General features: G+C 34.0%; 1 protein-coding gene and 3 long non-coding RNA genes across 16 annotated transcripts; 2 read left to right on the plus strand and 2 right to left on the minus strand.

Moving 5' to 3' along the window:
* The first annotated feature begins 38,094 nt into the window (after positions 1-38,094).
* LOC143242731 (uncharacterized) lies at positions 38,095-42,254 on the plus strand. The gene is made up of 2 exons (XR_013023185.1): positions 38,095-39,088; positions 39,656-42,254. It is a non-coding gene; the product is annotated as an uncharacterized LOC143242731 (long non-coding RNA).
* A 12,535-nt stretch (positions 42,255-54,789) lies between these two features.
* On the minus strand, positions 54,790-67,394 carry LOC143243090 (uncharacterized). Of its 2 annotated transcripts, none has more exons than XM_076486825.1 (5): positions 67,216-67,394; positions 60,213-60,278; positions 59,967-60,020; positions 58,782-58,857; positions 54,790-55,310 (listed from the first exon to the last, which is right to left on the minus strand). In XM_076486825.1, the coding sequence occupies exons 1-5, from the start codon at positions 67,277-67,279 to the stop codon at positions 55,241-55,243; spliced, it is 330 nt and encodes a 109-aa protein (XP_076342940.1). In that variant the 5' UTR covers positions 67,280-67,394; the 3' UTR covers positions 54,790-55,240. The 2 variants fall into 2 exon arrangements, with proteins under 2 accessions (XP_076342940.1, XP_076342939.1); XM_076486824.1 differs by lacking the exon at positions 54,790-55,310 and adding an exon at positions 58,021-58,149.
* LOC143243091 (uncharacterized) lies at positions 62,928-112,857 on the plus strand. 10 transcript variants are annotated; one of them, XR_013023873.1, is made up of 6 exons: positions 62,954-63,491; positions 66,482-66,555; positions 67,409-67,481; positions 71,936-71,992; positions 75,101-77,886; positions 78,029-80,123. It is a non-coding gene; the product is annotated as an uncharacterized LOC143243091 (long non-coding RNA). The 10 variants fall into 10 exon arrangements; XR_013023872.1 differs by lacking the exons at positions 75,101-77,886; positions 78,029-80,123 and adding an exon at positions 73,313-74,747; XR_013023867.1 differs by lacking the exon at positions 67,409-67,481 and having other exon boundaries at positions 62,963-63,491.
* LOC143243092 (uncharacterized) lies at positions 111,733-121,307 on the minus strand. Of its 3 annotated transcripts, none has more exons than XR_013023877.1 (4): positions 121,086-121,307; positions 119,815-120,279; positions 117,356-117,577; positions 111,733-111,746 (listed from the first exon to the last, which is right to left on the minus strand). It is a non-coding gene; the product is annotated as an uncharacterized LOC143243092 (long non-coding RNA). The 3 variants fall into 3 exon arrangements; XR_013023876.1 differs by having other exon boundaries at positions 111,733-111,749; XR_013023875.1 differs by lacking the exon at positions 111,733-111,746 and having other exon boundaries at positions 117,166-117,577.
* Between the last annotated feature and the right edge of the window lie 6,931 nt (positions 121,308-128,238).

Below are 128,238 nucleotides of genomic sequence, written 5' to 3' on the forward strand. Positions count from 1 at the left end.
GGATTAACTGTCACATTATAAAGCCCCTGTGGCTCAGGAGTCAAGAATTTTGAGGTGAGGGTCAAACCCACGACCGTCAGATTATTAGTCGAGTGCCTTATCCACCTGGTTTTGCCGGGCCAACTATAATTTACAAGTTCTTAGAACATACCTCTTATCCATAGGTTCTCACCTACACATAAATATATTAGCGGTTATATTGTATGCGTTTTCATTATTGCCTGTTTGTGAATGGTTGACGTAGAAACAGATTTTTCTTTAAACACCACTTCTTTTATTTTCAAACTGAAGTGTTATAGGCAGATCACGGTTATATTAATAAGAGGGGTAACCTGATTACAATACCAGCTTCTGAAGAAAACAATCTTACTCAATGTCTTACGAAAAGTAAGTTTTTGTGAATTAGTAGAACCAAAATCAATCTTCTCTGATAGCTACATCTGGAACAGGTGAAACACTCTATGCTAGAAATCATAACAAAAAACTCACATTATGGCAACCACTTTCAAACGAAAAAATGAATAAATTAGTAAATAAAAATAACAGTTAAGTAATGTAGACCATTCAAAATATCTCGTAGTCATTAACAATAAAACCGTATGCATACCTTAAGTAATTGAAGAGGATATTTGAAAGTTATACAGAAATTAGAAAATACTGTATAAATAACAGTAATTAAAAAAGAAGCACTCTTTCTTTAGTCAATTATGAACTTAGGTACTTTAGGAGAAACATGATTTGATTATTAAAATATAGACTTTCGTTCCTGATCAAAAATATATATTTATATTTGTATTGAGAATAAAAACTTATGGAACAACGAAAATATTTTTGCATTATGTTTGTTTAGAAACGAAATCCTGATCCACCTTGATCGTCCCTTATTCCGTTATCTTACATGGCTTTCAACGAGGTTTGAGAAATCTCTAACTTATAATCGTTTCACAGCTCAGTGTACGGCATTTTTTGTTTGAGGATATTTTCCTTTCAATGCAATCTCAGCTTCGAAAGAAACCTTGCTAAAAGAAGCTTTTGAGGATTGAAAGACGATATCATGATGATGTATCACTGTCCCACCTTTCATAAATGAAGAAAACAATCTTACTCATTGTTTTACAACTTTATCTTTTCTGTTTTGCCAAACAGGACGAATATTTATAATATGATCGAGTCATTTCCTACAACAATCAAACGAAGAATTGCTGACTTATAATGATAGTTAATTGATGCAGTCAAAATTCGGATAAGCATGTATTAATCTGAATCGATCGTATAGGTTTATATACATATCCTTTTGCAACAGCTGATTCACGCAATATAAAATCTTAAGTCAGTGGGTCAACAATAATGAGGATAATCTCTTATTACATTTATTTTAACCAAAACGTATACTACAACAAATCAAATAATTTTTTGTCAGAGTTTAGTAACTTTCATATTAAAACATTCTATCTCTTCACAGTCTTGTAGCTCATATGTGATCAATGTCATTACTTCTCTTATTTGATGACGAGAAATCCAACGTAAGTCATTAAAACTTGAATATGGCGAGAAATGTTCAAGAACAAAATCTATTTTATTAAACAAGACGATTGTTTTCTCTAGCCGTCTCTAATTTAACTCTTATAAATTAATTGTTACAACTAGTTATCACCACTCACCGCCTTCCCTTTGGTTACTATTTTACCAACAAATACTGGAATCGATCATCACATTATAACGTCCCTTCTTCTGAAAGGATGAGCATGTTTAATGTGATAGGGATGCAAAGACACTTTTCATAGTCTATGCGACGATAGCCTTAACCACCTTGCCATGACGGGCATGATTGCAAATTAATTTTCTTTGTTTATAAACTTACCGCTAACTCGTCGGTGGACATATAAATAAACCTGTTGTAAACCGATTTAATAATTAAGTATAAATAACAAGGAAGTTAAAATATATTACTTTCTTTATATTTAACCAGATGCATTTTGGTAATTTCTTTTGACATTTTGAAACTAGCTTACTTTTACTCTAAATAAAGATTTAAATTCCATGTTTAGAGTTCTGAACTTAATAGACAGAGCAAATTTAATAAAATGAAATTATTTATTTCAGATGGATAACGATAGATGTCTTAGTGTGATAATATGAATTTGACTGCTTTTCTGTTGCAAGGAAGTTTCTGTACTGATATTTTTTTTCATGCAAATAAAATTCACATTATTCGAAAATATGAACTAATAAACGTTCTCTTTTCAAGTACAAAAGAAAAAAAAAGAAAATTTTACTCAAATTTACCTTTTCTGTGTAAAAATTATACGTCCTATAAAAATATGACGTTATCTATTTTTTGTAATAATAGAATAACATAAAAAACAAAAATATGCATTTTATTCATTTTTTTCTTGCTAACAGAAGTTAAAATGAAAAGAGAATGTGTGGCATTGTGGTCTAATGCATTCTTGATCAGCTGAACTCTCTAGTGTGAGCTGTAGTTTTTCCTCTTTATGGTTTATGATCACAGTTTTGGTTAAAATGTCATGATATCAATCAAATGGCTAAAAACGGAACCAAATTTCATAAATAGAAATATACTATCTTATAAATAGACAAATATTTATTTGTCATAGAAAATAATAAGTACATTATCAAATTTCTGTTTTTACCACTATATTACAATAATAATAAATACCTCGGTGAAGTCTGTAAGTAGAAATTAAAATACTTTAACAGAAAAATATTAAATATGAATAAAAAAAAAGAAATTTGTTCTCTATTTCATATGTGTTCTCTTTATTTTCGTTGATTTTTACATAGAGGAATAAAATATATTATTTACTCTGTGTTAAAAGCAGAGGAAATTAAATATTTTAAGTTGTTTTTAATTTAATAATGATTTTAAAACTTTATTAGTTCGTAATATGTCTCTTATTTTAAAATGATAACAAATGACCCTCTTGTTTTGTGTTTGTTTGTTTGGAAATTTCGCACAAAACTACTCGAGGGCTATCTGTGCTAGCCGTCCCTAATTTAGCAGTGTAAGACTAGAGGGAAGGCAGCTAGTCATCACCACCCACCGCCCACTCTTAGGCTGCTATTTACCAACGAATAGTGGGATTGACCGTCATATTATACACCCCGACGGCTTGGAGGACGAGCATGTTTAGCGCGACGCGGGCTCGAACCCGCGACCCTCAGATTACGAATCGCACGCTTTACGCGCTATGCCATGCCGGGCCTTTGTTTTGTGTCTGTAAAATAATTCATATCTTTGATTTTAGACGGGGAGGCATTTTCCGTCTATCATATTGTTGAAGCAAGATTTCAAATAAATTTATATGAATATATTTTATTTTCCTGTTAACTGGAACAAACACATATTATTGCCCAAAACAATCCTAACAAATATGTTTCAACTGTACAAGTAACGAAATAGATGAACACTTTTCATGAGATGTGTCTTTCAGTATCTGTTTACTAGAGTTGTACTGATAAAGGAGGATTTACAACGCTAAAATCATGGACTCCATTTCTCTCTTTGGACCAGGCATATTGCTCGATGTGGCTTTGCTGTGCAAAAAAAACACACACTGAAAAAGGAAAAAGACACAAATGTCGAATATACTTGTAGTGAAGAGTTCGTTGACATTCTAGTTATGTGTTGTATTAGTTTGTAGGCTAGGTATTGAAGTAAGCAGTTGTATGTCATGTTTAGTAAAGGTCTATTACATTTTTAACATTGCCAATTGTTAGGGAGCTTGAATCGCGATCTGACGGATGCGGCTTCCAATTCCAGTTCTACCAAATATTGTAGCCTTAAGCCATCGGCTATTTCTGAATTTTGAGCAAAGTTACACAACGCCTGCATGGGCTGGTTATCTTGATTTAGCTGTGTGAGAAAGAGGGAAGACATTTAGTAACACTGCATAAATTGTTTAGATAAATCATGTAAATGATAGAAAAAATTAAAAATAAACGTTTTTGTCTTCTGTATCAATTAATTATTGACATAGGTACGTAACGAGAAACGTGATTTGATTGATTAATCATGGTTATTCTTTAACCAACAAATAGTGGGATTAACCGCACCTTATGACGCCACTACAACTGAAAAGGCGAGCATGCTTTATTGCTACGGGGATGCGAACCAGCGACCCTCAGTTTACGAGTCGCACGCCTTAACCCACCTGGCCATGCGGGGCTGATTAATTATGAACGTTGCTATAAAACACACACGCAGATTAAAAGTAGAATGATAGGCTGAAGTGAAAATACTAACAATATAAAAATATAATGGTACGAAAATTAAAATAAAGCTGTAACCTCATAACCAATACAACATGTTTCTAGAAGAGAACCATGGATATGTGGATTCAAAGGCCAGGAAATAACATGTAAGTCTCACCGTATTATAAATTAACCGCTCACGGCAACTGTAATATATACCCTTTGTCATGTAAAAGCTCAGTATTTCAATGTGTATTAGTACTGTTATTATGAAACAGAACTGGAAATCCAAAATATCACAAAGAATTTTCTCTAACTATAAACAGTAAAATGCCTTGGAGGAAATACACAAAAGACCACAGTTTACATTTCTCCTCAACTTCAAACCAACATACAGAAATGAAGAAAAAGCAATATCTATAGAAAAGGAGTGAAATGCGAGAAGAGAAGAAGCAATGTGACAGATTTGTGTATCTTATACTGATAAGGATTATTTTCTCCCTTAAAACATTGTGTTTTTTAGTTGTTCATTATAGAATACACTTTATTGATATTATAATAATACTAGGGGTTTGTAAAGGGTTGATGCAAAAATTACTGGATGATTGTTTCATCAATAACATGGTTTAATTTTCAACGTCTTACTTTGAAATCAACAATAAATAAAAACGTATATTATTAACTGCAAGGTAACTTGCGGATTATTTTTATGCCTTACGTAATCCTTTCAAGAAACGCATGTCATCGTAATGCTGATGCTCGATGTAAACATTTTTATAACATATTTTTGTTATTAATTTTTATATACATACAAATATGTTATTATTTTAAACTTGTAAGTCTACACGATCACGACATGTGCTTGTTGTCCTTTTGAATTAGAAGTATAACACTAGAAGGTAGGCAATTAATCATTACCACCTCTTTTGATACTCTTTTAGCAACGATTAGGGAGATTGACCTTAACTTCATAACATCCCGCGGCTGACAGGGCGATCATAGCTTGTGTAAAGGAGATACAAACCCACGACCCAATGACCAAAAGTCGGGCTCCACTAACCTCTTGACCATACCGGGCCCAACCCATAGTTGTAAAAGTCGTAAATATAATCTCTTAGCAAGTTTGTTTGTTTGCTTTGGAGCTTCACGCAAACCTACACAAGGTCTACTTACGCTAGCCGTACTTAATATTTCTTTTATTAAAATCATCATGTCATAAATATTAATTTGTTATAGATAGCCATTCAGAACTGTCATAAAACTATTTCCTTTACCATTTCCATACGTTCTAGGGCGCTTATTTCAGTTTTGAAAATTTATGCATTGATAAATTTTATTATTCATTCTAGGAGTTTAGTCGATATGACCCATAAAGGGACAAAACATATTTTCACTAATAACAATTAGTAATTATAAATCTCGGTAACAAGATAATCCAAGTTGAATGGCTCAAAATTTTCATAAATTTTACTCATGGAAACTGTAATAATTTGATGTATAAAAAAGTGGTTTCCGTTATTCAAAAGATAATTTTTAAGTAGTCGAATTTTTCAGCACTGCATATAAAATTATATCAAGAAAAAATAAAGTCAAATTCTGACATATAGTCATAGAGATAGTTATGTTCCTCGTAAAAATTGTGTTATATTGTTAAAAAAATGGATTTTGCACGTGCAACATTTATTTTCAGATTATTTCTAAATTTTGAGTAACTCAATATGTAAAAATTCTTTTACGGAAGTTTGTTTGTGATATCACTCAATATACAACACTGCAATTAATAAGACTCAATCACAACTTCTGATTTTGAGATATTCTTAAATTTCAGAACAGTACGTAACACGATCATATTTATTATTTCCTTGATATCTACAGATTGATAATTATATAAACTTTTACGACATTGCTTAAATATAGTAAAAACTTCTAGGAACCTCAAAATATATCATGAGTGATCTTTTATTAGGTTTAAGTAGTATATGGTAATTCCAAAATACCTTATTAGTTTGTCAACAGAATCCTATGTATGACAGTTTTTATTTAATATGTTTAATAAAGCTCGTTGATGATATGTTATTTTCCTTTAAATTAGTTGTTAACTCAAATACAGACTGTTTACTACCAAGTCGAAGAAAACAGAAATTGAATTAATAATAATTTGCAAACTAATTTATGTATTCAATGTCTGTATTCTCTATGTAACAGTAATGGATATTAGTTTGAAAACGAAAACATTAAGCACGAGCTATAGTGTTGGAATAATAATATGGAAGGTTACTTTTGATGGTGTCAAAGTTTGCCGTTTAATGTTGTTTGAAATTCGCGCAAAGCTACTCGAGGGCTATTTGCGTTATTCGTCCCTAAATTAGTAGTGTATGACTAGAGAAAAGGCAGCTAGTCATCACCACCCACCGATAACTTTTGTGATATTTTTTTACTAACGAATAGTGGGATTGACTGTAACGTTATAATGCTACCATAGCTGAGAAAGCGAACATGATTGGTGCGACGGGGATTCCAACCCGCCTATCGGATGACGAGTCGAACGCTTGGCCATGCCGAACTATTGTTTAATGCTATTAAACTTCATTAAAATAGTCTTACGTATATACCAACTTCATTCATGCAAAGAGTAATTAATTCTCTGATAACAAAAATTAAACTGTTAAACTGTTAAATTAAACAGGCTTATGAAGTAGGAAATTCAGTTTCTTGGACATGGTAAACATTTTCATTCTGTTAAATGACAAAATAAAAGGAAAATTACAACTTACATTTTAAAACTATGAATTTCGTCCAAATTAAATTAAGGTTTTATAAAATCCACAGTTGATACATTACATAACAAATTAAGCATTCTCCCATTTTGTAAAACTTTCTACATACTACATTTTCAATATTTCTATGCTTGTATTTTCTCTGCGTTGTTTTCTCCAAAAAGATACCTCCAGTGATTTAACAGTAATTTAAGTTTTGTTGCTTACGAGTATAAAACTCTTGTTTCGATAGAAGTAGTGACCAGATTACAGAGAGCAGTCTGATTTAGTTTAGGCTGAACGACAAGAAAACAAGAGAAAAAACAGTATCTATTCGTTAAATATCAAGCAGAGTATTTAAAATTAAATATCATGTTATATTATAAAAAAACCAAGTTTATTCATTTTTATAACGTTTTAATGGATAACTGATTTTGTTCCATGCTCTCACATACTTTCAAAATACATTTAATGCAGGTAGAATTACTTATATTCAAACATATGAAATCTTCTATTAACCGTTAATGTTTTATTGTTTCATCAACATCTTAGAATATTTACATTACCTTTTCTGACCCTTTGTACAAGGTACATATAATAACACACATACTCAAGTGATACAGCTGAATATTTGCAGACTGAAAACGCCAGAAACCCGGTTTAGATACCTGTGGTAGGTAGAACCATTTTTGTAATTTTGTGCTAAATTTCAAATAAAATAAACTTCATATCTTCATGAGAATTTTAAAGAAATAATATTTTTTCCAAAAATTCAACATGTTTGAAATAGAAAAGTTTAAAATTTATACACATTTCTAGTTATTTCAAATTTTTTATATCACTTTGACAAAAAGAACTCTTAAATTAACTCTTTTCTCAATGAATTGTTAATTCTCCATATAAAAGTAAACTCCACAACGGCCCAATATTTAATTGTATTGCTGCTTGGTGATGGTTCGTCATATTGTGTTTGAAAAACTACACAAGGGCTATCTGTGCTGGCCGTCTTTAATTTAGCAATGTAAGTCTAGAGAGAAAGCAGTTAGTTAACACCACCCACCCACAACTCTTGGGCGAGCATGTTTGATGCGACGAGGATTTGAAGACGCGACCCTAAAATTACTAGAAGAACGCCTTAACCAACCTGGCCATGCCAAGCCGTTTCGTAATGAACACAGTCAATTCTACACAATACTTCAATATACGAACCAACAATTTTTCATTTTTACGAAGAAAGATGAACAAACAAAATAAAAAGTATTATTAATATAATAGAATAATCTGAAAATCAAAAATATATATTTTATTACTTTTATTTTCTCAGCAGATGTAAAAATGATAAAATAATTCGTGGTAAAGAGAATTAACGTGTTCTTTTATCGACCGAAATCTCTGGGATTATATGTAATTTTGCTTCTTTTGTGTTTATTATAACAGCTTGGGTTAACATGTCATAATATTAATCAAATAGCTAGAAATGGAATCATACTTCACATATAAAAATATGTATTCTTCATGCAAAGACAAATATTCATTAATTATTTAAAAATAATAATAATAACAAATATGAAAAATTACATTTTTCAAGTTGCTTTTTCCTCATGATATGAAAGTAACAAGAAGTATTTCGATAATAATTATAAGAAAAAATTATTTAAAAGAAATATATTAATTGTGGACAGAGAAAAAGAAATATTTTCTTTCTTCCATAACTTTTCCTTTTATTTTCATTGGTTTATAACGCAGAAATATACAATTATTCATTTACTATATGTTGAAACAATGATGTAAAGTACAATGATCAAATTGCTCTTTTTACTTAAATAAGAAAATAATAAGAAGTACTTTGATAGAGTTTGTAAGTAGAAAATAAATTATTTTAACAGAAAGATATTAAATATGAATAAAGAAAAAAAATGTTTTGTATTTGATATGAGTTAACTTTATTTCATTGTTTTTTTAAACAGAAGAATACAATTTTTTTAGCTATATGTTGAAAACTATAAAAAATTCAATATTTTAAGTTGATATCAATATAATCATGATTTAAAACTTTATAGTACGTAATATCTCTTTTTAAAATTACAACAAATGACGTTTTGTTTATTATCTGGAAATTAATTCATATCGTTGATGTAAGATGGTGACGCATTTTCCGTCTGTCATATTGTTAATGTAAGATTTCAATTTCGACATTTAAATGAGAATATATTATTTGGCTATTTCTTAAACCAAACCCATATTATTGCCAAAACCAATCCTAACAAATATTTTCACCTATACAAGGAACGAAATAGATAATCATCATTGCATCAGATGTGACTTTCACTATCTGTTTACTACAGTTGTACTGATAAAGGAGGACATACAACACTAAAGTCATGGATCGATTACCTCTTTGGACTAAGCATTTTGACAACTGGCCTTTAGCTAAAAAAAAAAAACACCCACGCTGATAAAGGAGAAAGATGGTAAAGTCGAATATACTAGTAGTGAACAGTTCGTTGACATTCTGGTTATGTGTTATATTTGTTCTTCATTTACAGTAAGCCAAGCGTTGAAGTAAGTAGTTGCATATCATACTTAGTAATAGTCTATTACATTATCAACATCGCCCATTGTTAGGGAGTATGGCTCTCGATCTCCGGGAGACGACTTAAAATTTCAGTTCTACCAAATATTCTAACTTTTAACCATGGGTTATTTCTCAATTTTGCCCAAAGTTATGCAAAGGCTCTATGGGCTAGCTGTCATAATTTAGCAGAGTGAGAATAAAGGGTAGGCATTTAGTAATCAACGCCAATTCTTGTTCTACTCTTTTATGAACGATCAGTATAATTGATCATTACGTAATAACGTCTCCACGCACATTTGGAGGAACGTGAATTACAACCCGCATCAAACAAATTGCAAATTGTGTACTTTAGCGACTTTGTCATGACGGGCTTTTCGACTCTGAGTCTTTATATTTTTACGTTCCGTGAAGGAAGTCGACTCCTCGAGAAAGGAATGAACCCCAGTAATCTCATGTCTGTACTTGTTCCTTGTTTTAGTTTATAGGGTTGGAACACCAAACAGAGTATGTGACGTCGATGGGGCTTCAGTACGGACTGAGAGTATGGCGTTCTGGTGAGCTCGACAGTTTAGAACAACAACCCGAAATCGCTTAGTATGGGTGAGAGCTTAATTTCCGAATTCAAATCGAGAATAACCTGCAAACATGCTCTGGCGATAAAGCTAACAGTTAAAGATAAAAACTGTATGCCATTGGCTCAAAGTGTAACAAATGACAGCATCAGATACTGGAGAATAACGAAGATTCTTTTTTCCCCTAGTAGGTGTGGTGCTTAAATGAAGCAACTGTGGGAATATGGCTGTTTCAAATAAATAAAAAATAGGTAAATTTTAAGTTGGTACAAAAAAGCGTGTTGCCAACAGAAACATAGCTTTGTGCAATCTGTCAATTGAATACATGTGTTGTTCTTGATATTAGTTTCTCAACTATTTTTTCACTTCTTTGTTTTTTGAGTATTCACCACTTTAAAAGTAGGGACGTTCAGAACTATGCTATGAAGGTTTACCACAAACTACTAGAAAATTAAGACAACATTACTTGAAGCTATCAGTTCTATGTTTACAATGACTAACAATAAATTCAATTTCTATGTTTCACACATAAAGCTGAACCACAGAAGGAGAGGTGGACAGCCCTGTAAAAGTAACTTTAAGATAACTTCAATGTTAAAATGTATTTTCTTTATATATAAGAAAAAATGATTCAGAAATAAAATCATTTAATAAACTTTCTCTTTTACTTAAAATTACCATGTTCATTTTTTAAAATATTACATTACTAGATAATGTTGAAGTCATGGTCTTTGTTTCTCTTTTCTGAAGAAAGAAATGAAGAACTAATAATGTACAACTTAAAACTGATGTACTGGGTGTCATTTAAAACTAAATATTGAAAATGTCTTCTTTATTTTATTTTTTAACTATTTATTTATATTATAATGAAAGGGACAATCACTAACAGGCCTAATTCTCAGTTTGTGGTCATTTAGAAATAATTTGAGCTTCAAAAATAAGATGAAACCCCCAACCAAACCTTTATTATGTAACTGTGTTTTTATTTTTATTAATATTATCAATAGATAGATGTCTTATGTCTTATATAATCAATTATTGATATCGTTGTGTTTTGAGATTTGATATGACTGTTGCTAATTTTTCGAAATCAAGAAGCTGATATTTTCTTGACTTTTGTAATGGGATAAAGTAAATAGGAACATTTCCTCACAGAGATTAAGAAGCTAATCAATTTTATTCTCGTTTACGCGATTTCTGGTAGTCATAGTTTTAAAACTATTTCTTCTTAAAACTATTAGATATAGCAACTAATAAAAGTAATGCTCGTTTTCATCATATATGGTAGTCTCAGTTGTTAAACCAATAAAACTTAGACTCCAATCGACTACTTTAGCAACAGAATTAAAAGTTAACCACTGTAACGGTTTTTAATAGAACGTTTTTAAACATCAAGAAGTAACAGATAAATATACTAATTTTAAAAAAGGTTTGCGAAATGGAATTTGGTACTTTCAACTCAAAAATAAACTGAACTTCTGTATATAAAGAACAGCAGCAACAAGAGAGAAAGTCTTCACGCTACTATAATCTATACTATTTGGCGTAGTAGTAAGGATTTCACCAGTTTCTTATTTTCGACAAAGATGTAATATACAGGTTGTGAGAACGTTCGTCTTATCCACTGTTACCTGAGCAGGTTCTACTCCTCAGATGAATATACTCGCGGTTGTATATTGTGCGTTTTCACTATCGCATTTGGGAGAAACTCGGACAGAAAAGAGTTTTTTTCTTAAACCTTTACTATTTTAATTTTCTTTTAAAAGTTTTGCTTCCAGAAATTTTTTTGCTGATTGTGACAGATACCTGTTGCGTGTGCACAAATATTGTTTTGGTTCTGCTTCATTACATACGAACTCTGAGAAATACACAGCTAACTGTTTACCGGCAATAACGTATTTATGTTTCTAATACGCTATTAAGTTCAACATAATTAAAAGTGTTTTGATCCTAATTATCCTTTGTATTCAATGTTCTGTATATCACGTTGCAGTGTCCAAGAGTAGTCAGCAACCATTGACGGATTCCAGTTGCCTTGATATCGTTTTTTCCATTGTAGCAAAATTGAAGATTTCGATAAAACGGTACGTGATGGAAAAATTTGGATGTGATTTTCGTGATCAGCCGCCAAAAGTCTATAAGGAACATCCAACAGTGTTTAAGAAGCAAAAACTTTGTTATGCAGTGTAATATAAGATTCTGATTAATATAAACGTAAGTACTTATTTTGAATTGTTCAACGTAATACACAGATTGAAAAAGATCAGTTACAAAAATAATTAATAATCTTAGCTATTAATTTCTATAATGATTTATTTTGCTATAAAAGGAGATATTAAAAAGATCACTGTAACAAGCTCTTCACTCTTTGTTTTTAATCGTTCTTTTCCTTTTGGAACCTGTTACTTTAATAGTCTATAAAAGCAAGATTGTTAAGTTTTAAATAACGTGAAGAAAAACAACGAGTCTCACTTCTTTATATTCTAAAAAACGTTAAGTTAATTATTAGTTGTCCAATCAATATCCTCTCACCAAATAAAGTGAAGCGAACAACATTGTATAACTGATTTAAATGCGTGGTATAATGAACCAGGTTTTTATATTTATCCTTTTCATCGTCAAGATCATTTTCAAAGACGATGGACTTTATGATAACACCAACTACTACCATCATTCAGAACAATATGAAAACGTCAGTTAGCTAATTAAAAGTATTTTAGGAATTTTGGAAACTATTTCGGAACCTAGACGAACACTTAAATACACGAGGTCATGTTTTGGTCATGATCTATCTGTCACCTATGAAACTTGACGAAAATGTTAGAGCTTCCATTGCAAAAAGTCGAGAATAAATTTCTCTTTATTTCAAATTTTTTCTAACAATTTACCTAAGGAATATTTAGCTTCGTTCTTTTCTGAATGCATTGTTAATTCTACATTAATAAATTCAAATTCAAATGAGATAACAGAAAACACCGTTTTCAACAATGATCCAATGTTTCATTGTATCGGTGCAAGGTGAGGTTACGTCATGAACACTCACAGTTCTGCTCCATGAGCTGTTTACACTCTGTCTTCTTGCTTATAATTTCTTATTGGGTATTTATAAGCTAACCGCTAGCTCACATGCAGTTAAAAAAGAATTATTAAAGAAAAATATTAATTTTAGTAAGTTTTCCACCAGAAAAGAAATTCAAAAGAGAAATCGTTCGAGAGAAACCTAAAGAATATTCTGATTGGTCTTACAGTCTGGGGTTGACGACAGTTTTTCTTTTTCGAGATGTATCAGCACAACTTGTGATTTATAATATAATTAACGCAGGTAAATTAATTACAATAACTATGTTTAAAAGCAAATAAGGAATTAAAATTAAAATAAAAATTATTCATTCTTTCTGCACGATTTTCCATTGAAATGATATAAAGTATGTAAAATACATTTCTCAGACTGTGTTTTTTCCCTGATTTTACAATAATGAAAATATTTTGAAGAGTGTAAAAATAAGATTCATTATTCTAAAATAAAAATATAAAGTACGAATGAAGTTTGATGTGATAACTCTCCCTAATTCATATTTCTTATTTTTATTTTCATTGGATTTAAATATATAAAAATACAATGAATTATTTACTAAATGATGAAAACTTGAAAACTAGAGGAAATTAAATATTTCTGTTTATTATTAATTTAATCGTTATTTATGGTTTGTTATATATCTCATGTATTTTATTAATAACAACAGATAACGCTTTTTTTCGTGACATTAGTTCATATATTTGATGTAGGATGGCAACGAATTTTCACTATTTGATTATGTTAGAATTATATATATAAATATAAAAGAATAAATTTTATTCAGCTTTTTCTTTAAACACGAAGTGATACTAAAACAATACATATAAATACTTTATAACTGTACAAGTAATGAAATAAATGAATGTGTTTCCGTCAGATGTAGCTTTCCATATTTCATTGTCTATCTTCAAGAAATGTTCAATTAGAGGTGGTGGAAGAGGAATATGGAGGATACAATGGTGCTGATGGATATGGTGGTTGGAGAAAAGGAGATTTTGGTAGTAAACGATATTGTCGCGACATAAAATTAAGTTTTAGTGAGTTAGTAGTTCCAAAGTCAATTTTTTCTGAGAGATACATCTGAAACAGATGAAACACTCTATGCTGGAAATCATGATAAGCAACTTACATTATGGCAACTATTTTTAAACAAAAAACTAAATGAATTAGTAAATAAAAATTAATATTTAAGTGATGTAGACCTTCAAAAGGTATCTAGCCATAAGTAATAACAAAACCGTAATGCATACCTAAAGTCATAGAAGAGGAATGTTTCAAAGTTATACAGAAATTAGGAAATGCTGTATAAATAACAGTATTGAATAAAAAAGAGACACTCTTTTCTTCTGTAATAATTAATTATGGACTTAAGTACTTTGAGAGAAACGTGATTTGATTGTTAAAATGTGGACTTTCGTTCCTGATCAGTAATATTTTAACCTTTATAAAATTATAGTTTCTTTGTCTTAAGAGTAAAAAAACATAAGGAATAAAAAGAAATGGTTTTCACTATGTTGTGTTTAGAAACAAAAACCATATTCTCCTTGACAGTTTTTGTTTCTTTTTCTCACATGGCTTTGAACGAGGCCTGAGAACTCTCTAACTTATAATTACTTTATCGCTCGGGGTGAAAAATAATCTTTCGTTTGAGGATATTTTCCTTTCAATGCGAACTGAGCTTCGAAACAAAGTTTGCTAAAACAAACTTTTTGAAGACTGAAATCTGATATCATGAGGAAATATAACTGTCCCATTTTTCAAATACATGAAGAAAACAATATCACTCATTTTTATACATCTTTATTTATTTGTTTCGCTAAACAGGATGAATATTGATAATAATATGATCGAGTCATTTCCGACAACAATTTATATTCCTATATTTTTACTATAGTTGATTTACGAAATATCGGATATTTGTCAGAGGAACAACGATAATCAAGAAAATCTTTTATTATATTTATTTTGTCGAAAACGTATACTACAACAAACCAAATATTTTCTCATCACAGTCTGGTAACTTATATGTCAAAACAATTTATGTCGTCACTGTCTGGTAACTCTCTTGCAATCAATGTCATCACTTCTCTTATTTGATAAGGAGAAATCAACTTTAAGTTAATACAACTTGAATATTGCTTGAAATGTTGAAGAAAGACTTTCTTATATTAAACATATAACACAACAAGAGGACTATTTTCTCCAGCTGTCTCTAAATTAGATTGTATAATGACAACTAGTTATCACCACTCACCGCTACCTCTTGGATTACTATTTTACCAACGAATAGTGAGATTCACCGTGCCATTATAGCGTTACTACATCTGAAAGAATGAGCATGTTTAGTTTGATAGGGATGTAAACTCGCGACCCGCAGAGTACGAGTTGAATGCCTCAACAACATGCCCATGAGGGGCATTAATACATTTCAATCTTCTTTGTTTATAAACTTACCGCTAACTTGCCGGGGGACATATACATAAACCTCTGGAAAACAGGTTTAATAATTATTTACAAATAACAACATTACTTTGAAATTAGCTTACTTTTAGTCTAAGTAAAAATTTAAATTTTATGTTTAGTGATTTAAACGTAAGCACAGACGGAAGGCATTTAATAATTAACGCCAACTCTTGTCCTACTCTTTTACCAACTATTAGTAGAAGTTATCGTCACATAATGACGCCCACACAGCTGACAGGACAAGCATATTCGTTGGAGCGGGAATAGAACCCGCACCACGCAGATTGCGAATTGAGCGCCTTAACCACGTGGTCACGACGGGCTTTTCGGCTATGGGTCTTTATACTTTTACGTACCGTGAGGGTAATTGACTCTTTGAGAAAGGAAACACACCCAGTAATAGCATGTTTCTGTTCCTGTCCTTTGTTTTGGCTTATAGGGCTGGAGCACCGAAACGAATATGTGACGTCGATGGGACCTAAGTTCGCACTTACAGAGTTTGTCATCCTGGCGAGCTCGATAGTTTGAAGCAATAACCCGAAGTCACTTAGAATATGTAAAAGCTTAAATTCCGAACTCAAATCGAATGTACCCAGCAAACTTGCACCGGCGATAAGGCTAACAGATAAAGTTAAAACTTTTATATCATTGTTTCAAAGTGTAATTAACGTGATATTGCAGAGAATAAACCACAGCAGCAGATACTTAAGGATAAGGAAGATTCTTTATTCTCCAAGTATCTATGGCGTATGGAGAAAAAAAATCTGTAGGAAGTTGGTAGTTTCAAGTATTTTGTTGTTTTGGAATTTCGCACAAAGCTACTCGAGGGCTATCTGTGCTAGCCGTCTCTAATTTAGCAGTGTAAAACAAGAAGGAAGGCAACTAGTCATCACCATCCACCGCCAACTCTTGGGCTACTTTTTTACCAACGAATAGTGGGTATTTCAAACCTCAACCAAATATTTATTAGGTAAATATGTCAATTTTAATTTTATTAATATTATCAATAGATCCGTTTATTATGTCTGATGTAATCAATTATTGATATTGTTGCATTTTCAGACTTGATATGATTATTGATAACCTTTCGAAATCAAGAAGCTGATAATTTCGTGAATATAGAAACTAGCCAATTTTAAGCTCGCTTTAGAGATATGTGGAAGTTTTGGTTTTTTAAACCCTTTTCTCAAAAAGATATATAAACTAACAAAACTTATGTCCGTTTTGGAGATACATAGCGGCTGGTATTTTTTCGTCAGAAATAACATTTACTTCCGCATATAAACAACAACCTAACAAAAGAGAAACTCTTTACTAAGCGACGTAGTTGTAAGAATACCACCTGTTTTGTTTTGTTTTATATTTTCGAAATAGCTACAATTTACTGATTGTGAGAACGTACTCTTATTAGTTGTTACTTGTGTAGATTCTAACCTACAGATCAGTATATCCGCGTTGTATACAGTGCATTTTCATTGTTGATTACGGGAGAAATGCAGACCTAGAAACATTTTTTTCATAAACACTACTTTTATTATCTTCATACTGGAAAGATCTGGTCAGGCAGTGGTTGTCATAATAAGACTGATTGTCAGTCTCTTTACAGTACCTTCCTTCTTATGATGTAAATAAATATTTTTACAGATAAAAAAATTGAAAAACTGCCAATAAAAAAATAAGGTTCTGATAAATATAAATGTTAGTATTCATCATTGGATTGATCAGTGTAACGTACAGTGTAAAAGAACGATCAGTTGAAAATAGTAATTAATAATCTTAGTTAATAATTAATTTCTATAATAATGTATTTTGTTGGAAAGAGATATCATAAAGATTGCTGTGACTCGCTGATCACAATTAGTTTTTAATCGCTCCTTTTCTTTGGGACATTTCTTGTTTGATAATGTCAGAATATTACCCAATTTTTTAGCATTTCATAATCATCACATTTATAAGCAAATTGCCTGTTACTCTAAGAATCTGTACAACTAAGGTCATTAAAATTTAAACAAAGTAAGCAAAAACAACGAATCTCATTTTCTTTTGTAATGAATAAACACCTTAGTTAATAATACGTATATAAATAACTTCCTGCCACCAAATGAAGTGAAAAAACAATGTGGTATGGCTGCGTTAAATGCGTGGTTTGTGTGTTAATCGTTTTCACATAAAGATGATCTTCAAAATGGTGGACCTAAAACCATACCTTAGAGTATCATCATCCAGAACAATACGAAAACGTCAGTGAGCTAATTAAAATTAGCTCTGTATTTAAGTGTATTGAATTAAAACGATTTCAGAACCTCGCCGTGGTCGTGTGCGATCACGTTCTATCAGTCGTCTATAAACTTCACATTAAACTAGAGTTTGCACTGCAAGAAATCGAATATAAATTTCTCTTTATTTTAGAATTTGACCTGAGGTGTTTTAGCTTAACTTTCCTGTGAATGCACTGTTAATTCTACAATAATAAATTCATATGAGATCATTAAAACACAATGCACAACAAAATCCTGAGGTTAATTTCTATCACTGCTTTGCAATGTTACTTCACCAACACTGACAATTTTACACAATGAGCTATTTTTGCTTTGTCTGTTTCCTTTCAATTGAATATCGGGTCTTTGTAACCTAACCCATGACAAAGGACATGAGAAAAAACACTTGGTTTAATAATTAATTAGAAATAAAAAAATAAAACATTTTATTTTGTTTAATTTTGGTAACTGCCCTTCAGATTTTGAAATTATCTTAGTTTTAACTCAAGAAAAGGGTTAAACTCCATGTTTTTTTATCTCAAAAAAACAAATGATAAAGAGAAGTAATGTAATATTTAATCAGCCAAATTCTGTAGTGTTATATATAATTTTGCTTCTTTACGGTTTATTACCATTGCCAGGGTTAACATATCATAAATATTAATTAAAGATGTAAAAACGGAATCAGACTTCACACATAAAATAACTTGGTTTAATAATTAATTACAAATAAAAAAAATTAAACTTTTTATTTTGTTTAATATTAACCAAACGCAAAACCAATCCAAACTAACTGTACAAGTAATGAGATATTTGAGCTTTATATGTCAGGTGTGACTTAAAGTCTTTTTATATTATCTACCTTCTAGAAATATTCAATTAGAGGTAAATCTGAAAAAAAATAATTTTGCAACTTGTTCTGATAAGCCAGAAATATTAAAAAGTCTGACATATTAGTAATGAAGAATTCTTTTGTATCTTCGTTTTGTATTATGCTGGTCCTTTCTTTACTGTAGACTAGGTATTCAAATAAGTATGTCATATTTAAAATTCGTCTATAACTATATCAAAAGTAGCTCAAGAGTTCTCGATGGGTGCTGGTTACTAGTTGACTTTTCTCTGGTATTTCATTGCTAAATTATAGTCCGCTAGAGCAGATAGCATTCTAATAAGTTTGTCCAAAAATAAAATCCAATAAACGAGCACTTTATCTACATGGAAATTTTATGTTTGCAATCCAAATGCTATTATATCGCTTTTTAAACTACGAATATTTATACACCTATCGACTAAAGGTCGATATAAAGTGTCATCCGGGTCGAAAATTCGATTTCATTTTGCAACCATTGAATTTTTTCTTTACATTACCACTTGACTGAACTAAACGATTTTTTTTAAAGGAATGATATTCCAAATGCTCTTTTAATGTTACTCAAAGAAACACCAAACCTTCAATCAGTGAAAAATTTAGAAATATACCGCGTGGTGCGTGGACTTAGAATCCAAGCAGAGGTATAATTTTGGTGGCTATGAAATACTAAATACAAAATAACCAAAGAACTGTGTTAAATTCACAAGTGTTAAATCAAAATCATGCACTAAATTTTTTTTGCTACATAGTTATCAGTAGATAACACATAATTTATCTGCTTTTTTTATTTATTGAAAATGTTTGTGCAACACTACATAAGGGTTCATATAGTCGTTCTCTATATTGGACTGACAGACTAAAGGGAAATTAGCTAACCAACAGCACCCCTGCTAACTCCTGGGCCACTCTTGTCTGTCCGATAATCGAGATTTGACCGTCACTGTCTTTGAAATGTATCCTTACGCTATAGAAGTACTATTTTCTATACTCCACCTGGAAAGCATTGTTCACGTTCGTTTTTTTGTTCGTTTTGAATTTCGCGCAAAGCTACTCGGGGGCTATCTGCGCTCGCCGTCCCTAATTTTGCAGTGTAAGACTAGAGGAAAGGCAGCTAGTCATCACCACCCACCGCCAACTCTTGGGCTAGTCTTTTACCAACGAATAGTGGGATTGACCGTTACATTATAACGCCCCCACGGCTGAAACGGCGAGCATGTTTGGTGCGACTGGGATTCAAATCCGCGACCCTCGGATTACGGGTCGAACGCCTTAACACACTTGGCCATGCCGGGCTAACATTGCTTACTCTGTTTAAATGTTTTAGAAAAAAAAATCCTTTCTTTGTCGGGAGAGAAATGAAAAAGATATTATAATCACATAACCTCGGAAGGTTTTTTCGTGATGCATATGAATATTTGTGAAAAATTAAAATAACTTGAACATATTTATTTGTTTAATTACCTGAATCTGACTGATACTTATTGATTTGAGTGTTTGTTGTTAAGCGAAAAGTTACACAATGGGATCTCTGTACGATGCCTATCACGTGTATCGAAAGTTGATTTTGAGCGTTATTAATACACATTTAGCACAAAATGTTTTTTATTCCGTATGTTAATTATCAATAACTTCCGATCAGAAGTTTGCGTCCTCTGGTGGGACAGAAGTAAATCTACGGAATTAAAAGGGAAGTTCGATCGTATGGGAGCCCAATGTGGCTTTGATGGGAGAAACACACCTACAGACGTTTGTGTGGCGCCATCTGTTTTAATTTCTTTGTACGTTTTAGATAGAATATGCATAATATACTGATGCATGCACTGATTTATGGAGTGAGAGATAATGCTGTTCTTTCCTTATATTTACCCTGCCGAGACGGTCGGTACTCGATCAACAAACGAAACGGTGAGAAATGGAACTCGTCAAAAGATAAAGAAACCAACTGTAAATGTTTGCTGACATTTATCTACTGCTTCCATACAAAAAAACACACCAAAAACGCAGCATCCAGTTTTCTTGCTTTTAATAAAGCTCTTTCATGGATTGCATTCAGAAATGCTAAATTTCACGTCTCTTATACATCTAATTAACTGCACGAGAAAAATCAGTTACTTTGTCCATGGTATATACATTATTAGACTGAAAGCACGGTGTGGCTGAATAGGTTTTGGTTTCTATTTTTGGTCTGTTTTTCAAGAAAAACGATCACCGAACTTTCAGTTCCAGTGAGAGGCCTTGTTTTCAAATTATTCCGTTTGGTGTGTCCTCATCTAGAAATGGGTGATAGAAACTGTGTCAACATCAACACAGAGAATAGGTTGAAGACTCAGTGTCTGCCTTGAGTCTTAAAGTTAACGGTGTAAGTCAGTGTTCTACGTAGGATAAACAATACAAATCTGTTTTAATTATTTACACCACTGTTAATTACTTACTATCCATACAGTTTATTTATATATTTAAAATCCTTGATACATCTGCAGCTTTTCTACACGATAAATTAAGCCTGTGTTTTTGGTCGTACAAACGAATAATGTCCCCCGCTAGTACAGCGGTAAGTCTAAAGATTTACAACGCTAAAATCAGGGGTTCGATTCCTCTTGGTGGACTCAGCAGATGTCGAAGAAAGAAAATTGAAAAAAATAAACACCACTTGGTGTTGGTCAATCTATTTGGAGCAGAATAAACACTTTATATGAAGAAGCACTGAGCACCATTCCTTAACCACTATTATTTCATAGAAAGCTTGTATGCCTAAAAAACACGATATATTTTTATTATTTCATGTTTATATATCTGTGTTGTAGTAAACAGTAACATTATGAGTGAAATGAAAGACATTATTTAAACCTAATTTGCTTTCTCGAAAGTTTTGACTGCCAAGGTCGGATCCTCGACGTGGTGCTACTTTTGACAGCGCTAATAGAACAAACGAAACAATTCCACGCATGAAGCTTGGAATGAAAGATAAATATATATAAGGATTAATACAGCTGTTACCGGCTGAGATGATGCCACTGTTTTCTTGTCGAAGACTTTTGGATTTCCAAAGGCCATTACCATCTCCTGGATGGTGCATAGCAAATTGGTAATCATAATGGCAACAAATGTGGCCGTAGCCATCATAAGTGTCTTCACCTTTGCACGAGGAAGGGCCGACGCTGTCTGTTGGCAATTTCTCATTACTGATGGTTGTCGCCTTATGTCTAGTAAAATTCGTGAGTACAAGGCCACCAAAAGACTACATGGGATGGTGAATACAGTTAGAAACACAACATCCAGGTACAGCTGGCGATGTGACCTTGGATACTTCTGGGTGTAAAAGATAGAGCCACATAAATACTGATTTATACTTGAAGTACTGAATGAAATAAAGTGACCACCCACGCTCCCAAGGAAAGTTTCCACGAAGAAATGTGCGGGTTTAAGGCGTGGTCAAGCGTGTTTAGGCGTGCGACTCGTAATCTGAGGTTTGCGGGTTCGCATCCCCGCCGCGCCAAACATGCTCACCCTTTCAGCCGTGGGGACTTATAATGTGACGGTAAATCCCACTATTATTTGGTAAAGAGAAGCCCAAGAGTTGGCGGTGGGTGGTGATGACTAGTTGTTTTCCCTCTAGTCTTACACTACTAAATTAGAGACGGCTAGCGCAGATAGCCCTTGAGTAGCTTTGTGCGAAATTCACAAATCAAACGATCCAGGGTTATACCAACCAACATGTAAGTAAACGAAACTAAAGTACTCTGAATGAACAGCAAAAGAATCTCCGTTCTACCCGTAACTTTCCATATTATCTGTGACGTCACTGTCACCATGGTAACTAGCAGGTCAGCTACAGAAACGTTGAGAAACAGGGTTCTAGGTTTTGAGCGACGAAGCCGGTGAGAGATACGAAGTTTCCAACAAACCAAAACGTTTCTGGAAAAATAAAATGATTATCGTTACTGTAACGCAACAATAACAACACGAATCGTTCGATAATAATCAAATCCAAGAAACGTCCTTAATATTATCAATGTATGTTAAGTTAGAATCGGTCAGTTTAAGATGAGAAAGATTCGCCATGATGTACAACACACTGACAGCTTCGCACTTACCGGTAAAACTACGTCACTAACAACATTTTTCGTTGCTTAACGAAACGTTCTTATGGCAACCTCACCGTCTTTTTCAGGTTTGTCTTGGCGCCCCACGCACTTTAGGTTAAGAAAATAAATATAATTTAACGATAAATAAATTTTCAACTCAAGAATGGAATTTTGGGATTGATACAGTGACGACGAAACCATAAAGTCTCTTACTATGTTACAGTTCAAATAAAGTTTTAAGACATTTTCACCCGTTAACGTTGGGTTGATAAAAATAATAAAACTGTATCATTTTAGTTCTAGTGTTGTTGTGGTAGTGCATTTATCTGAACAACTGGATTTAAAAATTCACCTAATATATAATATTCTGAAAAAAATAAACCATAGAGAGAATATATTATTGTATATATTAAGAAATATAAATAAAGTTTTAAATAATGGAAAATATTTAAAATAAAAGTAAGAAACTAAAGATTATTAAACAAACAACAAACCCGATTTCTATATAGACAAACTTTTGAATAAATTACCTATATATTATGCTTCTTGGAGAATAGTTAAAATTGTTTAAGTCTCGTAAAAATATCTCCACTAACGCAGCGTTATGCCAAAAGACTTATAACGCTAGAATCCTGGTTTCGATACTCGTGGTGGGCAGAGCACTAATAGCCCATTGTGTAGCTTTCTGTGTATTTACAAACAAACAAACAAACAAACATGTCTTATAAAAGATGTCGAAAATATAATTTGCCTCCTTTAGCCAATCAAAATATCTGTCGTAATATCAAGAAATATAATTTGCTTCCTTTAGCCAATAAAAATATTTGTCGTAATATTAAGAAATATAATGCGTCTCTTTTGCCAATCAAAATATGTGTTGTAATAAACTATTTAATTCTATGTTGTACTTCATCTCACAAGTCACAATGGTAGTAACTTAAACAATTATTCAGCGCTGTTGTAATTTTTATAAGCTAATTTCATCAAGTATTCATATCAATCAATTAATTACATGTTTATATATTTAGCACTATGTAAATTAAATAAACATACATATCACATTACAAAGTGTACTGATTTATTGTACCAATTGAGCTTTTCACCTAGATGAGTTTTGGCAACAATTTGAACCGATCACGAACTAAATTAACATATAACATTGATAAATACATGCTTTACAGAATTATACAATAGTAACAACTCCGATTTCACAATATTTTACTTTTACAAACTTAAGCTGTAATGCTTTTGAAAAGTTCCAGACTTTTTAAAACATGAATTAAAGAGGCTGTTACATTGAATATTATAAATATATTTTGTTACAACTTGTTCAACACACGTGTCTAAACGTCACTAAAACACGGAACAGAAATACGTTTTGGTTTTATATATGGTAATATTAATACAGAAGCATACACACACACACACATATATATGTATTTACATTTATACAGCTTGATGTCTAAAATATGTCGAAAACAAGTCACAGATACGATTAGACAATATGTCAATTACAATACATAACCAATAAACAGTTTGAAGCTAATGATAGTAAAGCGGTCAATACAATAATAGAAATTACACTGTGAAGAGCTTACGGAGACTTTAGACATATCAGTGACAAAATCCTGGAAACCATTATGGAAGATACAGCAAATAGAAACTACGTTTGAAATCCCCGATTTTCTGTCATTTCTGATAACAAAAAGTATACGGTTTAGCGAGTCAGGATTATATTGGTAGCTGAAAGCTTTTAATGGGCGTAAAATAATCAGACTAGCTTGTCGAAGTAACGTTATGAAATCGAACAAAGTAGGTTGTTACTGAAAAGTAAAGTGTATATCGATTAGCCAAAATACGTTATTCGACATATAATGAAAACAGTACATTATTCAATGTGTAAAACACATATAATTAAATGGTACGGGAAGAAGTGCCCTTAGCAGAATTCCAAGAATCAAGAAGTCTCCTAAACAGTATTCCAGAAATGTAAAAGTATCTTAAATAGTATTCCAAGAGTAAAGTATCTTAAATAGTATTCCAAGAGTAAAGTATCTTAAATAGTATTCCAAGAGTAAAGTATCTTAAATAGTATTCCACGAAGTCTAAAGTTGATCACCTGGAACATTATGATGAAACATTACAAAAGGAAACAGTTCGTTATACCAGGTCCGGCATGGCCAAGCGTGTTAAGTCGTTCGACTCATAAACTGAGAATGGCGCGTTCGAATCCCAGTCGCACCAAACATGCTCGCCCTTTCAGCCGTGGGGGCGTTATAATGTGACGGTCAATCCCACTATTAGTTGGTAAAAGAGTAGCCCAAGAGTTGGCGGCGGTGGGTAGTGTTGACTACCTGCCTTCCCTCTGGTCTTACACTGCTAAATTAGGGACGGCTGGTGCAGATAGCCCTCGCGTAACTTTGTGCGAAATTCAAAACAAACAAACGAATCATTATACTAATTTTTTAAAAAAATGGATATTGTTTGGTTAACAATAAACTTTCGATTAGTTGATTAAACTATTGATTCAAATTTTTTTATTGGTCATAAAATGTCAAATAAATTCCCCATATTTACTGAACTGTTTATTAAACATTAAACTTTTTATTAAAGGATATTGACATCATATCTTGTTTAAAGGTGAATTTTACAGAAAAAAGAAAACTTTGCTGTGAAAAGAACTACTCGTACTGATTAATTTTGCAGGTTTACATTTTTTATAAAAATATGTGCTAATAAATGAAACGTAGAACTTGGTGCAGAATGTGCCCTTTCTGAGTGGCAATCCGAACGTTTTAGTTTTTACGTTTGCAGCTGGGAAAGGTACTGTGACGTAATAGTTGCCAAACAAACCGCCAACGCCAGCGCATTGAATGTAAATAAACATGGCCAATGCATGGAGAGAAACAGAGGCGGAGTCTGTTTTGACTTTGTGTTCTGAACAATGTCGAGTAGCGCTATATCAATTTCAACCTACTCTGAATGAATCTAGTACAGTTACTTTTGACACAGATCTGACAAGTTCTAGTTATGAGGACAGTTCCACGAACGAAAGTGGCGGAACTGTGAGTGATACTGATAGCATCCAGGCCGGTTGCGAGTCGGTCATACAGCCAGTGGAAGAATGGTAAGCCTTAGTCATGACAACAAATATGGTCTGTATTATTTTACGTGCAATTTTAAGCATCTCGAAACCTGTCTGGTGTTTATAAATTATTGGTATCACAGACTGGGTTTTATTTGTTTATACTTTGCCGACTATGGTAACTAATACTCGGCCCTTCCACAATCATTGTACCGGGTATTTATGACTCGTAACAAAATGAATTTCAATTATACGTCATAATTCTGTTTATAAAATTAAACTTGATGTAGCAGGCTGATTAGTTAATTTAATATTTACCATAAATGTATAATTTATACGACATATTCCTTTTCTACAACCATAAGCAACGCAGTAAACCATGTTATCATAAAACAAACATAAAGTAGCAATATCAAGACAAAAAATTGTATAACAAGGTATGTAATCCGAAAAAAACACCGATAGATTTATATAAAACACCACCACTGAAAGGAACAAAATGGTCGGCGCGCAACGAAGCGTGTTTGGCAACTATTACGTCATAGTTGTAAAACGTCACGGAAACAGCCAAACGACCGAGAGAAACTTGTGTTCGAGGATCGCATATTTTGTTTCATTTATTACTCAAAAACTAAAGTGTTTATAAATATGGCAACCACACAGGAATTTTACCTAACAAAAGTACAGTTTCTAAGGTAATTATTAAATTTGTTGAAAATTCACCATAAATGTACAAGACTTACGTAACTGTTACCTGCTAATAATAAAAATGATTCAAAACCAATAAGTTATTGTAAGCTGTTGCCTGCAAACAATAAAACTGATTCACAACAAATCAGTTATTGTGAGCTGCTGCCTTCTAACAATAAAACTGAATCACAACCAATCAGTTATTGTAAGCTGTTGCTGTTATTGTAAGCTACTGCCTACTAACAATAAAACTGATTCACACCAAATCATTTATTGTAAGCTGTTACTTGCAAAGAATAAAAATGATTCACAGCCAATCAGTTATTGTAAGCTGCTGCCCACTAACAATAAAACTGATTCACAACAAATCAATTATTGTAAGCTGCATCCTACTAACAATAAAATCATTTATAACTATTGAACTTTGTCCTGTATCAGAAGAAATAAATATAATAGTCATTCAACAAAGTGTGGCAAAAAGTTACTGTTTTATAAATAGTATGTACCTCAAGTTGTACTATGGGCATTTATTAAGAAGCAGAAAACAGACTTAAAAGACAAACAACAGGCCAGTATTCAATTAGAAGAGTCGCAAAGGAAGACCAAAGGATATCTTTGTAGAACAACATTATAAAAAGTAAAGATCTGGACAAAACAAAGGCCTAACATAGCGGAGAGCCTTCACAGCTGTCCGTGGATTATTTGAAACAAAATAAGAGAGGATTTATTAACCAAGCCTTTAAATAACAAAATACAAACAGAAGAACCAGCAGTTATGTTGTAGGAGTCCGCAGTAAAATGTTTATTACATTTGCTGAGATATAGGAACGAATTTTTCAGTTTGCTTCTTCATATGTTAGAGTGAACAGATGACAAAATTGGAAAAAGTCACATTTCTGAGGCCATAGTGGGAATTTACTATATGAGCCTTTTACATATTTGGTATAGAGGCTCATTACGTCCATGAGGAGATAGACATAAACATTCAATTTTGGGTTTTTATGAGCGTTTCTCACCCATTTTCTCTTACCACTATCTCACCTCACGTGGACGCATCTTTATGAAATTTGGTATGGAAGTTCACTGGATTTATGGGAAAATACACATAAATTTTTATTTTTTACGTTTTCCAGTTTTTATTGGGCGGTTTTACGTTTTTTTTTTACCAATACTCTCCTCCTCTAGTGGATCTTCACCAAATGTGACATGAATGTTTGTTGTGTCCACGGTGAAATGCGTGCAAACTTATGGTTTCACATGTTATGTTTTGCAGTTTTTTAGGCGTTTCTAAGTTTTGTTTACAATTACATATAAGGGAAGCAACTTTCGATCTCCTAAGTAACTTTCAATTAGATAATGAACTTATGTAACTTCTGTCCAGAAAACGAGTACTCCAATTGGTTCCATAAATGTGTTTCGTTTCAACTGTATAACACAAGTGTAAGCTTTGAGATTTACCGTTGATTGTATTTGTTAAATAATGCCCTTTGATCTAATTTTCAAAATTCCGGTAAAAAATGCCCCAATGCTTAATCATTTTTAAAATGTATAAAATGCTTACCCTCCATTAGTACAGCGGCAAGTCTACGGATTTACAATGCTAAAATTAGGGGTTCGATTCCCCTCAATAAACACAGTAGATAGCCCGATGTGGCTTTGCTATAAGAAAAACACACACACATAAAATACTTTGTCAAAAATTTAAATGAAATATAGAGTCTTAGCCGCTAAGTAAAGGTTGGTATTGAAGATATGATCACTGGGAGGGACTTCCCCATAAAGCGGGCAAAAAGATCTGAAGAAGATCAGTGAGCGACACACTTAACTTTTAACCTAACATAAAGAAGTTTTACTCAGATTGTTCGTTGTCATAGTGATGCAACTAAACTATTCTTCATGTTAAAATAACAGTCAAGAACGTGTCCACGTTCTTGCAACAAAACAGCCCATGTTTTCATATATATCACATTTAAACAACAAGAAAACGTGATAAATGGAAAACAAATTACCGAGGAAAAAGTCTCGGTTGTTCTGTGGCTTCCTACAAATATAACATTGTACAAGAGCTATTAAATACAGGGGGTTTCTTTTATTTAACATAAATCTTACACTAAGTGTTTTAAACAATATTCCGATTATATATGTATATATCATACACTGTTTTAAAATACAATATAATATTTTTACCAGCCCGTATAGAAGACACCAATAAAAAATCGCGGAGAAAAAATCTGTATATACGATACAGGAATGCCCTTCTTTCTCATCGATTGTTTGTTTTCAAATTTCGTGCAAAGCTACACGAGGGCTATCTGCGTCAGCTGTCCCTAATGTAGCAGTGTAAGATTTAGAGGGAAAGAAGCTAGTTACCACCACCCACTCTTGCGTTACTTTTTTATCCACAAATCGTCGAATTGACCGTAATATTATAACACTCCCACGACTGAAAGGGCGAGCATGTTCGGTGTGACGAGGATTGGAACTCGCTACCCTCAGATTACGAGTCGAGTGTCTTTACCACCTGGACATGCCGGTACTGGTTTTCTCATCGAATGAGTGTATACTGTTTGAATTAGATATAGTAATTTTATTATCGAGATCTGATTTGTCTAGAACGACAACAGAAGAAAACTAACAAACATCTAAATCTATTTTTTTATCCCTATATTGATAGTGTTGTTCAACGTGTAACCTTATTAAACACAAAACACTATAACACAGACTACTAGTCAAAACCGGGAAGCAGTACAGATTTGTAAATAAAAATAATTTACGATTTTGACTGATTTAACAAAATATACCCAGAGTTGTGATACTTTTGTACCGGCCTGGCATGGCCAGGTCGGTTAAAGCGTTCTACTCCTCATCTTAGGGTCGAGGGTTCGAATCCCCCCTCACACCAAACATGCTCGCCCTTTCAGTCGTGGCAGTGTTATAATCTGACGGTTAATACCACTATTTGTATTGGTAAAAGAGTAGCTCAAGAGTTGGCAATGGGTGATAATGATTAGTCGCTTTCTCTCTAGTCTTTCACTGCTAAATTAGGGACTAGTAACGCGTGAAGTTAAAATCAAACTTATGTTCTACAACTTAATGACACTCGATTAGGTTTGAAGGCTGTTAATGCTTGAAAACTGTATTTCAATACCTGTGATGGGCACGGCCCAGATATCCCGTTATTTACACTGCTTCCCCAACGGCACAGCGGTATGTCTGCGTACTCCCACCGCTAAAAACTGGGTTTCAATACCCGTGGTGAATAAGCACAGATAGCCCATTGTGTAGCTTTGTGTTTAATCACTAACACGCAAAACACTTAGAATGAAATTATTTACTTAGTTTGTAAAACACTATAGCTAAGTTTCTTATTATTCAAACTAGTAAAAGAAGCGAATTACTTTAAGATGAACCAACAAAACAAAGCGTATAACATTTATCAATACAAATTCATACTACAGGGTGAATTTAAAGAAACCCATTATTGGAAATGATTATATCTTAAATAAGTAATACTTGTTCTAGGGGAATTATGCTTCACCAGATAAGAATATTGATATTTATTTGTACAGGTACAAGATGACTCAAAACTGTCTTAGTAAGTGTTTAATATAACTTCTGTTATTCTTTATCAGAATATGAAACCTAACCCTAAATTAAGACACTGCAAGTATTATCTATCCTGGACAATTTTCATTGATATCCTGAATAACGTTGATTCATCCTTAAAATTCCCTGGCCAGTATTCGTTGATCCTCACAATACCCCATAATAAAAATAATGCCAGTCTGTTAGAGAAGCTCCCTCCCCTCTCAGTGGCATAGCGGTATGTCTTCGGACTCACATGGCGAGAATCCGTGTTTTGATATCCTTGTTGGGCAGAGCACAGATAGTCCATTTGTTTAGCTGTGGACGTAATTACAAACTGTTGGAAAAGCGATATAAGTATACAATGTAATGTGGTTTTGAAGGACGCTGTGATATGTACGAGCTTTCGTGATATGCCCCGCATGGTCAGATGGTTAGGGCGTTCGACTCGTAATCTGAGAGTCACGAGTTCGAATCACCGTCACACCAACATACTTGCTCTTTCAGCAGCAGAGGCGTTATAATATTACGGTCAATCCCACTTTTCGTTGGTAAAAGAGTAGCCCAAGAGTCGACGGTGGGTGGTGATGGCTAGCTGCCTTCCCTCTAGTTTTATACTGCTAAATTAGGGACGGTTAATGCAGTTAGCACTCATGTAGCTTTGCGCGAAATTAAAAGAAACAAACCAACTTTTCATGACTAAAGCTTTTTTTTTTTTTCAATATGCCTCTGGTAAAACTGAGTTGTTTTAGGGAAAAGTAACTTTTCAGAAACGAGCAGTGTACTCATTGTATTCACACTGCACGAAGAAAGTTTCCCGAAATTACATATTGGATCAACATTTAGCAATAACGTTTTAAAGAAGACCTAACGCTAACTTCGGTTCACTTACTGGCAAATAAAATGGTTTCTGGGGCGTATATGTGCGCGAGATCATAACAAAAATACTTTTAATTCGTTGATATACATTTAAGATATGCTACAGTTAGCTTAAGTTATTTCTGATGATCCTAGGCTTAGGAGAACATGGAATTTGTTAAGTGTAAGTGATAGAAGACCCTAGAGATACAAGTCGACACTGAATCAACCGAGTCACTGATTGAACAGTGATCCGAGTATAGCAGAGAAGGGTAGAACTTATTTCTTTCCTAACCAGATTTGAGATTCACAAACAGCGTTCGAAATCTAGATGTTTGGTTATCTCTTTGTTTGTCAGATTAAAACAATAACTATCGTTCGTGTAAAGTTGAAACTCGCATGATTAAAAGGAAATATTTCCCAGAATAGAGGAAGCGTTGTCAGTTCATATATACACTCAATCATAAGTTGGATACAACTAGTATGGCTATTAAAATAGAAAACTTTAGATACACATCGGGAATTGGCTATTAGGCAACGATGAAGTTCGCTCTTCACAAATATGCTTCTGATACACAAATCACTTTTGTACATGCTTAAATACACAGTCGTTTTCTTATAGTGAGAGAAATTGTTGACGAAACTGGATTCGTGTTTATAATTTCATCGTGTGAAAATCTTATTTTGAGATTGGAATAAACTTGAAGGTGTGGTTAGTTTTATCATCATAAACTCTTTGCTTGATTTTGAGTTTACGTAAATTACCGTTTTATGGAACGTGTTGTTTGTGGACAGTTAAAAAAATGTTTTAAATTTGATCAAACAAAATAATAAATTTGTAAGAATACCCAAGTCTGGCGTAGCCTATATGGTGTTAGACTGCAGACCGATGACCGATCCGTGATATAAGACATGATGCCTGTAAACACGCTCAACATTTTCAGCTGTGGATGTATCATACAGTTAACAGTAACTTCCGTTATTCAGTACAAAGAACTGAACAAAGCCCTTGTGGCGGCGGTTGTTGTAGATTTCTCGTTATTTGAAAATTAGTGACATAGTTTCTGACCTGGTCATCTAGTCCATCTACTCACGAGGTAGGTATCTGACGTGAATACTTTCAAGAACTAAAGCTTCAGTACACGTTTTAAGGAATACTGACTTATTTCATTAATATGGAGAGAGACGAAATCAGTCATACATTTCACAACTTTAAGAAACATGGACCATCGATTTTATTCAGGAACCAGAAAGAGTTCCAATAACTTTGGTGTTTCTATTCCAATAAAATCAAAGTTTGTACAGGTAGTAGGGACATAAACAGAGAGGAAAACATCTATGACTGTTAACCTCACATCATACCAGAGGTTGTCTTCTTTTAGTTCCTGATATATAGGATACAAATAACTTTTAATCTTCTTTATGAAGGCTACCTTCTGCTGAATGTCATCTGTTATGTTGTACATCTATGTAAGCTGAATACGTTCACCAACAGCTCAAAGAGCCATCTGTGGGACCACAAATGACCTATCCGGTTTCATTGAGTATTTCACTTGCATGGTTTCGAAACACAATACTGATAAGACCCAGGAAATTGTCAACTAGAACAGTAAGACAAACAGTCAACCTTTTCTTATTGCTGTCTACGGAATTTTTTATCGCTGATATCTATATATCTATGTGTGTGTGGCTTATTGTGTTACCAACAGTTACAGGCGATCCCACTTGATTATAGAAGTACATTATGCAAATATAATAATAAGTTGGAAAACAACGGTTTATGATCATAATGAAGCGGTTTATTTTGGTGAATTATACGACACGTTTCGACAGAACACTGGTTTGTTTTCTTTAGGGAAGATCTGTAGGATTCTAGCGCATTATAAGTCTATATACAGTAGTCACTGTTCAGTTTTCTCTGTTAATAAATATATAAATGTACAGTGACTCTCCGAACACCCTGTAGTATAAAATATTAATATCAATAAGTTGCACGTGTTCTTAATATACTAACAACTTCAAGTTGAAAAATGCCACGGATCATATCCTAAGAAGACAAACCAAAGTTGTGTAAAAACGTTTAGTATATTTTCTAAAATATGTATCAACTAATGGTTCTTATAAATCGTTTTTGCCAACTTATTACTAGGCCCGGCATGGCCAGGTGGTTAAAGCACTCGACTCGTAATCTGAAGATCCCCGTCACTCTAAACATGCTCGTCCTTTCAGCCGTGGGGACGTTATAATGTGACGGTCAATCTCACTTTTTAAATGCCCCCCGCTAGTACAGCGGTAAGTTTACAATTTACAATGCTGAAATCAGGGTTCGATTTCCCTCGGTGGGGTCAGCAGATAGTCTGTTGTGGCTTTGTTATAAGAAAACACACACTTATTACTATAAGCTATCTTTTACTACCCAAATTAAAAACATTTGTTTGAAAATACATTAAAACTGAAATCGAAATGAAATTGTAGTGAAATTTTATTTAACATTAAGACCAAATTCGCAGGCCTACGTAAGGCTTTTGGAGAAAAAAAAGATTAAGCCAGATCCACGACGACTGCAGTATGTTAAATACATGTACATGTAATTTTCTGTTTTTTTATTAACTGTAGCTCTAAAATTATCGTTTCATTATTGTACATAAATCTGAATTCCGAGATTGATTCTGACTTCTATTCTATTGTTTATGTTATTATGCCTTAAAGAGATAATTAGCATATTAATCATTTTGACATTATCTTTGTAATCCCTTTAATAATTAGATATCTTAATAGTTCCTATATTAAGCGTACATATCGGGTGCATGAAATATATTCAAATTAAACTCATAAGCTACGGCTTCTAGATACACCAGAATCCCATTAACCTTATAAGTTATGGCTTCTAGATACACCAGAATCCCATTAACCTTATAAGTTATAGGCTTCTAGATACACCAGAATCCCATTAACCTCATAAGTTATGGCTTCTAGTTATACACCAGAATCCCATTAACCTGATAAGTTATGACTTCTAGATACACCAGAATCACACAACTCAATACTATCAGCAACTTAAACCTCTCTAACCATTTTCTTAATCGTATGTGTTTTGTACGTCACACCTGACTTATTGGATAGTATAAATTGTTTAGATAACAAGAGTCTATTAATTATGAAAATTTGAAGAAAATTAAAACAATCACTTATCATAAATAGTAAAATTTAAACTATTTATAGATAGTATTGGTATGCTCATTGTTTTAGTTTATTTATATATATATTTACTTTGGAGAAGTAAACGTCTTGTTATCTCGCCACACAGAATTTTGAAAATCACCGAAAAAAAAAAAAAAAGAAAACGGGTTCACGTTTCATGTTTTTAATTAAACTGACGTTTCATGTTTTCATTGAACTGACGTTTCATGTTTTCATTAAACTGACGTTTCATGTTTTCATTGAACTGAATGTTTTCATTAAATTTGTGGCTAATTTTCTTGAAGAATAAAAAGAAGTGATTAACAATATCAAATAAATTTATGGTATCTAAGAAACGTTCTAGAACATAAATAACACATATGGTTATTCACAAGTAACGCCCCCTACAGGAGTATACGTAATGAACAAACTGTAGCACCTTAAATGTGTCACGTCTCACCCACCTATCGAAAAGCACGGAACTAACCAGGCCATCTGTGATGCCATAACTCATCACTTAATGTGTACTTCCACAGTAGGTGGGGGGAGTTTTGAATATGTTTCTATTACATTTTTTTTTCATACAGGCAGAAAAGCTCAGCATCTAAGGTAAGAAATTTTCAGACTTAAGAGGAGCACTTAATGAAGCACTTAATGACCGGAATACGAGTGTCATCCTGTATTCATGAAAAAACAACAGAGATGCACAGCTACATCTCTGAAAATGACAACCGACAGACGCGTCTTTTCTGAGAGTTTTAACTTCATTAACCATTTACAGCTCTGGTCAGTTTTGTCAAGAGCATTTATAGACCCACCAGGAAAATTTCTCCAACCTTCCCGACCTCTCGGTTGATCTGGCTCAAGCAAGAGCCTTCGAACTTTGTAGCTTTCACTGAGGAAAAATTACAAATTTGGTGCCATAAAATGAAGTGCCTGGTAAGAACATTTCACTAAAATTTTAAAATATTGCAGACGTATAGAAATAGAAATTTATAATATGAACTGCTTATTTAGCGCTATTATATCCAACACTACTATTATACTGAACAGGAACCATAACGTTCTACTAGAATTGTTAGGTTTCAGTTTTGGTTTTGCTCGTTCATTTTTTAAACACATCCTCTAAATATTCCAAGTTTTATTCACTTTAACTGTCAACATTACAAAGAGTCTTACAGAGAGATTCATAATAACCTATACGATGTTTCGTTGTTTATCTGTATCTTTAGAGAACTGTTACAACAGTCAGTCGTTGTTGTAGTTCAGTGTTTATCTGTATCTTTAGAGAAGTGTTACAACAGTCAGTCATTGTTGTAGTTCAGTGTTTGTCTATATCTCTAGAGAAGTGTTACAACATTCAGTCGTTGTTGTAGTTCAATGTTTATCAACATCTTTAGAGAAGTGTTACAACATTCAGTCGTTGTTGCAGTTCAATGTTTATCTCTATATTTAGAGAAGTGTTGCAACAGTCAGTCATTGTCCGTAGTTCAATGTTTATCTATATATTTACAGAATTATTGGTACATTTAGTAAATATATAGAAAACACACACCATCAACGTAAAGATACGTAAAGTTAAAATTATCCGAGTAAAACCACATTATGGTAACGCTTGTAATTTGTAAATATTAGTTAAACTAAATTATCAGTTTTCAAACATTGTGTTATTATAATTATCAGTTCATGTTAGTGACTGTCTTGTCTTTTCCCAAAGTTCAAGGGATTTTCTATACCCTGAACAATGAGTATTTTACGTTGTTCTTGTTGTTTCCAATTTAGCGGGCCCGGCGTGACCCAGCGTGTTAAGTCGTGCGACTCGTAATCTGAGGGCGGCGGGTTCGCATCCCCGTAGCGCCAAATATGCTCCATTTTTCAGCCGTGGGGGCGTTATAATGTGACGATCAATCCCACTTCTCGTTGGTAAAAGAGTTAGCAGTGGGTGGTTATGACTAGCTGCCTTCCCTCTGGTCTTACACTGCTAAATTATGGACGGCTAGCACAGATAACCTCTGTGTTGCTTTGTGCGAAATTAAAAAAAACAAACAAACCAATTTAGCACAAAGCTACACAATAGGCTATCTTTGATATGCCCACCACTGGTATCGAAACCCGGTTTGTAGCGTTGTAAGTCCGTACACATACCACTGGGGGGCAGTACTTTACGTCTTTACATCCACTGACCTTAATAATATTGTTAACACCTGCCCCACGAACCAGCACAGAATCTAATATGGAGTCTCTTCATAAACCGATCATGTCAGATTATTTCGATAGATCTTAATGAATGAGGCTCGGAGAAACTTCTAAAACAACCAAAAGCAAAAACATAAAAATATGAATTATGAAATGTATATGAATTATGCAATAGTGGTACCACGCTGCGTGTTATACTATAATTTGTATATTTATTCTTTATTGGTGAAAGAACATTTTTTTAATTTGATAATCGCTAGGAAAATCATTGTATCTATTAACGCATTGTGCCACCTGCTGCTATTTCAAGACAACACTTTTGGGGCTTCACTGTGGTGTTAGTTTCACAAAGTATTAAAACTAAGGACTTTGTATATATGATTCCAATCCATCTTTTAACAGGTAACGATACTGGTGTGCCCACTTTTATGTATCGCTGTCAATGCAGCAATCAATTAATAAATCTTTGATTGGTCAGTTGTATCGAATCGATTAGAATAGCTTTGAATAATTTCTCCATCTCATCTGGACCCACAGTTTAGCTTAATGGGTAGGCTTAACTCATGAGATTCACAACACCATCTAGAACATTTCAACCATGTTTTGTTTTCCCCTTTCAAGTTAACATTTCCATGTAAACATTGATAGTCTCGAGTATAGGTCATGGGTTTGATGTAATAACTTCGACTTCGAAGGAAATACCAAATGTCTTCTCTTTTATATCTAATCAGAACAATCCAAACCTTTCTGGAATGACTGTTTTTTATATCCACGTTATGATTTCAGGTTCGATCGTTATCAGATGTTACAATACAGTGATGTCTTGTCTTTTATATCTCATCAGAACAACCCAAACTAAACACGAGATGGCAATATTTGAGTGACTTTCACACTTTGGATCGAGAAATCCGCTTTCTACTAAGTCAAAGGCCCAGAATGGTTCAGGTACTCGACTCGTAATCTGAGGGTCGCGGGTTCGAATCCCCGTCATACCAAACATACTCACCCTTCAAACGTGGGGGCATTATAATGTGACGGTCAATACACTATTTGTTGTTAAAAGGGTAGCTCGAGAGTTTGCTGTGGGTGGAGATAACTAACTGTTTTTCCTCTAGTCTTATACTGCTATATTAGGGACGGCTAGCGCAGATAGCCCTCGTGTTATTTTGCGCGAAATTCAAAAACAAACAAACAAAGTAAATGAAGTATCAGTTTCATCTGATATTAGAAGTTTTTTTTCAATTCTTCTCACATCAACATGAGAAAAAATTCATCAGCTCAGCAACGATGGATATATTTAATGTTGTTGTTTTTTCATATTAACGTCAGCGTAAGAAATAGGAGAAATTAATATTTTGTGGGGAAATATAAGTACTTGTAATTTTTATTTGTTTATAATACATTTTACCCTGCCTGCGCGGTACACACAAGAAAACTGGTTGTTGTACCTAATAAAATCTTATCTGCGCTTCTACTGTACAGTTTCAGTTATAATCGGATTACGAATTTCATTTTTTTTTGTTGCTCTACGTTTGTTCTACCTCACTAGATTAATTCGGATACGATCCAATTTTTTCTTGGGATGTACTTGTAGAGGGATGGGTGTGGGGGGAACAGAGTGATTAGTTAGTGTCTCAGGCAACATAAGAAACAACACGAAATAGCTGGAGATAAAAGAGAAAGAACGACCCAAGATGGCTGCCACCTGTAAAGTATCCTCTGTCTGATCAATACGACAACGTTACACTCAGATCAGTAGAATGTTCTTGAATGTTTCTACTCATAACAAGAGAAATCTAACATTTAAGTACCGTCATATGCTCTCACTCGACCCATATGAGGTTTATAAGGTTAAAATTATAGTTCCAGTCCCCTCGATGAACACAGAATAGATAGCCTATTGTATAGCTCTGCAATTACCAAGAAATCACTACAATAGTAACAATAATAATACCACTATAATATATTCACGTGTTAACATGAATTTCTGGGTTACAGATTTCTCGTTTTAGTTGGTGCGACCTCTACGCCAAAGTATTTTTTATTGTATTGTTGATATGCGTCTCAGAATAAAGGTCTTGGAGCCTAGTTGTAGTTAGGAGTGAATCATCACAATGGACAATATGCCAAGAGTTACTTTAGTGCCAGAAAAATATCCATAAACATCAGTATATATAAACTATTTTAAACAATCGTATTGTTGAGAACTCAGATTTTGAACGAATTCCCTCAGCTTCAAGTAGGTGGCGCCAGTAAACACATCACGAAGCTTTTCTGTGGGGTAGGTGTATATATATCAGGCTTAGAAGGTGCGAGAAAGACTGTCGAATTGAGAATAACTTTGCACAAACGTCATTACAAGGGTAGGAAATCTGGTGTTCTGTGTCCACCACAACAGGTGATACACGAGTGAGGTTTATTATCAGGTTTATTAATCTCATGGCCTGGCCTGGCATAAATTTTTAAACAAATGATCTTCTTAAATGTTAAGTAACTCCCCCTAGTGGCTGTAAGGGTTAGTATATTTGGTGCGACGGGGGGATTTGAACCCGTGGTTTACGAGTCGAACGTCTTAACCCACCTGACCATGCCGGACCTTATAGAGATTTTCTTTTCAACTAAAGTAAGTTGATATAAGCCAGTAAGTTTCGTTTGAAAACATTTAGTTAAGTATAATGGTGAAAGTGGAAGAAAGTTTCTTATTCTTGTCATGAATTTGTACTTCGTGTTTTATAACTAATTTATGACTCCACTGTTATCATGCAATACACTCCAGTACATGTAAAATGACTCTTTGACATCACATTTGTTTGGAACGAAAATTCACAAGTTGCTACTTGTGGCATAGTTTATCAGGTTACGGAAGATATTTCTTAGCGTAACAATGATTTTGAAGCAAAATGACCACTTACTAGACTTGTTCATTGAGGAAACCAGTCTTCCCAGTAGCACGGTGGTATGTCTCAGGACTTACAATGCTTGAAAACAAGTTTAGATACTTAATGTACGCTAAACACAAATAGCCCCTTTCCGTAGCTTCTCAGTCAATAAGAAGAACAAATTGAACTGTTTTCCTCTAGTGGCAGTTAACGAAAGTACTAAAATACCAATTTCAACAAGAATAAATTTTATCGTACTTTTAACACATGAGTCTAATAAATAAAATACACGTTTTTTTTTCTACTTTTAGAATATTTGGAAACCAGCGAAGGTGGAATGGTTTCTCCTGGACGGTATAAATACCCCGGAGCGATGAACGAACGTTAAGGGGACATTTCGAGAACCCACGCTCTCCGCCTTCACCCCAAACTCACTGTGTGTGTTTACAATTGATGACCACATAGCAAAGTCATACAATTAAAAGGAAAGACACTAAACAGATCCTAGGCCATAAAGTATAGGACCACGCATACCTACACAGGTGTTGAGTTCGATCCCACTGAAAACGTTAATTAAAAGAACATCTTAATATATGATTTGCTACTAAAGAACACAGTGGTGTTAACTAAATTTATAGGCCAATTCCTGTTTCACAAACCGTTTTAATTGTCTAAAGTTTCAGGTTATTTGATAAAAATCATTTTAGTTGTTTTATTATTTACTTCTTGTTATTAAAGTCAAGTTGTACATAAATTATTTATCTATTGAAAACACTATATGGGTTACATCATACATCTAAACTGCCCTGACATCCAGTGAAATGTGAATTACAGTCAGTAAATAAGAATAGTAATTATTAGAACATGAGCTGTCAAATTATTGTGTGCACATTTGTTATTTATTTTATTTCTACAAATAACATTAATAATATGATAAAAGTATAATGTTATTATATTTTAATTACAATTTAATGTTTATTTGTCTTTCTGAATTATTTACTATAATATATGAAATATGCTATTAAGCGCAATCTACATTACATAAACTAATTGTGTAAAATCTTACTGATTGAAGTATAATATTTATAATTGGTTAAAAATGTAATACTGAAGACATTTTACAATGTTCTTCATTGTGACCAACACTTGTTTTGAAAAGTACAGTTTTCTTTCATTGTTTCATGTTTAACTATATGGTGTAAGGAAGCAACATTGACCACGATATAATATTTCACATTGTTCGTATGTCACTTGAATAAATGATTAGAGAAACATAGTGTTCTAATTAGTAGTTTTAAAATATAAAACACATTATTATACTTGTATTGTGAATTGTTTGTATATTTCTTTTATCAGCCAGTAATTAAAATTCCACTGGCCTTGTTATTTGAACAATAAACAGAGATGCGCGGAACGTGAGAAAAGTATTACCTCTTGTCTATTGTTGACTTTGTTCTTTCGAGGACTAGCCTGCAATGTGAGAAAGACATAGATGAACTGTGCAAAGAGATGGGTCGATATGCAAACAATCAAACGTATTAAAAGATAGAAATAAATACAGTTTCATAATATGTTATTATAAATGGAGCTGAAAGCTCATTCTCAATCCCATATCTAAAGGTTTTCTTGATAATTTGTATGGTAAAACTACTTACACTCATGAAATACTATTCAGTAGTGGTATAGATATGTCTCGTATACAATAATTTTTTAAAGATAAATTTAAGTATGGGATTTGATATAATTAGATTATGAGACATTAAAGTTCTTAATATAATTGTAAAATGATAAAATGGTCCCGGGTGCGTAACAAAAATATTCATCCCTGGATATTAATTACTAAAACAGTGATTTGTTTTGTTGTTGTTTTTTAAATTTTGCGCAAAGCTACATAATGATTATCTGCGCTTGCCGTAGATCAGCGATGTTATCTCTTATGTAACATTTAAGTTATGTCGTAGTAAGTGATGCCATCTCTTGTGTAACATCCAAAGTTATGTCGTAGATAAGTTATGTCATCTCTTGTGTAACATTCAAAGCTACGTCGTAGATAAGTGACGTCATATCTTGTTTAACATTTAAAGTTATGTCGTAGATAAGTAATGTTATCTTTTATGTAACATTTAAAGTTATATGTAATACTTCATATTGTGTAATAACCCTAATGCCTGCTGCTTACATAAGACATATATGGAATAAATTGTTGGAACATTTCCTATAGATAAGCAAGATATAAATGAAAGTACAATGTGTAATGTCGTATTTGTGAAAATATAATATACAAATTTGTTAAAAATATAATATATAATGTCGTTGAAACTTAAAACATGTAAAGTCATTGAAAACATAACGTATTTCTCAGTCTACGAAGTGTATAAACATAGTTTTATGCATATATATGCTTGCTGTCATAGGAGAATATATACCCATTGTTATAATATTTACAAAGTTAAAAATACAAGAGGCTTAGACTGATACAAAAGGTTAATAATTTTCTCGTATCTACCTTTGTTGTAGACACCATAATTTTCCTAATGTTGAATAAAACCTTTAAGGTTTTTTCTCCATTGTATTTTTTAAATTAAAAAATAACTTACCTTATAAGGAAGGAAACGAGAAACAACGTTAGGAGACTCGTGACCGCGAGGAACTGCTCAGAAACTCAAATTCGATCTTATATTTCACCAAGAAGAAAGGTGGGAATACTGAAACCTCGTCCAATCGCAGCCCCTGTTGGCAGCTTTCTAGCATTACAGCAGTGTTGCGGGTGATTGTGAGCATCTTGTGACTCTACCCATCATGGTATCAAATTGTACTAAATCTGCCACTCGTGTGATCGAGTCTTCAGTAGAATGATGGTCATAATTATAATTGTATTCATAAACTCAAATAAATATAAAGAACATCTCATGAATCTATATAATTCTTGTATATCATGGAATTATTTTATTGAATATTTTCGCAGATAGCCCTCTCATAGCTTTGCGTGAACTTCATAACAAACAAATCCTTTGAGATCGTATAGCAGGATCTGACTGTCACTCTTATAATACATCCAAAGTTCAAAAGTGCGGAGCGTGTTTTTTATTTTGATTTTGATAATAACTGAACGTGAGCCACGGAACCTCCAATCTAGCACATTAATCTCAGGTCCAAGCTTGACCCATGAACTTAAGTAAAACACGTGTATTGTAAAGCAGTAACTGCAGAAAGTGGGAACATGTGTCACAGAAGCAATTGCCTTTGTGTGTGTGTGAATTTAATGAACATTTAAGTGGAATATGGCGAGTTTTATTCACCAATAGAAGTTGTCAAGGATGATCTATATTTATTTCCTCCTGATAAAGAAACGTGAAAAGAGTCATAGAAAGTTTCACAAGTAAATAACTGGTGAGAAAAATAATTTCGTGAGTTCACAAGAATCTTTGTTCATAATTACATAAAAATAACACATGGTGGATAAAATGTCGTTCACGATTCGAATTTAGTTTGTTCTGAATTTCGCGCAATGCTACACGAGGACTATCTACGCCAGCCTCCCTAATTTAGTAGTGTAAGACTAGAAGGAAGGCAGCTTGTTATCATTACCCGCCGCCAACTCTTTGGCTACTCTTTTCCCAACGAATAGAGGGATTTAACGTCACAATATAACGCCTCAATGGCTAAACATGTTTGGTGTGACGGTGATTGGAACCCGCAACCCTCGGATTGCGAGTCGAATATCTTAACCACATAGTCATGCCGGGCCACACGGTTCAAGTATCTTGATCGTATTAATTAATTTGTCTTTGTACTCAACCAATCATCAACATCTAAATAAATACGCGCGTGTCTAGAACTTGATACTGATGTTAAATAGCACTAAAACATAAATATATTAGTATTTATTATTTCAAATAATGGAGTCAGGAAAAAGAACCAGAAGAAAAAAAGTTAATTCGATAAAAATACAACATTTCAAAGTCATCTTTCTCTATTAATAACCATACTGGGTGTCAAACATCAATAATTATTTTGTCCTTCGCTGGTACAGCAGTAAGTCTACGGATTCACAACGCTAAAATCAGGGGTTCGATTTCCCTCGGTGGACTCAGCAGATAGCCCGATGTGGCTTTACCATAAGAAAACACACACACATAATTATTTTTTACTCACTATCCCGTGTCTCCGTTTATGAAGCTGATGGCAGGATATTTATTTATTCCGTTAGACCACGAGAATACATCTGAGGGGATCATAAATTTACATAATCTTCCGCAATATTGATAATATTTGTATGTCGTTGCTGGGGAAGCTGGTATCAGTTTCATAATTCCTACATATTTACCCAAAATAGACGTGATCACCTAGAAGATGAATTAGTGTTTTATTGTAACTAACTATTTGTAGCTACACTAAACGATTGTTTTGTTTGTTTTGGAATTTCGCACAAAGCAACTCGAGGGCTATCTGTGCTAGCCGTCCCTAATTTAGCAGTGTAAGACTAGAGGGAATGCAGCTAGTCATCACCACCCACCGCCAACTCTTGGGCTACTCTTTTACCAACGAATAGTGACATTGACCGTCACATTATAACGCCCCCACGGCTGAATTTTATTTTGGGTTTAAGTTGTTGTATAAGTAAGGTTTCTTTAATTTTGCGTTTGTTTATGTTTGTTTCTTTATTTAGTATTTGAGTGTTTTCTATGGTTATGTTGTGTTTATTTGACTTGCAGTGTTCGAAAACGTGTGAAGGTGACTTTTTATGTTCTTTGAATCTGGTTTCCATTTTTCTACTTGTTTCTCCAATATAGAAGTCGTGGCAGTTATCACATTGTATTTTATAAATAATGTTGATATGGTGTTTGTCAGTGTAAAGGAACGCCATTATACCTATATTAATATAGATATAATTGTATTCAAACATCGTTGTTTTTTGTTTTTGGAATTTCGCACAAAGCTACTCGAGGGCTATCTGTGCTAGCCGTCCCTAATTTAGCAGTGTAAGACTAGAGGGAAGGCAGCTAGTCATCACCACCCACCGCCAACTCTTGGGCTACTCTTTTACCAACGAATAGTGGGATTGACCGTCACATTATAACGCCCCCACGGCTGGGAGGGCGAGCATGTTTTTGCACGACTCGTGCGCGAACCCACGACCATCAGATTACGAAGCGCACGCCTTAACGCGCTAGGCCATGCCAGGCCTGCACACTAAACGATAGAAGGAATAATATATGAAGTAAACACAACTGGAACAAAAATTCTATAATTCATTGTGTTTGTGATTGCCTAATAACGTTATTATGGACAGAACATAAAAAATGATTTTGTTTTATTTTAAATTGGCCCTCTACGTTTTGCTGATTAAATTTCTGTGATTTACGATAATTTGATATAGTTTATTCATATTTAAATTAGGTGTTTTGAAGTAACTCAAAATTAATTCCCTCATCGTGAACCTTCGAAAAAATATCCAGTTCCAAATGAGATAGAAGATTTACTATTCTTTGTAAGTTTGTAAAACTTTTCTATATAAGTCATCATTTGTAATAACCGTTATTGTAAATTGTATTAATGTCTGAAATTTAAAATATATGTGTTTTGAAAAAGAAAATTGTGTGTATCAATCTTGTCAGCAAATACCGAAATTTGGATACGTATCGACATTTATTTAACGTCTAAATATAAATTATAAATTAATTCAGGTTTAGGCCTATTTGAAATTGTAACACCACACATTTTCAATGATCATAACGAAACGTAAGCGAGGAAAGCAATTGATAAAAATGAAATGGGACACTGATGTTATAGACCCCAAGAAATGATTTGCCACATGTATAAACTGAAACCAACCCAAATTTCTTTGAGGTGTAATTTGATTGTTGTTAAGGTGAAAACTACACAATAGACTATCTGTATTATGCCAATCACAGGTATCGAAACAAAAAGTTAACCTTATAAGCTTGCAAACTTACCGGTGAAAAACTGGCGTTATTTCTGAGATCAAAAGCCAACAAAATCTCATAACTTTAGAAATATACACAAATATGTTGTTTCTAAAGGAAGATTATAAACTTATGAGGTTCGTAACGTTGATTATATCCACAGATAATATAACTATTATTGTTATTATTTGTTTGATTTTTTACACTTTGTTAGGTCCAGTATATTTCATAGAATAGAACTTATGAACTCATTTATACAGATTTCAAAGCATCAGAGTTTTTGTTTTAGGTTCAGTATTTTGTTATCGAATATCATGTAGGTCAGGTTATAAAGCTAACCAAAATTTCAGGTTCATCATGTCGCTCCACTGATAACGTGAAGTTCGCCAAATGTGTTCGCTCTTTCTGCTATGGGGACGTTATAAACCTTCAATCAATCCCACTATTTTCTGGTAAAAGAGTAGCTCAAGAGTTGGTGGCGGGTGGTAATGATTAGCTACCTTTCTTCTAGTCTTACACTGCTAAATTAAAGAGGGCTAGCGCTGATAGCCCTCGTGTAGCTTTGCGCACAAATTTAGACCTTGTACTCAGTAACTTTATTACATCATTGAACAGAATATATAAATATATATATGTTTTAAAAAATAACTTTAATGGTAGTCCAGTGGCACAGCGATATGTCTGTAGACTTACAACGTTATAATCTATATTTCGATACCCGTAGTGGTCAGATCATCTGTAGCTTTGTGCTTAACTTCAAACATATAGCGTGTCTATGGAGCGCTAACAAAGGCTGTTTTTTATACTATTTCACAATCATGCTAGAATGGCTTTAAATTTAATGATTCTGAAAACACATTCATTGTCAAGCTAGCGTTCACGTTTTTGTGAAATTGTAATCGTTAATTCATCAGAACGCACCCGATCGTCGGGCTGCGACGATTACAGACTTTTGTAACCGGTTAATCGTACTATATTGCCCAGCCCTCAAAAGTTCGCTCCTGTCTTGGAAAAAGAACGATTTTCTGACACCAACAGAAGAGGAGAGACCCGGATGATCACCCCACCGGAAGTTTCCTGTGTATTATGCGAAATTGCGAACTGCAGATCCATGAACTTTTTTTGCTGGACTGACCTCAGTGTCCTCACCAGGTGGCAGACTACCGGTAGGTGGTCATTGAAAGCTGTTATTCATGTTCGAAATGATAATACAACAACTATTCAAAAAACACAACATATTTTATTAAAAAAACACGATATTCATTATTGCACAATTATATCAACCAAATGAACCAATATGAATTATTTTCAGAAAACTAATGTAGACCTTGTACGGCTGGGAGGGCGAGCATGTTTGGTGCGACCGGGATGCGAACCCGCGACCCTCAGATTACGAGTCGCACGCCTTGAGGCTTGAGGACCTCTACTGCTCCTTCCATCACACTCCACATGGCATCGTCAAACACCAAGCTGGCACGATCTTTTGCTTTTGTTATGCTTTCATCGTGTGGCACTGCCATAACAGACACACGGAGGTGAAGAAGTCGCGTTAACATCTGATATGTGGAATTCCATCTTGTGGCAACTTCTTGTATGAGCATACGAGGTTCAACGCCGATTTTTTTTTTGTTTGGTGGTCATGCAAGGCTTGGGTAGCTACAGTGGACCGGTCGAAGTGGCTCACACAACGTCTGGCTGGAGCAAGAACTTTGGCGATGTTGGGTTGCTTAAGAGCATCAGTGATAGCCAGCTGTAAGCTATGTGAGAAACAAAACATATGTTCTAATTTGGCCTCCTTCGCAGCGACTTTCATGTTGGACGCATTGTCCGTGACTAGGGCAGAGATAGCATCAAGCCCAAACTTTGCAGCAATATCTGTGACATGTTGTGCTATGTTCACCCCTGTATGGCGGTCATCTATTGCCCGAGTAGCAACAACTTTGGTCTTGAGTTCCCACTCCGCAGTCAAAAAATGGCAAGTAAGTGTAATGAACGACTTCATCTTCAAGTTGGTCTACAGGTCAGTTGTTATAGCAACTGTTTTCCCTGACATTTCTTCCACAACTTCTGCTTTGCACTCTTGATATGCTGAGGCTAAGTAGCTATTTCCTGTCGGCATACGAATGTATGCTAGCCTTTTAAAGACGTTTGTCGTTTTCCAACCACAGGCCCATCTTTTTCACTCAAATCTAAATCTGTCAAGTCAAAATGATCCCAGATAATAAATCTCCGACCACTTTCTAAGCCAGATGACATCGTGCGTTCATTAGCCGTTCAAGTAATCAGATATCAAAACAGGAATTTGCGCTTGACGGCCGCACCAAACGTTAACAAAAACTCTAAAGGTCAACAACAACAACAACGAAAATTCAACCAAACAAAAAGGCAAGCAGTTCGTAAAATCACGATAGGCAAACATACCGATGTCAAGGTCAAATAATGGAATATTTACATGTCGACAATCGTATTGTTTTCCCTCGTTTATTTTTCTCGAAAAAAATCTTAGATTAATCGGTTAGGAAATCCGTAACCGGTTAAGAGCAGTAACCGAACCGTAACCGATTAATCGTGTAATCGTCACGGCCCTACCTTTCAGCCGTGGAGGCGTTATAATGCGACGGTCAATTCCACTATTTGTTGGTAAAAGAGTAGCCCAAAAGTTGGCTGTGGGTGGTGATGACCAGCTGCCTTCCCTCTAGTCTTACACTGCTAAATCAGGGACGACTGGCGCAGATAGCCCTCGAGTAGCTTTGTGCGAAATTCAAAAAACAAACAAACAAGCATGAGTATTTTTAGTTATTAATAAGTTCATTTAAACAACTTCGACCTACTTTTATGCGGATGAACACACTGTCATCTACAAATGATTGTTTAGTGTGTGCTTTTCTTATAGCAAAATTACATCAGGCTATTTGCTGAGCTCACCGAGGAGAAACAAACCGCTGATTTTAACCTTGTAAATTCACAGACTTACCGCTGTACTAGCGGTGGCGCTCCATTATAGTATGAAAATTGATAGTTACAGTAGATGGAAGCCCGGCATGGCAAGTGTGCTGAGGCGTTCGACACGTAATCCGAGGATCGGGGGTTCGAATCCCGGTCGCACCAAACATGCTCGCCCTCCCAGCCGTGGGGCGTTATAATGTACGGTCAATCCCATTATTCGTTGGTAAAAGAGTAGCCCAAGAGTTGGCAGTGGATGGTGATGACTAGCTACCTTCCCTCTAGTCTTACACTGCTAAATTACGGACGGCTAGCACAGATAGCTCTCGAGTAGATTTGTGCGATATTCAAAACAAACAAACAATACAGTGGATGGTGGTTCAGAGTTATATTAGTTATTTTGAATAACTGGTTGGGTCCCTTCACTCTGATATTACTTGTCTGCTAGGCTACTAATTATTTCCTTACCTTCATATTTGGGGCTGGAATGCCAATTTCATGAGGTAAGTTTATCTTACTTACTCCATATGGTGATATGTTATTATTTTGATTTTTTTTCTTCTTTACTTTGGAGAGCAGTGACTTGCCCACAATTGTTTGCTGGTAGTAAAGGGTGATATAGATGTGGGTCGTTATGGGCTCGAACACCCACATCTCGCTGTCCTAATTTCAACTGATTTTGATTATTTTATTGCTCTTGAATTTCTTCATGTGAGACTGGAGAGTGGAGGTTAAAACTGACACTCAGTGTTTCCAACCACAATGTAGGTTCTACGTCATCAGTCACCTTCAAAATCTAGAGTATAATCACAGTTTATACAGTGGAGCCCCTCACTAACGATCCCCTTACTAACGACTTCCTCTGTCATACGACCGGAAAAATTTTGACGGTACCCTGTTTGCATTAAATTGACCCCTCGTGGACGACTTCCCCTCAAACGCGACTAACGACCTACCAAATTGAACAATTTTGATTATTTTACCTCTCACTAACGACTAAGTGACATTATTATGTGGCATATTCTGTGAAGTTACATAGCGGTCTGCCTTCTCATTTATGGCATATTACAAAGGAGTTTAATTATTCCGTAGTTAAACAGTATTACGTAATCTACTTCAACAATAAATCTATTTCCAGTGCGTCGAATCGAAAAGAAGATTAATTTTCATTGGTAAATTAATCTTATTCTCAATGCGCTCAGTGCGCTTATTCTATAGTACATAATGAATTAGGAACACTAAATCGGATTATTTAACAGACAGGATTAGTGTGCATAATATGAAGATTCCTCATAACACAGACTCATGTTTCACCAGAATGTCGAAGAGAAAGTTGCTTAACTCAGAAGAGAGAGTTTCCGTCATTAAACGACACGACAAAGGGGAAACTGCAATAAAAAATCGCCACGGATCTTGGAGTTGGTAAAACCCAAATTCAGACAATCATTAAAGAGAAAGAAACAATTTTGAAAAAGTGGGAAACAGGCGAAAATCCAGAAAAAAAGCAGAACAAGAGAAGATGCCTATACGACGAGTTGGATGAGAAGGTGTGGCAGTGGTTTGTGAATACAAGATCCAGGAATCTACCAATTACCGGGAAACTAATTCAAGAAAAAGCATTAACATTGGCGTCTCAGCTTGGCAATGAAGGCTTCTCTGCTAGCAATGGATGGTTAGATAGATTCGTAAAAAGGCATAATATCAAAGCAGCTATTCACTGTGGTGAAAGTGCTGAAGTTTCTCAAGAAGCAGTTGAAGTTTGGACTAATCGTCTCCCATCCATCTGTGAAGGCTATTCCACTAATGACATATTTAACGCTGATGAGACTGGGATACAATACAGATCACTTCCAACGAAATCAATGGTCAAGAAGGGAGAAACGACATCCGATGTAAAAGTTTCGAAAGAAAGAGTTACAGTAATGCTTTGCTGTAGCATGTCGGGAGAGAAAGTTCGGCCATTTGTTATTGGTCATAGTGCTAAGCCGCGTTGCTTTCGTAATTCTGATATGAATTCAATGGTGTAGATTATTATCACAACCGAAAAGCCTGAATGACAATTACCATATTTACCGAATGGGTAACAAAATTAACAACAAAATGAAACTTCAGAAACGCAATGTTCTGCTTTTATCGACAACTGCACTGCTCATGTTGCAATCCCTCTATCTAATGTAAAAATCGTTTTCCTTCCTCCTAATGCAACTTCTAAGCTACAGCCTTGTGACGCCGGAGTTATACAGACCGTCAAACGGCTGTATCGCAAAACATTCTTGAGACAACTTTTGTTTCACATGGATAACGACCAGACGGCTACAGGTCCCGAGTTGTGCAAAAATCACTCTTCTGAACGCAATTGTGTGGTTACGCGTCGCTTGGCTTCGAGCTAAGACTTCCACAATTAAAAGTGTTTCTTGAAATGCGGCTTTAACTTCTGTTTAGGCGAAGTGTCAAACGAAAGTGAAGACAATGTTTCAGAAAACCAATCTGACCCCGACTTTAGGCCTGTCTTGAATGTTGTAACTCTTGGCGAATATGTCAACTTCGACAACGAACTCCAGTTTGTGATGATTCAGTTTCTGACAATATTATCGCATGTCCTGAAGAAATCGAGAGTGATGATGGTGAAGAATGTGACGACACAACAGTAGAGTCTTTCGAGCCAATTGACTGTGCCACTGCAATGTCATATGCAGAAAAACTTCTTACAGTTTGGTCTCAAACACGGCAAAATGGACATTGTAGATTGCATGGTAGCAGTGAGCAAAGACATTGAAACTGTACAATTTTCGAAGAAAAACAAACAAAATTAGTGATTTCTTTAAGAAAATGTAGTTTCTTATCGTATTTTAAGTCTGTATTTGATCATTTTTGTGCGTGTGTAGCATTTCTTCTACAGTGATTTCTTTATAAAAATGTATTTTATCATCGCATTTTAAGTCTGCATAAGCATTAGTGATTTAAGAAAATGTCTTTTATGATCGTATTTTAAGTCTGCATGAACATTAGTGATTTCTTTAGTTTACAAACGTATATACAGTCAGTATTTGAACACTTTGCCTATTATAAAAACGTACATAATTTAAATCTTGGTAACGAATTGGGTATCCACCCTCACTAACGACTCCCCTCATTAACGACCTTTTGTCGAGGTATTTTTGAAGTCGTTAGTGAGGGGCTCCACTGTATATCACATTATAGCCTCTATCCTGGGGATCCTTTTAATTGGTGCAGCGTCTTTGATTTTGTTCGGATTTATTTTTGTGTTTATTACAAACATATGTTATGCAATATATTAATTAGAGAAATGTAAACTAATTTGTTATCGATAAGTGTTATACCTATGAAACGTTATAAATGCAAAACTATGCCATGCAAATTAAATGTAGAACTGTTTGTTTATTTTTATTTAAAGTTAGCTACACAAATACACAATGGGCTATCTGTGGCTGCCCATCACGCTTACCTAAACTTATTTTCTAGCATTATAAGTCCACAGAAATATAGAAGTGAAAGCCATTGAGTCATTGTTTAAGTAACACATATTAACACATACCTGCATAAAAGATAGTGGAGTTTTCATAAGTAAAAAAAATAACGTATTTAAAAATGTAAAATATGCCATATATCTGAAGTCTTATTTTACAATGGAGTAAAACTACATTTACTAAAATCATAGTGTGTTGTTGTTTTCAATCATAAGATACTTTTAAAGTGACTCTAAAAGCGAAAACTATAAATCTAGTGTTATAATATGAAAAGATCAATGTTGACACTTCGTCTTGTGGTGATGGCATCACTTCTAGCAGCTCGCCCTCTGACACTAGTGACATGATCATATTATGCTGCCTGATAACATCTTCGTTTTTGGAAAAACATGGGTTTTCATATTAAGTATTTGAAAAAAAAATTGATATTAAATTTGGTTATTACTCCAAGTTGTATATTAATTAATTTAATTTTGCATATCACATGCATATCCATCACCTAATTAATTTATTAATATTTAATTAAATAAAGTATTACTCAGATATTAATTGAGAATTTGCACTTCACCATATATTAATCACATTATTAATTAATCTTTAATCAATAAATGTCCCCCAGTAACACCTCAACCACCCTCCCTCCTGGTATTGTCCTTTGGCAGATTGTACATGGCCGGCAAGATCTGCTCACATGATTCCTGAGCAATGGACATAACTAGTGGATCTATCTGCTATCTTCTTTGCTCTTAGGTGTCCTTGCACAGTCAACTCGTGAATTTGTTCCATCAGGTGAGTCCTGTATTCTGTTGTTATGATTTGCTACACTTTCCCAGTATAATTTCTCTGTTTGATTTGGTACAGCAATTCCTTCTAATACTCTGCTCTATAAGTGCTTTACCCTTTGTCTTCTGCTCGATTTTTCCCCATATATTGTCACAAAGATGGTGCAGTGAAAAGTGTTTCTTTTACGCTTCCTTCAATTCCTGCAAACCTACATTCGTGATATCATCTTTTGACCTTAGTAAGATCTTCGTGTTTTTTTTAGCTCTTATTTTCTTGAGTTCTGTTTGTGACTTGCCTATACTTCTTCGTTTATATATTTATATGTTTTTCATACATATAGTCTTTGGTAGGTCTGATATAGCACTCCCTTTTGTTTCTCTATTCTGTTGGTACCATCTCGTTTGTCTTCTGTTAAATTTTCTCCCAGGTATTGTCCCAACGTTTCTGCAATGGAGGAACTTTCTTTTATGAATTCTTTCAGTTTCTACAAACCTACATTCGGGATGTCATTTTTTTCACACTTGTAAGGTTTTGATGTCTTGCTTGCTCTTCTTTACTTGACCACTAGTGGTGACCACCAATGGTTCATCAATCTTCTTTCGGTCTGGTATCTGAGTTTCTACTAACTGGTATGTTTTAAACAATTTGGTCAAATATGGATGTTTTATACTGTTGTCTCCAGGTCTCCCACATAATATAATGCATTTATCTTTATTTTCTTATGGGACACTTTCTCATTGTCCCATCAATAAGTACACACACACACTCACATGTGCAGTTTGCCTCTCATTTGGTCATAATATAGCAGACTGGATCTCACTACTGCAAACAATTTCTTGTAGGCAATTCACTCTTTTGTCCCCAACATATTCTTCACTCGCTGGCATGTTGTGATTTGCTGGTACTTCTGAATATCTGTAACACGCTCCAATCACTATTGGCACTGTTGATCCATTTGTTAACTTTAGTTGATTGTTAGTCGTGTACTGATAAACCATGGAAATGGAACTTCCTTCTCATAATAAATCTGGCACCTTTTATTGATTCTCTTTTTTTTGGCAGCAGCTTCTATGCTGACAGTCAAACTTTCTAGTTTGTTAACAACACCATCTATAGAAGTTGCTATAGCAAGTTTATACTGAGATTTCTGCTGTTGCTTGTTAGTAATGGACTTCCATTCCTTCGCAACGTTACATATTTTATAAATAATATTTCTTTACCCATTTGTCTGTTAACCCCATGTAACCTTTGGTGGACTCCTGTTTCTAGTCAACTACCAGTTTTTGTTTTAAATAATAATATCTTCAAAATAAGACAAACGTATGTACAAAAATTATTTACACCATGAAATATCACAGTTGTATCCACAACTCTAAATAATTAATCTTTATTTTCAAATATCCACTTGGGCTGATTCAATTACTTAAGACTATAATTGACAATATAAACTATTTTTCACACAGTACTTACTTTTACTCACAGTACTATTTGTAAATTATTTACTCAGTAAGTAACCCATGGGTTACAAGAGTTGTATCATAACTTTAAAAATTGTCTACTTCTCATCAAAATCCACAGAGAATGGTTCAATTAATATAGATCCCCCCTTTTACAATACAAATTATTATATTTATTAAACTTTGAAACTAACTTTATCATATCGCCAGATATGGTTAATTATTCTCACACCAGCTAACTTCACGTTTTTTCTCATTGACTAATTTTCTGAGAAAATTCGTAATCCGAGGGTCGCGGGTTCGCATCCCCGTCGCGCCAAATATTCTCGCCCTTTCAGCCGTGGGGGCGATATAATATGACGATCAATCCCACTATTCATTGGTAAAAGAGTAGCCCAAGAGTTGGCGGTGATGATTAGCTGCCTTCCCTCTCGTCTTACACTACTATATTAGGGACGGCTAGCACAAAGCTACTCGAGGGCTATCAACGTGGTAAGTTTGTTTGTATAACGTGGTAAGTTTGTTTGTTTGCCACGTCATACAACTGAACTTAATTAATCACTATTATTTTTTAAATCATTAAATATTAACTCACCAAATAAATTGAATAATAACTCTTAAACTAAACAGTTTTGTATATCCAAAAAATATTAATTACTAATTTGAAATCATTCTTTCCCCAACTTGTGTGTCTACAGTGAAGTTATAATTTATAAAGCTTCTGTAATAAATAATCATTTTCTTTGAAACAAACATGGATTTTTAAAGCGATAAAACAGGCAATTTTAAAATACTCTATAACTTTTATTTTCTATTTACATACATTTTATTTTAATTTTTTTATCGATGTGAAGTTTGTGAAAGTCCGGGACAAGAAAACATAAATCGAGAGTCATTGTCTCTTATTAGTGAAGAAAATCGTCCGATCATAGAAGTTATTCTGTTGTTGTCTTGCATCTGGCTTTCTAATTCGGTTAAACACTAGTCAAAAAATTCTTGTGGATCTAACAATGTATCAGGAGCTTACGTTTCTCAATTTGTCTGTCGACTCTAGTCCTCAGAACCCTCTGACTCTGATGATTTCCTTTCGTTAAACAAATCTCGCAGTTCTTTGAAGTAGAGAGGTCTCATTGATTTGTATTTCGTAAATTTGTTGTGACGTCTACAAGGTGAAGGTACCTTCTTCCTTTCAGTTAACGGAGTTTCTGATATATATGAGATAATTGGTTTATATTTATGAGGCTGTCTTGTTATAAAATATTTGGCATGTGATCCTTCAAGACTTGTGATAATGTTTGTTATTTCACTTGAGTCATTGCTATTTTGGATGTCCTTCCTATTGGTGAAAACATTCGCCTTTGTTTCTTTCTAAAAATAACAAGAATCAGGATAGGTTGATGTTAGTTATCATTATATAGAAATTACCTCTTGAAAATTAATACAATGAAACTACCGATAACTTGGCTATATAAATTTAGTGGACATTAATTCAAATACGTTTTCGAACAACACTTTTATTGAAATATCCAAATTCTGAGCAAACTAATTGACTCTATAAATTGATTTCTAATAAGTAAAAAGGGAAGGGAATGTTTATCTTGTGCATGTCGAAATATTTACAACTTTACTTCTGGGAAAAACTCTGTAGGAAGTACGATATGTCTCCAGTACTAAACAGAACAAACTGTAAACAATTACTAACAAGCGTTATTAGAAATTTGAGAATTTCAAAAATAATCAAACTAAAAAGAAATTGAAATAAAAAACGTTGGTACCAACAACTATACTTTTAAGAATGATAAATTGCGTGATGTATATTTTAATTTAGTTGCTGCAATTATCGAGAATTTTACTCTACGTTGTTTTTGTTGGTTTTTTTTATCAGAAAACTTCAAAACGGACAATCTGTGTCTGCTCACCAAGAGCATTAATACCAGACTTTAGAGATATTAGTGTTCGGTCCTATTACTGGGCTACACCAGATGTCCTTAATCTATGGATGCCTTTGTATTTAAAATTCGAATATTTTAATATTTGTTTGGAAACAGTTTAACATCGAGATGGCGCTGCGAAATTCATCAATATCGATATGAACTAAAGCGCAAAAAGAATACAAACACGACAATAATAATGCTTCATAAAAAGTAAAATAAAATACATTTTTAACTCTATGTGGTGCGTAAATGAGTCCAGTGTTTTAATGAGAAAGTTTCTAGCTAGCATAAATGTAAACTTGTTAGAGAATTTCTACTGTTTAAAATTTTGGCATGACGAAAGGGGTGTTTGAACATCAGATAAGATACATCAAAGTTCTACAGTTATCCAAGCAAAGAAAATTTGGCAAATGCCGGTTTGTTAAACAGGAAAAGAAAATAAGCAAATATAAATGTCCCGGCATGGCCTGGTGGTTAAGGCGCTCGGCTCGTAATTCGAAGGTCGTGCGTTCGAATCCTCGTCACACCGAACATGCTCGCCCTTTCAGCCGTGGGAGCATTATAATGTGACGATTAATCCCACTATTCGTTGGCAAAAGAATAGCTCAAGAGTTGGCGGTGGGTGGTGATGACTAGCTGCTGCCTTCCCTCTAGTCTTACACAACTAAATTAGCAGTTGTAGTATATGAAGGATGGAAGTCCTCACATTATACATTATACGTATATATGTCTCTCTACTACTAAATGGAATGAGTACAACCCAACTTTACGAGGTAATGACTCATAAACAGAGTCATGCAGTACAAATCTATAGAATAAACATTTATTAAAGGTTTGGAGACGGCTTGAATGGTAATGAAGAATATAATGGTATTATATATAATGAATATAATAGGATATAATGGTATTATATACTAGCGCAAGTGCTAGTCCCTTGGACGGAATTTACGTAACTTCATAATTAATGAAAAGTTATCTAACGACATGAATAATTGTCTCCCTTATATGTGACCAGATCAATGAAAACCATGAGATAAAATACTGATAAAACGCCTTCCTTTCCCCGTAGCGGGCTTAGAACCATAATTTGAAACAGCTTCTATCCAAGTGGAACCGTTTTAAAATGTTCATATTAGAAGCATCTTTCATATATCTTCCCAAATGTTAATACAGTAGAAAATATGTAATTTTTTACAGTTTTGTTGTTCATACATTTCACTTTATACTTTGAGTACATAGATTAACAAGAATATCAGGTTATACTTTTGTTGCTAAGCGACATGGCATAAAGTTGTTGTTGTATACCTATACCAAGTTAAGATTCATCTGTAACTGTGTCAATAACTGTGAAAACACATGACTCATAAACAGAGTCAATAGAGTACAACAATTTCCAAAATGTTTTGAGATGGCTGCAATGATAAAGAAGAAACCTGTATTATATGTATATATCTACACACAACGTCTCTAGAAGCTTGTTATCAAGTATCCATTTAAACCGACTGCAATTTCCTTCTAAAAAATCGATACCATTAAATTTAAACGTTTCTTATAAGGTGGAAGATTGGAGTGTGAAGTTTATAGCCTTAATACATTATATTTATAACGGTGTCTAAACTTCACGCAGAACACCAGCATAAAATGTATAGAAAGTAAGTAAATATATGTGACTGAAGGTATATTACATTCTTCTTATGTTCGTCTATTTGTGCTCTACCCACCACGACTATCGATAGCCGGTTTCTAGCGTTGTAAGTCCCAGACACTCGGTATGAAATAGTGAAATGTGATGACATTTCCCGTTATCACAATACTTACTTCAGGAAGATGAAAATTCTGAACGTTTTCGGCCCTCTTCTCTTTTACACTTTTACATTTTCTCTTCTCGTTTGTATTAACAGACTGATCTTCATCTTTTTGTGGTACAAGTGAATATTTAATTTTTTTTCTATCATCTTTATTTGTATGGTCTTCTGTGTTAGCTGATTTTACTGTTTTACATCTACAACAATTGCACTTCCAAATAATGACACTACAAAAGAAAAGCGCTAATAAGTAACATGGATGATTTAATTTGACTCTTATTTGTACATCAGTGTTATGTCAATTAAAATGGAATATAATTATAATCTAGAAATAATAATATTTAACAACGACAGCCACAGGGACGTTCTCTCCCAGTGGAACGTTAGTAAGTATATGAACATATAACACTAAAATAGGCGGGTTCAGTTCCCCACGGTGGACATAGCAAGTTGACCCCTGCTGCATCTCTTTAAAATAAAGTTAACAAATGTAAAAAGGAATAAAATGTTATAGCTTAAGAGGGATAATTGAATAATTATTATACTCGCTGATAAATTTCAATTTTAAGACCATATTGAAATAAACTGAAAATCATTAATTAGTTAAAGAACTTTTTTGAATGAAAATGCCTTTTATATTTATCTCAAGTACTCGAATTGTAATAATTTAGCTTACCCATATTTTACACGTTTCAATTTCAAGTATTTTTACTGACACGCACAGTACCTTATTGTATTTACATATGAAAAACAGGTTGAACAATAACATACTTACAAGGAATGTTTTTCATTAGAAGAACTTGTAATATTGTAAAAAGTGATCCACAATTTAAGCTTTAAGTGAATCTCCACACATAAAATACACTTTATTGTAAACTAATGATGCTAATTTCCCCTTATATATTTCTTTTTAATGCAAGCGTTTGTATCCTTTTGATTATTTATCATTCTAATTAAAAGAAAGTAACTAATATTTTTTTATTTCTCAGTCCCTTTAAATTCATTATTAAGTATATACACACATGGTTCAACTATTAATAACACAGAAATTATATTAAGATCTATCCAACAAAACATAAAAAATACTGTTTTGTTCTTACCTTAGAAAAATTAACAAAAGTGGTATTCCTACTGCAGCAGTTACCAATGGAATCGTATGTTCTGACATGGATGGTGCTGAAATGGAAAAATACAAGTTAAAAAGAAAGTTAGTTAGTCAAGTGCAATTTGTTTTTGTTATATGATAGTATTGGAGGAGGCTACGTTTTATTTGGTATACTTACAGTGAAAATAACAAGATAACCACAGCGTTCTGAGTTACTGGAATCGAAGAAGTTCCACTCTTTATTCAAACACGTATAAGTTTAATGCACATGGATAAAACAGTACAGGTAAAGAAGTGTAAAGTATCACTTTAGATTTACTTTCTTCCTTGATAATCCAAGTAAAGATATTTACTTATCATATCTTATGACAACCAAATACACTGACTGTGTTTTCATATCAAATCAGGATGATCATTTGATACATCACGTGACTGACCACCATTACAGCTGATATATATATTCGTAAGAAGACAAAAGGCAAAAGTAACAAGTTCTCAGACTTCCAAGGATGTATGATTGTCAACACTGACGTACTAGCAATTTGTAAACTGAATACTGTTTATATGTTTCACTATTCAAAGAAATCTGTAATTAGTGTCTGAATGAACTACAAACGAAAGAGAATATATTGGAAAACTATCGGTAACAATTCAAAGGGAAAGTACATGGACTGTCTTTTTGTTGTAAACTAATGTAAAACTCTGTTCGAGTCAACCAGTTTTTATAAAATAGTCAAGGTTTAAATAATACAACAATACTAGGAGGAGGAAAATACTTATGGCATACAATTACTGGTCCAAAAACTTACTTCAGACAACAGAAAAGCTCAAACTGTGAACAGTGAATTAGTGGGAATGATAGACGTGGTTTGGTGAATCATGTTTTACCTGAGTTGCTATGAGTGGTGAAATGGTAAGATATTTATTATTTAGAATAGAAAATAATGTCCACAATGTACTGGAATATTATAAGAGATCGGGTATTTACACATTACTACATTTTTTACCTTCATGAATAAGGGATTGAAGAAATTTAATGGGAAGAAAGAACAACACGCGTCAACACAAACATCGTCACTGTAATATTTTTCCATCACGACATTTTGTCAACAACCTTTCCACACATATTATCTTACGTTAAAGGTACGTTTTACGTAATCTTATATGTAGCATAACTTACTTTTCCTTGGAGAAGGAACGTATGTTTCTTCCTCCGTTCCTGGTTGACTTGGATCTAAGAAAAAAGCTTGAAATGTTTACAATGTTAACTTTGACAATTAAAAATAAAATAATAGATGAAGTATATAATAACTAATTTATTGCTTAGTTTGTTGGAAACAGTTTTTCCTTTTTCGATTTATTTAAAAATTAGAATTCACAAATACTGATCACACATATAAACGCTTTGAAGGAAAGCACAACTTACAACACAGGTTATGTCTCAGTGTGAGTCCTTCAGGACATTGGTAGTTTTCATTAGGTTGTACGCATGCTAAAATAAGGTATAAGATGGTTTGTAGTTCAAGTATTGTTGACATAAGAAATAATATTTTGCACTATTTATTTGTAATTTAGCACAACACTACATCATGGGCTATCTATGCTCTGCCCATCACGGATATCGAAACCCGGTTTCTTGCATTGGAATCACGCAGACAGTTTGCTGGGCCACTAGAGTAATTTTTTGACCTGATATGACACTTTAGGCTCATAACAAATTATTAACTACTTTTCTTCGTGAAAGCTCATACATTGGAAATCCTGTAAGGTATAAACAAAATCTAACAAATATAGCTTATCTTGTTCTTTATCTATTGTATCGTAGGTCACAGGAGGTTTCAACTCAATGTATTTTCATAATTAATAATAAATAAGGATTTACAATGGTAAAGTTAAGGGTTCGATTTCCCCTCGGTTGGTACAGTGGATATCTCGTTGTAGCTTTGCTATATGAAAAACGCAAATTTTGGTAATTAAAGGCCCGGAATGGCCAGATGTGTTAAGGCATTCGACGTGTAATCTGAGGGTCGCAGGTTCGAATCCCCATCACACCAAACATGTTCGCCCTTTCAGCCGTGGGGGCATTATAACGTGACGGTCAATCCCACTATTCGTTGGTAAAAGAGTAGCCCAAGAGTTGGCGGTGGGTGGTGATGACTAGCTGCCTTCCCTCTAGTCTTACACCCAGATCAGAATTAAAGATATGCTCAGTAACAGATACAGTTAATCAAATAAGCTCTTCAAACTTTCTTATTTCAAATGATAAGAATGTATCGTTTCATCGCTTGGATGTGAAAAGTGGCTAAACAATGTCTCTGAATACCAGAACTTACTGTGTGTTTGTAACAAAAGAAACATTTTTCTGCTATAACACTGTAGCATTTTGTAATTTCAATATTTTCACAGACGCTTAAAGAAATCATTCAACACTTTTGATTTTTTAAAATTATTTGTTCTATGACTTGTAAAGAAAACAACAAAACCTTTCTAATTTCTAACATAAGGTTATCTCGTTTTCTGACTTCACGGAATGTCTAATTTCATTAATTGTGTAATGCTATTGATTAAATTTATTCATATCTATGTATGTATTTAGTTATTGTATATAATAATAATAAATCAAAAATTATTTCGTAATGATAAATTTATATCTGCAGACAAAAAAATTTGATTTTCAACATTTTAACACTGCAGGCTTAACGCGGAAACAATGGCGGTGAGCTGTATGTTGGTAGTTGGAAAGGTGATTTCATGGATTTTGGAAAATTAATGTACAATCATTAAATATATATCGAACTTATAACACTTTACATAAATTGTAGTAAAAATGGATGGAATCCGATCCATAATTTAAAGTTTTTTTTTACTTCTAAACACTACCAAAATCGATTCTTATAAGCATTTACCTTCCAAGAAATGAGTGATGAAAATTGTTTTTTGTGCTTTTATCTCCCAGTTTCTTGTGTATTCAATAACGCACTTATACACACCGGTATCAGAAAAATCAAATTTATAAATCATCAAATCTCCCGTGGCTTTGTTTACCCGAATTTTATTATCGTCTGTTGATATTCCACCGTAGGGGGCCAAACCAATAATACTGGAAAACATCAGAGGTATATCTATTGATTCCAATGCTATCAGGGACACACGGAATCACCTGTGGGGCGCCAAGTACAATATTTTCAGGCTTAAGTTTGATGTGTGCAGGCATTGCTATTATTAGAGCATAGAATGCCATAAAAATCAATGTTTTGAAAAAGAACTTCACCATCTCTATATCTTAAAGTCTGCTTGCAGTAGTAGATTGAATGTTTTACAAAATGTCTCCCAATTATCTGTGTTGCTAAGATACCGTTTCATTGTTAATATTATAAATATTGTAAGCACGTAACAACAAACAATATGATATAAAAGTTACGGAGTTCCGGATTAAACACTAAAAGCTGATAAAAGTTACGGAGTTACGGATTAAACGCTAAAAGCTGACAAAGTACAGAAACTAAAAGGTGTGAAATTTATGATGAGGCTACAGAAACCACAATTCCATCTTTACACAGCTTTGATTTGAATTTAAAATATATAAATTCAAAAATGTGTGAAAAAAACGTCTAGTGGTTACGTTATTTTTATCACAAAATAAGATATTGTTGTTTCACATCATGCTTAGAGGCAACAAAGAAACACCACAACAATATATCATAAAAGTTACGAAGTTCGGGATTAAACACTAAAAGCTGATAAAAGTTACGGAGTAACGGATTAAACGCTAAAAGCTGACAAATTACAGAAACTAAAAGGTGTGAAATTTATGATGAGGCAACAGAAACCACAGTTCCATTTTTAAAGAGCTTTGATTTGAAGTTAAAATATACAAATTGATATATGTGTGAAAAAACATCTAATGTTTACGTTATTTTATTACAAAATAAGACATTGTTGTTTCACAATAATACTTGCTAAATAATCACAATTATTGTTGTGAAAATAGTTCAAACAACTCGCCTGGTAGGTAAATTACATATACGGAATTTAAAAAGTTTCTATTCTTCCCTTAAGTTTCCCAAATTTGAGTTAAAATATTAAAAATAAAAGCATCATAAACAAACTGTTTACATACTGGTTGGAACAGAATTATAAGAAAAAGAAATTTATTTATTTTCTCCCATGAAGATACCTAGGGGGCTGAATATAAAAATCGTATAGTTAATAACATCATAGGCCTAATATCAATGTCTTCTGACAAGTGCAATGAATTGTGATCACACTCTATCAGTTTAGAAAACGTCTTCACCGTAAGATTCGTTGCTTATATAAATATTGTTCTTATTGTGTTTGGTCGTCGGCAATGGATAGGACAAAGTATAGTTGATATAATATTGTACATGTTTGTTTTTTGAAAAATTCGTGAGTGCTTACGAAACACATGAGGTAGATATAGCCCAGAGTGCCGGTTTTGTAACTATGGCTGGAGGTGCAAGCAACCCTGTTAATGGAAATATCTGCAATTATTCAGTGAGAGACTGATCAATCTGTGAGTCAGCCACTTTCTCTTGAAGTTATTCATCTCATGAACAATCTGAACCTGTTCATTCCGAGAAAGATTTTTATAGCCTTTTTCCACCACAGGATTTTCTTATGTTTCCCGTACACCCCTCCAGAGTCAGCTCGGTCTAATATTGCGTATTTAGGTATGATTTCTCAGGTATGTGATGTTTTATCCCTTTTATGAATTCCTACAATCCTCATCCTTTTTGTTGTATGATAGTTCTCAGTTCTTCCTTACCATATTTAGTTTTCCCACTTTCTTTGGATATTAGGGTTCATACAAAGCAATTTACTTCATAATTGGTTGAGAGTTCCAGCATGTCTTGCTTCCTATGTGCTGTGGATAGTTTGTTTGACGAACCATCAAGTAGCCTATCCGTTTTAAGACTCACAGGTGTTGGAATCTATTTTGCCAATTTGGGAGTACCCCCCTAACTACCAGTGCTTTTAACCCATGCCTCTGTCTTATCCTTACTTTTGTGGTATTTATCTACCATACATTTACTTTCAGATACTCTGTACAAAAGTCCTGAGGTTTATGAGGAACAGCCTCTCCTTTGTTACTTCTAAGATGACTCATTTTTCATTCTCTACTCTCACCTTGCATACATAAATTTTCTGTTGTTGAAACATACTGGGTCAAAATGCAGCCTTCTGTCAGATTTATTTGCTGCCCACTTAGGAAATCATGTGTAGCTCTGTTTCTTAGTATATTTTCAAACGTATTCCAGACCCTTTGGAATTGCATGCTGGGAACACCTGCATCAACACTCTATCTTTTCGTTTTTGGTAGCTCATTTGCCACAGTTGGAATCAAGACAAGCCCCTATTCCTGTTTCCCATCCTAGTGCTTCCCAGCTTTTACCTGTTCCTCTTTCCAGGTGTTTTTTTCAGTGTAGATCATCATAGTATCAACAGTACCAGTTGATAACTGGATGGGAGCTCAGTTGTGTGACTTTCTTCCCTTTTGGCAGTGTTTCACCACAGATTGGTGGATTATTTGGACATGTCCTATGCTTCCTTTACCTTCCTCTTTTTATCACAGATATCCATTTCTTTCCTTCCTCAGAATCCCATTAACAGCCAGCTTCTGTTGGAGGTAGTTCAGGACCTTCTGTCCAACAGAACATTGAATCTGGAAATCATCTCTTTCCTAGTTTCTATTCCAGTTTGTTGTTGTCATTAAAATTGAAGACTGACTATCTGTCATGGTCTTTCAATCAATTTCTCAGTCTTTTTTTTTTTTTTTATAATATAGAGTAAAAGCAAAAAACATAAGTTTTTGCACATTGTAGTGAATATGTTTGACTTCTTCCTTCAATTATACTTTATCTGTATTGTGGAGGCAGGGCTGAATTATTTACTAGGCACGGTGCCTAGGGCCTATGAAAACTATAGGTCCATGAAAAGTTTCCTTAAAAGTTAATTTTGGTTTAACTTATATGGCTGGTAGGGCCTACAAACAGTAGGTGCCTACGTCCTACAATCGTTTTGATACAGCATGGTGGAGGAACTTGGGATTGTTCTGGTTCTTTCCCTTCAACTGTCTTTTGTGTAGCTTATTCTGAAGATGTTATTTGTCTTAGGTTGGTTCTGGTCAATTTCTCTCTCATACACATTTTTTCAATCCAGGACATCAGGTTTTTTAAGTTGATATACCATTTTGAATTCTTAACATACGCTCTCTTCAGGAGTCAGGGGTTTGATATCCCTTCTGGTCTCATTAATTTCAGGTGAAGATGGTATGATCCTCATTCTACACCCACCCTCTCTATCTGTGTCAGTTTCCAGCAGCACAGATTTTGGATGTAGTTGTCAAGTACAGTCCATCATGCCCTAGCCACTTTGTGTCTGGGGACACTTCCATTTTTCCCCAATACTAATTGGATTTACTTCTCAGTTTTTGTCTACCAGAATATACAACACATTTCCCAGATTGGTGAAGAGTATGGCTGGTTTAGAAGTAGTATAGTCTCCCACATCATATCTACATATCTGATTCTTTAGACTCAAAGTGTGCCTTTGTACTCTTTCAAAGGGTGCTTCTTTTCTTCCCTTGCACCAATTCAGTGTGTGATTCTATCTGATTATATAAGTACAGCTAATGTACCATATCAGAAGTTAATTTTTCTATACATAAAATGTGCTTCCTCTCCACTGAAAATGAGTGCTTCAATTCTCCACTAAAACTCAAAACAGTAATTTGATAGAACTGAAAAGAGGAAGTTGCACGTATAATGAGTGTATAGCACTTTCCTTTGTGGAGGATTATCCACGATAATTTGCATGAGGGACATTAAAATGAGTCATTTTCAAAGGAAGGGAGGAAAAAGGCTTGTGGCATGTTTTTCTTTCTTTTTTCACATAGAGGGCAGCATTAAATGAGACTAGTTATATGAAATACATTTTCTGTATAGGAAACATAACTTTCACTGTTGCCCTGCTTAATATCTTATTTTGTTGAAAATCACCTATATTTTCATGAAAATTGGGATCATCTAGAAATTTTTCCTTCTCTCTAGTATGTTTTCTTGGCCTCCAAATTAACAAGGTGCCTTATATCCAATTTTATATTGTAAGCCTTGATATGGATATATCATCCAGTTGTAAAAGAGACCCAAGGGAACTCTCAGTCCTAACTTGTCAATTTAGAGGTCATTAGATGAAATTCTTATTGTAGTTTTGTTATTTATTTTTCAGTTGTGTAAATAATCAGATTACTTAATAGTCTTACACAGTATTATTTGTTTAAGGGTTCATTTAACTTTTAAGAACAACTTTCAGGTTTCCTGCTGCCCTTGGAACTATTTCATTGTAAATCATGTTCAGTTTTGATGGCCATAATAATGCGTTATTATGAAAATACTTCTTTCACTGTAGTAAGTTTCTACAAACGTTGATGAGGTCAATCTTATTCCACACATTTTGATACACTTTTCACACAATCTCTACTGCATTTGGATGTTGGCTTTCTAGACTATGTTTAAGCAGATCAAAGACAAAAACAAAACAGCATTTTATGCTTCAATAAAACTGAATTGTGTTGGCAATCCAAATATTTTATGTTAAGGCCTTTAAAACAAATACAGATAATAATTATTCATTAATGGATATAAACTAAACTGAGTTCTTTTTTGTCTTCAATAGTGTTTGCTAATTCAGAACCTGTTAGAGGGTTTGAAGAAGGTGCACTCCAGATGTGCTTTGCTGATCTTAGGCAGGTTAGTAAGCCTTTACAAAAGTGTACTATTTAAGTTCATATTAAAAGATATTACAAGTAATGTAAACATTGCTTTTGGACTAAATACATTTTATGTGGTTGCTGTAGAATAGTCATTAATATTGTATACGTATGTAACATGGGCATATATTGTGTATATAGATATGTAATTAACAGTTACATTATGGAAGATATTAAACCTTGAAGAATGATATATGCTCATAGGAAGAAAAGCATGCAACTCTCATGAAATGCCTTTCAAAAATGAAACTAGTTAATGAAATTATTTCCTTAAAACTTGATAACAAACTTTCATTAAAGTAAGTAGTTTCAGCAAAAGTTTTATTTTGTAAATATTTTTTGGATTTTTCTGATAAAAATTCATTATTTAATGTAGTTATTTACACTTGGACTCTGAGTAGTTCACATGCAAAGTAATTTTTACATAAAGTATAAAAATAATACGTTTTACCTTACTGTTTCTACATTTCATTTGTATAACCTCTAGAACCTCATAAATGAACATCAATTGTTGATTTTTAAGGTAAATGTTTGTACTTTTTTTTTTTCTCTTTTATGCACCGTATTACTAACTCTATTTGTCATCATCAACAGAGAGTGCAGGGAAATGATTTTAAAATTAACAAAAATGTGTACATACCTTTTACATCTTTATAGAAATTTATTAGTATAGTCATCTTTTTCACATATTCATAATTTAACATCTTTATCTTTTCATTTATAGTTTATTTTTAACTCTCCTTTAAAATTCTTTGTCTCTATTTATTCTGATATGTTAACTGATACAAATAGGCCTTTTATGTAGAAGTTATTTTGAGAAATTCCCCACATAGGTGTGTTGCCAAAACAGGATGGCTGTGATAGATACCATCTTGTTTATAAAGCTTTCACAATCTATGTAACAAGGTAAGCTTATAAAAACAATTAAATCACTCAAATAGGATTTTTTAAAACATAAATTATACATAGTCAACTAAAATATAAAAATTAGATTTAAGTACAATTCAACTGTCTCTAACTATAGCATTTTGAGGTAACAAACTACTGTAAGTGCTGTAGACAATAGTACTGCAGGCTGTTACTTCGACTTCAGTACAAAAACTGTACACCAATTTCATATTAACTGTTGGTGGAGTGGAGTGTAAACTGAGCTCTTTATAACATCTTTGTACACTTGTATTAACTAATTACTTGTACGTCATTAATTTGTTTCCAAAGTATAGAAGATTGGCATAGCACCCATAAAAGGCTGTAAAATCTATTTCTCTTTTGCAGTGGATTCAGTTCTAAGATTGCATATATCGTATGTCTCAAAAGGACATGTGAAAATACATTGGCATCTAGACAGTTGTATGCATTGTGAGCTTATGTGTTTACAGTCAGTTTCTGTTAAATTGGAGATTTTTTTTTATATAACTTGGATCATGTGACAAGCAAACTATGTGAGCAAAATATTTATTTTAAATGTTTCTGTTGTAACAAAGAATTAAAACTTGGATAACATAAACATTAAATTATATACTATAATGTTAATTTCATTCACATGCATGGATTGTAAAGATGTTTAATTAAATTTTGCACATAATTCAGTAACTTGCATATAAATTAATTTTAAAATGCTGCTGTTCTGATCAGATAAACAGATATGACTTTCAGTGTTATTTTGTTTATCAACACTACTCATCAGTGAGTTTCTGATGTGAGTACTTAAGACTATGTCATTTAAATGCTTCTGTGTGCATTTTAATCTGGAATTTTTTGCCCGTTAGCTTCAGTCAAGAACACTTTTTTATATATCTGGGAACCAAATACATACACGAGATTTACATTCATTGTCAGTGACATCCGTCAATGTATTTATGGCATTCGTACTCGTGATTATAAATGTCACATATATGTTTGTAATTGATACATTTTTTGTTGACTTCGCTCTCTTGAACTTCGAGTAATCCAGTTACATGTCTTATCACAGCTGTATGTGAGAGTGACTTATTTTGTCATGTAATTCTTGGAATTGTGATTTCTTCATGAAGTTATTTGCTTTTATTCTCTTTTTTTATTATTTTTTCTGTTGACTAAATCACTGGACTTTTCTACAGGCTTTAAAAGAATTTCAAAGTAATTGTTAGTCAGATTGTTTACTTCTGCTATAATTATTTTGGTGAACTTTGTATTTGGTCATTCTAATTTGCTTGAGAAACATCTCTAGAATACTTTAGAATCCTCTTTTCTTAGTCTTGCCTGAAACATCAGTCTAGTCTAGTTATCTGAATGGTAAATGGTGAACAAGTTTTTGTATTTGTCTTGTCCATCCCATAGTTCTGATGCTCATGAACTGTCATGGTTGGTAACCTGTATGGTCACTTCAGCCTGATTGTTAATTGAGAACTTTTTATTAACTACTAGATACCAGTTATTCATTACTTTTTATCCTGTGTTTTGACAAATAATCTGCTTCCATATTCTTGGAAATCTCAAAGAACTATTTATTTCGTAGTCGTAGCTGAAAATCAATCATTAGTCTTCTTGATACAGAGACTGGTTGATATATATGTACAGTAGTTTAAATATTCAGTGACCATCATGGAGGTCTGTTTTCTCTTTTTTAACTCAAGGGAGTTTCAAGTTTGTATTATGTGAATTTTGTTGCATATTGCTTTTCTTTGTATTAGAGGATGTGTGTCTCAGGTTAATAGGCTGGCTTTTATTGGTCACTAGCCATTGTTAGGGAAGGTTGTATAAAGTTTTACTTGTACAGGTCTCATGCTTTTCTAGGTACAAGGAAGCACTGTGCTGGTCTACAGTACATGGAATCCTCTCTTACTTCACAAAAGAAATATTGTTTTATAAACACCTAAAGTTAAAAAAGGACAAAACAGTTACATTATTTAACTAGTGTTTCAAGCAACTGCCCTTCATTAGGTTTGATATTGTTTAAGGTTATTTAATTTTCTCAAGTTTCAACACAACTGTTCATTGTTATTTGTGAATCTTTTCCACTTTTAGAAAGAAATTAAGGATGTTTATTGGATAGCATTGTTAAATTCTATAACAGTATGACATCATTCTTAGTCCTAGAATTAATGACCTTTGTGCATCTCTTAAAAAAATTTCAAAACAACTTTGTATTTTTTTTTTTTTATCAATATCACCTATATTTTAATTCAATTTTCTATTTCCCATATATTAGTATTGTTTCCTACATATTAATATCACCTATATTTTTATTCATTTTTCTATTTCTGGTATATTAGTATTGTTTCCTATATATTAATATCACCTATATTTTAATTCATTTTTCTATTTCCCATATATTAGTATTGTTTCCTATATATTAATATTGCCTATATTTTAATTCATTTTTCTATTTCCCATATATTAGTATTGTTTCCTATATATTTCTTTACATTATCATTTTCTGTAATACCTGTTCCTTTTTATTTTTCTGTTCTGTGAAAACTGTTTTAACATCTTTTTAACTGTTGTCACTGCCATCTTTCATGTGATGCACACATTTTTTTATGTACATATAAACATGACAGGAATGTCTTCTGTTATTATTGACATAAATGACATCAACATCTGTACTTGTAATGTGCCCTACTAATCATTGCTCTTTTATTATCCTAAAAAAGGAATAGTCAATCTAGTTAAAATATTTTATGTCACCTTTATTGAGTTATATGTGGTACTGATAAAGATTTCAACACTCATTCAGTTTCACATGTACATAAACAGTCAAAGGATTGTTAGGCTAGTTTGGCCTGCTTGAAATGAATAGTGTATTTTGTTCAGTTTTAAGTCTTGCTCAGTATGTTAGTTATTGCTATTTCTTTTCCAAAAGTTTAGTAATGCATTTGAAAGCCACGCTGTGTAACATTGAATAGATTCAAAATAGTTATTGGTATGTGAATAGACCTATTTGCTTAAAAGTTCTACCAGTCTATAGAAATACAGAGATAAAAGTTATAGTTTTGTAAATCACCTTTTGAGTATATGCATAAAGATTGGCTCTGCTTACTGTTACTGGGAAGATTTTAAATTTTTCATGAAACATTAAGAACAAGTTATGAAGTACTTTAGAAAAATGATAAAAGTAGCATGAGATAGACTTAAAAATTCAAATAACTTAACTTTATTTTAACTAAACATTTTAGTAAACTGAAAACATTGAAGATCTACATGTTGCATTCTTTGGAAATAAGAAGCTTTATGGCTGTCACATATTTACAGTGTTAAAGAGTATAATGTGTGTGGTAGAAGGAACACTCTAAATGTCCCTCTGGTGTTAATATATATAATAGACAGTTTGTGTCATGCTTCTTTTTTTTTAATAGTAATGGTATACAATTTATATCATTGTTTTGTAACAAAACTCCCAATTGATATTGTTAGGTCAACTATGGTATTTATGTTGTGAATGTTTAATATACATATTGGTTTGTTTTTTATTCTTGTTAACTTTGGTGATAGAACAAAACAATTTAATTCAGAAATTATTTAGATTTAGAATTGATATTTTGTCTTTATTGAGCTTAGAGTAAGTTATTGCACAGTACATTTTTAAGCTTAATTATAAAACAAATAATACCCTAGGATCACTTATTGCACCACGATAAGTTAAATAGCATTTTATTTATATTTTTTTAAGTTGTTTATTAACATTGAGGAATACACAAAAGTAAGATAAAAGTTACCAAGGGTTTCAATGGAGTAGTGTTTCAACTAAGCCTTTCTTATAATAATGTTTTACACCCAATGCTTATATTTAGGCCATTAAATACACCTTCTGTTACTAATGTTAAGATCAGATGTTAGCTAGTTGTGTCTTAGTGTGAATGTGTAGTATTTAAAGTACGTAATTCCCTCCAGTTTTACACTGTTAAATTAGGGATAGCTAGCTGACTTCCCTCTAGTCTTACACTGTTAAATTAGGGATAGCTAGCTGACTTCCCTCCAGTCTTACACTGTTAAATTAGGGATAGCTAGCTGACTTCCATCTAGTTTTACACTTCTAAATTAGGGATGGCTAGTGCAGATAGCCCTCGTGCAGCATTGCATGAAATTCAAAAACAAACAAACATAATTAAAGATGTATTAACTGTGGAAACTGTACGAAGTAAAATAGTTCCATATGTTTTTTGATATCACATCTTCCAATTATTTTAGTTTAGTCACAGAGTCCATCAGTCTCCTTTCACTAAAACTGATTTCTTATTATTGCTTTCTGACTTATAGTGTACAATTCCTTCTTCTTGTAATTTTTGTTAGTTAATTTACGTATAGCAGTTTACTTTATTTTGGTGCACTGGAATTTATCTTGCAGAATTTTTGTAGTTATATTTTCTTATAACTTCTAGATCTTTTCATGACATGGGACTGGGCAACCTACTTTCATGACTATGGACAAGAAAATAGTAAGTATTGAAGGGTAAACCCACAAGTTGCTGTAGTTGTGCTTGAAAAGTAAGTGGAACATAAAAGTGATCAAAGTTAATTTTAAATGTCACTATAACTTGCTTTATTATAAATTGTTAAAGTCTTTCCAATAATTATTATGCATGTTTTGATTTTTAAAAAAGGAAAAAGGAAACGTATAGCCACCTGAAAAGTTGTATGTTTAGTTACCTAGTTATATGTTGCCCTTAAGAAACCTGATACTATTGATGTCTTACTCCAAGACAAGTCCTGCAAGATGTCAAGTTTCATTTTTTAAATTAAAAGTTAAGTCTTATTTAGTTTCTCAACTAGCCTTTGACAGATGTAAATACAAATTTAGAAAGAATGAAGGTAAGATGATAAATAGTTGTAGACTCTGAATAAAGTAATGTTTTATTTTTTCTTTCCTTAATGTTAGTTTATTTTTAGTATTGGTTAAATTGTTTGATATATATATATTTGTTTATGAGGATTATTTAGCATTGTTATCTTAAGATAAGTGTTTAGAACAAAACTAAACCTCCTAAGCTAGCTGAATTTTGTGTTTGGGATTATAGCAAAAAATGTGGTTGCATTGAGGGTACCATAACAGATGAATCAATACCTTTTAATCATCATAAGTATGGTGATATGTTAGACGTATATAATATTCATTACTCGTTTAATTTTTATTTGAACTATGTAGGTATTTTGTTTTGATCAGAAGTTGGAAACAGTTGTAGATTTTATTACCAAAAAGTTTCTCTCTGTAGATGTTTTTTATCATAGTTATATATTAAACATAACCTGAGAATTCTCTGTATTAATACCATAATTATTAATGAATCAATTTTAACTGTCTAGAGTTTAATAATAGTTGAATGTCTGTTGTGTAGTCAGTTAATCATACATGCATACAATTTGCACATATTCACAAGATGATAAGTTCCAATGCTTCACATTAAATAAACATTCTTAGAATTTCATCTCCACGTGTAATGTGAGAGTAATAAAACATTGAATACAAAGTAGATAAATATTATCAATATATTATTTTTCTAAGGTAGATAGAAATAAAATCTTAAATTTATGGTATAATGTTTATAACTAAAATTCTATTTTACATTTTGAAGTTAATAATCATGAATGTGTTAGTTAATTTAGCCATAATTAGTTTCATTTAGTAGAAAACCACTTAAATTCAGAATGTTTGTTTATTCATATATTTAACAGTGCTTACCACAAATTTGCACAATTAATTGATACTTTCTTGCATATAAATACGATAGTTTTCCTTAACCTTTTTTTATGATAACTAGGTGCCTGGGATTTTTATAATGAAAGAACACCTCATATCTGTTAAAGCATGTCTTGTTAGTTGGCATAACTGAGAATATAGGTACTTGTAGGAATATCATGAAGTATATAGTTTGTACAGGTTGATCTGTAAGTAATTTTGAAAATTTGATATTTAAGGTTGTTCTGTGTGTAAGCTTCTTTATAATATAAGTTATATATGGTTTTAACTATCAGCTTTGAGTTGTACTTATGAGATAAAATTCATGTTTTTTGTTTATGTGTTGAAATATCCTTAAGTCATTCAATCAAAGTAATTTTTTAGAAATATGTAAAGCATATAAGTGTTTGAGTAATTTTGCACAGTAATTATATGTTCAGAAGTTACACTGTGCACAAAAGAAGCTTCTCTACCACAATAAAAATACAACTGTTCATGAGTAGTTTGTTGATCCTGATTCTAAAAAATTGTTGAATATTACTGATCACCTCTAGTTTTTGAGCTGTGTTAGGTTTATTCTAAATATTCTTATATATTGTGAAAATAACTCTCTCTGATAACTTTATTTGAAAATTGCATTTAAGAATGTTCAAAAACAATGTGTAATTATATACTGAAAATACACTTAAGCTATGTTTAAAACTTTCATCATGGTATTATTATTTATTTCTTTTTACAAAATACCTGACTGACTTGTTGCATCTTTTATGTATATTGTTAGTTTCATGCTATAAGAATCATGTTTTTGATAACTAGGTGCCTGGGATCTTGAGTGTAAGTTATAGAACAGGCTTTTCATTACAGTTATAGCTTTGAAGATGAGTTATCATTTCGAGAATGATACCTGTAATATTACCCCACCTTTAAATAATGTAAAAACGTCATTTGTTATGAACATTTATTCACAATAAAAAGAATACAACATTAAAATCTTTGCAACTTCTCTTTGTTGACATGAAAATGACATAAGAATGTCGAAATGTTGTTCTTCACTTTACTTTACTTAAAGTTTCAATACTCGTACCAGCCATCTTGATAATACATTTTTACTTCAAGTGGATTTTTCGTTAGCACAGACAATAAATATTTATTAAAAAACAGGACTAGCCATAAAAAGATTTCACATATGTTTCGGTATCTGTGTAAAGTATTGTAACATTGTATTAATTTCAATCGTAAATACTCTATTTTATTACAGATATTAGAGAAGCCTATTTTTCAGAAAGTTAGTGTTAAAATTCCGTAGTTTTTAATGTCGATAATGATTTCAGAGATATAACATGAAATAATTCAGAAATGAAATAAATTTTATAATATTGTTCAGATTGTTGGTACAAAATAAATTTCTGTTTAAAATTAACTTTACTAGAGTGTTGCTTCATACAGGTTCACATAAACCTCGTTCATGCGAATGAATATAAATAATTTGTCTATCTGGTAAAAATAAAAATAAAATTTATTTACTGTTGCGTTTTTTTATTATTTACAGGGAGAAAAAAAAACAATCTTGTATTATTTGGGGCTATGTTACAAGTTCATGAAAAATTACCACACGGAGTATTATATAGATATTAACGACTTTCAAGGTTTCTGTGTTAAATATTTTATTGTTATAGAAGAAATTCCCACCTTTTATAGTTTGGACCAACAGAAAGAATTAATTCATTGAATATTTATAAATGAAAAAACGATTTCAAATAATAGCATAAACATGGAAATGTCTGATCATGTGTCAAATATTCAACATAGTTCTTGTGAAAAGATGACTTTGTGGAGTCATGTTCAGAAAATAGAACTTTCTGTATTCCAGATACGAACTATTCAGATAATATCATCTATTCAGAAGCTTCACACGAACCATCTTCCAAAGAAAAGGTAGCCGGACAAAAAACTGACAGAAAAATATGATACTCTGGGCCGAATTAATGTAGAGGAGACAGACAGAATTATCAGTTGTAGTTCTTTCGACGATACGGATTTTCGACAAGATTTAGAAGATGAATTAAATAACTTATGCAGCGAATTGACCGAACAGGACATAGCCCAAGTCGAAACGATTTTTCGTAGCCACAAAACAATTGTGTTTGTGTGCCAGTGTCTGGCCAATCTGTAGTTGAATAAACCAGAGGAAGAATGGCAGGTATCCCTGACCTGCTGTTTGATAAAGGAGAAACGAGAACACGAACTAAACGAAGACTGAAACTGGTCCTCGCCGAGAAAGGCACATGTTTCATTCTTTGGCATGATGTCATTGACAATTTGACGAACTACGAGGCCCAAGATAATACTTTTCACACCATGTTCCTTTCCACCGATCACAGCCAAATGGGTGGTTTCAGTTTCGAAAACAAAACAGTTGCCAGATAGTTTCACGAACAAGTCGATCTACTGACGTCGGGTCCTCTCAATATTTCTTTATCCGTTCCTAAAGATAAAGGGAAAAATTCCAGGAAGTTGGAAAAAGTAAAGTTACCCCAAAAATGTGATATTTCTCTTCCTTGCTGTTTCGAACACGTCATAAGTATTGATATTAGAGACAAAGAGCAATTCTATACTAACCAGTTTTAGAGTAGAAATAGAAATAGGCAGCCCGTAAAAAAAGATTTGTCCTTCAAACAAATAAATTAAACTCGTCAGTAAAGAGAAATGATGCTAATCGAAGTTCAAATCTGTTGCTAACATTCGGTTTCAGAAACTAATTAAACAATCACATTTTGATCTTGTTGTTAAAGGTTTCCACATTGTCCGATGTTTCGGGGCCCAATATGGCCAGGTGGTTAAAGCGCTCGAATCGTAATCTGAGACTTGCGGTTTCGAATACCCGTCGCACCAAACAGTTTGCCATTTTAGTCCTGGAAGCGTTATAATGTGACGGTCAATCACACTATTCGTTGTTAAAAGAGTAGCCCAAGAGTTGTCGGTCAGTGGTGATAACAAGCTGCCTTCCTTCTATTCTTACACTGCCAAATTAGGGACGGCTGGTACAGTTAGCCCTCGTGTAAATGTGCGCGAAATTCGAAAAAGAAAACAAAAACCAATATTTCGTTGAAGTTTTCTATTTTTCTACCTAAAAGTTAAAGCTGAACGTTAAGGCCACTTATTAACGAGTGTTTTATATCTTGAATATTATGAAGTGTTTGTTTATTATGATTTATATGTTTATTGTAGAGCATATTCAGTGGGGGTATCCACCGTTTTGAAAGTCGATACACTTATCTCTGTCCCACTGTGGATCTTTTTATAAAGTGAATGGAGTGATTTGTTTGTTGTTAAACGCGATGTTTTGTGAAGGGCTATTTGTATGCTGCTGAAGGTTTTTAAAGTTCGAATTTTACCTTATATGTGCTATCAGAATCGTTATCACTTGCAGCATTCAAATCAATAAAGGATACATTCTACTTAAGTTGGTTACTTTTGTTGAAAACGTGCAAAGTGTCTTAGTTTTCTTTCTCTTTACACGTCCCTCCCAGTGTCACACAAGTATGTCTGCGGACTTGCACCGCTACAAACCGGGTTTCGATACCCATTGTGTTTTATTCCAAACAAGCAAGCAATTAAATCTTTAGGCGTAGTATGTGGAAAAAACAAAAGAAATTTATCACGTGACTGACTGGACAGTGGTCAGCGTTCTGAACTGTGAATCGGAAGTCTTACAACTCGCGGCATGTTGCCTTAAAATCGCGCCTCGCACTTTGGGTGTGTGTCAAAAGAGCGACATTGAAATTACATTATTAGAGTGGCTCAAGGGATGGATGTTAGCGCTGTTGTAGCCACTTTAAAATTAGGGACCACTAACCCAGATAGCCCTTGTAAATATCCGAAACAAACTAAATTATTTCTTTCAGTGGCCATTCCCTACACACGTCTGGTTGTGGAGTTGATTATGCGCTTTGACCCTCACTGAGCTGAGACCCCGTTGCCTTTCGACTCTGAGATTTCACTGACCCCTATGCTTTTGGGCGAAGTCTTGATGGGAGATAAATCGCTTGAACTTGTCGGGTTTTAAAAGACTTTCATAAAAGCAGTCTTTACGTGTCAAATTGTTTGGATAGTTTTCAATAGCGGCTGTTTGAACAAGTATGCACGAAATATTTCTATTACCTAAATTACTGAGACAAAACTAGACCAGTTTGACTGTTGTCTCTTGGCGACATATATTTCATAATAGTTTTTACTTTTATGAGACTTTTTAATTTGTTTTAAGTTCAAATTCCTTTAGTAACAAGTTTCTCCAGTATAGCTGTTTACATGTAACACCAATCAAATATTACTTTGTTATTATATGGTTACAAGTCTTATTGTACATTGTAGGTTATTAGTGGCGTGTTAGCAGTTGTCAGGATTTTTGAGATTGGAAGAAATATTTTTATCCTGGCATTGATTACGTAAATCAGATTGTAAAAACGTTATAACATAATTGTTTAAAATTAATTGATTAAAATCAATCAAGCATGTCTTCATTCGTTGAATTTCTCTTTATTTGTTTTATTTTTGTCGTACTTTGGTCTCTCTAAGTGTTTCGGTCTCGTTCAGGCCAGTCGAGAGGTTGTACAAAGTAAATATAGGCAGCGATTATGTCTTAACTGTACTTTTCAGGTACTACTTTTTTGTTATCTTGGTTAAAAATTCTTACACCTAGCTCCTGTCAGTACAGTTTCTAAAGAATGGCATGTGTGAGGTTGTACAAAATGAGTTGAAGCAGCGATTAGGTCTTAAATGTGTTAACTGTACTTTTCAGGTACTACTTTTTGTTATCTTGGGTTAAAAATCTTACACTTAGCTCCTGTCAGTAAAGTTTTAAAGATGGCTTCTATAAGGGCTGAAACTGGAAAAACAGCCAAAGAAAGCTTGTTACACCATCAAACTTTAAAAGAAATCCAAAATACTTCAGCAATCCCGTAGGTCTTCAAATTTCCAGGTCGACAGCGGTTATATGAATGCCGTAGGTGAATTTCGTTTGCTCGTCAGCTCATCGTTGTACAAACGGTTTCTTTAACGACACTATAATAAACATGAAATGTAACTGATTTTACTCGCTGGTTTTAGGCAGAAATATATAATTGCTCAATATGATAAAATCAGTTGGACTAACGGTTGTGCTCACTTGTCTCTTGTTAAATGCAAAGCTGCATAACGGACTATATTTGACTGTGCCCATCGCTTATCGAACTCCGATTTTACCTTGATGAGCCTGTAAGATTACTTCTGTGTTAGCGAGAGCCCCCCCATGCTTGTGGACAGTGTAAGAACTTGAAGACTATGTTAATATAAGCCTTTACCTCGTGCAACTAACTATTCACGTAATGTAATATACATCTTCGAGAGAATTTTGTGAACTTGTCTGGGAGCTGTAAATTCGAATAACCCTTCAGTGTCATATAATCAAGGTATTTAAGTTGTACCTGTAAAAAAAAGAAGGGCTGGCGAAACGACAAGTAAGTAACTGAACAGGAATATTAAACAAATATTTGGAAGTACTTACTTGGATTGGAAAAGTTGTTTCTATCTTATATGGAACGTGAACTAGAAGATAGGTGTTAACTTTAAAGTTGATTTGGCTCTAATAACGTCAACAAAAAACTCATTGAACGTTTGAAACCTGTGTCACACGAATATCGCTGTCGTGCAAGATTCGAATCTTCGTTCCAGACTTTTCTTCAAAACCAGCAGTTAACGTGAATTATTTTTCGTATTTAATCAGCTATAACAGGAATAATTATGTGGATACAGATAATTAAGATTTATTTCCCTTTGTTTAAAATCGTAATTCTATTTTCTGATATCTTTGTACCGATATCGCCTTGAAAACATACTGTTTATCAGTATTGTAGGGTCAATACTAACTAACTCTTACTGTTATTTTTAGCCGCGGCATGGCGGCTCGGAGAACAGTTCTGAGTTGCTGTTGTTTTCTTTAAGCCAAACGTTTAACTCCCAGCTCCGTCATTTCTTGATGTATTTGAGATTTAATTGCAGTTTTGAACTCAGAAGGTCAAACCCTTTCGACTGGCGTATTTGGTAACGTCTAAAGTCTAGTAGATGGATTTACTCTAATCGTGCCTAAAAGAATTTCTGTTTGAGGGTAGGCTGGTAGGTAACGTGCTGAGTAATAAAGTTGAATCGGGTTGTATGCTTAGTATTGCCTGTAAAGAAAATATAGCTAATAAATAGACTAGTAGAATATCCGTGTTTAAAAGTGTTCCAAATGTTGTGGATATTAAATATTCCTTCTTATTTATTTTAGTAACCTTTAATTTTTAGGAGCAGTTCAATAACGCAATAAGTTATTCGTAGCGTACTAGGTTGATACTGTATTTCCTGCTTATCCTAGAATTTCCAGTTCATCAATTCGAAAATAAATATTGGGTTATTACAAATGGTTACCATTGTTGTTTGTTATTAAACACAAAAATTCACAAAGGGCTATCTGTGTTCTGCCCACCATGGGTATCAAAACCCGGTTTCTTGTGGTATAAGTCCGCCGACATACCACTGTGCTACTGGGGGAATCACAGAGGGTTCTTGCCTTCATAATATTTATCTTTTGCCATTACTAGAAAAACATACAATGACTTCAGAATATTTTTCACGGTATCACTGATTATTAGATACCACTTAGGAGAGCTAATTATTCGAATATTTTAGAATAAGCCTTTGTTTACAGTTATAACTCTTGAGTGTAAGTTATAGAACAGGCTTTTCATTACAGTTATAGCTTTGAAGATGAGTTATCATTTCGAGAATGATACCTGTAATATTACCCCACCTTTAAATAATGTAAAACGTCATTTGTTATGAACATTTATTCACAATAAAAGAATACAACATTAAAATCTTTGCAACTTCTCTTTGTTGACATGAAAATGACATAAGAATGTCGAAATGTTGTTCTTCACTTTACTTTACTTAAAGTTTCAATACTCGTACCAGCCATCTTGATAATACATTTTTACGTCAAGTGGGTTTTTCGTTAGCACAGACAATAAATATTTATTAAAAACAGGACTAGCCATAAAAGATTTCACATATGTTTCGGTATATGTGTAAAGTATTGTAACATTGTATTAATTTCAATCGTAAATACTCTATTTTTTTACAGATATTAGAGAAGCCTATTTTTCAGAAAGTTAGTGTTAAATTCCGTAGTTTTTAATGTCGATAATGATTTCAGAGATATAACATGAAATAATTCAGAAATGAAATAAATTTTATAATATTGTTCAGATTGTTGGTACAAAATAAATTTCTGTTTAAAATTAACTTTACTAGAGTGTTGCTTCATACAGGTTCACATAAACCTCGTTCATGCGAATGAATATAAATAATTTGTGTATCTGGTAAAAATAAAAATAAAATTTATTTACTGTTGCGTTTTTTATTATTTACAGGAGAAAAAGAAACAATCTTGTATTATTTGGGGGCTATGTTACAAGTTCATGAAAAAATTACCACACGGAGTATTATATAGATATTAACGACTTTCAAGGTTTCTGTGTTAAATATTTTATTGTTATAGAAGAAATTCCCACCTTTATAGTTTGGACCAACAGAAAGAATTAATTCATTGAATATTTATAAATGAAAAAACGATTTCAAATAATAGCATAAACATGGAAATGTCTGATCATGTGTCAAATATTCAACATAGTTCTTGTGAAAAGATGACTTTGTGGAGTCATGTTCAGAAAATAGAACTTTCTGTATTCCAGATACGAACTATTCAGATAATATCATCTATTCAGAAGCTTCACACGAACCATCTTCCAAAGAAAAGGTAGCCGGACAAAAACTGACAGAAAAATATGATACTCTGGGCCGAATTAATGTAGAGGAGACAGACAGAATTATCAGTTGTAGTTCTTTCGACGATACGGATTTTCGACAAGATTTAGAAGATGAATTAAATAACTTATGCAGCGAATTGACCGAACAGGACATAGCCCAAGTCGAAACGGTTTTCGTAGCCACAAAACAATTGTGTTTGTGTGCCAGTGTCTGGCCAATCTGTAGTTGAATAAACCAGAGGAAGAATGGCAGGTATCCCTGACCTGCTGTTTGATAAAGGAGAAACGAGAACACGAACTAAACGAAGACTGAAACTGGTCCTCGCCGAGAAAGGCACATGTTTCATTCTTTGGCATGATGTCATTGACAATTTGACGAACTACGAGGCCCAAGATAATACTTTTCACACCATGTTCCTTTCCACCGATCACAGCCAAATGGGTGGTTTCAGTTTCGAAAACAAAACAGTTGCCAGATAGTTTCACGAACAAGTCGATCTACTGACGTCGGGTCCTCTCAATATTTCTTTATCCGTTCCTAAAGATAAAGGGAAAAATTCCAGGAAGTTGGAAAAAGTAAAGTTACCCCAAAATGTGATATTTCTCTTCCTTGCTGTTTCGAACACGTCATAAGTATTGATATTAGAGACAAAGAGCAATTCTATACTAACCAGTTTTAGAGTAGAAATAGAAATAGGCAGCCCGTAAAAAAAAGATTTGTCCTTCAAACAAATAAATTAAACTCGTCAGTAAAGAGAAATGATGCTAATCGAAGTTCAAATCTGTTGCTAACATTCGGTTTCAGAAACTAATTAAACAATCACATTTTGATCTTGTTGTTAAAGGTTTCCACATTGTCCGATGTTTCGGGGCCCAATATGGCCAGGTGGTTAAAGCGCTCGAATCGTAATCTGAGACTTGCGGTTTCGAATACCCGTCGCACCAAACAGTTTGCCATTTTAGTCCTGGAAGCGTTATAATGTGACGGTCAATCACACTATTCGTTGTTAAAAGAGTAGCCCAAGAGTTGTCGGTCAGTGGTGATAACAAGCTGCCTTCCTTCTATTCTTACACTGCCAAATTAGGGACGGCTGGTACAGTTAGCCCTCGTGTAAATGTGCGCGAAATTCGAAAAAGAAAACAAAAACCAATATTTCGTTGAAGTTTTCTATTTTTCTACCTAAAAGTTAAAGCTGAACGTTAAGGCCACTTATTAACGAGTGTTTTATATCTTGAATATTATGAAGTGTTTGTTTATTATGATTTATATGTTTATTGTAGAGCATATTCAGTGGGGGTATCCACCGTTTTGAAAGTCGATACACTTATCTCTGTCCCACTGTGGATCTTTTTTATAAAGTGAATGGAGTGATTTGTTTGTTGTTAAACGCGATGTTTTGTGAAGGGCTATTTGTATGCTGCTGAAGGTTTTTAAAGTTCGAATTTTACCTTATATGTGCTATCAGAATCGTTATCACTTGCAGCATTCAAATCAATAAAGGATACATTCTACTTAAGTTGGTTACTTTTGTTGAAAACGTGCAAAGTGTCTTAGTTTTCTTTCTCTTTACACGTCCCTCCCAGTGTCACACAAGTATGTCTGCGGACTTGCACCGCTACAAACCGGGTTTCGATACCCATTGTGTTTTATTCCAAACAAGCAAGCAATTAAATCTTTAGGCGTAGTATGTGGAAAAACAAAAGAAATTTATCACGTGACTGACTGGACAGTGGTCAGCGTTCTGAACTGTGAATCGGAAGTCTTACAACTCGCGGCATGTTGCCTTAAAATCGCGCCTCGCACTTTGGGTGTGTGTCAAAAGAGCGACATTGAAATTACATTATTAGAGTGGCTCAAGGGATGGATGTTAGCGCTGTTGTAGCCACTTTAAAATTAGGGACCACTAACCCAGATAGCCCTTGTAAATATCCGAAACAAACTAAATTATTTCTTTCAGTGGCCATTCCCTACACACGTCTGGTTGTGGAGTTGATTATGCGCTTTGACCCTCACTGAGCTGAGACCCCGTTGCCTTTCGACTCTGAGATTTCACTGACCCCTATGCTTTTGGGCGAAGTCTTGATGGGAGATAAATCGCTTGAACTTGTCGGATTTTAAAAGACTTTCATAAAAGCAGTCTTTACGTGTCAAATTGTTTGGATAGTTTTCAATAGCGGCTGTTTGAACAAGTATGCACGAAATATTTCTATTACCTAAATTACTGAGACAAAACTAGACCAGTTTGACTGTTGTCTCTTGGCGACATATATTTCATAATAGTTTTACTTTTATGAGACTTTTAATTTGTTTTAAGTTCAAATTCCTTTAGTAACAAGTTTCTCCAGTATAGCTGTTTACATGTAACACCAATCAAATATTACTTTGTTATTATATGGTTACAAGTCTTATTGTACATTGTAGGTTATTAGTGGCGTGTTAGCAGTTGTCAGGATTTTTGAGATTGGAAGAAATATTTTTATCCTGGCATTGATTACGTAAATCAAATTGTAAAACGTTATAACATAATTGTTTAAAATTAATTGATTAAAATCAATCAAGCATGTCTTCATTCGTTGAATTTCTCTTTATTTGTTTTATTTTTGTCGTACTTTGGTCTCTCTAAGTGTTTCGGTCTCGTTCAGGCCAGTCGAGAGGTTGTACAAAGTAAATATAGGCAGCGATTATGTCCTAACTGTACTTTTCAGGTACTACTTTTTGTTATCTTGGTTAAAAATTCTTACACCTAGCTCCTGTCAGTACAGTTTCTAAAGAATGGCATGTGTGAGGTTGTACAAAATGAGTTGAAGCAGCGATTAGGTCTTAAATGTGTTAACTGTACTTTTCAGGTACTACTTTTTGTTATCTTGGGTTAAAAATCTTACACTTAGCTCCTGTCAGTAAAGTTTTAAAGATGGCTTCTATAAGGGCTGAAACTGGAAAAACAGCCAAAGAAAGCTTGTTACACCATCAAACTTTAAAAGAAATCCAAAATACTTCAGCAATCCCGTAGGTCTTCAAATTTCCAGGTCGATAGCGGTTATATGAATGCCGTAGGTGAATTTCGTTGCTCGTCAGCTCATCGTTGTACAAACGGTTTCTTTAACGACACTATAATAAACATGAAATGTAACTGATTTTACTCGCTGGTTTTAGGCAGAAATATATAATTGCTCAATATGATAAAATCAGTTGGACTAACGGTTGTGCTCACTTGTCTCTTGTTAAATGCAAAGCTGCATAACGGACTATATTTGACTGTGCCCATCGCTTATCGAACTCCGATTTTATCTTGATGAGCCTGTAAGATTACTTCTGTGTTAGCGAGAGCCCCCCATGCTTGTGGACAGTGTAAGAACTTGAAGACTATGTTAATATAAGCCTTTACCTCGTGCAACTAACTATTCACGTAATGTAATATACATCTTCGAGAGAATTTTGTGAACTTGTCTGGGAGCTGTAAATTCGAATAACCCTTCAGTGTCATATAATCAAGGTATTTAAGTTGTACCTGTAAAAAAAAAAGAAGGGCTGGCGAAACGACAAGTAAGTAACTGAACAGGAATATTAAACAAATATTTGGAAGTACTTACTTGGATTGGAAAAGTTGTTTCTATCTTATATGGAACGTGAACTAGAAGATAGGTGTTAACCTTAAAGTTGATTTGGCTCTAATAACGTCAACAAAAAACTCATTGAACGTTTGAAACCTGTGTCACACGAATATCGCTGTCGTGCAAGATTCGAATCTTCGTTCCAGACTTTTCTTCAAAACCAGCAGTTAACGTGAATTATTTTTCGTATTTAATCAGCTATAACAGGAATAATTATGTGGATACAGATAATTAAGATTTATTTCCCTTTTGTTTAAAATCGTAATTCTATTTTCTGATATCTTTGTACCGATATCGCCTTGAAAACATACTGTTTATCAGTATTGTAGGGTCAATACTAACTAACTCTTACTGTTATTTTTAGCCGCGGCATAGCGGCTCGGAGAACAGTTCTGAGTTGCTGTTGTTTTCTTTAAGCCAAACGTTTAACTCCCAGCTCCGTCATTTCTTGATGTATTTGAGATTTAATTGCAGTTTTGAACTCAGAAGGTCAAACCCTTTCGACTGACGTATTTGGTAACGTCTAAAGTCTAGTAGATGGATTTACTCTAATCGTGCCTAAAAGAATTTCTGTTTGAGGGTAGGCTGGCAGGTAACGTGCTGAGTAATAAAGTTGAATCGGGTTGTATGCTTAGTATTGCCTGTAAAGAAAATATAGCTAATAAATAGACTAGTAGAATATCCGTGTTTAAAAGTGTTCCAAGTGTTGTGGATATTAAAGATTCCTTCTTATTTATTTTAGTAACCTTTAATTTTTAGGAGCAGTTCAATAACGCAATAAGTTATTCGTAGCGTACTAGGTTGATACTGTATTTCCTGCTTATCCTAGAATTTCCAGTTCATCAATTCGAAAATAAATATTGGGTTATTACAAATGGTTACCATTGTTGTTTGTTATTAAACACAAAAATTCACAAAGGGCTATCTGTGTTCTGCCCACCATGGGTATCAAAACCCGGTTTCTTGTGGTATAAGTCCGCCGACATACCACTGTGCTACTGGGGGAATCACAGAGGGTTCTTGCCTTCATAATATTTATCTTTTGCCATTACTAGAAAAACATACAATGACTTCAGAATATTTTTCACGGTATCACTGATTATTAGATACCACTTAGGAGAGCTAATTATTCGAATATTTTAGAATAAGCCTTTGTTTACAGTTATAACTCTTGAGTGTAAGTTATAGAACAGGCTTTTCATTACAGTTATAGATTTGAAGATGAGTTATCATTTCGAGAATGATACCTGTAATATTACCCCACCTTTAAATAATGTAAAACGTCATTTGTTATGAACATTTATTCACAATAAAAAAGAATACAACATTAAAATCTTTGCAACTTCTCTTTGTTGACATGAAAATGACATAAGAATGTCGAAATGTTGTTCTTCACTTTACTTTACTTAAAGTTTCAATACTCGTACCAGCCATCTTGATAATACATTTTACTTCAAGTGGATTTTCGTTAGCACAGACAATAAATATTTATTAAAAACAGGACTAGCCATAAAAGATTTCACATATGTTTCGGTATCTGTGTAAAGTATTGTAACATTGTATTAATTTCAATCGTAAATACTCTATTTTATTACAGATATTAGAGAAGCCTATTTTTCAGAAAGTTAGTGTTAAAATTCCGTAGTTTTTAATGTCGATAATGATTTCAGAGATATAACATGAAATAATTCAGAAATGAAATAAATTTTATAATATTGTTCAGATTGTTGGTACAAAATAAATTTCTGTTTAAAATTAACTTTACTAGAGTGTTGCTTCATACAGGTTCACATAAACCTCGTTCATGCGAATGAATATAAATAATTTGTGTATCTGGTAAAAATAAAAATAAAATTTATTTACTGTTGCGTTTTTTATTATTTACAGGGAGAAAAAAAAAACAATCTTGTATTATTTGGGGCTATGTTACAAGTTCATGAAAAATTACCACACGGAGTATTATATAGATATTAACGACTTTCAAGGTTTCTGTGTTAAATATTTTATTGTTATAGAAGAAATTCCCACCTTTTATAGTTTGGACCAACAGAAAGAATTAATTCATTGAATATTTATAAATGAAAAAACGATTTCAAATAATAGCATAAACATGGAAATGTCTGATCATGTGTCAAATATTCAACATAGTTCTTGTGAAAAGATGACTTTGTGGAGTCATGTTCAGAAAATAGAACTTTCTGTATTCCAGATACGAACTATTCAGATAATATCATCTATTCAGAAGCTTCACACGAACCATCTTCCAAAGAAAAGGTAGCCGGACAAAAACTGACAGAAAAATATGATACTCTGGGCCGAATTAATGTAGAGGAGACAGACAGAATTATCAGTTGTAGTTCTTTCGACGATACGGATTTTCGACAAGATTTAGAAGATGAATTAAATAACTTATGCAGCGAATTGACCGAACAGGACATAGCCCAAGTCGAAACGGTTTTCGTAGCCACAAAACAATTGTGTTTGTGTGCCAGTGTCTGGCCAATCTGTAGTTGAATAAACCAGAGGAAGAATGGCAGGTATCCCTGACCTGCTGTTTGATAAAGGAGAAACGAGAACACGAACTAAACGAAGACTGAAACTGGTCCTCGCCGAGAAAGGCACATGTTTCATTCTTTGGCATGATGTCATTGACAATTTGACGAACTACGAGGCCCAAGATAATACTTTTCACACCATGTTCCTTTCCACCGATCACAGCCAAATGGGTGGTTTCAGTTTCGAAAACAAAACAGTTGCCAGATAGTTTCACGAACAAGTCGATCTACTGACGTCGGGTCCTCTCAATATTTCTTTATCCGTTCCTAAAGATAAAGGGAAAAATTCCAGGAAGTTGGAAAAGTAAAGTTACCCCAAAAATGTGATATTTCTCTTCCTTGCTGTTTCGAACACGTCATAAGTATTGATATTAGAGACAAAGAGCAATTCTATACTAACCAGTTTTAGAGTAGAAATAGAAATAGGCAGCCCGTAAAAAAAGATTTGTCCTTCAAACAAATAAATTAAACTCGTCAGTAAAGAGAAATGATGCTAATCGAAGTTCAAATCTGTTGCTAACATTCGGTTTCAGAAACTAATTAAACAATCACATTTTGATCTTGTTGTTAAAGGTTTCCACATTGTCCGATGTTTCGGGGCCCAATATGGCCAGGTGGTTAAAGCGCTCGAATCGTAATCTGAGACTTGCGGTTTCGAATACCCGTCGCACCAAACAGTTTGCCATTTTAGTCCTGGAAGCGTTATAATGTGACGGTCAATCACACTATTCGTTGTTAAAAGAGTAGCCCAAGAGTTGTCGGTCAGTGGTGATAACAAGCTGCCTTCCTTCTATTCTTACACTGCCAAATTAGGGACGGCTGGTACAGTTAGCCCTCGTGTAAATGTGCGCGAAATTCGAAAAAGAAAACAAAAACCAATATTTCGTTGAAGTTTTCTATTTTTCTACCTAAAAGTTAAAGCTGAACGTTAAGGCCACTTATTAACGAGTGTTTTATATCTTGAATATTATGAAGTGTTTGTTTATTATGATTTATATGTTTATTGTAGAGCATATTCAGTGGGGGTATCCACCGTTTTGAAAGTCGATACACTTATCTCTGTCCCACTGTGGATCTTTTTATAAAGTGAATGGAGTGATTTGTTTGTTGTTAAACGCGATGTTTTGTGAAGGGCTATTTGTATGCTGCTGAAGGTTTTTAAAGTTCGAATTTTACCTTATATGTGCTATCAGAATCGTTATCACTTGCAGCATTCAAATCAATAAAGGATACATTCTACTTAAGTTGGTTACTTTTGTTGAAAACGTGCAAAGTGTCTTAGTTTTCTTTCTCTTTACACGTCCCTCCCAGTGTCACACAAGTATGTCTGCGGACTTGCACCGCTACAAACCGGGTTTCGATACCCATTGTGTTTTATTCCAAACAAGCAAGCAATTAAATCTTTAGGCGTAGTATGTGGAAAAACAAAAGAAATTTATCACGTGACTGACTGGACAGTGGTCAGCGTTCTGAACTGTGAATCGGAAGTCTTACAACTCGCGGCATGTTGCCTTAAAATCGCGCCTCGCACTTTGGGTGTGTGTCAAAAGAGCGACATTGAAATTACATTATTAGAGTGGCTCAAGGGATGGATGTTAGCGCTGTTGTAGCCACTTTAAAATTAGGGACCACTAACCCAGATAGCCCTTGTAAATATCCGAAACAAACTAAATTATTTCTTTCAGTGGCCATTCCCTACACACGTCTGGTTGTGGAGTTGATTATGCGCTTTGACCCTCACTGAGCTGAGACCCCGTTGCCTTTCGACTCTGAGATTTCACTGACCCCTATGCTTTTGGGCGAAGTCTTGATGGGAGATAAATCGCTTGAACTTGTCGGGTTTTAAAAGACTTTCATAAAAGCAGTCTTTACGTGTCAAATTGTTTGGATAGTTTTCAATAGCGGCTGTTTGAACAAGTATGCACGAAATATTTCTATTACCTAAATTACTGAGACAAAACTAGACCAGTTTGACTGTTGTCTCTTGGCGACATATATTTCATAATAGTTTTACTTTTATGAGACTTTTAATTTGTTTTAAGTTCAAATTCCTTTAGTAACAAGTTTCTCCAGTATAGCTGTTTACATGTAACACCAATCAAATATTACTTTGTTATTATATGGTTACAAGTCTTATTGTACATTGTAGGTTATTAGTGGCGTGTTAGCAGTTGTCAGGATTTTTGAGATTGGAAGAAATATTTTTATCCTGGCATTGATTACGTAAATCAAATTGTAAAAACGTTATAACATAATTGTTTAAAATTAATTGATTAAAATCAATCAAGCATGTCTTCATTCGTTGAATTTCTCTTTATTTGTTTTATTTTTGTCGTACTTTGGTCTCTCTAAGTGTTTCGGTCTCGTTCAGGCCAGTCGAGAGGTTGTACAAAGTAAATATAGGCAGCGATTATGTCTTAACTGTACTTTTCAGGTACTACTTTTGTTATCTTGGTTAAAATTCTTACACCTAGCTCCTGTCAGTACAGTTTCTAAAGAATGGCATGTGTGAGGTTGTACAAAATGAGTTGAAGCAGCGATTAGGTCTTAAATGTGTTAACTGTACTTTTCAGGTACTACTTTTGTTATCTTGGGTTAAAATCTTACACTTAGCTCCTGTCAGTAAAGTTTTAAAGATGGCTTCTATAAGGGCTGAAACTGGAAAAACAGCCAAAGAAAGCTTGTTACACCATCAAACTTTAAAAGAAATCCAAAATACTTCAGCAATCCCGTAGGTCTTCAAATTTCCAGGTCGACAGCGGTTATATGAATGCCGTAGGTGAATTTCGTTTGCTCGTCAGCTCATCGTTGTACAAACGGTTTCTTTAACGACACTATAATAAACATGAAATGTAACTGATTTTACTCGCTGGTTTTAGGCAGAAATATATAATTGCTCAATATGATAAAATCAGTTGGACTAACGGTTGTGCTCACTTGTCTCTTGTTAAATGCAAAGCTGCATAACGGACTATATTTGACTGTGCCCATCGCTTATCGAACTCCGATTTTATCTTGATGAGCCTGTAAGATTACTTCTGTGTTAGCGAGAGCCCCCCATGCTTGTGGACAGTGTAAGAACTTGAAGACTATGTTAATATAAGCCTTTACCTCGTGCAACTAACTATTCACGTAATGTAATATACATCTTCGAGAGAATTTTGTGAACTTGTCTGGGAGCTGTAAATTCGAATAACCCTTCAGTGTCATATAATCAAGGTATTTAAGTTGTACCTGTAAAAAAAAGAAGGGCTGGCGAAACGACAAGTAAGTAACTGAACAGGAATATTAAACAAATATTTGGAAGTACTTACTTGGATTGGAAAAGTTGTTTCTATCTTATATGGAACGTGAACTAGAAGATAGGTGTTAACCTTAAAGTTGATTTGGCTCTAATAACGTCAACAAAAAACTCATTGAACGTTTGAAACCTGTGTCACACGAATATCGCTGTCGTGCAAGATTCGAATCTTCGTTCCAGACTTTTCTTCAAAACCAGCAGTTAACGTGAATTATTTTTCGTATTTAATCAGCTATAACAGGAATAATTATGTGGATACAGATAATTAAGATTTATTTCCTTTTGTTTAAAATCGTAATTCTATTTTCTGATATCTTTGTACCGATATCGCCTTGAAAACATACTGTTTATCAGTATTGTAGGGTCAATACTAACTAACTCTTACTGTTATTTTTAGCCGCGGCATAGCGGCTCGGAGAACAGTTCTGAGTTGCTGTTGTTTTTCTTAAGCCAAACGTTTAACTCCCAGCTCCGTCATTTCTTGATGTATTTGAGATTTAATTGCAGTTTTGAACTCAGAAGGTCAAACCCTTTCGACTGACGTATTTGGTAACGTCTAAAGTCTAGTAGATGGATTTACTCTAATCGTGCCTAAAAGAATTTCTGTTTGAGGGTAGGCTGGTAGGTAACGTGCTGAGTAATAAAGTTGAATCGGGTTGTATGCTTAGTATTGCCTGTAAAGAAAATATAGCTAATAAATAGACTAGTAGAATATCCGTGTTTAAAAGTGTTCCAAGTGTTGTGGATATTAAAGATTCCTTCTTATTTATTTTAGTAACCTTTAATTTTTAGGAGCAGTTCAATAACGCAATAAGTTATTCGTAGCGTACTAGGTTGATACTGTATTTCCTGCTTATCCTAGAATTTCCAGTTCATCAATTCGAAAATAAATATTGGGTTATTACAAATGGTTACCATTGTTGTTTGTTATTAAACACAAAAATTCACAAAGGGCTATCTGTGTTCTGCCCACCATGGGTATCAAAACCCGGTTTCTTGTGGTATAAGTCCGCCGACATACCACTGTGCTACTGGGGGAATCACAGAGGGTTCTTGCCTTCATAATATTTATCTTTTGCCATTACTAGAAAAACATACAATGACTTCAGAATATTTTTCACGGTATCACTGATTATTAGATACCACTTAGGAGAGCTAATTATTCGAATATTTTAGAATAAGCCTTTGTTTACAGTTATAACTCTTGAGTGTAAGTTATGGAACAGGCTTTTCATTACAGTTATAGCTTTGAAGATGAGTTATCATTTCGAGAATGATACCTGTAATATTACCCCACCTTTAAATAATGTAAAAACGTCATTTGTTATGAACATTTATTCACAATAAAAAAGAATACAACATTAAAATCTTTGCAACTTCTCTTTGTTGACATGAAAATGACATAAGAATGTCGAAATGTTGTTCTTCACTTTACTTTACTTAAAGTTTCAATACTCGTACCAGCCATCTTGATAATACATTTTTACTTCAAGTGGGTTTTTCGTTAGCACAGACAATAAATATTTATTAAAAACAGGACTAGCCATAAAAAGATTTCACATATGTTTCGGTATATGTGTAAAGTATTGTAACATTGTATTAATTTCAATCGTAAATACTCTATTTTATTACAGATATTAGAGAAGCCTATTTTTCAGAAAGTTAGTGTTAAAATTCCGTAGTTTTTAATGTCGATAATGATTTCAGAGATATAACATGAAATAATTCAGAAATGAAATAAATTTTATAATATTGTTCAGATTGTTGGTACAAAATAAATTTCTGTTTAAAATTAACTTTACTAGAGTGTTGCTTCATACAGGTTCACATAAACCTCGTTCATGCGAATGAATATAAATAATTTGTGTATCTGGTAAAAATAAAAATAAAATTTATTTACTGTTGCGTTTTTTTATTATTTACAGGGAGAAAAAAAAACAATCTTGTATTATTTGGGGGCTATGTTACAAGTTCATGAAAAAATTACCACACGGAGTATTATATAGATATTAACGACTTTCAAGGTTTCTGTGTTAAATATTTTATTGTTATAGAAGAAATTCCCACCTTTTATAGTTTGGACCAACAGAAAGAATTAATTCATTGAATATTTATAAATGAAAAAACGATTTCAAATAATAGCATAAACATGGAAATGTCTGATCATGTGTCAAATATTCAACATAGTTCTTGTGAAAAGATGACTTTGTGGAGTCATGTTCAGAAAATAGAACTTTCTGTATTCCAGATACGAACTATTCAGATAATATCATCTATTCAGAAGCTTCACACGAACCATCTTCCAAAGAAAAGGTAGCCGGACAAAAACTGACAGAAAAATATGATACTCTGGGCCGAATTAATGTAGAGGAGACAGACAGAATTATCAGTTGTAGTTCTTTCGACGATACGGATTTTCGACAAGATTTAGAAGATGAATTAAATAACTTATGCAGCGAATTGACCGAACAGGACATAGCCCAAGTCGAAACGGTTTTCGTAGCCACAAAACAATTGTGTTTGTGTGCCAGTGTCTGGCCAATCTGTAGTTGAATAAACCAGAGGAAGAATGGCAGGTATCCCTGACCTGCTGTTTGATAAAGGAGAAACGAGAACACGAACTAAACGAAGACTGAAACTGGTCCTCGCCGAGAAAGGCACATGTTTCATTCTTTGGCATGATGTCATTGACAATTTGACGAACTACGAGGCCCAAGATAATACTTTTCACACCATGTTCCTTTCCACCGATCACAGCCAAATGGGTGGTTTCAGTTTCGAAAACAAAACAGTTGCCAGATAGTTTCACGAACAAGTCGATCTACTGACGTCGGGTCCTCTCAATATTTCTTTATCCGTTCCTAAAGATAAAGGGAAAAATTCCAGGAAGTTGGAAAAGTAAAGTTACCCCAAAATGTGATATTTCTCTTCCTTGCTGTTTCGAACACGTCATAAGTATTGATATTAGAGACAAAGAGCAATTCTATACTAACCAGTTTTAGAGTAGAAATAGAAATAGGCAGCCCGTAAAAAAAGATTTGTCCTTCAAACAAATAAATTAAACTCGTCAGTAAAGAGAAATGATGCTAATCGAAGTTCAAATCTGTTGCTAACATTCGGTTTCAGAAACTAATTAAACAATCACATTTTGATCTTGTTGTTAAAGGTTTCCACATTGTCCGATGTTTCGGGGCCCAATATGGCCAGGTGGTTAAAGCGCTCGAATCGTAATCTGAGACTTGCGGTTTCGAATACCCGTCGCACCAAACAGTTTGCCATTTTAGTCCTGGAAGCGTTATAATGTGACGGTCAATCACACTATTCGTTGTTAAAAGAGTAGCCCAAGAGTTGTCGGTCAGTGGTGATAACAAGCTGCCTTCCTTCTATTCTTACACTGCCAAATTAGGGACGGCTGGTACAGTTAGCCCTCGTGTAAATGTGCGCGAAATTCGAAAAAGAAAACAAAAACCAATATTTCGTTGAAGTTTTCTATTTTTCTACCTAAAAGTTAAAGCTGAACGTTAAGGCCACTTATTAACGAGTGTTTTATATCTTGAATATTATGAAGTGTTTGTTTATTATGATTTATATGTTTATTGTAGAGCATATTCAGTGGGGGTATCCACCGTTTTGAAAGTCGATACACTTATCTCTGTCCCACTGTGGATCTTTTATAAAGTGAATGGAGTGATTTGTTTGTTGTTAAACGCGATGTTTTGTGAAGGGCTATTTGTATGCTGCTGAAGGTTTTTAAAGTTCGAATTTTACCTTATATGTGCTATCAGAATCGTTATCACTTGCAGCATTCAAATCAATAAAGGATACATTCTACTTAAGTTGGTTACTTTTGTTGAAAACGTGCAAAGTGTCTTAGTTTTCTTTCTCTTTACACGTCCCTCCCAGTGTCACACAAGTATGTCTGCGGACTTGCACCGCTACAAACCGGGTTTCGATACCCATTGTGTTTTATTCCAAACAAGCAAGCAATTAAATCTTTAGGCGTAGTATGTGGAAAAAACAAAAGAAATTTATCACGTGACTGACTGGACAGTGGTCAGCGTTCTGAACTGTGAATCGGAAGTCTTACAACTCGCGGCATGTTGCCTTAAAATCGCGCCTCGCACTTTGGGTGTGTGTCAAAAGAGCGACATTGAAATTACATTATTAGAGTGGCTCAAGGGATGGATGTTAGCGCTGTTGTAGCCACTTTAAAATTAGGGACCACTAACCCAGATAGCCCTTGTAAATATCCGAAACAAACTAAATTATTTCTTTCAGTGGCCATTCCCTACACACGTCTGGTTGTGGAGTTGATTATGCGCTTTGACCCTCACTGAGCTGAGACCCCGTTGCCTTTCGACTCTGAGATTTCACTGACCCCTATGCTTTTGGGCGAAGTCTTGATGGGAGATAAATCGCTTGAACTTGTCGGATTTTAAAAGACTTTCATAAAAGCAGTCTTTACGTGTCAAATTGTTTGGATAGTTTTCAATAGCGGCTGTTTGAACAAGTATGCACGAAATATTTCTATTACCTAAATTACTGAGACAAAACTAGACCAGTTTGACTGTTGTCTCTTGGCGACATATATTTCATAATAGTTTTTACTTTTATGAGACTTTTTAATTTGTTTTAAGTTCAAATTCCTTTAGTAACAAGTTTCTCCAGTATAGCTGTTTACATGTAACACCAATCAAATATTACTTTGTTATTATATGGTTACAAGTCTTATTGTACATTGTAGGTTATTAGTGGCGTGTTAGCAGTTGTCAGGATTTTTGAGATTGGAAGAAATATTTTTATCCTGGCATTGATTACGTAAATCAAATTGTAAAAACGTTATAACATAATTGTTTAAAATTAATTGATTAAAATCAATCAAGCATGTCTTCATTCGTTGAATTTCTCTTTATTTGTTTTATTTTTGTCGTACTTTGGTCTCTCTAAGTGTTTCGGTCTCGTTCAGGCCAGTCGAGAGGTTGTACAAAGTAAATATAGGCAGCGATTATGTCTTAACTGTACTTTTCAGGTACTACTTTTTGTTATCTTGGTTAAAAATTCTTACACCTAGCTCCTGTCAGTACAGTTTCTAAAGAATGGCATGTGTGAGGTTGTACAAAATGAGTTGAAGCAGCGATTAGGTCTTAAATGTGTTAACTGTACTTTTCAGGTACTACTTTTTGTTATCTTGGGTTAAAAATCTTACACTTAGCTCCTGTCAGTAAAGTTTTAAAGATGGCTTCTATAAGGGCTGAAACTGGAAAAACAGCCAAAGAAAGCTTGTTACACCATCAAACTTTAAAAGAAATCCAAAATACTTCAGCAATCCCGTAGGTCTTCAAATTTCCAGGTCGATAGCGGTTATATGAATGCCGTAGGTGAATTTCGTTTGCTCGTCAGCTCATCGTTGTACAAACGGTTTCTTTAACGACACTATAATAAACATGAAATGTAACTGATTTTACTCGCTGGTTTTAGGCAGAAATATATAATTGCTCAATATGATAAAATCAGTTGGACTAACGGTTGTGCTCACTTGTCTCTTGTTAAATGCAAAGCTGCATAACGGACTATATTTGACTGTGCCCATCGCTTATCGAACTCCGATTTTATCTTGATGAGCCTGTAAGATTACTTCTGTGTTAGCGAGAGCCCCCCATGCTTGTGGACAGTGTAAGAACTTGAAGACTATGTTAATATAAGCCTTTACCTCGTGCAACTAACTATTCACGTAATGTAATATACATCTTCGAGAGAATTTTGTGAACTTGTCTGGGAGCTGTAAATTCGAATAACCCTTCAGTGTCATATAATCAAGGTATTTAAGTTGTACCTGTAAAAAAAAAGAAGGGCTGGCGAAACGACAAGTAAGTAACTGAACAGGAATATTAAACAAATATTTGGAAGTACTTACTTGGATTGGAAAAGTTGTTTCTATCTTATATGGAACGTGAACTAGAAGATAGGTGTTAACCTTAAAGTTGATTTGGCTCTAATAACGTCAACAAAAAACTCATTGAACGTTTGAAACCTGTGTCACACGAATATCGCTGTCGTGCAAGATTCGAATCTTCGTTCCAGACTTTTCTTCAAAACCAGCAGTTAACGTGAATTATTTTTCGTATTTAATCAGCTATAACAGGAATAATTATGTGGATACAGATAATTAAGATTTATTTCCCTTTTGTTTAAAATCGTAATTCTATTTTCTGATATCTTTGTACCGATATCGCCTTGAAAACATACTGTTTATCAGTATTGTAGGGTCAATACTAACTAACTCTTACTGTTATTTTTAGCCGCGGCATAGCGGCTCGGAGAACAGTTCTGAGTTGCTGTTGTTTTTCTTTAAGCCAAACGTTTAACTCCCAGCTCCGTCATTTCTTGATGTATTTGAGATTTAATTGCAGTTTTGAACTCAGAAGGTCAAACCCTTTCGACTGACGTATTTGGTAACGTCTAAAGTCTAGTAGATGGATTTACTCTAATCGTGCCTAAAAGAATTTCTGTTTGAGGGTAGGCTGGCAGGTAACGTGCTGAGTAATAAAGTTGAATCGGGTTGTATGCTTAGTATTGCCTGTAAAGAAAATATAGCTAATAAATAGACTAGTAGAATATCCGTGTTTAAAAGTGTTCCAAGTGTTGTGGATATTAAAGATTCCTTCTTATTTATTTTAGTAACCTTTAATTTTTAGGAGCAGTTCAATAACGCAATAAGTTATTCGTAGCGTACTAGGTTGATACTGTATTTCCTGCTTATCCTAGAATTTCCAGTTCATCAATTCGAAAATAAATATTGGGTTATTACAAATGGTTACCATTGTTGTTTGTTATTAAACACAAAAATTCACAAAGGGCTATCTGTGTTCTGCCCACCATGGGTATCAAAACCCGGTTTCTTGTGGTATAAGTCCGCCGACATACCACTGTGCTACTGGGGGGAATCACAGAGGGTTCTTGCCTTCATAATATTTATCTTTTGCCATTACTAGAAAAACATACAATGACTTCAGAATATTTTTCACGGTATCACTGATTATTAGATACCACTTAGGAGAGCTAATTATTCGAATATTTTAGAATAAGCCTTTGTTTACAGTTATAACTCTTGAGTGTAAGTTATAGAACAGGCTTTTCATTACAGTTATAGATTTGAAGATGAGTTATCATTTCGAGAATGATACCTGTAATATTACCCCACCTTTAAATAATGTAAAAACGTCATTTGTTATGAACATTTATTCACAATAAAAAGAATACAACATTAAAATCTTTGCAACTTCTCTTTGTTGACATGAAAATGACATAAGAATGTCGAAATGTTGTTCTTCACTTTACTTTACTTAAAGTTTCAATACTCGTACCAGCCATCTTGATAATACATTTTTACTTCAAGTGGATTTTTCGTTAGCACAGACAATAAATATTTATTAAAAACAGGACTAGCCATAAAAAGATTTCACATATGTTTCGGTATCTGTGTAAAGTATTGTAACATTGTATTAATTTCAATCGTAAATACTCTATTTTATTACAGATATTAGAGAAGCCTATTTTTCAGAAAGTTAGTGTTAAAATTCCGTAGTTTTTTAATGTCGATAATGATTTCAGAGATATAACATGAAATAATTCAGAAATGAAATAAATTTTATAATATTGTTCAGATTGTTGGTACAAAATAAATTTCTGTTTAAAATTAACTTTACTAGAGTGTTGCTTCATACAGGTTCACATAAACCTCGTTCATGCGAATGAATATAAATAATTTGTGTATCTGGTAAAAATAAAAATAAAATTTATTTACTGTTGCGTTTTTTATTATTTACAGGGAGAAAAAAAAACAATCTTGTATTATTTGGGGCTATGTTACAAGTTCATGAAAAATTACCACACGGAGTATTATATAGATATTAACGACTTTCAAGGTTTCTGTGTTAAATATTTTATTGTTATAGAAGAAATTCCCACCTTTTATAGTTTGGACCAACAGAAAGAATTAATTCATTGAATATTTATAAATGAAAAAACGATTTCAAATAATAGCATAAACATGGAAATGTCTGATCATGTGTCAAATATTCAACATAGTTCTTGTGAAAAGATGACTTTGTGGAGTCATGTTCAGAAAATAGAACTTTCTGTATTCCAGATACGAACTATTCAGATAATATCATCTATTCAGAAGCTTCACACGAACCATCTTCCAAAGAAAAGGTAGCCGGACAAAAACTGACAGAAAAATATGATACTCTGGGCCGAATTAATGTAGAGGAGACAGACAGAATTATCAGTTGTAGTTCTTTCGACGATACGGATTTTCGACAAGATTTAGAAGATGAATTAAATAACTTATGCAGCGAATTGACCGAACAGGACATAGCCCAAGTCGAAACGGTTTTTCGTAGCCACAAAACAATTGTGTTTGTGTGCCAGTGTCTGGCCAATCTGTAGTTGAATAAACCAGAGGAAGAATGGCAGGTATCCCTGACCTGCTGTTTGATAAAGGAGAAACGAGAACACGAACTAAACGAAGACTGAAACTGGTCCTCGCCGAGAAAGGCACATGTTTCATTCTTTGGCATGATGTCATTGACAATTTGACGAACTACGAGGCCCAAGATAATACTTTTCACACCATGTTCCTTTCCACCGATCACAGCCAAATGGGTGGTTTCAGTTTCGAAAACAAAACAGTTGCCAGATAGTTTCACGAACAAGTCGATCTACTGACGTCGGGTCCTCTCAATATTTCTTTATCCGTTCCTAAAGATAAAGGGAAAAATTCCAGGAAGTTGGAAAAAGTAAAGTTACCCCAAAAATGTGATATTTCTCTTCCTTGCTGTTTCGAACACGTCATAAGTATTGATATTAGAGACAAAGAGCAATTCTATACTAACCAGTTTTAGAGTAGAAATAGAAATAGGCAGCCCGTAAAAAAAAGATTTGTCCTTCAAACAAATAAATTAAACTCGTCAGTAAAGAGAAATGATGCTAATCGAAGTTCAAATCTGTTGCTAACATTCGGTTTCAGAAACTAATTAAACAATCACATTTTGATCTTGTTGTTAAAGGTTTCCACATTGTCCGATGTTTCGGGGCCCAATATGGCCAGGTGGTTAAAGCGCTCGAATCGTAATCTGAGACTTGCGGTTTCGAATACCCGTCGCACCAAACAGTTTGCCATTTTAGTCCTGGAAGCGTTATAATGTGACGGTCAATCACACTATTCGTTGTTAAAAGAGTAGCCCAAGAGTTGTCGGTCAGTGGTGATAACAAGCTGCCTTCCTTCTATTCTTACACTGCCAAATTAGGGACGGCTGGTACAGTTAGCCCTCGTGTAAATGTGCGCGAAATTCGAAAAAGAAAACAAAAACCAATATTTCGTTGAAGTTTTCTATTTTTCTACCTAAAAGTTAAAGCTGAACGTTAAGGCCACTTATTAACGAGTGTTTTATATCTTGAATATTATGAAGTGTTTGTTTATTATGATTTATATGTTTATTGTAGAGCATATTCAGTGGGGGTATCCACCGTTTTGAAAGTCGATACACTTATCTCTGTCCCACTGTGGATCTTTTATAAAGTGAATGGAGTGATTTGTTTGTTGTTAAACGCGATGTTTTGTGAAGGGCTATTTGTATGCTGCTGAAGGTTTTTAAAGTTCGAATTTTACCTTATATGTGCTATCAGAATCGTTATCACTTGCAGCATTCAAATCAATAAAGGATACATTCTACTTAAGTTGGTTACTTTTGTTGAAAACGTGCAAAGTGTCTTAGTTTTCTTTCTCTTTACACGTCCCTCCCAGTGTCACACAAGTATGTCTGCGGACTTGCACCGCTACAAACCGGGTTTCGATACCCATTGTGTTTTATTCCAAACAAGCAAGCAATTAAATCTTTAGGCGTAGTATGTGGAAAAAACAAAAGAAATTTATCACGTGACTGACTGGACAGTGGTCAGCGTTCTGAACTGTGAATCGGAAGTCTTACAACTCGCGGCATGTTGCCTTAAAATCGCGCCTCGCACTTTGGGTGTGTGTCAAAAGAGCGACATTGAAATTACATTATTAGAGTGGCTCAAGGGATGGATGTTAGCGCTGTTGTAGCCACTTTAAAATTAGGGACCACTAACCCAGATAGCCCTTGTAAATATCCGAAACAAACTAAATTATTTCTTTCAGTGGCCATTCCCTACACACGTCTGGTTGTGGAGTTGATTATGCGCTTTGACCCTCACTGAGCTGAGACCCCGTTGCCTTTCGACTCTGAGATTTCACTGACCCCTATGCTTTTGGGCGAAGTCTTGATGGGAGATAAATCGCTTGAACTTGTCGGATTTTAAAAGACTTTCATAAAAGCAGTCTTTACGTGTCAAATTGTTTGGATAGTTTTCAATAGCGGCTGTTTGAACAAGTATGCACGAAATATTTCTATTACCTAAATTACTGAGACAAAACTAGACCAGTTTGACTGTTGTCTCTTGGCGACATATATTTCATAATAGTTTTACTTTTATGAGACTTTTAATTTGTTTTAAGTTCAAATTCCTTTAGTAACAAGTTTCTCCAGTATAGCTGTTTACATGTAACACCAATCAAATATTACTTTGTTATTATATGGTTACAAGTCTTATTGTACATTGTAGGTTATTAGTGGCGTGTTAGCAGTTGTCAGGATTTTGAGATTGGAAGAAATATTTTTATCCTGGCATTGATTACGTAAATCAAATTGTAAAACGTTATAACATAATTGTTTAAAATTAATTGATTAAAATCAATCAAGCATGTCTTCATTCGTTGAATTTCTCTTTATTTGTTTTATTTTTGTCGTACTTTGGTCTCTCTAAGTGTTTCGGTCTCGTTCAGGCCAGTCGAGAGGTTGTACAAAGTAAATATAGGCAGCGATTATGTCTTAACTGTACTTTTCAGGTACTACTTTTGTTATCTTGGTTAAAATTCTTACACCTAGCTCCTGTCAGTACAGTTTCTAAAGAATGGCATGTGTGAGGTTGTACAAAATGAGTTGAAGCAGCGATTAGGTCTTAAATGTGTTAACTGTACTTTTCAGGTACTACTTTTGTTATCTTGGGTTAAAATCTTACACTTAGCTCCTGTCAGTAAAGTTTTAAAGATGGCTTCTATAAGGGCTGAAACTGGAAAAACAGCCAAAGAAAGCTTGTTACACCATCAAACTTTAAAAGAAATCCAAAATACTTCAGCAATCCCGTAGGTCTTCAAATTTCCAGGTCGACAGCGGTTATATGAATGCCGTAGGTGAATTTCGTTTGCTCGTCAGCTCATCGTTGTACAAACGGTTTCTTTAACGACACTATAATAAACATGAAATGTAACTGATTTTACTCGCTGGTTTTAGGCAGAAATATATAATTGCTCAATATGATAAAATCAGTTGGACTAACGGTTGTGCTCACTTGTCTCTTGTTAAATGCAAAGCTGCATAACGGACTATATTTGACTGTGCCCACCGCTTATCGAACTCCGATTTTATCTTGATGAGCCTGTAAGATTACTTCTGTGTTAGCGAGAGCCCCATGCTTGTGGACAGTGTAAGAACTTGAAGACTATGTTAATATAAGCCTTTACCTCGTGCAACTAACTATTCACGTAATGTAATATACATCTTCGAGAGAATTTTGTGAACTTGTCTGGGAGCTGTAAATTCGAATAACCCTTCAGTGTCATATAATCAAGGTATTTAAGTTGTACCTGTAAAAAAAAGAAGGGCTGGCGAAACGACAAGTAAGTAACTGAACAGGAATATTAAACAAATATTTGGAAGTACTTACTTGGATTGGAAAAGTTGTTTCTATCTTATATGGAACGTGAACTAGAAGATAGGTGTTAACCTTAAAGTTGATTTGGCTCTAATAACGTCAACAAAAAACTCATTGAACGTTTGAAACCTGTGTCACACGAATATCGCTGTCGTGCAAGATTCGAATCTTCGTTCCAGACTTTTCTTCAAAACCAGCAGTTAACGTGAATTATTTTTCGTATTTAATCAGCTATAACAGGAATAATTATGTGGATACAGATAATTAAGATTTATTTCCTTTTGTTTAAAATCGTAATTCTATTTTCTGATATCTTTGTACCGATATCGCCTTGAAAACATACTGTTTATCAGTATTGTAGGGTCAATACTAACTAACTCTTACTGTTATTTTTAGCCGCGGCATAGCGGCTCGGAGAACAGTTCTGAGTTGCTGTTGTTTTTCTTTAAGCCAAACGTTTAACTCCCAGCTCCGTCATTTCTTGATGTATTTGAGATTTAATTGCAGTTTTGAACTCAGAAGGTCAAACCCTTTCGACTGACGTATTTGGTAACGTCTAAAGTCTAGTAGATGGATTTACTCTAATCGTGCCTAAAAGAATTTCTGTTTGAGGGTAGGCTGGTAGGTAACGTGCTGAGTAATAAAGTTGAATCGGGTTGTATGCTTAGTATTGCCTGTAAAGAAAATATAGCTAATAAATAGACTAGTAGAATATCCGTGTTTAAAAGTGTTCCAAGTGTTGTGGATATTAAAGATTCCTTCTTATTTATTTTAGTAACCTTTAATTTTTAGGAGCAGTTCAATAACGCAATAAGTTATTCGTAGCGTACTAGGTTGATACTGTATTTCCTGCTTATCCTAGAATTTCCAGTTCATCAATTCGAAAATAAATATTGGGTTATTACAAATGGTTACCATTGTTGTTTGTTATTAAACACAAAAATTCACAAAGGGCTATCTGTGTTCTGCCCACCATGGGTATCAAAACCCGGTTTCTTGTGGTATAAGTCCGCCGACATACCACTGTGCTACTGGGGGAATCACAGAGGGTTCTTGCCTTCATAATATTTATCTTTTGCCATTACTAGAAAAACATACAATGACTTCAGAATATTTTTCACGGTATCACTGATTATTAGATACCACTTAGGAGAGCTAATTATTCGAATATTTTAGAATAAGCCTTTGTTTACAGTTATAACTCTTGAGTGTAAGTTATAGAACAGGCTTTTCATTACAGTTATAGCTTTGAAGATGAGTTATCATTTCGAGAATGATACCTGTAATATTACCCCACCTTTAAATAATGTAAAAACGTCATTTGTTATGAACATTTATTCACAATAAAAAGAATACAACATTAAAATCTTTGCAACTTCTCTTTGTTGACATGAAAATGACATAAGAATGTCGAAATGTTGTTCTTCACTTTACTTTACTTAAAGTTTCAATACTCGTACCAGCCATCTTGATAATACATTTTTACTTCAAGTGGGTTTTTCGTTAGCACAGACAATAAATATTTATTAAAAACAGGACTAGCCATAAAAAGATTTCACATATGTTTCGGTATCTGTGTAAAGTATTGTAACATTGTATTAATTTCAATCGTAAATACTCTATTTTATTACAGATATTAGAGAAGCCTATTTTTCAGAAAGTTAGTGTTAAAATTCCGTAGTTTTTTAATGTCGATAATGATTTCAGAGATATAACATGAAATAATTCAGAAATGAAATAAATTTTATAATATTGTTCAGATTGTTGGTACAAAATAAATTTCTGTTTAAAATTAACTTTACTAGAGTGTTGCTTCATACAGGTTCACATAAACCTCGTTCATGCGAATGAATATAAATAATTTGTGTATCTGGTAAAAATAAAAATAAAATTTATTTACTGTTGCGTTTTTTTATTATTTACAGGGAGAAAAAGAAACAATCTTGTATTATTTGGGGGCTATGTTACAAGTTCATGAAAAAATTACCACACGGAGTATTATATAGATATTAACGACTTTCAAGGTTTCTGTGTTAAATATTTTATTGTTATAGAAGAAATTCCCACCTTTTATAGTTTGGACCAACAGAAAGAATTAATTCATTGAATATTTATAAATGAAAAAACGATTTCAAATAATAGCATAAACATGGAAATGTCTGATCATGTGTCAAATATTCAACATAGTTCTTGTGAAAAGATGACTTTGTGGAGTCATGTTCAGAAAATAGAACTTTCTGTATTCCAGATACGAACTATTCAGATAATATCATCTATTCAGAAGCTTCACACGAACCATCTTCCAAAGAAAAGGTAGCCGGACAAAAACTGACAGAAAAATATGATACTCTGGGCCGAATTAATGTAGAGGAGACAGACAGAATTATCAGTTGTAGTTCTTTCGACGATACGGATTTTCGACAAGATTTAGAAGATGAATTAAATAACTTATGCAGCGAATTGACCGAACAGGACATAGCCCAAGTCGAAACGGTTTTCGTAGCCACAAAACAATTGTGTTTGTGTGCCAGTGTCTGGCCAATCTGTAGTTGAATAAACCAGAGGAAGAATGGCAGGTATCCCTGACCTGCTGTTTGATAAAGGAGAAACGAGAACACGAACTAAACGAAGACTGAAACTGGTCCTCGCCGAGAAAGGCACATGTTTCATTCTTTGGCATGATGTCATTGACAATTTGACGAACTACGAGGCCCAAGATAATACTTTTCACACCATGTTCCTTTCCACCGATCACAGCCAAATGGGTGGTTTCAGTTTCGAAAACAAAACAGTTGCCAGATAGTTTCACGAACAAGTCGATCTACTGACGTCGGGTCCTCTCAATATTTCTTTATCCGTTCCTAAAGATAAAGGGAAAAATTCCAGGAAGTTGGAAAAGTAAAGTTACCCCAAAATGTGATATTTCTCTTCCTTGCTGTTTCGAACACGTCATAAGTATTGATATTAGAGACAAAGAGCAATTCTATACTAACCAGTTTTAGAGTAGAAATAGGTTTTTAAAAGACAAACCATCTCTCGAGATGCTACCTTCGGACTATAGTTAATAAAATTATGTGTCAACTTTCTTTTAAGAACTTTATATAGAACACAATAGTATAAATGAATTTCGTGTATATACACACTTTTATAACAAAATGTAGACAACATTAACGACACGTAAACCGCTAATAATAATTCGCTCTGGTAATAACAGATTTTGTGTTGTTGAAATATTGTAGAACACATTTCTTTATTTGCAGGCAGAAATCCTTATTAATATTTTAAACCTGAAATTGCTAATGTATTTTCTTGTATGTTGTAGAATTCACTAAGACTTAAATCACAAAAGAAACGTGACATTTGTAAATTACTTTTAATTAACTTCTATGTTTGGTGACAACGTTATTTTTATATGGAGAGTGAACCTGAAAATGTGTGCACACGTGTATGTACTGCAATATAACGACAAAAAACCCTTAAACCAATTTTTTTAGTAGATATTACATCCTTTGAATTTTTTTTAAACTAGTTTCTTCAAATATCGGAATTTTTTCTTTGATACCAACTTTCGCGAGTCATGTTCTCTGTCATTACCAATTTTCGTGAAATAAGCTTCCTTCCTTTATAAAAATAATATGCGACAACTATGTGTAGTGAGAATACAGACAGCTTTATATAACATTTTATGATTAATTAGTTAGTTAGATCTGATGATCAAGAAATTTTTTAAGTTACTTAAGTTAAAACTCGTAGTGATCCTTAATTTCTTGTGTTTTTATAATAACAGACCTTGAAATTTAAACCAATAGTGTTATGGTAGAGATACTAGAAATAGCACGAACTTTATGTTATACAATGAATTATGGTTCAAAAAGAAAAGGAAAAAAAAACTTTAATTAAATAATTTGGCCTTACTGTTTGCTATCGTCAAACTGTATTACATACGTCTTCTAAAAATATGTGTAGTTGATATATACATGAATAGACGCCTTTTATCCGAGTTAACTTTTATTAGTTTATTATATCTTAGTACAGAGCCGGGGTTGTTTTTTAAGGGACAGAATCCGATATTTCCATCAGTCTTACAGTGTTATTGTTATTATATGAACGTATAACTACTTATACTGTTTTGTTAAAAAAAGTTTTAAATTGTTGAGACAAACATAATTTATGTGGCTTGTACGTCACTAAAAGTTAACTACGTTGAATAATTTTATTCCAGGATCTTTACTGGTTTGTGCCATCTTGTTTTTTAAATTTTATTTTGTACATTTATACATTAGATATGGAAATGGTGCTTGCATTGTGATCGCTACATATATTTACTTCGTTCTATATTAAACCTCAGCTAAGACTTTTTCATTTATCAATAAATTTTCACCTGACAAATATTTAGCGATCTGCAGATAATTTGTTCACCGAAGAAGACAGGAAGAGCTAAACATCCATTTTTTTTCTTTGTATAACGTTTACACAACCAGTTCCCCCAATCATCAGGTGTCTGAATTACATTCACAAATTACTCACTAAAAGCATCGTCGATTTTCTGTGTAGCATCTGTTAAAGCAAAGCTGTAAAAGGATTTATTTTCATTTTCTTACGTTAATAATCGGAGCAGGAGGTGAATGTGTGGTGAGAAAAAGAAAAAGTTCGCAGAATTTTTCAGCTTGAAGTGGCACTTATCTGAGATAGTTCAGTGGAAACCACTGATAATTTGTGAAGAGAATTTATTAGACTCGTGTTTGTACTTCATTAAAGAATACTTTCTGTGTAACGGAAACAAATTTTATTCAGAAAAAGTGAGTAAACCTAATACATGAGAAACACTCAAGAATCTGAAAATGTATCAGTGAAGTATTCGAGGATAAGACCTCATCGCACTAATTCAGATAATAGTGTATTTTTACCTTTTCTGATACACTAAGGTATTCTTGATTTTTGATATACAGTGGCACCTCGGTTCTTGAAAAACTTCGAAAACTGAATTAATTTTTCTCATAAGAAATACTGTAAATTAAATTAATCAGTTACAGACCTCTAAAAATTACGCATTATGAAGCATTTTAAGTAAAATATTGCTTATTTATACCTGTATAATAATACTTACATGCATAAAGTCAACCACAAAAACTATAAACACAATAAAAAAAACAATAAATGAAAATTTAACTGCACTTTACCTGTGCTGAGGAGAGCTGATGGCGTAAGTGAAAGGTGGAGAGTAAGAGGGTTATTATTGTTTGGAACGGGAATAACCTTCCATAAAAACGTCAGGTAACTCTCCTTCTGGGGTTCTTTCTCTTTTCTGTCTCTTTGCACCGCTGCAAACTGCTTGAGACTTACTGGACCTATTTCTCACTAAAATCTTGTCTAATGTGGTTTGTTTCTGCCTGCATTTTAAAATGTTTCTGAAGTAAGATATGGCATTGTTATTGAAAAGTTTTATGCTGCGGTTTCCTACAGCTTTGCCAGGGTGAAATTTTTCCACAAAACTTTGTAACTCTCCCATATTTCCACACATTTCTTTGATCAGTGAACTGGGAACATCATCCATTCCCTCCTCCTCATCTGAAGACACTTCCTCAGTTGCCTTCTGGTGCTGCTCCTTCTAAAGGTCTTGGAGTTCTTCCGTGGGGATCTCAGTGTTGTAGTTTTCCACCAACTTTTACACATCATCACCACTCACATTCAAGCCCATACACATGCCTAGTGAGACAATATCCTCGACAACAAGCTCAACCTCATAGCCTTCAAAGTCTCTATTTGCTGCTGAGTCTTCTGAGTTCATGGTCCTCAAAGACACTTCCCTCCAGGTCTTGTCTATGATTCTCAAACAATGAAGTACATTAAAGTGATTTTTCCAGAACTCTCTAAGGGTTAACTCTGTGGTAGTGGTCACTTCAAAGCACCTTTGAAATAGTGATTTGGTGTAGAATTTCTTATAGTTCGATATGACCTGCTGGTCCATTGGCTGAATGAGAGGAGTCGTGTCAGGAGTCAAGAGCTTTACAGTAACGAAACTGTCTCCTACACCAACCCGTCCTCCAAGCCTGGTGAATGAGCAGGTGCATTGTCCATCACAAGAAGGGCCTTGAGTGGTAACTTTTCTGTGAGGTAATTCTTTACACTTGAGGCAAAAACTTCATGAACCCACTCCATAAAAACTGCCTGGTTAACCATGCTTTACTATTAGCCCTCCACATGACATTTAGTTCACTTTTCAGGACTTTATTTTTCTTAAAAACCCTCGGGTTCTCAGAATGGTACACAAGCATAGGCTTAAGTTTTAAGTCCCCACTTGCATTACGACATAACAATAGAGTTAGCCTGTCCTTCATTGGCTTGTCCTAGTAGTGACTTCTCCTCCTTGATGATTTCGGTCCTCTTTGGCATTTTCTTCCAAAAGAGGCCTGTCTCATCACAGTTGAACACTTGTTGGGGAATAAAACCTCAGCTTCTATAGAGTCCTTAAGTTCCCTAACGAATTTATCAGCAACGTCTTTGTTAGAACTGGCACCCTCCTCATGTCTTGCCACACTATGTATGCCACTTCTCTTCCTAAATGTTTCAAACCACCCCTACTAGCATTAAAGGCATCGCTTATATCAGCACTCGTTCCAGCGGTGTTTTTCAGGAGGTCAGAATGCTTTCCTTTCTCACAAATGATGGTCTCAAAAAATGCTATCACCAGCTAACTGTTTTTCGTTTACCCAAATCAACAACAGTTTTTCTACCTCTTCCATTGTTTGTGATCTTTGTGGCGTAAGCACTGTCACTTTTTTTGCAACATCAGGTCCTCTGATGACCTCTTTATTTTTCAGTATGATGCAGACTGTATACTTCGCCATACCAAACTGTGTAGCAAGATCAGACACGCAAACACCACTCTCATACTTCGCTGTTAGATCTTTTTTCACCTCTATTGTGGCTCTAACAACATTTCTTTTTGGTTTGCTGCTTTCATTATCTTTCTTTGACCCCATGGTGGCTTATTTGATCAGAATATTTAGAAAAAACAAAAAAACGAGAACGTTCACAGCCGATTTTAGCGGGGTGTGGACTGAGCGACAGGTGTTTTGGTTAAGCTTGGCGTGGGCTGAAAATGGTTGAAGGGGGTTTGTTCGGGTCATCATTCGGGTAATTTCGGGGGTTCGGGCTGCGACAGCTTGGTTCAGGAACCGAGTTTATGTTGAACAATCGAGACATTTTTTTTTATCAAACAATATGTTCAAGAACCGAGGCACCACTGTAATTTCAAATTATGACGCACACGAGATAGTTCATAACTTTGCTGTAAGGAGTTTTGATGTTATGTTATTGGGTCATTTAGGTACTTTCTCTGGGGAATTAATTATCTTCTTGGAGTAATACAAATTCGTTAATAATAATAACATACTTCGCTTTAAAAACGTATTATCAATTCATGATCTGTTATAAAAATTAGACCACAACAGGTGTTTTTTTATGAGTTGTTAAAATATTACTATTTGTGGAAACTATTGAATATTTTAAATAGAACGTAACGAATATCTGCGTGTCTATGAAACGATACTTTATTTTAAAGACTTTAAATATATTGTATTTTTGTTGTATTAAACAAGCAAAATTGGCTTTAAAGTGATATTTAGACGTGGAATTTTGCTGTACATAGAGCTATTTTTATTTCTGCCTTTAAACTGTTTTGTATGCTCATATTATAAATTTTGAATGTTAACTTCAAATGATGTTTTTGGGTGGAATGTAACACCCGAGCTGTGCTGTATGTGTACGATGGCTGGATGTTTGTTCAAATATAAGGCCTTCATTTTTATCTCTTTTTCTGTAAAAAATGTGGGCTTTAAATTAAATAAAAGAGTAGAAAATATTTTTTTTTTCCATAGCATCTTTATTGTGGTTATTCCTAAAATAAATCAGAACAAATATTTTAACAGTATTTCCTGGTATGGTTCGGTCGTTGATTAAGAACAAAGACACATAATGGGCTTTCTGTGTCGTGCCCACCACGGGTAAAGAAACCTGGTTTTTGGTGTCACGAGCCTGTACAATTATTGCTTAGCCACTTGGTGTCTATGAGGGAAGGAGGTTATGTCACTGAGTAAAAAAATCTACAAGAGGTAGTTCATGGTTTTAGTCCCTTTCTTAAATTAAAAACGTTACATAAATGAGTTACTTTAAGGGCTTTCTTATATAAAAGTGTACAGACAAATTACAGCAGGGCTTTACTCTTCTATGAGTTGCATCAGGGTCTTGTCAGTTTATCAACGGGTCCGGCATGGCCAGGTGGTTAAGGCGCTTGACTCATAATCCGAAGATCGCGAGTTCGAATGTTACACCAAACATGCTCGCTCTTTCGGCCGTGGGGCGTTATAATGTGACGGTCAATCCCACTATTCGTTGGTAAAAGAGTTGTGGGTGGTGATGAGGTTTTTATAATGTTTCAGTTTCAATGCATAGAAATGTGTTAGTACTGGTACTTGTTTCGATTAAGAACTTGCAAACATAGTTCAGTTTTCCGCAATAATTCACAAAACATTTGAAACCACAATTTTTTTATTCACATATCATGATTTAATACAATGTTAAAGAGTTCCTTGAAAATTATATTTACAGTTCCTTCACTTACAATTTGTGAGAAATTAATTTTTATTTTACTGTGTCATTAGGTTAGATAACTTCACCCATACCTTACTGAGGTGAACCACTTTTTAACCTTAATTTTGTATTCTGCATACAGTTTTATACTTTATTTATTACAAAGGGATTTTAAACTACTTACTTTATTAGAGAAGGGATATTACACTACACATTTATTACAGAAATAATTTTATACTAATTACTTTGTTACATAATTATTTTAACAACTTTAATTATTACAAAATTAATAATTTGAAACTTCTCACTATTTATTAAATAATGATTTCAAGCTATTTAATTTAGTTATTACAGAAAAATATTAAAGAATTCTTTATTTATTACATAATGATTTTGAACTACTTTATTTATCACAAAGAGATTTTAAACTACTTACTTTATTTATTACAGAAGGATATTAAACTACATATTTTATTCATTACAGATATAAACTTTATTTTATTCATTAAACTACTCACTTTACTTATTAAATAATGATTTTAAAGTATTTATTTATTATATAAAAATTTTAATCTACTTATTTTATTTATAACAGAAAGAAATTTAAACCACTTACTTTATTTACTAAAAAGGGAGTTTAAAAATAATGATTTTACACTACTTAGTTTATTTATTACAATTGCAACTTTAAGCTTTCCATATCTCATTCTCTTTCTTTGATTCCACAGCCAACTGTAACTGAGTTATTTTTGCATGTTCAGTTTCAAGAGCTCCTGTTAAAACTTCACAGCCAAGGTTTTTTTTTCACAAGCTTCTCTGCTGGTAAGACAAAGACTGAAGATTACTTTTGATATTATCAGAATGCTTTACTGGCTTGTAACAAAGGTTAAACAGTTTTTCAACTAATTAAAACATTTAAAAGTCTCTTACAGAAAGCCCTTAATAATAATACTAAAAAGATATAAAAAATAATATATATTATAGAAAAATAAAATAATTTAATTAAGTAATAACATATACAAATTATTATTTCAATAATAAAGGAATTCATTTTCATTTATTTATATGTTTATTTCACTCTTCTATTTGCTCTACCACCATTAAGTGCTTTTATTTATAAATCTTTCAAAATTGTTAGTGTAAGTTATTCATTTTCTGTTTCCAATCACTTACACAATTTTATTTCACAATTTGTATCATATTCTTAGAAAAGTGTACCAGTTCACTTCTTGAATACTGGATTATAGTCTAAATGTAGAACAGACACGGTAGTGATAGCAGAAGAGCAGACGGACTTATCTGTCGTGTCAGTTCATTCCAGTAAATACCAATGTGGCCTGGTATCCAGAAAAAACTGGATAGAAATGGAAGATGAAGAGAAATGGGCCAGTCAGGTTTGAATATTGATGAGAACATGGTGAGAACTAACTTGAAGTGATTTCAGCACTAATAGAGTGGTAAGAGAGTTGGTATAAATAGTACAATTAGTGTACAGCATAGCCTCTATGTGATACAGGGCAAGAGAAATGGTATGCAATTCAGCAGTGAACACAGAAACTGCAGAGGGAATTGTATGTGCAACAACTGAACCACAATCAACCACCCTGGCAGAGCCCACAATCATCTGATTTTGAACCATCCTTATAAATAGGAATGCAAAGATTGTTCTGAAGATGTTCAGCAAACAGAAGACAGAACTTTCAGTCAGGAGTAACTGCTTTCCTCAGATGGCTCATAGAAAGGTCACAGGTGAGGATGGTGATAAGCCATGGTGGGACTGACTGACCAGTGGAGACAGCAATGTTTTCTAAGGACAGGCTCAATTCAGCCAGCTGTGCTTGGACAGGAAGACCAAAAGGAAGCATGGCAGACCATCTATTCTGAAAAAAAACCCTGCACACCAAGGAAGAAAGACACACCCAAAGAGGGGATACTATGGTGTGGATCAAAGTTTTGAAGTATAAAGTAAAGAAAGTTGAAAACAGCAGAGATGAAGAGGAGGTGTTTGAGACTCAATGTACGAATTCTGGACTGGAGAAGTGTGGAAAATCCCCCCTGCAGAGCTGAAGCCACAGATAGTGAATGGGGTCCAACAATTTTAAAGCTGAAAACTTTGCAGAACATTAGACCACTTTGTAATGAATAAGGGGTAGCTCCCAAAAACAAACCACCTCGAAGATCTGTGATAGCCAGCCCTTACGATGGGGAAAAAAATCAAGAAAGGTTTAACATTTTCCTTACTTGAAAATGTATTTCCAACAGATATATCTCTACACATACAATAGTTATTTCTCATGCACCCACTGTTGAGAACTTGCACACACAATTAATCTTGAACTATGTTCCAGCTAAATCACATTTTAATGTGAGCTTCACTAGAACATGAGATAATCATCATTTAAAAATAACCACCCACCAATAAAAGAGCAACATATAATCCATCCACAGTAGATTCCCATCAACACTTGCATTCACTATTAACTTCATTCATAGATGAGACAGGAATAATGTGAACCAATAATGCTGAGAAAAGGTTGGGAAGGTGTTTAGTGAAGTATGCATCTGAAACACATTCTCAAACAAGGAAAATACAATCTTCTGAAATAATCTAATTAATTCTCTTCACACAGTAGCCAAATTCTACATTCACACAGTGGAGAGGCCTATGCAAAGGAGAAAACCTAAATGAGTTCTATTCTCCAAATGCAGTGGAAAGGAAAAGTCCACAGAACATGACACCTGTTAGTGAGGGCATAGTATGATAGAAGGGCAAAACTTGTGGGACAGTGCTTTCTTCTGAGGCAGGGTTTACTTTTTTTTTCTAGATGGAAGTACGAAAGGAGGAAAACAAAGATTAGCTAATTTTTCTCAGGGGTAGAAAGAAAATTATATGATCAACTGATCTTTTCACATAACAGATTGGATGGACATAAAATGTAGTACATATTAGCTTAATGATCAGACATATATTTTAGTCTGTTTTCTACTGTACAATTTAATCACTACACATACAGGAGACTAAGGTCCCTTCCTGATTCCAAAGGAGAACACTTTGGCCCATTCTGATGACCAAAACCAGTGGAAAATCAGACCTTTTGGTTGACCTGTACTGTAATAACATGGATACTCCTTCCCTACTTCCTTATGCATTGTGCTGCTCACTCTGACTTTTTTCTGGAGGGATTCCATAACTGCTAAGAAACTCTCCCAGTTAACCACCCTAATAGTTATATATAATATGGAGATGGTGAAGGTCTCTTGTTCTCCTCTTTTACACCATGGTGAGCAAAAGATGTTGAGGATAATCCATAAAAGTACCTGGACTCAGATTTAACCACTGTAACAGTCTTTCACTGGAAAAAGTACAACAGAATACCATGAAATCTATTTTATAAAGCCAGTATACATAAGCTATGAAAGTGGACAGGCACTTCCTTGGTGCTAGATGTTTTCAATGTACTCCTTGGCAAGCACAGTCTGGATGAGGCATTAGCATTTTTTTGACTTGAAATATCCACATGCCTCTCTGATCCACATAGCATTAGCATGCTGATTGTACTTTGCACAGAATGTGTTGACTTGTGATCTTGTAAATCAGAAACTCCTGTCACACACGTTCTGCATATGGGTCTGCTTAATGTCAAAACTTGGTTCGTAGACTGAAGAAGACCAATTGAAAGGAAAAATATATGTATATTTAAAACAAGTAGACTGTGTACTGTTTGTTTACTGTTAAAATCTATCACCAACAATTCACAGACTCCTATTGTAAAGGATTCAGCCCATACATAAGACCTCACAGTGATCCCTGAACTGAATAAGAAAAAAATCAGGCGAATGGTGCTCATACAATAAAAAATCTTGTGAGTCAGCAAAATATCACCACAGGAAGAGAAAACAAAATATACAAATCCATGGAATCCAAGCAATGAACAATGAAAGTGAGACTACCTGGTCCACATTGAAAAGAGAACAACAGTAGATATGGAAATATAAAAACAACAGTAATGAAACACTTACAGAATGGGGCAGGCTCAGATGCAGATAACTGTGAATCCTAGATCTGAGATCAGAATGGAACCAATCACATGTTGCACAATATTAGAAGTATCACTGACCAGTAGTGAAATATATATGTAAAAACGACACGTTTGGGTTGAGATTTTTTTTTTTTTTGGTGTAGAGGAGTGAACAAAGTTTTAACCTTCTTCGGTCATCGTTGTTTGCTCCTCCATATAAAAAAAAAATTTAAAAATTTCAACTCAAACCAGCCGTTTTTACATATATATTTGTCTACAAGTGGGTTTTCTCGTCATCACTGACCGGTAGTGTCTTTACTGTCAGTACACTATTGAATGACTACTGCGAAGCAGTGTTATATATCTTGGAAGATGCCAGAAACATGAATACATAATCCAATAAATCCATGAAAATGTTGTTGAAGTGGCATGTTTGTGTTTTTATTTTATGTATCAGTTAAAATAAACTGATCTAGGTATGACGACTGTGCATAAATAAAAAGATGTGGGAAAGAACTGGGATGCCAGATTAAACAATGAGAACAGATATAGGAATAAAAGAATAGGTCAATTAAACAAATATCAAAATGAAGGTAATTCAAATGAATGTTCCACTGATATGTTTTAAAATATATATTGTTCTTTCAGATAAAAAAAGAAAGTTAAGAAGAGAGGGACTAAACAATGAATAGTAACAAAAGATTAAAACAATAATTACAGAAGGCAAACAGTGCCTAGGAAAGAATGAGCCTGCTGGTTCTCATGCAGATTACTATGAATGTAGGATGTATCATTCTATAATTGACTGGTACAATACATGTTGAGATGTACAGAAGTTGGAAATTTATTAAAGGCTAGTAACCTGCACACAAATTTACATGGTGATACGTGTAATGTATTAGCTCTTTGTGGTGCACAGAAATGAGTAGTGTTTCTGAACATTTTTCTCATGCTGCTTAACACACATTTTTAATTAAACAGCAAGACCCTCATTCAACTGTTTAGTTCCCTTGAACATAAGTAGATTATTCTGAAGTTAGATAAAAAAGTATCTATTGCAAATAATATATACTGATCACTGTATCTGAAAATTAATGCAACATTAAATTTTTGGTATCCAGCATATGAATACAAACAATATCATTAATTCATATCAATTTTAATAGAAAATTGAACCTTTTACCACTATATTTGTTTGCTCATAACTCTTTCTGCTTATAGTACAGAGATGCCAACTATTTCAAATGACTGAGCGTTATGATTGTAGACAGAGCTTTTTCACAGTTTTAGTCCTTTTAGATTTACCAGAAACAAGACAATGTGGTGAACAAGGCCTCTTTTTTCCATCTTGTGAACGATCACATTGGTGTTTCTATGCTGCTTAGAAAACGAGAAATACCCATCTATGCGAGTGCTGATTGGCTGACAAGCACTGATGACGTAACTATTGATTTCCCCACGTACCCAGTATGGAGAAGCACCTCACTCAAACTATTGGGAGACATTGGAGATACAAGTATTTTTTATTATTTCAAGCACAAACATGATTATTGCAAGTAGCCATTTGGACTGTCTTTTATTTATTATCAAAATTTATTTGTATCTAACTAGAACTTTTCTTTTCACCCCTTTAAAGCCCTGGGGGGAACAATTTATCACTTTATTGTATAAGCCTGTATAATATAACTTGGGAGTTGCAACAAGTTATAATATTTGTCTGTATGAGTGTATAGTTGTAATGTATACACCAAAATTGTAATGATTTCACTCAAATTGTAATGGTTGGTATCTCTGATAGTATATAGGTTATCAACATCATAACATTTCCTGAAGAACAAATGTACAAGATATGTCTTTGTAAATAAAATGTATGTTTTTACATGTTTAATTAAATGCCAATACTGTATGATATAAACAAAATGTATAAGATTGTAAAATTACATCTGTGTTTATTGACGTTATTTTTAAAAACAATAATAAAGCAATTACAAGTAATCACAATTATTAGAGAAATGAAAATAACCAAATGTTTATGTTTACTGTTTCTCTCTATATTTATAGTCGTTAATATGATATAAAACATATCTTTCAACATTTCAAATATTTTTTAGCTTCAACATTACTTTGCAACTGAAGTCTCATTTGATATGTACATAAGTTGTTCAACAAAATACTTTGTACATCTGCTTAACAGATATGATAGAAATGCAAAAACCTATGAGCTTTCAATAACTATTTTCCATTTGTAAGATTATAATTAAAAAGTTAATATCAACTACAACCAAATTAAACACCAGATATTCCAAGATTAAAAGTACATCTGAATGAATAAAAGTCAACATACTAGTATTATTTGAAGCTTCTTAAAACTACAAAAAATTATCCAAACATAATTTATTAACATACAGGTACTCCTTCATTTGCTTTTGACATCGGACCAAACCCTCTTTCAAATCAGAAATATCTATTTCTGTTGATGATAAAGTCATTTCAAGCTCAAAGCACATGTTATGCTGTTTAGATAGCTGCTTAATCAGTTCAGAGTTTTTCAGTTTTTCTTCTTTCGAGGAGGAGTGCAAGTCATTACTTAGAGCTTTCCCTTCTCTGCCTGTAACTCCAAGAGCTCTTCTATCGGAGTAAGAAAAAAAAATATTGATTAAAGAGTTATTTCATTAACTGAAAATCCATACTTTTCATACCTTTTGACCATTAGTGCTTTATAAGCTGTTCTTATAATCATATATAAATCATATATAAGTATGACAGAGAGATGAATTTATTGGTAATAGTAAAATTGAGAAATATTTTCACAAAACTAGCTTTTGTATTTTGAAATAAACTTAAAATTAAAGGAAGAATATTTATTAATATTAAGTCTTAGCATATACTAGGGCCGGGCATGGCCAGTTGGTTAAGGTGCTCGACTCGAAAAGATGCCTCTCTTTCAGCCGTGGGGGCGTTATTATACGATAGTTACTCACTCTATTTCTTGGTAAAAGAGTAGCCCAGGAGATGGCGGTGGGTGGTAATGACTAGCTGGCTTCTCTGTAGCCTTACACTGCTAAATTAAGTACGGCAAACGCAGATAGCCCTTTAAGAGTTTTGCTCGAAAATCCAAAAAACAAACAAACTATATATTAGAGATTAAAATATTGTGTAAGTTTTGAGTCACACTATTACTACTTCTTGTAAGAAGTAAGAATTATTTTCATTAAACTTGTATAGTTTATATGGTATTTGAATTATTATTGTCAATAACAACTCGGTGAAAATGAATTGAACCTACTATGTATGACAAATATGTAAAAGGCCCCCATTGGCACAGCGGTATGTCTGCAGACTTATATTGCTAAAACCGTGTTTCGATGGTCGTGATAGCGCAAATATCCTTTTGGTTTCTTACCGCCGCACTCGGGGGAGATAGCCAGATGTGGCTTTACTATAAAAAACACACACTTTTTGGCCCAGCATGGCCAAGTGTGTTAAGGAACTCGACTCGTAATCCGAGAGTTGCGGATTCGAATCCCGGTCGCAACAAACACGCACGCCCTTTCAGCCATGGGAGCATTATAATGTTACGGTCAATCCCACTATTCGTTAGTAAAAGAGTAGTCCAAAAGTTGGCGGTGGGTGGTGATGACTAGCTGCCTTCCCTCTTGTCTTACACTACTAAATTACGGACGGTTAGCGCAGATAGCCTTCGCGTAGCTTTGCGCGAGATTCAAAAGAAACAAACAAAATCCCTTTATTTCACCCGTGTAGGTTAAATTGCACGTGTCACGACGTTTGACGCGTTATTTTCAAAATTTTATGAACTAACATTTTTAACCACTTACGTCAATGAGATTAGCATCAAAACGTAGTTCATAATCTAAATTTTAAAATTATATATGTTTTAATTTCTTAATTTAAGAGGAAATGTAAAGACAAAAGTTAAGTATCTGTTACTGATTATCTGTTACTGTATGTCACATAATACGTCCAGCTGTCTTGTTACTCAGTTTCTATTTCATCACGCCCACTATTCAACATGTACAAATACATAAAGAATTAGAAACTCGAATTTGAGATTCAGACCTGATAAATATAAAATAAGAACCTCCCTCTTCTATGATTTGTCGAGATAATACATTTAGCAAATCAACTTGAGTAACTCCGCCCTTCAAACCAATCATTTGAAAGTTCTAAAGTACTATGACCAATAGAAAGAGTAAGTAGTAAGAACTACGTAAACCTGCTTAGTCAGTTCCCAGTATACAAAAATCACACGTTCACATTGTATCCCCGCTTCAACAGAATTACACATATCTGTTATTACTATTTAAGAACATTTCTGTATCTCTCCTTCATTCACAACAGACTGTTCTCCAACTTCTAACAGAATATATACCTGTTTATCCCTCTTTTAGTTTAATCAGAAGTCTATCTGTCAGTGAAACTCTCGCGTAAGCTAAGCCTCACTGACATTGCAGTTTTTACTTAACAATAGCAGTGACTGGGCAGTTACTACGGGTTGCCATACTTCTCTTATTGTTATGTATTGTGTTTACGTCAATCGTGTTACCAATAGTGCACTGTGTGCATGCCATAGTGGAACGTATTGAAGTCAAATACGTATTCCAATTTCATTCAACTACAACTAAAGTTCTCGTAAGTTGTAGATTTACAAATGATTCACAAAATTTTCACCGGAATTACTCAGAAATCAGAACTGAACAGTCAAGATTTAGTTTAAGGTTGTTGTGTTTTTTTTATGTAATACTCTGACTGCGACTCTGATAGTGAGATAGGTACCAATAAAACATACGAATACAATTCAAAGTCGATTAGCACCAGACGTTTCAAAAAGTGGTTGTTTTACTTACCTTTTAGCCGTTTATTCCTTTCTATTAGCGCCAGTCGATTAATTAACAGACGTTTCCAGCTTGGTCTTCGTCAAGATATCTCCCAGCATTGTTTGCTTTTTATCTACAGTATTATTATGCCTTCTCTATTATCATTATGATAGCGTTATAAACCTGTCTAACTGAGGCAAGAACGGTTTATGTACAATCATACCAATTATAGAGTTCTCATGCTGTTTAGAAATGGAGCACATGTTACAGCTCAGAACTTGTCCTCGAATGTTTAGTCAATTACATAAGGTTAACACTCTTAATCCAAACCCTTTTCTAGACTAAAACACTATAACAGTAACTTGTCTCAAACTCGAGCTAAAATACAGTGAGTGCCAACCGACTTTTCAAGAGACATGACGTCATACAGAATAAGGGCCAATGGGATGAGTTTGTTTTTCGGCACGTAGGACGATCGTGACTTCGGAAAGTTATCTGTTAAAGGAAAAAAAAAAGTAAATGCTATTAATGGTCAATTAATACATAATTTTGACGATGTGTTAATATTGACTGAAAATTAATTATGTGTAATGACTAAACATCAGTGACGTGTAGGTGATCACATCGCGCGAACACTTCTTATTTAGTTCCTCATGAAGTGGAAGAACAAACAGTCGTTAATAATATTAATAATGTAATTCCTTGTGTTTGATAAAAAATACTATTTGTTAGTCCGTTACTAGTCTATGAGTGGTACAACGTGATTACCAATTAATTAGTCATATATTCCTTGACTCTTGGTGATGTCTCGTGCCTTAATATTAACCGGTCATTGTTCCTAAATGTCAGGTGATTAACCATTAACTGGTGAATTTTTCTTGACACTTCATGGTGTCAGATGAATAAAAATAAACTAATCGCTAGTTTATGACACTTCGTAGTTTCAGAGGAATACACATTAATTGGTAATTTGTTCATGGACACTTGGTAGTATCAGTTGAATAAGTGCTAACCGATCATATGCTCCTGGACACTTGGTGGTTTCAAGTAATTAACCATTAATTGGTGATGTTTCCTTGGCACTTGATGGTTTCACGTAAAAAAACATTAACTGACCGTTTGTTCTTGGACACTTGGTGATACCAGTTGAATGAGTATCAACTGGTATTATATTTCTGGGCATTCGGTGATGTCATCTGATTTAACGTTAACTTATCATATTTTAATGAGGAATATTTCATGATGTTTGACTACATTCGTAAAGTCGTTTGATGAAAAAAGGAACAGTTAATGATGTTTACCCGGATACTTTCTGGTATGGGATGATGAACATCCATTCATCTTGTGACGGGTCTTTTCTGGTAAGCAGAGCCTTTACTGGACTAACAGGTTTAATTAAGGTGAAGTTTTCCTATATTAAACCGAAAGTTAAAATTCTTAAGTGGAATTTATCAACTTTCCAAATCAAATGTCTCCTATTGGATAAATTTCTTCATTGATGAGTCGATTCTGAAAAATGTTCATTTGCATAATTAATGATAGCAAACTTTAAGAGCTTTGTATATTAAATAATAATAATAAATACGTTTCTTCCAAATAAAACTTCGTTTTGTTTTCTTTCAAATTAAATAATACTGTTTTTTATATTTGTTTTTTGAATTTCTCGCAAAGCTATTCGAGGGCTAGCGCAGATAACCCTCCCCAATTTAACAATGTAAAACCAGGGAGAAGGCAATTAATCGTCACCACCTAAAGCTAACTCTTGGGCTACTCTTTTACCAACGAATAGTAGGATTGACCATTACATTATAACGCCCCCACGGCTTAAAGGGTGAGCATGTTTAGTGCGACGAGGATTTGAATTCGCGATCCTAAGATTGCGAGTCAATCGTTCTAACCGCTTGGCTCTGACTGGCCTACATCAATGAGTACAATATGTTGGAAGCACACAACAGAAGTACGATGTTCTGTTAAGTTTAATTGTCTGCTTGTTTGTTTTTGAATTTCGCACAAAGTTACTCGAGGGCTATCTGTGCTAGCCGTCCCTAATTTAGTAGTGTAAGACTAGAGAAAAGGCAGCTAATCATCACCACCCACGGTCAACTTTTGGGCTACTCTTTCACCAACGAATAGTGAAATTGACCGTCACATAATAACGTCCCCACGGCTGAAAGGGCGAGCATATTTGGCGCGACCGGGATGCGAACCCGCGACCCTCAGATTACGAGTCGCATGCCTTAACACGCTCGGCCATGCCGGGCCATTTAATTGTTTCTGAGAGAAATGGAAGATGGTTCTAAACCAAATAGTACAATGTTGTGGAAGCATTTATCGGGATTATTTTCTTCCGTTACAGAGTGAAGAGTGGCCCTGAAGAAACAATCTTCCACTTTATGTTAGTTGGTAGAACACTAGCTTGTAATGCGAGTGGTCCAAGGCTCAAATCTTGTACGCTGATCACATGTTTGAAGGCGGTTGTGTAATTGAGTGTAGGAATTTAGAGGGCGTGCTTAGATATATTACATACCAATATAGCCACATCAATATTGTTTTCATGTTTCTGACATGTACTACAACCATTCCTAATTATTACATTGGAACATCAGTTCTTTTATTGTGTAATCTTAACTAAAATTCACTTTCCTGAAACATTTATATTCAACGTGCTATTATCTCTTCCAGAATTTTATAGGTTATTAATGATTCCAATGAACTTTCTGTGATAGAAATATTTCCAGTTGTGTTTTATGAAGACAACCAACTTTCTTCATCACTAAGTGTCTGTGTTCAGGAGCAATGAGCATATGCAATTGAAAGTTATATTCTTGCGACAGAGATAACACTACATTGACTGTGTTGCAAATACCTAATTACATAACGTAGAACTTAAAAACCCCACCTATGTAAGTACAATGAGTGTTTTACTCATCCAGCTCAACTTGCTAGTATTAAACCATGGAACACTGCTTGGACAAACAAAGGAGACTTAACTCTCTTCTATAAATGTAATCGGACATTCCACTGTTTCTTCGACACAATCTGGGAAGAATTGGATATATTTTCTATAGAACATCAGCTCGCCTATTTGAAAAGTACAACTGACTAACATATTCCGTGTTACATGGAATCAAATCAAACTGAGCTAAAGATTCGCCTCTCTTCTAAAGTACAGGCACTTTATATTTGTCAGAATGAAATCAATATTCATATATATGTAAAAACGGTTGGTTTGAGTTGAGAAAATATTTTTATATACATAGAAGCAAACAACGTTTCGACCTTCTTCGGTCATCGTCAGGTTCAAAAAAGAAAGAAAGAGGTAACTGACCAAATGTTTGAAGGGTGTTGTAAAACTGAGTGTAGGAATGTAGAGGGCGTGCTTACTTAGATGTTTGATTATATATATATTAATATAGATATGAAGGTGTTCCTTTGTATTGGTTTATTTTGGGTTTAAGTTGTTGTATAAGTAAGGCTTCTTTAAATTTGCGTTTGTTCATGTTTGTTTCTTTATTTAGTATTTGGATGTTTTCTATGGTTGTGTTTATTTGATTTGCAGTGTTCGAAAACGTGTGAAGGTGACTTTTTGTGTTCTTTGAATCTAGTTTCTCATTTTTCTACTTGTTTCTCCAATATAGAAATCGTGACAGTTATCACATTGTATTTTATAAATAATGTTGGTGTTGTGTTTGTCAAACATGCAATCAGTATGTCACGATCAGTTGGTTACCGGTCAGTAACACTTTCTTTCTTTGTGAACCTGACGATGACCGAAGAGGGTCGAAACGTTGTTCGCTCCTCTACTTGTGCTTTCTCTATCCATACTATCCGTTTCTAAATATATAATTTTCTTTACAAGTGGGTTTTCTCGTCATCACGGTTCTGGTACAACTTTTTGTATCTACAGTTTTATATGACAATGGCTGCTCAACGTAGCGTTCTTGTAAGTTTTAAATTTTTCGTTTTTCTAATGGTTGATTATTTAGAATTAAGCACAAAGCTATACAATGGACTATCTGTGCTCTGCCAACCACGGATATCGAAACCCGGTTTCTAGCGATGTGAGTCCGCAGGCACACCGCTGTGTCTTCAGGGGACTTTCTAGTAATAAGATTATAAGGAAAAGTAAAATAATGATCTGAGTTCATAAACTTATGTTTTTTGTTTTCATAGAATTTCAGCTTAAATAATATCTTTGTCTATCTCATTCGTTCTCATTTGCATGTCATCACAACCCAGTAGGTGTCACTATTTGAAAAATGATTACTTTGTTTTTCATTAGAATACACCACGTGCTACTCGTGAACTAGTTGTAGCCTTGAAGACAGTAGATAACCATCCGTCTCTAATAATCACGAATTTTGGAGTCCTTGAATTACGATATTTTTATACTTTAGGAATTACGTGTTCTACTGACCAAGAAAAGCTTTGAAAATCGTTTCTAAAATTTAAATAAATTAATTACATTTCTCAAATGTTAAGGTTGTTTTCACTTTAATAGATTAAGATATAAAAAATTAAATGTTCTCTGATTATGGTTTGCTAAGTAACCATTGTTTTAAAATCATGATGCAACAGACGCAAGTTCTTGATATTTGAATATGTGAATATACAAAAAATTATGATTTTTCCCCGAAAGAGGGCCACAGATCGCCTTGAAGAGTCACCTGCTCTAACCACTCCCACCAGTCAGTGATTAGACACCTAAATGACATCCCATAATAGATGTTTAATGTTGAGTTTGTACTATTGTTACGGCAGTAAAATGTGCACCTGCCATGAATCACGAGAAGCATTATGCACTCTGTAGGCCACAAAACAGTATTACATATGAACTTCAAAAGCAAGAAATAATAATATTTGTTACTCTTAATTATGGTTTCATTTACTTTTAAAACAAAATGCTTTCGGGAATCTTGCGGAAGTACATCTAATATCTAGTCACTTATACACATATAACATAAGGGCCATTTTACCCGATGGACAAAAGCAGCAGTTGCCCAGGGTCATTTTGTCGTCAGAGACCCACTGCGTGTTGTAAGCATAGAAATAAATAATAAGATAACATACATATGTATATATATACTATTTTTTAAATTATTCTCTCACTAATACATTCAATTTATGGTATTTTCTTAAAAGCAAGAGAGAATAATAATTTATTCTTTTCCTGGGCCCATAGTGCCTTAACTCTGACTAACTGGTTGAAGTTAAGCACAAAACTACACCACAAGCATCGAAACCCGGTTTCTAGCAGTGTGAGTCAGCAGACATTCTGTTGTGCCACTGGGAGGACTGCCTTAACTCGGCACACCATGATATCTACATATGTGTGGGAGAAAACTGTGCTATATATTTAGACAGTACATTTTGAATATCGTGATATTGATTAACATTAGTGTAAGAATGACAAGTGATGGTGGTGGACTTTCAGGTACCAATATTTATCAGTTTCAGAGCATGGTCGTCCATAATTTTTAACTGATAGACCAGAGGGAAGAAAGATACTCACACTCTCGAGTTGCTCTTATCTGACGAATTAGTGGTATTTGAACGTTATTTCTAAAGAATGGTTTTCCTGTAACTGGAAAATTAATAAATCCTTGGGTTAAATTTCTGGGCACGATAACCACAGCTATCCGAAATAGCATTACATTTATACACACCTTTGAGTATTTTGTTTTGTTTGTTTGCTTTTGAATTTCGCACAAACCTACTCGAGGGCTATCTGTGCTAGCCGTCCCTAATTTAACATTGTAAGACTAGAGGTAAGGAAGCTAGCCATCACCACCCACCGCCAACTCTTGGGCTACTCTTTTACCAACGAATAGTGAGATTGACCGTCACTAATAACGTCCCCACGGCTGAAAAGGCGAGCATGTTTGGCGCGATGGGGATACGAACCCGCGACCCTCAGATTACGAGTCGCATGCCTTAACACGCTTGGCCATGCCGGGCCCGTAGGGTGAGATAACATTATGTTTTGTTTGAGAAACAAAGCAAAAAAAACAAACAAAAACGCCTAATTTTGCTTGGAATAACGCTTCGTTTTAGATATTATAAGCAGTGAAATTCCCTTAAAACTATAGAATGTGATGAGAAGTGGTAAATCGAGTGACAGACTAGTCTTTACGTTAATTCTTAATGGTCCGACATGGCCAGGTGGTTAGGGCGCTCGACTAGTAGTGTCAGAGGCGTGGGTTCGAATTCCTGTCACACCAAACATGCCATTTCAGCCGTGGGAGCATTATTATGTAACAATCAATTTCACTCTACGTTGGTAACAGAGTAGCCCAAGAATTGGCGGTGGGTGGTGATAACTACCTGCCTTCTATCTAGTTTACATTGCCAAATTAAGGACAGCCAGCACAGATAGCCCTCGTGTGGCTTTGCGCGAAATTGAAAAAAACAACCAATAAACAAAATCTTTAATACATGTACTATGTTTTCCAAGTATGTAATATCTCGTGTTTTATAAAATTAATTTGAAATATATAATCTTATTTTAAAATGACTGAATTATTCACATGATCTTCAAACAACGAACAAAAACGTTTTAAAACATATAAGCTAAAAACAATTTTTCTGATTTCGTAAATAACAGCTGACCCTGCGTTCTAATACTGTCGCTTTGTCAGCTTCAACAACGTTATTTATTAAAGAACATTTATTCAGTGAACTGAAGAAAATAGCATGAAAGAGTAAACTACATGCTAGTACTAACCACGTGATCAACACGAGTGCTCGGGTTATGTGCGCTTGGGAACCCATCTTAAGTACTTGAGCACTTTATAAACGAACTAAGATCTTTCCATCACACTTTGTTTTGTTTATAACAAAATGCAGACAAGCGTCGCTTGATAGCCTAAAGCTATAGTACACGCTCTGTCTTTCCACGAAAGGAAAACAAACAAAACTAGTGTCAACTCTGGAAGCATTCAGAAGATAGAGGTTCTTCAGTCCTTAATTACGCCCGTAAACACAGGGAACTAATTGAATACATCATAGCGTAAAAGTGGATTAAGAGTAGAAAAGTCAAGGACAGGATATAAAACTGCCAGCTGCTAGCTCGTGCTGTTGTCGTCATCTCTTTAAAATTTATACACTCAAAAATATTATCTGTTCAAGTAAAAATAAAAAAACAACAACATAGTTCTGCCTGTACTATACATGTCACGATCCCAAAGGATGGTTGCGGCAGCTTGTGTTGCTTGTTGTAACGAATGAAAGAGAAGTAACCAGTGTTAACGGTGATTTTTATTAGAAAGAGAAGTAACGAAAACTAGGGTTTTGGAAGAAATCAAGTGAGGAAAAAAAAACAGAAACTAACATTACAATTCAGAACTTACTTATAAAAAGTCATGCTTTAATATACTGACCAACAAAATTACAAGGCATGCTTGTACTCGTTTAGAATCGGCAATAAAAAAAAAGAATGGCCCAGCATGGCCAGATAGTTCAGGCGCTCCACTAGCAATCTGAGGATTACAGGTTCGCATCCCCATCACACCAAACATGCTCGCCCTTTCAGTCGTGTGGACGTTATAATGTGACGACCAATCACACTATTCGTTAATAAAAGAGTAGCCCAAGAGTTGGCGGTGGTTGGTGGTGACTAGCTGCCTTCCCTCTATTTTTGCACTGCTAAATTAGGGATGGCTAGTGCAGAGAGTAGCTTTGCGTGAAATTTAAAACAAAACAAACCAAAATCATATCTAACAAGTATTCAATTACAGTACTGAACAAAAGTGTTGTCTCCCGCTGTTACAGTGGAAAGTCTACGGAGTTACAATGCTAAAATCAGGGGTTCGATTCCCCTCGATGGACTCAACAGATAGTCCGATGTAGCTTTGCTATAAGAAAACACAAACACAAAAGTGTTAAGACAAGAAAATATTTTGTCATTCTTTCCATTTTGTGGGGCTAATTCTTCCATGTCACCACGTAAGAAAACTCAAATATTTTATACCTAAAACAACATGGTAATACTTTACTGTTGACAACCGATGAATCAGTATGAGAATACTTGTCATTCTTTAGAATTTCTGTAAACTTGTACCAAGGACATATCATAAGGGTTTTGCTTGAATGAACATACTGATTAAATTTAAGGTCTGAAATAACTGTCATGGTGCCCAATGCAGTGTGTTAACTATATGGAAAGAAGTTAGTAAGGAACTAACATATGGTACCGGTGTATGTTAGAAATAAATTTCATAAAACTTCACAAATAAACCTTCATACAGAGAGTGTTTAACACATTATATTAAGTGTTATTTTCATTGCCCAAAAAGCTTAGAGAATTGTCACTAGAGCAGAGAGTTCGTACAAAAACTTTACGTTGTGCTGATTGGACTCTATAGCAAATTGCTTCAGAATTGAAATGTTCTCCTAGAACTGTCAAGTACACCCTAGATCATGAGACTGAGACAGGTAAATTAGAAAATAGGAAAG

This window comes from Tachypleus tridentatus, unplaced genomic scaffold (genome assembly GCF_004210375.1).
Source record: "Tachypleus tridentatus isolate NWPU-2018 unplaced genomic scaffold, ASM421037v1 Hic_cluster_2, whole genome shotgun sequence".
Taxonomy (NCBI): Eukaryota; Metazoa; Arthropoda; class Merostomata; order Xiphosura; family Limulidae; genus Tachypleus; species Tachypleus tridentatus.

Coding starts and splice junctions, on each gene's coding strand:
- LOC143243090 (XM_076486824.1), bottom strand. CDS start 67,279: ATGTTAAATTATGAATATGTGAAAAAGATGACTATACTAATAAATTTC. Junction 60,279..67,215: donor TTTCTATAAAGATGTAAAAG/GTATGTACACAT, acceptor ACCTTATTTTAG/CATGCGTACAACCTAATGAA. Junction 60,021..60,212: donor ACTGAGACATAACCTGTGTT/GTAAGTTGTGCT, acceptor CTTTTTTCTTAG/ATCCAAGTCAACCAGGAACG.